This window comes from Falco rusticolus, chromosome 8, assembly GCF_015220075.1.
Source record: "Falco rusticolus isolate bFalRus1 chromosome 8, bFalRus1.pri, whole genome shotgun sequence".
NCBI lineage: Eukaryota > Metazoa > Chordata > Aves > Falconiformes > Falconidae > Falco > Falco rusticolus.
The window spans coordinates 60903783-61038375 of record NC_051194.1 but is presented as its reverse complement, the minus strand read 5'-3'; the positions used below and the strand labels follow the sequence as shown (position 1 = coordinate 61038375).

Sequence of the window (134593 nt, the reverse complement as noted above, 5' to 3'; positions counted from 1 at the left end):
TCCTAAATCCAGGATGATACTGGAGGCATTTGCTAAACTTTGACTTCCTCTACCATAAAAATGCTTAAACTGAACAGGACTGTTCTCTGCCAAGATTAATAGATGTTTTAAAGCAAATCTAACATCATCATAATCTGCTGCATCATAACCTGAATATGTAGCTATCCAAAATATAACTACTCATGACTTGGCTAACAGCTTGCGGTTAGGATTATTCAATTCCTGAACTCTTCCTGAAGAAATACTGTCATTTTCCCCCGGCCGCCCCCTCATTAGTTTTCACCTAAGAGAGGAGCAATTACCTTCCCAACAAAGCAACAGTATTCAGGAGAGAGCACTGCAAGTTCAGTGCCGTAAAGCACCCTGAAATAATGCTCTTTCTGCAAGCATCGTACCCCACGGCATGAGAGCAAAGGCTTCCCTTATGCCTTAGCACCTGCACCTTTGGATTAAAGGTTTATTCCCATTTCAGTCGAACAGCAACCTGCTCTCCCGCTAGCGTTATCGTCATCATTTTTCACACCACTGCCCATCAAGTTTGGTACTGCTGACGTATGCGGCGGCGAAGCTGAACACCTGGCTGTCACGCATTATAGCATCAGGTTGCAGCTTCGCCTTGCACGCGGCGCCAGGTGGTCAGAGGAGCGGGAGGCACGTCAAACACATGCCTTTGGCCTGAGCTCAGCTGCCTGCTGCACGCCGCTGGCACGCAGGGTAGCGCAGCCTAGGTGCTGGTCTCGGGGCCAGGGGGGGAGGGGGAAAGTCTGTTGCTTTGCTGCTGTAGGTGACACCTGCCGCAATACACGGGGGCTTCACCTGGCTGGGTGGCCACAGGGTTCCGTTGGCTTGCGTTGCTCTCCCATCACAGCGTGGAACAGCAAATCCCATAGGATTCCAGTAACGACCCTTGTATGCCCAGAGATACCAAAGAGCATGGATTGCTCCAACTAACAGCAGCATAATTGAGTATTTTCCTTCTAGACAGGAATTCTTCTAAGAGCACACTGAACCTGGGCTTTTCCCCAATGCAGGAGTCCCTTAAAGTCCCACCACAACGTGCATTTGCAGAATCCGAGTTTTATACACTGGCCTGCAGTCGGGTCTCATGGATCTCAGTCCTCACAATGCTACATATCAACAGTTGCCAATAAACTTGGTAAGTCAAACTAACAAAATTTATTTAATTTGGTTTTGTTTGCTTTTATCCAGAGGCAGTTGCTCCCTGGCACCTATTCAGACAGGACACCCCACTTACAGTTATGCCATTTTCCTGGGGAGACAAAGAAGGTGGCTGCCCCAAATATTCTCTTTTGAGGACACTATGTTGTCTCTGAAATATTCTCAGACTATTTGCCTCACCTTTTATTTAGCTTTTACATATAACTGTTGGCTTACTCATTTATTAATCTCCTCTTTTGTACTGATACTGTTTAATTTCAATCAAAACTGGAAATACTGTTAAAGCATCCCCATCGAATTCTCTCTATGAGCACCTTACTCTTCTTGTTCTCAAACAACTGTCTCAACTTGCCACATCAACCAACTCAGATCTAGGCTCGAGCTCTAGTTGCCACAAAATGATAAGCCCAAGGGTTTACATTTCTTCGCTTGTCAAAAATTTTATCTGCTACTAAAACTCTCTTTTTCCTTCTGTTTGTTAAAGCTCCTTCTTTGTTCACAAAAACATTCATAGTAAAGTTTAAAAAGTGCATAGAGATTTTCAGATTCCAAGGAAAAAAGTATCCAGAAAAAACCCTAGCATTTGAGCACTTTATCCTCATCAAAAACACCTGAAGGGAGTCATTTACTTACTTATATTTTAAAATAGCAGCCTTAGGAACATTTAAAAATACATATTTTTTTTAAAAAGGTATTTTCCAGTAAAAGACCTTCTGCATCTTAACCACAAATTTTAGACAGCACAGTATTGGTCTGGTGACAGATGCTGCACAGACCTGTGCCCTTTGCCACCATCCTCCCCTGGCAGCAGCAATACTCTCGTTCCCTTCCTTTTAGCCCTGCCCTTGTGTGAAAAGCACTGGCCTTCACAAAATGCTGCAGAAATCTGTAGCTGTCCCTGGCTGCCCACTTTAATATCCCACCACACTTGCACAGGATCTCAGCTGACTGGAGCTACGCTAATTGTTACTACCACATAATCGCATCTGACAACCCTCTCTCTTTTTTTTCTGCTGTTGAGTGGACCTCAGAACAAATTCCATCTATAGAAGGTACAATGCAATCCTCAGTACGTGCTGTTTAGATTAGATATGGCTAAACTTCAGGCCTTTCACTGAAAAACAACCAAAAATTGGTTCCACAAATTTCTCTCGATGGTGATTAAGAAGGAGCTCAGTTAGAACAAAATGCAATTACTCAGTTTTGGCCATGCAGCCTTCACGAGGCTTTTCCAGATCCGCTCCCACGGACCCTAATTCTGGTTTGGAAGCCAATTGTTGGCAGCGTTGCCATGGATTTCACTCAGAGATTTAGCAACACCTTCTCCACCAGCTTACAGCAAACACCAGCGTCTCCAGTACACCCACAGCTTGCTTATACCACTGTTTGTAAGTTATCAGTATCGGATCCTGCCCCTTACAACAACGGGAAGGGTGGGATGCTGCGTCAGCTGAGATTGAGCTCTCCTAACCACACTGGAGACTGTTCACAATAAAAAGTTTTTACAGTAAAAAAGTTAAAGCTTCTTGCAAGCAGAACACGCAATTACAGACTAGACACGTATCTGAGCTAAGCGTCATCTACTTGACGTAAGAGCAATAGTCAAGGTGCAGCAGCAAAGAGCTGGATGCGTGCCCTGCCCAGGACGGAGCAGTCAAACTTCTCTCGCTGCTCAGGCTGAATCAGCCAGGGCTGATCTAACACCTCGCCACCAGCCTGACAGTTTGGTCTTTCTGCTTATCCACAGAGAGACAAAACTATCCCTCTTGTACAAGGCACACAGCGAAGGCAAGACAGCGTGGTTGGCGCTTCAGCAGCAAGGAAGCCAGCACTCAAAAGCCAGCTTCATGCCCAAATGTGCCACCAAGTGCAGACAAGGACTGGACTTCCCTATAGATTTTTGACCTACACAGTTTCTGGATAGTTCTAAAAGAGACATGAACTCATATGTGGTTTATTTAAAAAAAAAAAAGTATTCAAGTTTCATCTAAATGGTTAAAGAAAATTGCATTTGTAGAACATTTATATGGTAGAACAAAGCTCTTTTCTGACAGGGAGAAGAAGCAGCAAGAGAAATGACTGTGACAGGACAAGGGGTAACGGTTTTAAGCTGAAAGAAGGGGAGATTTAGATCAGGTATTAGGAAGAGACACTTTTCTGCTGGGGTGGCGAGGCGCTGGGGCAGGCTGCCCCGAGCAGCCCCGGCCCTGAGGGGGTCAAGGTGGGATGGGGCTGGGAGCAACCTGCTCTGGTGGCAGGTGGCCCTGCCCAGGGCAGGGGTTGGGACTGGATGGTCTGGGTTGTCCCTTCCCACCAGCCAGCCTGTGGGTCTATGAAATTCCTCCTTTGCTATTACTGAGGCTGAGCAGCTGTTTACATGGTGGGTTGCAGGCAGAGCTTTGGTTTCTGTGACGACAGGACCCTATTTGAGGGTGAGCACAGCTGGGAAGAGATGGGATCTACCTGACAGAGTAGCCAAGAGCATCTTTGCCAGCAGGCTTGCAAAGCAGCGAGCGGCGTTTTAACTAGCTCGAGGGGTGGAGTCCGAGCCCCCAGCGAGTGTGGAAATAGAGGACGTACACATGGACGGAGGGGTGGTACTGCCCCTGAGCAAGCTGCAGGTCCCTCAAGTCCATCTCCAGTGCCTATACACCGTGGGAAACATGCAGGAGGAATTAGGATTCTCCAGGCATTTGCAGAGTCATTGGGATCAAATTGGGAGACATAGTGGTGGGTGCCTGTTACGGAACACCTAGCCAAGAAATGAGGAAGCCTTCTTTAAAGAATGATGGAACTTCATGGCCCCAGGTAACCATGGGGACTTCAACCACCCCAGGACCTGCTGGAAGGGCAACACAGCAGGACATCAGCAATCCTAGAGATTTCTGGAGGACATTGGAGATGGGTGTGGGATGCCCTGCGCAAGAGAGACCTTCCGCTGGCTCTGCTACTCACACCTGGATAGGAGCGTGATGACTGGGGGTAACTGTGCTGCAGGAACCATGGGACAGCAGGGCAATGGGAACGAGGGAGGCAAAGTTACAGAACTTCAGCCCTGGGCTTCTGGCTTGTTTCAGCAGTTGGCAGGTGGGACCATGGTGGAAAGCTGCCCTGACAGGCACAGGAGAACTCGCTGATCCCTGAGGACAACCTCCGCACAGCCCGGGAACGGTCCCACCTGGCGTGCAGAAAGGGCAGCTTCTATGAGGTAAGAGTGTCCGTTATCAGTGTGGGCAGCAAAACAAGAAAATAACCATATAGTAGTAAACAAGTCGACTCAATATTTTGACAGCTGTTTCTTTAGCTGCGACGTTTCTGGGTTCTTTCTTGCAAAGTCAAGGAGGCAGACCTGATGCTTAACGTCAGTTAAATGATTTAAAACCTTTTGTTTCCGAGTACTGTTTCCTACGTGCCTCACCTGTTCAGGAGTGCTAAACAAATTGAAACAAGCAGGCAACGGGAAAATTGAAACAGCAACAGATAAACTCAAAGGGAATAATTTCAAGAAGCTCCTCCTGTCCCTTTCTTGAGCCAAAGCATCAAGTTTTCATGTCTAGAGCAGTTCCCATCCATCCGTGCAAGCACGACATGACGATAGCAGAAAGCCAAATCAGACAGCTGTCACACAAGGTGCGTAGGCACTTAGAGCCAGCCTTATAGAAAAATAAAGGCCAAATTTTCTTCTTTAACAGCCAAATATTTATCATAACAAAGGAGAAAAACACCCCAAACAAAACCACACCAAAACCCAACCCAAAGCTTAACTTTGTCAACCCTTGCTTTCCTGTAAAAGCCTGTGAAACTGGCAAAAATCAAGGCACTAGCACGGAAATCAGAAGCTGGCACCTTGAATCGGCAATGTTTGTGATTATTACTGAAACAACGACAGCAAAGTAAGTGTTAATTGGATCTGAAAAGTCCCTGTTCCACTGGTCCTCCTGCTGCGCTGAAGCATCTAGTGTTAAACTTGTATTCAATGAAGTAATGCGTTTTACATTCTACACAAAATGTAAGTTTTCAAGTATCCTACAGATAATATCCAGGTCATGTGAAAAAGTGGAATAAACTAATGAGTTAATCATTCCCCATCTTGCACCCAAAATTGTTGTTTCTTTAAAACCAGGCAAACACTATAGCAAACAGGATGATCTTTTGTAGAGTAAATCACTTGGTAACTTTTCCTCTGGGACTTGAGAAGGTGATATATTCACAGATCAGCATCTTTGAAAGTCTGCCGGCGTTAATATGCTCTCTCCACTGTAAAGGAGAGGGATACGGTGGATCAGTATTTTCCAGAAGACATCCCTGAAAATACCTTTTCCAATCCAAATCTTGACAACCTGACAACATTTAAAGAGTAAATTAAAAAGAGAAATTTTAGATACCGAAGTCTAACACAGAGGTGCCACCCTCAAGCATCTACATCTCTACACAACTGCCTGAGCCTTGTTATCCCTAACACAAAATCCGTCCTACAGAGGTACAACTACACAACACAAAATTCTTTTGATCCTTCTTCCCTTTTACCTGTGTTGTGTTGCTGGGTTTTGGTCTTTATTGTTTGGTTGGTTTTTCTTATGTGTGCATCTGTGGTTTTGGTTTTTTTAAAACATATGGGGAAGCCTTCTAAATTCTGTATTTCTTTTCTCCTGGATGAAGGCACTCTCAAGCTGTGGGATAACTCTCCTGCTCGACTACTGCTACCTCACATGGAATAAGTAGTTATGTATCACCTGGGGTAATGAGAGAATGTTATATCCTCATTCACCAGGTAGGAGGAAGAATATTAATTTCATCCTTTCAGTTAACTTATAAGTCTTCTCTCACCATTCATCGTTGGTGAAGGTCATGAGACATGCAACAAGCTCCACGCTATATGAGCTGCATGGGGTTCAGAAAATAAGGAATGTTTGGTAATAATATTGAAACTCTTCCAGTGAGATTTTTAAACCCTAATTATGTTCTTCAATGATTTTTAATATTTAAAAAAAAATGACTTGACCTTTTCCAATAATGCTTGGCCAGCATGAATAACTGGAAGAGTTATTGGCATTATTATTGTAAAAAAAAATGTCACAGAAAGATTCTTTCTTTTCTCTGTCCAGATGGTCATATTTAAGCAAACAGTAAAACAATGAATAAAATCCCCTTGGACTCAATAACACAATCCTGGACTGGAATCTGAATTTCATGACCATTATTTCATAAGTGAGACAAGAGCCTTCAATTCCAGATTTCAGTTGTGCTAAAATACTCAAGTAATCTTTATTCTATACACGTGGAAAGAATGTAGGAGAATATTGCCGTTATGGCGGCTTGCTTTAGCGCACTACAGAGATTACTACGAATAAATGTATTTCACCCCAGGAATTTAGTTGGGAATACCCGTAAAGCTACATGAGCAAATGGATGGAAAGACACAAATATTTATTTCACCAGCAATTCAGAAACCAGGAGCCTAGACTTCTGGTTTGAGTTCTGCGGATATCTGTCCTTCCTCACTTTTCCTTTGACCTTGGGTATATCTGTTAACAAAAACGAAGCTTCACTCGCTCTCGCTGTTAGGAAAGCAGAAAGGGATTTGACTGCTCAAAGTTATTCGGTTGGATATTTTTAATGTTTTTTTTATCTTTTACCTGTTTGCGATTAAAGGGAACTCTGACGGTGCATAAACCTCTACGTGAAGAAGCGGCTTTAACACGAAGCTTTGACTTCAGCGTTATTCCATAGTCTTATTGCTGCTGAAAAGTTCAACAGAGCAGTCTATGATTTATACCAGATCATACGCAGAGTACAAAGGGCTATCAGTTTTACTCCTGTGCTGTTCCCCATGCTGAGGCTGCTGGCCAGGCACCCTGGAGCAGCACGGGGGATTTTTCTCAGCTAATTGCGGCCTCGCTCATCAGTGCGGGGCAGGCTGGCTCTGCCAACGGCAGAACCACAACCCCCTGGTCCCACTACCCCAAGTAGTGCTGCACAGGTAAAGACACGAGAAAGACACATCTTACCGGCTGAAATAAATATAGTAAGAGAATGATGATAACATATATTCATCACTCACAACTCACATCTGCACTAAAACTGTGTATTGTATAATAGAATGATTACTCCTTAATCGTGAACATAATCAGTTGCATATTTTAAGGATATATTTTTCATATTATTGTGAACATGAGTTCCCGCTGCCACAGGCTGGGTTACACATGCTCCCTGGCAAAGGATGCCCTCTTGTCTTCTGTGCCACATCCAAAACTCCAGACTATTGCCAGATGCTAAAAGCAGGCATTTGTACTAATGATAGTAGGGCCACATAAAATACCTTACTTCGCAGAAATAGAATATAGAAAAATAAACATAATTTCACAACACAGATGTTAAAAACCACAGATGATTTAACAATATTATTCCCCTTATCAGCAATTAATCTAATAACTTCCTGTTGAAAACTGAAAACATTAGATACCTAGATTTTGATCGATACATATAGAATATTTCTAAATTGCTTAATTAGAAAGTCCATTCTTTCTAAATGTGTCATGTAGATACAAGTACATAGCCATCACAAGATGGCACTAATGAAAATAACCTTAAATATGAAACTGAAGTGTAAAAAAGCTTCTGGTTCCAATTGAAAATTTCACAATGAAATTCTGAACAATCCGATACCCACGGCACAGTCGCTGAAGTAATCTTATTGGAAATTTTCCATTCCTCCTTGAAGGACACCCTGCATGAAATGCTGAGATCCAGAGCTGTACCGCTGGCTACAGCAGCTGTTCTTATCCCCACCGGCAGCTCAGGACGTTGGAGGCAGCACCCTTGGCGTTGCCCTGATTCACGCTTCGAGTCCCAGCTAACTTCTTAACCAAAATCTATGCAAAAGTCTACCTTGGAGACTAAATCATATAAATATTTGAAACCATCATGACCATAGGACTGTGAGGGGTAGGTCAGAAGCTCATTCATGCTCCAGACTTGATCTTTTTGGGTGGCCGTGATGCTGGGGGGGACACAAACAGCCCCTCACCTCCCTGTGGTTCCAGCTAACACGCTCAGTCTGTTTCCCAGGATAACTGCACCTCCTCTTGCCTTGCAACAGGCAAGTTAGTAATCACTCCTAACACTAAAGAAAGTATTTATGTATGCAAAAGATTTTATCCAAATTGACTACATCCCCAAACATTCCCATTCCAGTTGTTACATGCAAACACAAAACAGCAATGTAAAGGAAGATTGAAAAAAGTTACTGTCAATGGATTTTAACTTGCAGAATCAACACGCAGCACCCACAAAACCCAGCTGCTATTGAGGGTTCCCTTGTTCAAGGCAGCAGAGGATGGACAAGAAAAATCATCCCTCCAGAATGCATTAAAATATTGGCACTACAAACCTCCATCAAGTAGCGCGTACAAGCCTTAAAGCCCATACAACAGTCGATACGTGCACATACGTGAAAATTTCAGACCAAAGAAGCCATGAGGTACAGCGCAGTGACTCAAACAGGTAGGAACGTATTTGCTGTACCAAAAGACACCGCACTGGCTTTGCCTGGCAAGGGTTTGGTAGCGGGAGGGGGGGCCGCAGGGGCGGCTTCTGCAACAAGCTCCTAGAAGTTTCCCCCACGTTTGTGACAAACTGCAGCCCAGGAGGCCCCCGGCGGGGCAGGGCAGGGGGTGAGGAAGGGGCAGCAGGGACAGCGGGTGATGGACTGACCGCAGCCCCCTGCCCCGGCCCCGCGGCGGAGGGAGAAACCGGGAGTGACGCTGAGCCTGGGAACAGGGGACAGGTGGGGGGAACGTGTACTAAGATTTGGGTTTATTATCCAATTACCCTACTCTGCTTCGATTGGTAACACATTAAGGTAATTTCCCCAAGTCGAGTGGGTTTTGCCCGTGTGGGTAACTGGTGAGCGATCTCCCTGTCCGTGTGGGTAACTGGTGAGCGATCTCCCTGTCCGTGTGGGTAACTGGTGAGCGATCTCCCTGTCCATGTGGGTAACTGGTGAGCGATCTCCCTGTCCTGATCCCGACCCACAAGCCTTTCCTTGTATTTTCTCCGCAGAGCAGCTGTGGTGGGTGCCTGGCACCCACCCAGCATCAGCCCACCACAGATACAATATAATGTAATAATACCACCAAACATTGAAATGTCTAGAGAATAAAAATTATTTTTCCAACTTCTAACATGTCCTTAGAACATATTTAAGAGTTGTGTGCTTTCCCCAGCCCTGTACTCCCTGACTAAATCAGGTTCCCTACTGAACATACATGCTGCTATAGTTGAAGGATCCGACCCCATGGGATGCCTTTGAGAAAAAAGAAATTCCCTCCCATAGAACTGAATGAGAAACTTAATGTATCTTAAGCATTTCAGTGAGGATACACCAATAACAGAAATACGTTTGCTTTTGAAAATATATTCCAGAAAAAAACCTGGCTCCAAGAGCAGTAGAAAACTGCGATACCCTAAAACATTTCTTTTTATATTTTTTTTTTCTTCTTCCCTTCTCCTCCCTCCACCATCAGTATAGTTTACAACAGCATACCTGTCCTGTAAAGGCAATGTATCGGTGTGCAACGGGTCCCCATCTGTGTATGACCAATTTCAAATGAAATAACCTGAACTATGTCCCCACAGGGGCAAGCCCGATACTCTACCGCAAACACACCCTACTCTGAGCATACCAGTGCAAAGATTCCTGCAAGATTTTCACTGTCTCCAAATGCTCCTTTGCGATTTAGATAAAAACCTGTCAGGGTGTTCTCTCCGAGACTTCACATCACTCCAAAGGAATGCTGGCGACACCTAATCCCACCAGACAGAGCACCAAAGCTTGGACAATCCGTCCATTTTTCTGAAGCCGTTTGTCACCAAGTGATCGCTACCCTATATTCAATTGGAAATTCATTTCCAACCCTAGAGCTAAAAAGCTACCAGATGATAGAAAACCCACCCGTTCCTTCAGGAACACCGTCACAAGTGCCTGCTAATAGCCCAGGCTTGGCACTGCCCATCCAGACGACAAACTGCAAACGTTCCTTCAGACTAAAATGTTACCAGAGAGCGATTCCAGAACAATTTCTACAGGTGGACACCTGTTTGTAGGACAAAATGCACATTAATTCTCAAAGGATTACTCCTCTCAAATGTAATATACAGAAGAAAGGGGGAAATATCTAGAAAATACAGATCATTCCTTGGTGGGATGCGGACGGGTAACACATCACCACCCCCATGACCTACATGAAGAGCAGCCATGCACCACAAGGCATTTTTTGTACAGGCACCAGCTGCTTAACCTTCTTCTAGGACCTTAATGCAGTTTTTGGTAATTGCCTTTCCATCAAGATGCCCCAATTTGTTTTACGTGGAGCTGTGATGGAGTCTCAACAGTGACCTGCTGCTTTTAGCTTTTTGTGTGCCATCCACCATGGTTACGCTGAGAGCCATGACCTGGGGAATGCTGTTCTGGGCAGCACAGGGTTGGGTTGGCAAACTGGACACCCTTACAGCTTCCCCCATGAGGCCACCACTACGGCACCTCCCAGTCTTCATGCATAGGACAGGTACAAAAATTATTTGAATGTGGTTAGCTTGGAAGAAATCTGAATGATTTTACCCCTACACCCTGTGCATTAACGAAGAAGAAACAGTAAAAAAAATAAATTAAAAAATCATCATTATTTTTAAAAATATCATCAAAGAGATGCCATCTCCCAAAATAAAATTACTTGAAAGAGAAGAGATTGCAATTTTGCTATGGGAGTACAAAACCCCAGTAAACATGATTTTGCCTCATCTTGCCAAAAGGTTGTTGAAAACCGATGTAGAGTATCAGGAAGCAGAGATTTTTAGGATTTTGCAGGCATCCGCCTGTCCTTCCGAACCCTATCCCTGTAATGGAAAGCCTTCCTAGTGCAAGGAGACACCTGCTTTTCTGTAGCGCACAGTTCCCCTATGGGGCACGAATAATCCGATACACTTCAGCAGTGGTTTTCGTCTTTCTGAATCCAGCAGTAATCCAATTTAAAATACAGGATGGATTTTCCAAAGTAATAAATTGTATCTGATAGTTAATATGAGGGTTTTTTTTGATAAATTTGACTTTACAAAATTAACTAGAGCTTTCTAAATACCTGGATAATTGGTCGATGCTGTCTATTTTGGTATCCTGCTTTCTCGGTATTGACATTGTACTATTCAAGACATACAGACAGATGCATGAAAATAGACACTCTGAATAAAAGGCAGCAACAGCAAGAAGCTAAGTCAACTTTCTGATCCCATCAAAATCGAACATGTTTCTAGGCACCTGTAGCACGAACCTAGTGAAGCCAAGAAATGCAGTTTGAAACCAAATTACTGCTAATTTTCTAATTAGCGTTAGTCTAGCAACTGTTGCTAATTGTCCTGGATTAGGGATTGCAGTTCTGCTGCAGGTCCATGCAGCGTCTACAACAGCCCTCGTGCTGCAACTGCAACACCAGCGATCTCCCAGGAGCTGCGAGCGGGCTGTCCTGGCGAGTGGTCCGATTGCCAGGGCCACTGGCCACAGCAGAGAGCAGCCCCAAGTTCAGTGGTAAGGCCTCTTATAGCTGTGGCTCAGGGCTTTCAGTAACACAGGGTTAAAAAAGTTATCCGAAAACTCTATCAGCAGCCCAGAGCTCTTTCAAAGGGTTTCCACAAATGTACGCTCATTAAAAAAATTGATAAACAAAACAAATGAAATCCCTTTTTGCAAAGCTTTTTGCAAAGTCTATTTGATGAGTTTACTTTTGTATCACTTTACATGGCTATGTCCATTTCAGCAGCACAGAATAGATAATGAAAATCATTCAATATCATTGCCTTTCCAGCTGTAGTTCTAGCTGAAATATTAAGCTATCACATAACAGTGGCAGCTCTCCAGCAGGGGGGGGGGAAGAAAAAAAAAAAAAATGTTTTGCACCTGTTTACAAATGTATTTAGTCATTCTTCATCATTACCTTGACTCTACATGTGATTAAATACATCCACACCAGACTCTTTCCTTCGTGACTGCTTCAATACTCTCTTACAGTCAAGCTGAGATCTTTACTTTCTAAATGATGGGGACCCCCCCCCCCCAAAAAAAAAAAAAAAAAGTTTATTTTCCTGCATCAGTGGGGTGGGCTGACCCTGGGTGGGTACCAGGCGCCCACCAGCCGCTCTGCTGCTGCCCTCCTCAGCTGGGCAAGGGGAGAAAATACAAGGAAAGGCTCATGGGTCGGGATCAGGACAGAGATCACTCACCAGTTACCCACACGAACAGGGAGATCACCCACCAGTTACCCGGGACAGGGAGACCGCTCACCAGTTACCCACAAGGGCAAAAGACACTTGACTTGGGGAAATAAGCTTCATTTGTCATATTAATTTAAATAAATAAAGTATTTAATAATTAAAATAATTGGAGCTGGCTGGCATTGGCTCCATCAGATGTGGGGGAAGCTTCTAGCAGCTTCTCACAAAAGCCACTGCCCCCACCAAACCCTTGCCCTGCAAACCCATCTTCTGCGATTTAAAGAAATCCTTACACGCGTTCGCTCAACATGTCCTTGAAGACCTTTGAAGCCACCTGCCCTCCAACCTGCATCAAACATATTTAAAGAAACTTCTCTTCAAGAAACAAGGAAGAAAGAAGCCCCTTGCCACCAGAAACCGCATCCCTGAAGATGGGCGTTTGCTGCCAAGGTGACTCCTCAGCTTCAGTACCAGACCCCAGCATCCTCCCAAGCGCGGGCACAACGGCGAACAGCAGTTTTATTTACACAAACGCTGGCAGGTCCCTCTTCCCGTTTCAGTATTACAGCTGCTCAAGGAGTCTGAATCAGGCTTGAATGATTTCGAAAGAGTTACCAACTTGGGAACTGAAATCAAAAGCACAAGCCAAACATGATGACAATATTTAGTTACTTTGGAGCCATAATATGACATAAGGAACTACTGGGAAAATTTTAAACTAATATAGTTCCTTTGTTGAACTTTGTCCAAGATACTGACAATGCCACTAAAACTAAAAAATATAGGAGGTTATTTGAGGAGCAAATAGGACCATAAGGAAAACGTATGAATTTCACCATATCACGACTGATTAATTCCAGTCACCACTTAGTAGCTACGGTCAACGTATTCTCCCTTAATTTGTCAGGCTGCCTCCTGTTCTTAAAGAATGTGATAAAAAATTATAGATCCTGAATATGTTTTGCCCACACAGATCTGCACAAGCTGCATATTTGCTATATGCCTGTGATCAGCTTGTCTTGGAATAAATGTTCTTCTAGATGTGACTGTACCCTGCTTGCCCTCCTTAATACTTTATAAAGGTTGGAAAGCCGTAAGTGCACTTCAGCAGGGACAGCTGGTTGGGTTTGTTTTGTGGATTTTTTTCTTAACCTAGACTTCAGAGTTTTGAATCTGTATTTCTTCAGCTAATTGGGATGGGTGGAGGGGTGGTGGTGGTGCTGTCAGAATGAGGGACATCATAACCATACACAAATCTACTTGGAAATTATATACATATTTCAGCTTAAATGAAATTTATTCCTCATACAATTGCCCACACATATTCTACACTGTGCTTCAAGGCAGAAGCGTGCTATTTGAAGAGCAGGGAGAGCAGACCACCAATCCTTTCTACAACACTGAGTCAACAGGTAAAGGAAATTAATGCATGAATCTAACTTGAAACAGCAATATCTGAAAAAAAACCCAAGGAACTGCTGCAGTTCCTAGAGAAGCAGCAGGGACTGCCTGAGCCTCAGAGGAACAGGGCTTCAATATGCCCCTTGTTATTTGATAGCTAGTCTTAATATAGTTAGAAGAGTCTGAAACAGATGAAGGCTGGCTTTATCAAGACAGGATTGACAAATCCTATTACTTTCATGAGGCAGGCACGAAGACATGGAGGGTATGAAAAAGGTCTAGGAATTAATGAAAACATTTCATTTTTCTCTACATTGAACCACAGAAACCTTTTCACATAGAGAGTGTGAAATTTAGCATGGTTCAGAGTAAAACGTGGGCTTTGAGAGGAAAAACAGGAGATAAATCATTTGGTTACATGAAAACCCAAAAGGACCTTTTACAGAAACTTGAGAATGTACCTAAATCTTCATGCAACATAGGGCATGAGAGATTTTCCACCAGATCCTTTCCATACCATCTCTTCCAGCTGAAGCAATAGTCAGGCAGAAGGCTATATCAATTTAAAATTCCCTGTACTAGGTAGGTGGTTTCTCAGTGTGGATTCAATGAAACAATGGGCACATGAAGCTCCTTACAAGTTCCCGGCCTCCGACGGAGCTGTGGCTTCCCAGAGGACAGCCATCGGGAGCACAGGATGGAACGCTGTTGAAGTGTCCAGAAAGGACATGGACAGCTGGGACACTGTCCTACACCTACACTGATGAGAAGGAAAAAAACCCACAAAAGCCAACGAAAACCCGAACAGGCTGAATGGAAGCTGGGAAGCTCTTCAGGAGACATGTCCTTTTGATGCTGATTTGGTGCCAGAACAGCCCTTGAAGGTAAGGACAGGACCATGAAGGAGATGATGGGACCTGAGGGCAAGGCAGCCCGTAATATTCTTTCCAGCCCCTAACATGAAATACTGAAAAAGTGGGTTAGAGGAGGAGACGATGATGTGGTTGATGCTGCTTATCTTTACTTCTTCGTATATAAAGTAATGTATGGGGGCAGGGGATGGCAGCATTGTTTGAGATAGTCAAACCCTACATCTGTAGGGTGCACAGACACACAAAATTGTATTAGCACATGTACTAACACGAGACATTGTGTATTTCCAGAAGGAAGTGTGCATTGCTATACATTTATATACACATTCTCTGCATACTTTTTACTTATTTCAAATTACACCTTCAACTCTTGGTGTCCAAGAGCATCACAACACTCTTCATTACTCACACAGACTTTCCACATTGTCTTGAAGGCACATGTAGGCTGGAAGCCCAGGCAGATGCAAGGAACACAGCGGTACTGTCTCTTAGGTACACGCCTCGACAGCGCATCACTGACGTGCTTCTGGGACCAGACAGGGAGCATGAGGAGAACATCAGTAACTGAGTGATTTACCACACATCTACAACCTGAGCTAAGGCAAAAGGGACAATTGAGGCATTTGAGAAGAGCAGGCAGAGGATAAATTCCACTTCATTGATGTCTTTGGGGGAAAAAAAATAATTAAAAATTAAGGTTAATTTAGCTCGTTGGGTTGTCAGTTCAGGAAAGGAGACCCGCTCTCTAAAGGACATAAAGTGCTAGAATAATTTTTGAGCAAGATGATGAAACAGGAGTCAAACTTTACTTGACATCACTAAGTTTGTGATGAGCTCCAAAGAGCATCACTGCCCTCCAAGACAAGGCAAAGGATCAGGTGTCCGAAGGCACCAACACAAGTAATTTAAATACAAGAGCAGTTTGAGAGCATCACACACAGAGCCCATCATCTTTATAAACAATTAAAGGGAAGAAAAAAAAAACCCCAACCAAATCCTACAGCACTTCATAGTATGAGAACAGGAAAACAGCATGGGAGGACCTGAATGGTGACAGCTCCACATTCGCCATTTTCTCAGCCCCGTAATGCCAAGGCAAGCGGGGAAGGCGGTACGGGAGAAAGCAGCTGCGGGTGCCCAGTTCTGCCCCCGGGTGCAGGCACCCAGCACCCCTCACCGGCTACATGCCTCATGTCACGTCACAGCCTGACCCCAGGCTGGCAAAGGGGGAGCAAAGCCACCCCGGCCTCGTGCTGTGCCGCGCGGACGGGTGTGAGAGCTGCAGCAGGCGGTGCGGGGAGCCCCAGCCATGCTGCTGCTCCCATGTCTGCCCCGAGGGCTCGGTAACACGGCGGGGTGGGAAGAAACAGGAAGGTTTTGCGTTATGCTGTTATTTGCGGTGCCAGCGACAGCCAAAACAGATTAGTCAGTGTCCAAATTCATGAGCACGTGCTTCGGAGCCAGCTTCCCAGTTGTTCACCATTTATCTACCCCTCATCTCCTTCTAAGAGAGCGTTAACTGTTTCAAAACTTCAGTAAGTCACCCTCAAATTATTTGTCTCCATTTCAGCTAAAGCGAGTGTTCCCGGTATGGCTGGTTTCCCCCAAGAGCACAACAAATTTTTTTGTCTAAATATCCACCTGTCTCCACAACAAAGTTAACAAAATAGTTGTGGGGAAAAAAAAAAAAAATGGAATTTAGAACAGTCATTAAAGACAACATCCCGTAATGATGATGAACTTTTGGAGTATGTACAGACACTGCTTCAGTTTCACTCCACCGAATGGCAGGAGCAGATCGTTATTGCCGAGCAGGCTACGCAAGCTCCCAAACACGAGCAGGTCAGGGCTCTGAGAAAGATGGCTTTACTGCTTTTTTTGAAATTTCTAAAGCATATTTCTCACGTTGACTAGGACACCGGTACTAAAAATTATTTTTCCCCAAAAGGCTTAATGCAAATCACCAAACTGAATTTTGTACATATTTTAGAATATTTAATTCTCAGACTGTGACTTTAATTGTATGCAACCACAGAAGGGAATTTCTGATTCTGGAGAGCTACAGAGACAGGCTGAGAAAGAAGAAAAATGGTATAAATAAGGAAAAAAAAAAAGAGAGAGAAGAAAAAAGAGGAGAAATAGGTAGGAAACTGTGGAACAGAAAAAAACCTTTTCCTTTCAACCTTCCTTATGAAAGCTTCTACTGAGTTCTATAAAATTGAATTTATAGTGCAACAAAAAGGCGTTTCTAATTTAAAGTTGTTCATGACAGCCGTGAGTGCTAGGGGGGAAAGAAGCTGTAGATGGAGAGTTAAAAAAAAATAAAACAAAACACCAGACAGTTGTGGGTAACAAAAGAGCAAGTGAGAAAGTCATGCCTGAGTAGAAGAAAGAGCACTTTCCTCCTTTGCAGAGGGAGAAGATGCAAGAAGCAGCAGCAAAAAACCAGCAAAGTAGAGAATTTACTGAAGAATAAAGTCTGATAGCGGCAGGAAAGCACGAACAGCAGAGATTATTTGCTGGAAGAATAGAGATTCAGAATTAGAATCAAAATATAGATAAATTTCACACATTGTTCTTTGATAGTTCTGAAAAATTAAATTTGATTTTTCCATTTATGTAAGTAAGATGCTTAAAAAGTTACACCACAGTGTCAGGTAAAGAAAAAAAGATAAAAGACAAAAGCTAGCGAGATCACAGGTGCATAAAAGTATGGGTATGTACCTCCACGACATCTAGCTGTGGATCATCTTCCACCTAAACAAACCCTTTGCTGCCTTGTTTTATCATCCTACGTTTACCTAATATTATTCCATAAAATAAGTGTTCCTATAGTATTAAAATACATGGGGGTTTTTTTCTGCATGAACGTTTCCAGGAATTAGTGTCTTGTCTTGGAAACGAAAGCTAGTACAAACTGTAAAAGGATGCTGATTTGCCAAAGCTCACACAAATAAAACAATAAACACTTTAGGACGCTTAGAAGACATGAGTGCATGTGAGAGTTGACAGCAGGAGAGAGCACATTGCTCGTGTGCCTGTTAGAAGACCATCAGTATGAATAAAGCTATTTATATTTATTTACACATAAACTAATTAAAAATAACACATTTCCTTCTGTAACAGATTTACAAACTAAGTGTATTTTTAAACTGCATTGGTAATGTTAACTACAAACAATCATAACAAACGTTTCATAGCACAGCCGTATTTTATGCAAATATTTATTAGAAATTGCAATTAAAAAACCACATTCTTAAAGGTTACAGTACTAAAACTAGGCAAATGGCTTATCTCAATTCTAAGTAATTCTAATTTAAGTAAGAACATGTCTGGATGATCATGGGCAAGAGCTAAGTTTCCTGTTCCAGGTTAAACCCGCTCAAGCCCCACCGAGGGGGCTGGCACGGGCAGAGCTCACGGACCCCTGGCTGCAGGCGGCGCCGGCTCCTTCCCGAGCCACACATGGAGCTACAGCTGGTGTCAAACAGCGCATCGAACCACAGGCTGGCTGCTGGGAAGGGACCTCCCAGACCATCCAGTCCCAACCCCTGCCCTGGGCAGGGCCACCTGCCACCAGAGCAGGCTGCTCCCGGCTCCGTCCCACTTGACCCCGCCAGGGCCAGGGCTGCTCAGGGCAGCCTGCCCCAGCGCCTCGCCATGGGAATTTTTTCCTAAATTTTTCTGGTTTTCTGATGTCTTTTAAATTATTTAAGTCAATTTGTTTCAGCTTTCATTGCAGGTGAAAGAGAGATAGCTTATGTCCATCGCAGTGTAGCTTTTTGCTGAAACACAATAAAAGACCTTGCAAGAACATTAAAAGCTTCAGGCTTTCAAACTTATTGTGTCATAGTAGACAGAATTTAAACTTTATTTATTTATTTAATTTTACACAGAGAAGAGTTTTTTCAGTTTGTTGATTAGCTGTTTTTCCTTTTTTAACCTTCCTCAGAAGCACCAGAGAGTGACTGGTGCTTGGAGACCTGCACTGACTTGGAATGTAACACGAAGAATCCCCTCAGGAGCTCAGGTCGTGCATCACATCCACCTGCCTAAGGTCATATATCAATTTTTTGCCATCTGGGACTGGAAAAACATTTCTTGTACTACTGGAGAAGTCACCTGCACAATCTTCAGCTTTCCCTGCAGCACAGTGAGCAGCTTGCCTGCTCTGAGCAGCTGGAGAGATCCCACTGAATCCGTGAGGACATCACGGCACGGGTGAACAGCAATCTTTTCTTGCTACCTGTAGGCTACATCTTGATGTTCTAGGAGAGAAACACCTGAGCAAAACAGTTGTTTAGGCTTGCCACTAACGCCAAGTGAGATGCAAGGGCCTGTCATACACAGCAGACCAGGCTAAGTGGTCAAATAAAACATCAAATAAAATCCAGTTCATTCAGGTCAGCGTCTCTACAAAGATTTCCTGTGTGGTACGGGTCGGCTGAGTACGAGTCACTCCAAGCGTGACGAGAGAAACTAACATTAAACTAAACACAAAGACATCCCCCAGCGTTGCTTTATCCTGTTTGCATTGCAGGTACATGATAAGCAAATCCCGTATTTGGAGAACACTGTATCCGAAGTCTCTGTACATCAGGCACATATGGATAGTCCCTTATCCTCTTGGTAAACACCGAGTACCAACTCCAGATCTGTCTGCTTATAGGTAACACTTAAATTCAGGTATAGCTAGTCTACTTCCAATTAGTATGCAGTATCTTTAATAAAAATTAGAGTATTTATACTATAAAAAGTATTTCTAGTATAAGAAACGGTAGAAAAAGAGTAACTTTTAGAACGTGAGTGTTTAGATAGTGCTTTTAAGGTTACAACAGAACCCCCAAGCAGAGGGAACATTTTATATATATATATATATGTGTGTGTGTGTGTGTGTGAGTGTGTATGTGTCTGTATATATATATGCATGTGTACAAACACACACACTTCGACACATACTTCAACCGAGGAAAAAAACCTATTAGCCTTACTACATAGTTCATATTCTTCCTATTTTGTAATGAACCCTTTAGAAAAGCCTTCCTATATTCCTATATTTTTAGTTGGCTCTGTTACTTCTTCTATCTAAAAACACCCAGGAAAATTTTCAACGAGGAAGAAGCACAGTTGTTGATACAGTCCCGTTCCAGGTCCGAGCTGCACAGCTCACACGCATTCAGGGCTCAGAGCAACCTAGTCCATTTTCAACTGCAGATAATTAAAAAAAATTAAGCATCATAAATTACATTTCATCCAAAAGGCTCTTAAAAATGCTTTATAGGCTCTACACGCAGATCACTCCATCCGTCACCGAAAGCAAGTACCTCTGGGATGAAATGCAACAACTGTTCCACGGGGCGCGGCGGAGGAGAGGAAGTGAGGAATACCAGCACATCGAATTGCAATTGCAGGGGGAATTTAGGTAGGAAGAATGTAATTACCCCGTTTGGAGCCTGGCCAGACCACGGGGGTTAACATCTTATAAAGAGCCCTATGAGAATTTTAACAACCCCCAGTGCTCAGGACCTTTAATTTATATTAGCCCTTAGGAGCAAGGCTAACAGCTCGGCTCAACTGGTTTCATATGCCGCTCCAGGAAGTGTGTGTGGGGGGAAATAATCAACTTCTAGTTGTTCCCTGCGGTTTCCACCCAACTACTAAGCAGATTAATGCTACTTAGTCCCCAATATCTGATGAAAATGCGGCAGACGGCAACGTGATTGAAAGCTGCCCTGAATCAGAGCAGTTCTTACTGATCTTTCAGAAGCTGTACAGGAAAAAAACACTTCCTACTACAGTGAGTCCTAAGTCCTCGTAAAGGAAGCGTGCAAGATCATCTCAGCAGGTACAACGATAAATAAATACTATAAAGATATACAGAGAGGAAGATAGCATCAGAAATACCTGCTCCCTCTCCAAAAGCAACCTCTGAGAAAGGGCAGGACACTAAGGCACGCGTACAGATCCGTTTCTTTCATGTACGAAGTACTCGGTTGACACTGACTACACTTACTAATATATCTTATGTTAGTAGATACGTGTTTGTGCATTTTAATTCTTATTGCTTAAGTAAGACTGAAAGTTAAAGGCAACGATGAAAGTAAGAAAGATGAGCAGGTAGGAAAGAATAGATGCATGAAGCTCATCTCACTTTTTTTTCCATGGTCACCTTTAAGTAATAAAACAAGATGTAGACTTGCTTCCAAGTTTCCTCCCTCCAAAATAAAACATCAAGTGAGGCCATAATCGAGCATAGCTTTTCACTCCCATTGAACCAAAAGCATTTGGAGCAAATTCCAAGAGACTGCCAAATACTATTTGAAATTGTTTACATTATGTATCCATACCCCACAGAAGTATCTGATTTCTTCAACTAGGTTACACACTATTTAGAGCCATTTAACTTCTATACCAGCATGCACCGCAGATATTTGTATTTCATCGTTTTTAAATTTCTGAATGCCCACAGGGGTGCATTTTATTTGCCTTTAGCCATTTTGCTGACGTCAGACATGCATAACACCACCACTATCACAGCTTTCTACATGATTCTCTCTTAAAGACCCTTGTTTTTTCCATCTTATAACCAAAATTACCCGTTAGGATGCGAGAAATCATGAAGAAAGAAACAATGCAAGGCTTCTCCAAACCGAGCAAAGCGGAGCACTTTGGGTTGTAAATATCCTTTGCCCACAGCAGAGATGCTGTATATCACGCGGACAACGCTACTGCCGCAGCAGCTTTGTGATTTATGCTAATGAGAAAAGCCACCTTGACGACCAGAAAACAAAGGACAGAGCCGTTCAGCGCTGATGCACATTTCGAACCTTAGATTTAAGTTTCACAGGAAATACCGAAGAGCAGCGGTTACAGGGATCTCACAGCACCGGTAGGTATCTGGGAGGCTTTGCTGGCCAGCCGTCAGCCAGAGGCACAGATCACGAGTGGTTTGTACCATGCACTTCTACCCCAAGCCCTACCAGCTCTCCTGCGGGCTCTGGTGAAGAGTGGATGCTCCCTCCTTTTTAAAGAAGATTCCCAGACCAGGACTTCACCTACAGAAACACCCTGCAAAAAGCCCCTCATTCAGCCTTTGAGGTAAGACCATCACGCCAGAGTGCAACTTATCATTGCGGCTACAAGGGAGAACGCATCTTGCTACAAGTTTATGTTTCAGCAGGTCTCAGGGCTGCATTGGTGTGATCCTCTCCTCCTCCTCATACAGTTCTGGTATATTTTTCAGGGGCTCAGCAAGTGTTGAGGAGCCTAATTTTTCACTGACTTTCAGGATTAAATGAGCTTTTCTAAGTCCTTAAGGACTAGGTTTGAAAAGCACTTAGGCACGTACCAAGTTTTTGCCCATGCACGTCCCTCCTTGACTGCTGAACATTTGGAAAGGCCCCAGTGCTGCGTCCGAATCTGTGTGTCCTCACGGCATTCAAAGACGGCCAGCAGTGAAGGCCTCCAAAAGGCCGTAAAGGGCAGAAATCCAAACTTTGTGAACTTACGGCTTGTGACAGCAGACACAGATGTGGTCTGCTCGAAGGTCTGAGTTCACTCCACGGAAACCAATTCAAACAGGTGGGTTACTTCTAGGGATAACGTGTGTCTTTTTGACCACATATTGACTCAGTCTGAGCTACAAACCCATTTCTTGTCCACATCTACTATACGGAGATCAGGGCAGCCTGTTGGCAAGTAAGAGCCAACAACAGGGACTTGAGGAGTGCGTTCATTCCTTTACACTGTATAAATTATCACATCCGTAAGTTAAACTCATGCTTTCACTTTTTACCTGACTAAACGGCCTCAAAGGCCATGGAGCAGATTTTGTCCCCAGGATTACCAGAAGCGCATTCTCCCCCTCCAGCATCTCTAAGGAGGAGACATGTGCTCATATGTTTTGTTTTCAAGCTATTCATGCCTCACCTTAAATACAGAAAATGCTATACAAGTAAAGAAAGTGCTACACAGATAAAGATAAAATACAAAACACCCTACACAGACAATTCCAGGTTGGATTTCAGAGGAGTTCTCGTCAGGCTCCCACGCGGAAGACAGCCAGTAAGTGCTCCTATGATCATGAAACTGATGATTAAAATAAAACCAATTAGAAAATGTAGCCAAACTCACTCTGGCTGAAGAGGCTTAGACTGCAGAAATACCTAAGATATTGAAACACCAGCAAAATCTTTTTCAAAGAATAAAAAAAAAAAAGGGGGGGGGGGGGGGGAGAAAAAGAGACCATTTACGTGATTTGCAGGGTCAGCACTCTTAATTTATAGCAAGCCCATGGCACACTGAAGACCCTCTTTGTATTTCTCTAAATACATATTATCACACAGATGCAGCGCACGGTGTCACGTATGCACAATAATTAAACAACAGGGACAACTTCCTCTAGTTGTTTGCTAAGGCTTATGAAAGAATAATAAAACCCAGCAGTTTTTAGGTTTACTACAAGGTGGGGGAAAAACAAGGACTGTATTTTGCCCCATTGGTGAAAGCGAACAAAAGTGGCCATGTATCTTAACACCTGGGAAAAGTCAGGGCATGCACAGCTGGCCGCGAGCTGGTCACACATTCCTGAGGTTACAATTACGGCCAGTGTTCTCAAACCAGGCTCATTGACAAGCAGTTGCAGATGGCCAAAACACTTATGTATGGAAATAGCTTTACTCAGCAAAATCTTAGAAAAATAACATATCAATAGGAACACTTGTATATGTAGATATAGCGCTTTCTCGGTGATGTTTGCTGCAGTTAGCCCACAGGTCATGTCATATAAACTGAAAACAGGAAATCTTTTGTGTTGCACATCATATATATCATCTGGTACCAGCGTATCATTTTCCCCAACAAGTAGATTTCCAATGTAGTTAAAGCGGGGAAACACTATCGGCTTGTTGGGTTCTGTTCCCAGAGTTGCCAGAAGACAGCTACGCGGCCAGTCCTCTTTCCAATACGCCACTTTCCCGGGGGGACAAGGGGCATACTGCGCCTCTCGTTTGTGTATACAGCCTCACATTCCTGACACTTGGGCAAACAGCAACGCACACTGCAAAGCATCATTTTATAATCTCTGTAAGTAGCGCGACAAAAAAGTGTACTCACGCTTTCTTTCTTCGGTAATGGCATTTAGAAAAAAATACATCCACCTACATGAAAACTTCTCTGATGCTCATGGAAACAATCAAAATTCAGACCTGGTAAAACCTGGGAAAAGTCTCTTGCTTAGATACAAGAATATAAAATGAAGGGTTTAGTTACTTGCAAAACAATCCTTGCATGGTAATTCTTTAATGATGGGGTGATCACATGATTGGGCAACACCTTTTTGTGATGCTGAAAGCACGGACACTTAATACAGAAGAAAGGACAACAGTTACTGTGCTAAATCACAGGAGGAAAAAGATAGTTAAGCACAACAAATATGCTTTTAATTAATAGTTTTCAAACTCCTGATTGTCTGGCAAAACCTATACCAGAAATGATACAGTAGAAATTATCAGACTTTGCATCACCACAGCCAGGGCCAGCAATCGGGGCAGAAATACCAACTGCAATTTAAACTTGGGCACTGACGTCTGTTTGCATCATTAAGTGACCCTTCCTCTTCAGAAAAAAAGCAACAACCCACCATTATCTTTTCCAAAACAGAATATGCAAAAAATGGCATGGAGGTGTGATTCTAGACACTTCAACTGCAAAACTTTCTCAGTAAAAGCCACAGTAAAAGAGCAAACATCCTAGGGCACTGCTCACGCCTGCGCTGCCCTCGGCGAGAGCCCTGTCGCTGTGAGGACAGCCCAGCAGACTAACATCTTCACGCACGTGATCAGCAAGACCAAAAGGTCACCATGGTTTTAATTTACTATTTGCTATAAAACCCGTGTCTTAAACTGACGTTGCATACGTTTTTGCAGATATTCTGCATACCTTGAAGCCAACAAGTCACAGGTTCGATTACAAATTACTCAGTCCGAACTCCTATTAATATTTTGACCCAAGGCAGAGAAGACCTCTCCAGAGCTCCTGGCTGTCCACATTACTGGGCCTTACCCTGCACACCTGGAGACAGGGAATTCTTCCTTGATGAAAAGCAGGGAATTTTGCCAGGGTAGAATGCAGGAACAAATCCATTGCACAGCAGTAATTAATAAATTTTCAGCGAGTTTAACAATGTCGGCACACCACACTGCAACCCATTATTAAAAAGATTTGTAAATAAAATAATAAATGCAATTCCAATTTTTACAGGTTAGTTATTTGTGAATATGCCTAAGTCTCTTGAAAGAGAATTAGTTGGGAGGCAAATTTGAACTTGCATATTCCCTCCTGTATATTGAGCTTTTCAAAGATTATTTTATTCAGCTTGTAACTACCAGCACAAATGCTGATTCTAAATATATCTGCTGAACTCTAAATGACTTCTGTTTATAGAAATAGGACATAACAAGCTATTAAATCTTCCTTACAACAAACTGTGCTATGCCAAAATACTTGCTCCAGATTTTTGAGCTACAGTTAAAAGACTTAGACTGGCAACCAGAAGAAAACTGGCAAGACAGTTATTATTGCAATGTATTTTATCATTTAAGCCTTTCCTTAAGCGGACTTGATTTTAGTCTTATTAATTGTGCACCCAGAAAGTTTAAATAAAAATAAAAATCTAACACTGCTTGAAATCTTCAGTACTTTACATGATTGAAGAATTCAACACCACACTTTTTTTTGCGATATAGCGTCCAAATAAATTCAGAAGAAAGAGGACACAACAACACAGAAAACCTGTATAACTTCTGATGACTCAGAGTAGTACAGAGTCAGAAACTATACGGTCCTGAGGCCTCCACAGGGGGTTCAGGATTGGGCAAGAACAAACTGCGCCTCCCGTTAACCGTGAGGTTCGTGCTCAGCGTAGTGCAAATGCAACAGTGTGAGCTGAACTGCAGAGTTTGGGGGTTCCCCTGGCAGCTCCGTGTCCAGCTAAAGCTGGCTGAGCTCTCTTCAGTTCCCATAACCTACAAGTGGTTGGTGCACTACCAAGTGTTTTCCGGATCTAATGTGAAGCTCACTAGTAGTATAAATCAGTGCTGTTCTAAAAGGCCAGTAGCCATTTTATTGCTGTCGCAGTTGATGCACTTACTTGCAGGCATAGACCAAGCCTGGAATCTCAAATCCACTCTTCCTAAAGGAGCTGCCAGCATTTTCAGTTGCTCAAAGGTCATCATAAATAAAGCATAGAAGGTACGGCTCTCCTAAATGGCAATGGGATCTTGGGCAAGCAGTTTTGAAAAAGGCGACTTTGCAGCTGAGTGAGAAGCTTTAAGTGCAACAGTGAAGGCAATGTTCTGGAAGGGAGGCGGCTGCCTCGCGGGAGACAGAACTGGTTGAATTTCTCTGATAAAGGAGCGCTTTTCTGCAACTGCAAGTATATAGCTTCACATGCCTTAGTTACTCTTAACATGTTCTTGTTCTAAACTACCCACACCTAAGCAGTTGGGGAGCGGCAGGAATGTTATCTGGCTAAAAACCAGTCACAGCCTGCCTGTGAAGAGAACAGAAGTCCAACAGCACGTTGCTTTGAAATAATCTGTGTAGTACTAGTCAGTTTTGGCCAAGTCTGACAAGAATCATTCTTAGATTCGTTCCTCACAGCTGAAACTATTTGCCTTTCAGCAACTACTTTATATGAAAGAAAGTCAAATTATTTAAAAAATAATTTTCCTTTTCATTCTCTTGCAGCGAGATGACAGCACTGCTCTCTTAAAGCTACTTAACAAACACAAGAGGGTTTCTCCCTCCCCCTCCTTTTTTTTTTTTTTTTTTTAATTGAGAAAATAAGTTCTCACAGCTTTCGTCAGGAACACTCTCTCTCATTTATCGAACATAAACAGTACCAGGCTAACAAGAACAAGGAAAGACAGCACCTCTTTTTTTTTCACCTCCACTTGGATAATTTTACCTGACTAAGCATCTTCAAAACCCTCCAAAACCAGAACCAGGCTGCCCTGACAGTGGAAATAAGGTAGGACCTTAGTTCTGCCACTGCAATTTTGTCACTGCAATGACCTGACAAGCGAACACTCACGTATAGACGCTCCACACAGCATTCCTCTGTCAAAACCCTTGCTCCTTGTGGATATTGTGATTTAAACAGGCATTTTAAGTGCTGAAGCGAAAAATATCAGTGGTCTGAAATATCTGAAAAATGTAATGATTCAATTAATGCTGAGTTACTCCATGCATGAATGAACAATTTGACCTGGGCTTGAATACAGTGCTTTAATAATGCAGCTGCCATGTTCATTGGTCTCTACATTTCCTGAAAACTAATCTGCCAAACAAGTTCTCCAGTACTAATCTTCTGCGCTTCCGTTCTTGGAGTGCTGAGTTAGTAATGCTCCACAATCACACGTTATTTCATGGAAATGCTTCGGGTTTTAGAACATTTACAGATACTGTAATTCTAAAATTAAGACAGATGTGTTTTCCAGGTGAAGAAATACTACTGCCACCTTTGAGCATCTGAGCTGCAGGTGCTGGTTTCTAGGAAACTTCAGGTCAGTGTAGGCACTGATTTTTAAATATTTTGAAATACTTGGGTGTTTTGTTTTTTTCTAAGTACACATGGTATTGCATCTGCAGCTTTGAGGCACTTTTTTCCAAGAGGCTGTCAGAACCATAGCTGTTCTTCCTTTCAAAGCCTTAGTAACACGATACTAGTCATATATCATAAGACATACAGAAAATAAATGAACATATTAAAATTATTTTCACATAAACCAAAAAAACCCATGCACTAAACCCGTATCTCTCTTGTACCACATCCTTGGTACTATCCCCACATGTGGTGCTGGACCTAACCGAGCATGCTCTGGCAACGCTTCACCTATAATACCAACCAGCTTCACAGGGAGTTCATGAGAAATGTGTGTTAGACTGGGCCCTCAAGAGCAATTTTCTCCCCCCTCCCCCCCGCCCCTAAATATAGCTTGTTTCATTTCAGGGTGAAACTACAAATACAGAAAAAAGCCTTTGAGCATGACCAAAGTCAGGGTCGCTTTGGCTGAGTAATTCAGCCCAATGAAATCATCAATAAAATCACCGATGTGGAAAAAGACTTATGGGTTGATGAAAGACTACAATAACTTTGGATAAATGTTTACAACTTCAGCTACAAAAGCGATTACAAAAATAAGTAAGAATTCCGTAGCTGCAGATAACAGCAGCATTACGGTTAATATTTAATCATGATATTGTGAGAATGTTCAGTAGTGGAAGACAGGATTAACATATTGCTTTAAAACATTCCATTACTTTCTGCATCTGTTTACTGATAATAAAAGAAACAGCTGTTCTAAATGTAACATTAACAGGTGTAAACCGTTCATTTGAGATTTTAAAACAATAATTCTCCTCCATTTCCTCCTTAGCTATTTTGAAATGACATTGCAAACACCCCTCCTATTAGCTTACACAATTAACTCGTAATTGTTCAACCTCTCCGCATGTCCGCAAAACGTATACATGTGGAGTTAGCTTCCTTCTCACTCTGTGCAAAGGGCTCTGTTCTTCTGCAGCGCACATCCTGAACTAATGCACCAGATGTGTCCCATAAAACGGTTGGTCACACTATTCAGCAGCTTTCCTTTAGCAACTGTTCTATATCAAATTTACTGTAAAAAAGCATCGTAATTATGAAGTAACACTGTATCAAATTCACAGACCTAATATCTCGCTATGTTCACTTAAACTATGAATGATAATTGAGCTTGAAATTGTATATTTACTTTAAATAAGTCCTCCAAATCATCTGCAACAATGTGTGCTTAATTCGAAGCCATTAACAAAAGATTTAACATTTCCACATTTATACTCTCCATAATTTCCGATATGATACTCCATACTTAGAGAGAGAGAGAGGGGGGAAAAAAATAAAAGCTACTTCTGGTAGCCTTCTATTTGCAAAATTAAATGGATGTACCTAAAGTTTCTTACAATTGCTAACCCAGCCTGTTAAATGCCGGGTACAAATGAAACAAACCATTCCAGAATCCTTCGATACTGCTATTGCAGCCAAAAAAATTAATTCAGGGTTATGTTTAACAAAACCAAACCAACCCCCCCTAGCAAACAAAAACTTGACCTGCATTACAGAAGATAAAACAAGCTCTGAAGACCAGGTATTACAGCCTTTTCAAAAACCTAAGAAGTTGCTTTTTGATGCTTACTTTCATGAAAGTAATAGCAATATGCTTGGGGGGGGGGGGATGGGGATGGATAAACTGAGACCAAGGAACGGGTGCTTGTGTAACTAAATAGAGTGTTGCATGGGAGAATCGATTCTATTGCTAGATATTTCAAATATTCCATATTAAAATATGGAAAGTATTTCCTATTATAATATGGAAATAGAGAAGAATACATTTTATCAAATCATACCATGTAGATTTTACTGTCGCCAACGACGGCTAAGTGCTCCTGAAGTTAAGTGTTCCTCTGTTTTTGCTATTATTCTCTGAACTGCTACTATTCATATTAAAGGAAGAAAAAAATCCCCAGAAATACTCCGAATCGCTTCACACGCGCACTCCTTAACTGAGAGACAACAGAAACTTCATTATTAAGATTCTCCATACATTCAGAAAAGAAATATGCGAAAGGCACTACCTCCATTTCATACTTACACCCCTATTCACATGCAGGGAAAAATAATTCTTTTTTTCAATGACATCTTCCTGTATTTAAAAAGGAAATTGATATTCAATAGTTTCCTGTTAAAACAATATGTAACTTTTCAGAATTTGGGTGAGGCGGACCCCTGCGCTGCAAGCACAGCACCTGAACCTGCCCCAAGCGACCGTACAAACCAGGCTCTGAAAAACGCAAAGCTCAATACAACCAAAAGAGGTTTAAAATGTTGTGACCAGCTCGTGCTTTAGTCTGGAAAGCTCCCAACTATCACCGAGGGCACAGTGCTACCTGCGCGAGGCAGATTTTCGGAAGGCAAACACGCACACCACGGGAAGCGTCGGAAGCGACGACACTTTGACTTGCCGGTGACGGAAAGCCTGGGAGAAACGATGCTCGTGCAGGGTCAGCCTCAGACCTGCCTCCACATTATTGAAGTGGTCAAAATTGTACAAAAATCAGATGCCAGCAGAGGGCAGCGCAAATACTCGCAGTCCCCTGAAATGCCCCGACCCGGCCGCTCCAGGTGGGTCCCGCTGCGGGGTGCAAGGACGCGGCCGCACCAAGGGACACCTGCCTGCCACGTCCTGCCCCGCTGCTTCTCCCGCTGAGGTAAGACATACAGCACAACTATGACCAAGCCTACTCATCGTTACGTATTTTAGGTTTTCTTCTTCCTTTGGAACAGCCCATCCCGGAGAGCCTCCTGGGATTCGGCACTTCATGAAACAGCCGAGCGGCACCAGGTGCTGCTGCAACAGCAGTTAAATCCAGCACATCGTCTGACTTCATTTACACTTGTAGATCTCAAACTGGGGTATTTCTTTTGTTTAAATAAGGAACATAAAATGGATGCATCACCGAAGGCATCACTAAGAGCATCTCTAGAAACAGTAACGCTTCCTTCTGTCCACACCACATAAAGCAAGACGACGCGCCCTGTCTCGAGCCCACCCCCACCCCCCATCAGCACAGCATCAGAGCAACTCACCGTTTCGGCCTGCATCCCAACCACGAGTACCCTGGGAGGCAGACACCCAGGCTTGCAGCTCCAAAGCTGTGCTAGGGCACTCGCTGCTGGCACCCAGCCACACGACAACCCACCAATATCCCCCCAAGACAGAACCAAACTAGGAGTACACCTACCTAAGGAAGACCTCCACAGCAGCCCGCCACGTAGCCAGGATAGGGGGAAGGAAGGGCGTAGGAAAGACCCAGCTCCCAGTTGCCTAACTGGGTGCACCTGACCGCAATGCCTGACCCTGGTTTGCTCCCATAGCAACTAAGTCCACCTTGGCACCTGTGAGTACCGACTTACCAATCACATTTTATCCTCAGCCTAGGGCCTGAATACTTAAAACAACTTTCCCTCTGCAATGGTACGGTTACATGAAAGCACTGGATGTTGACTCTAGTTTTATCAAAGACACTAGCATTTGCTCCAGTATCATTAGGATACAGCTATTTTACCATTTGGAAAAGAATTGGCAATTAACAATCTCACGAAATACAACACATTATACTCCCAACGGTCTAAAATCAGTGAACATATCCACTGAATTTCAAACAAACTTAAGTTTGGAGATAAATTTCCATTCTCCAGCTTGCCTTTGGCTTTTCTCACTGCAATGGCTACTCTCTAAACTCCCACAGTTTGTATCCAAACAAGAATAAAAATAAACAAATATAACCTTCTGCATCCACCGCAAGGCTGGGATCCTGTTTCCCCCTCGGAGCCAAGAGTCACATCTTCCTGTGTCTCCATCCACGTTCTCACTTCCATTCTAAAAATTCACATCTTCTGCACCGAGTGACATTTACAGCCAACAAGCGTCCAGTTTTCCAGTGACATTCTCATCTTGTACCCTGCTCACCGCTTAAGTTTGGAAAGATATCCTGCTTGTGCCCTCCAATTATCCCTGCTCTTTATGAAAGGGATAAACTTACTTCAAATGGCATAAACCCATAATCATTACCTCTCGGTTTAGAATTTAGATGTTGTCAGGTAGTGCTGTGCTGTGATTTCTTAACTTAGCTCACCAGTTCAGCATTGTTTGATCCAGAGCAACAGATCAGTAATTTACATTTTCAGATTGCACATTTGCCTGTCTGGTCCGATACTCCCGCCCACAAAACAGCTTGTGCTCAGGTCTTCCAGCAACCTTCAACCATTTACCTAGCAGCCACAGCAACCCCACAAAGCTAGGTCGTACCACTGCGTTTCACAGCACCAAGGTCTGCTAACAACAGAACAACTGGGATGGACAGCAATTGTCAGGTGATCTTTCCTGAAACTTTTAAAACATACTCTCCCAAAGACATTGCACTGCTATACGCAGAAGGCATGATCAGATAGCTTTACAGAAGGCTACTACTGGAAATAGAGGAGTAAATACTACGTTCTGGTAGAGGGAGAATGAACAAGTTTAGCAGAATCAGTAGCGCTCTGTACAGCAGACTTTGCCCCAGTTATGCCACATTGCCCTTGAGCGAGGACAGTTTATGTTTCCCACCCCCAAAGAGTTTGTGTACAGCACTGCACCAACATACATCTATTGGCAGCTACTTTCAGTGCTAACCCGTGCTCCTGTGACTCTGATCCTTTCATCTTTCAAGTCATTGGCCGGGTTTTGTTGATCTAAAGATTTAAGTGTGCTATACTTTTAAGAATCACACCTCTAAGTGTGTAAAAAAATGTTTTTGGAGATTAGACACTAGCAACTTCAATACTCACTTACGCGAGCTAACAATTTCCAAATTGAAATACACCACCATAAAAGTGTAAATACAACAACTGCATATGGCAATGCCCCATTTAAATACCTACAGCTATCTGGCATTCCTTGGAAAATTAACACCTCATCTCCTTAGTACAATAAACTCTGCCAGGCTTTGTTGAAAGCAACCTCTAATGACATGTAAAAAATTTTGACTTACTGGTATTTTCTAAACCTGCAGGAAATAAGAAAAGCATCAAAGTAGTTGAGATCATTTGTTTAGTAAATTCTTTTAAAAAATATCGATGAGTTTTTTTTCTATAATATTTATTTTCAGTTTTCAAGTAGCATTTGGATTTAAATAAAAACAGTCTCTGGGAGGAAAACATACGATAATGAAAAGTCATTATACAAAAGCTTTGCACAAAACATACTGAAATTACAGAGTAACGATCAAAATGAAGCAAGAGAAATATGATCCCAAACAAAATGTTCCATTTACTGAATAATTTCCATGGAGTTGTGCTTGTCAACTTCTGGAATATCTGCTAAGTGATGAAAAAAAGGACGACCATGAACACAGCCTTTATTTTCCTTTCCAAGCTGTTGCTTCATCCTGTAAATTGTGTTTTGTACATCTTCTTTTGACAAATGTAAGGGCAGCTGCCGAGTTAAACGTACTGCTTCTCCCTGTGGAAAGGAAAAACAAGAACAAAACCCCCATAGTTTTGAAGTACTGCTTTTTAACACATTAACCTGGGGCTACCAGAAAGCAGAAATTAAGCATGCACTGTTTAAAGGTCGCTCTTTTCTGCTGATAAATATTCTGCATCCCAGAAACCCAAATGTAACTCTAAACATATCTTATTGGTCATTTTGTGACACTTCTACAGTGGAGTCACACACAGTCTCCTGGTCATGTCTGCATTCGTTTTCTTTTGGGGTCCACTTCTGCAAGATGCTTTGTGTTTCTGAGTATCTTATTTCCTGTTGGCACCAGTATCAGCTGAAGATGTTTACCAGTTCACAAGACACATTCTACACCACAGACTTTAGAACTAACATAAATGAAGTCACACACTCAGCTAAACAAAGTTTTTCAAATGCTATAGTGAAATTTTAGATTGTTGTATGAACGATTGCCTATTGCATCCAGTTATCCCACAATACCAGAAAGCAGAAGTGAGTGCTAAACACAACTACTGAAGCACCCCTCTCCAAGAATCAAACAACTTCAAAAAGAAGTTGCCAGGTTTTTTGTTTCCTTCTCCAAGGTGGGCCTTCCTGCCATTGCCTTCTCTTCTGTACTTTAGTAATGTTGCCTGGACAGAAATGGATGTGGCATACAATCTCCTTTCACATCATACAAACCCGAAGCAGCGTTCATAACATTTTAATCTGAACCTTTTCATTTTGTTTGCCTGGGATTTTCCAAGTGGAAAAACAATCACTGTGGACCATTCTCTACCTAGGAAGGCTGCTTCTTTAACCATTGCCCTATTGTTTTTTCTGGGTCTACCGAAAGACAGCAAAAACTGCAGACATGCTGCCTGCTCAAACATGAAACTTATGATAAAAGTTGCAATTCTGAACATGACAGTGAATGGCATTGCCAGTGTTTAACCCCCAGAACAGTCAAAAAACTCGGTGCTTATCTTAATAGTTTTCCCCATGCCAACAAGACGTATACTTCCTAGTTAATATGTATTTTCCAGCTACTGTTACTGCTGTACATGCACCTTCTTTCTAAACAGTTCCTCACAGGATAAACATTGCTCTTAATAAGACTTCCTTTGATAATCTCTTGATACATACCTTTATAGGTATGTGTATATCTATATGTATAATTGTATATAGATATACTACACACATGTTTATATGTGTGTATAGTATATCTATCCCTATACCTAAACCAACTCCATTCCACACAATCTGACTGACTGATGGGTATTTGCAAGTACAGGAAATAAAGTTTCCACCTCCAGACCAAATTACACACCATTCCTGTCTCAACAAACAAGGAATGATCCTTCCTTAAGCTTCTTTCATGACTGCACAAGAATGTTTCAGCAGAACACAACAGAATCGCTTGCTCCACAGGCAGCTGTAAACTTACTGCCTCCAAAAGACAGGGAAATATTTGTACAATAAGTGTTTCTGTGTAAATACTTAGGTCCCCTTTTGAAGTAGCCTGACCCAGGAAAGCACGTTAGCAAATGCTTAAGAAAAGACTTAACATGTATTTTGGTAACCTTTTTGAATACAGATCTTAAGTGCTAATGAAACATCTAGATGAGAAGAGATAGAAAACTGCTATTGCTAGTTACCCCAGCTTTAACTAGCAGCACATGTATTAGTTGTCCCTGAAACTTCATGCCCATTGCTGTCCCTGGATGGATGATTTTATCTATCTGCATATCAAATATTACCAAGTCATTCCAATTCCAACTGTTGCACAATAACTTCTGTAAGAAAACAGATTAAAGATTCTTTTACTCAGGTACCATATTTCTGTCAACCAACAACGCTGGCTGCCTATGAAGAACACAGGGTTTTCCTCTCTGTCAGTGCACTGCAGAACTCAGTCACTATTGCATCGAATCAAGTGGACTTACAAGACTGCTAGTTATCAGTATGTGCTTCCTTTAATTGCAGAAGCTACTGATGTGAACTAAATACCAGTATTTGTATGCAGAGGCATATGGAGTTCACTGTATGTGAGACTTCTTTTTTTTTTTTTTTTAATGTCTTAATGTGACAGCTTGCTTTTCTGGGAAAAAAAATAACTTTCCATTTGTCCCTCTCTGCCCTTTTTTTGGAATGAATCGTAGGAATTTTTCTTCGAGTGGAAAGGGTGCACTTTCTGATTTTCATGATGTACATCTCATTGACGTTTACATGAGAATTAAGCTTCAATTAACATCTACTTAAACCATCTTAGAACTTCTTCATAGATTTATGTCAATAACTGTTCTTGATTCAAGTGCCTTCTAGACTTCGTAAAGTAATTTTATGGCAGTTCTGTATTTTAACATGGAGAAATGCCTTTCTAGTCTGAAAACTGTCTATAGAGAAACGTTTTGTGAACATGAGCTTTCAGCACATATAATATCACATGGGACGACTGCTTTTGGATATGTTTGATGGAAGTATTTTGATAAGCAATGCAGAACTCATACACCTCAGAGAGGATATGACATTCTTCTTTTCAAAAGTAACTTCTGTTTAGAACTGAACTACATTAATCAAAACAGAAAGCTGAAAAAAGATTTTCAAGCTGTTTAAGGATTTATTATAAGCTTAGCTGGCCAATACTTAAAAGCAAACTTCTGTCTTACCTCCAAGTAATTTATCACTTTGAGAGGCCTACATTCATATACTTCCTTTGCATTTCCATTAACTACTGCATTCAGAATTTCTCTCAAATCAGAAATACCATAATATGACAGACAATTTGCCATCCCTTCTATTTCCATATGACTTTCTGTAGCTGAAGTACCTGAAAATACAGAAACAAAATAGTAATTTAGACACTGCTTTGATCTCTATTCTGGAGCAATTCAGAGAAAATGCAACTGATACAAAATCACTTAGTACATTAGTCTCTCAAATTCAATACAATTAGGAAAAGTTTTTTGCTCCTCCCTTGGACTGAAAAGCATTTATTTGCCCAATATTTTGTTATGATGATGTATGCCTATTCACATCACAAACACCTCTGCTTATTTTTATTCAAATCCTAGCTGGCACTGTTTATATACTTAGAACGTTTTGCAGCATTCCCAGTCTTGAGCATAGTTTTAATTAAAGTAGAAGTTAGTAAAAAAATACAATTTAGTTGGAAAAAAATAAAACCTGAGTGTTGGCATTATGTCCTGTGCAATTGGTTTAAACATCTGCAGGAGTCCAAATTTTATCGTAACAAATTCAGCTTCTGCTGAAATAAATAGCATTTTTTCCTCCTACCGCAGCAAGGAAAGAACTCAAGACTCCATACTACCATTCATATATCACTGCTGTAGCAGGTACCATTCTGAATGGGAATGATGAATACAACATTTAAACAGCCTTCCCAACAAAACATCTATTCAATCTTTGAGGTGTAAGAGATTTCACTTCTTATTCACACCACTTGCAAAAAATCTGCTTGATTTTGAAGTTGCTACTGTACAGCTCACTTCCACTCCCAGTCAGGAGCAAGCTCTTCAGTGGTCACGCTCACATATTCCCCTGCAGTCCTTCCGAGCTCCTCCTCTCACTCATGTTGGGTGCACAGAAATCTCAAGCCAACCCACATGCCTACCTTCCTTTTTCCTCCACTGCAAGTCAAAGAAGTAGAGAGCTTCACAAGCAGAGCACGGAAGAATACAATGGGTAATGAAAATAAATCCACTGTTGTGTAATGGCCCCAGGTAGGATAAATTATATTCAGCCTCAGCCACAAATGGTTTTTGCAAAGTCAAAACAGCTGGAGACAAATAGACTGCTACAAAGTGGATTAAACTAACAAACTGATAAGGGATTGATCATTCATGTTCCTAATCCAAACAACAATGTGAAAGATTTCAGAAGTGAGAGAAAATATATATGCAATAAAAGTCACCACAAGGTACATTCACTAGCTAATAGGATGAGACTGTTACCCATGACCAAGCACTGTTTATTTGTCAGTCATTAAATAAGAGCATAGATGAATAGGAGGACTATGCTGGTTGAAAATTTTTCTAAATAGGGGTGTGTCACCAGGTAAATAATGCTGTTGTGACTTTTAAAGCTTCATGGCAAAAGATACTTTGACCAGACTGGGAATTTGATATAGGAAACAAGTCCCCCACCCAAAATAAAAAATAAATTATAATTAAAAAAATCACATAACCACTTTCCAGCTACATATTCAACACTGCTTTACATTTAAAACTTTATTTCCTTTGTCACCCAGCATTGTCCTCCTCCTCTTTGTCAAGCTGTCTTTCCCTAATCATAGCCACCAAAAGCAGACACATTTTTTATGTACTGCTGTAAGCCTGTGATCAGATTCAGCTTAAAGCAAAATGCTAAACTATCTGAAAGTTTACCAGTTACTGAAGTGGAGATAAGATGATGTACTATGTCAATATTTCCCCATGGGAAAAACTGCAAGTAAGAGATGGGAGCAAAAAAGAAAGTCTGGATTTAACCTTCTCCAGGTCTTTTCATTTTTATCCCAACTTTGCTTTAATGAAAGACTAGATTTGAGTAACTGTTCCAGACCATTTAATTATGCTGCTTTGTCTCTAAAATCAGAGCTTAGTCTGTTTGACTTTTCAGTAATTACCTGTCTATTAACCAGAGGCAGGATACAACATTTTGTTAAGTTTCAATTGTTAAGATTTTCAATTGAAAATCTTGTATTTCCAGTGCTTCCTCTTTTTCATGAGGAATGACAGTGAGGGTCCCGATTTGCAAAACATTTTTTTCTTTTTCTTCTTTTTATTCTCCAAATCCAGTGAACCAATCCTACATGCTTGCTACCAAGAACGCTAATGCTCAGTGTTTCTCAGTTTTACTAATAGCAATTTTCCTGTCTGCAAATTTTGACTGCCAGATTTGACTTCACCATACTGCTCATTGAATTAATTTGAACACCAAAGGGGGCTTTAGAAAAGTCTAACATAAGAACAACACAAATCTTGGTTAAGTTTTCTTCTTTGGTATTTCTGTGTGTGTGTCATTCTCCTTTGCAGCCTAAAGACTGTAAGCAGAAAAGTAGCCCACTGCATACTGATTAACATGCATTTATCTGCAAATCTTTGCAGGGATTCCAGTACTGGCAACCACTGATGATATAAGCAGATGTCCGAGCCTCAGTGTACTTGTAAATTTTTGATAAAATACATGTTAAGATTTTTGAGTATTCAAACAGCAGTCTTCAAGCAGTTTCCATGGTAGTTTCTCTGAAATGCTTTGCAACTTCCAAGGAAAATATTTCCGTGAACAAATAAACTAGCTTTCAATTGACTAAAAATGTGGCTTTCTCATTGCTGCAAATTTCCCCTTTCTCTTTCCAAACAAAGCATACACAATCATCTTTGCATAATTCCTTCTTGATGGCCAGGAAAAACTGTTCTCTTCCAGCTGCCAACTAGATTAGGTGACACTATAAGACTGCCTATCTTCCAGTCTGTGGTCAAAATCAAACTGAAATTATGTAGCAGCATGATTTTCCACTGGTTGGTTACAAGAGCTGAGGCATCTTATATTACCGAGGAAGATAGGTTATTTATATATTACTGCTCTTCGAGGCCTTGTAAGCACATTCTTTGTGTTATATATGTTGGGACACATATTCTATCAGGCAGACAATTCTACCCCAAAAGCCTGCCTTGGAGCATGGCCCAAGGCCCACCGTTGTTACAAAACCAAGTAAGACGCGTTCCTTGCTCCCAGCTCCTTTCCAGCCAAGAACTCACATCTCTCTTTAGGACTTTCACAAAGGCAAACAGACAGAAGCACAGTGAAGGTACATATAACAAGCACCTCTTAAGAAGAACTGGACGGAAAGTAATCCATCTTACTTCTTGAAATGCTTCTCTGTACATAGGGGTCATTGCAAGCTATACCCAGCAAACAAATGTCTGGCAGATCGCAGAACACTCAGTTAAGCAAAAGCAAACAGCCTGCTCTCCCAAAGGTAGCATCACTTGAAGCCTCAGTAAAGCCAGAACATGAGGGGGTGGGAGGGCAGTGGAAGACAGACTGGAGCTCAGCGTCACAGCTTTGCAAATCACAACAACTGGCACGTTCCACAAAGAAACCATTGATTTTGCCTAACTGACGTACTTGCAGCAAGAAGCATTTTCTGAGGTATTTCACAACATGTTTTTCACTGTCAGCTATCCAGAGAAAAATCTAGTTGAAAACTCCTTAGACTGCTGAGCAATCAATACAAAAAGAAACAAGAAGATATTACAAAAGTTCTTAGTCTACCAAAAGAAGACAATAGGGCATGTCCAAGATCTACGATACCTGGGAACAACTCTGGCTGCAATCATACAGAGTCCTTGAACAATATGGAGCAAAGGTAAATTACATTCCTGCCTTACAAGAGACCATTCAAAAGACAGACTTATCCTCAAATGAAACAACAGGCAAGTAAGGCTTGAAACTCTTACGCTCTTGTAAAAATAAATATTCAAAAGCTGCATTGGTGAAAAAGGAAAACATTGCCAGAACTTCAGTTTTTCCACCAAAAAGACAAAACAAGAATAAAACTCCATGTGGAACAGAGTCCTCATTAGGAAGAAAAAGCTTAATTAGACCTTTCAGAAACCTACTATGAGCAGCATTTGGTGTCACAGGGTGCCATGGGCTTTAGAGTGAGGCATGTCCACGCTATATCTACAAAAAAGGCTGCCAGTATGTTAATAGAGTAATTGTAGTTTAGAACCACCCACTAGCTAAAAGGTCTTGGCCACTTAAGAGTATAGTTGTATTTCTACAAATTCCATGCACTCTGAGTGAGTAAGATTCAATTTCTGAGTATTAATCCCAAGACCTGCCAAATTTAGTGCACAACTAATAATTTATTTTTTTTTTCGTCCTATAAGAGAAGTTGTCCCTTACAGACAAGTCATCCAAAATAAGGAAAACCCAGGGCTCCATGGTTTCTGGATTTTTTTCAAGAAACTATCAGAATCAAAGTCTTTATAAAAGTTCCTCTGTACCATAAGTTGTCAAAAGGTAGGAATTTAAACTGCAAAAAACCATCTTTAGCAAAGACCAGTTGAGATGCAAGCACAATGCAATAAGGGAATTACCAAAGTCACCCTCCCAATTAAGGCAGCTGTTCCAATTCTCTTGTTTTCAAATAAACAGTCAGTCCTGTAAAACACCGCTTGCCCCTCAGTACCCTTCCCCCCCGCCTCACCCAAGGAAATAAGGAATGAATCTATATTTGAGTCATCACACTCATCTAGCAAACAGTCCTAGAGAGGTGCTCAGTACCAAAGCAAGAGGTCTGTGTTCCAAACTCATACCTGAATATTATGAGTAGACTTAACATATGATAATGGGCAGCAATACTCATGGTCCTTCTCTTCTCCTTCAACAACATACATGTGGAGATTTAAACAAATAATCAGTGCAACCTACTAGACTGACAGTCCTCTTCAGAGATCACCATGGGTAAAGGAAAGCTTCTTCTTCTGTGGCCAAAACTGCTAAATGTTGAATTTGAACAGCTACGTTTCCTTTGTTCCTGGTTTTGGAAGGTATCTTTGAGCCACCAACGGCATCACAGACTTATCCACTTGGATCAACAGAAAGGTTTGTTATTTTGCCAAAAGAAATTAACAGAAATACCACTTTCACATTCAAATTCAAAGCCAAAGAAATGGAACCTTTGCCTGTGCCATAGAAGAGGTTGTCTTTGTCAGAAAAATGAAATTTTCTGCTACAGAAAATAAAACTCTTAACCCTGGATGAAGAAAGAAGCCATGCACTAGTGGCTATTAACTAGAAATTGGTCAGAAAGGGACATGTGACTATGTCAGATTTGAAGTCCCAAAGGGAAGTAGAGACTTTCAAATATACTACAGTGGACCCTGAGAACAAGAAAGAGTTGACAGCTCAGTTGAGAAACAGAAAATACCAGGACTGATCCAATTAACCAAAAAATCTGGGGAAAAATGCATTATAAAAGGTACATGCACAGGTGTGCTCCTCTGGATGCTGCTAAGGTGAAACTCCCAGCTACTGTGGGTTAAGTACACATTGCATTATGGATGGACATCTCTCCACTGCAAGCTGTGACTTTGTCACCCACCATGCAAAGTGGCAACCCCGGTCCCAAAACATTAACAATATATCCTGAAGAAACAAAACTCTTCTGAGGCAACTTCTAGTTCAGCAACATCTGAATGCCCCCCTTTCAAGGCTGTGTCTGACGTTTCAAAAACCCACAAAAATAGACACCGAATTCAGACAGCGAACAAAAAAATGCTTCTATAAGGACAGCAAAGAATGTTTTAGGAGATCAACTTGTTCTCTCAAAGTTGAGAAATCCTAGAGAATACTCATGTGTAAGTGAGACAAATCCCTCCTGGTCTAACAGGTCACCTTCCATAAAGGTTATACAACAAGAATCTGTAAATTAAAAGAACCTCAAACTGCATAGTGAAATTCCCAGAGAAGGACAAGTAAGGACTGTTCATAATTAATACCTGTGTTTCTAAAAATCAACTTTAAATAAGTATTTGTAGAAGACAGTAGCATATTTGTAGAAGGTATCATATTTCAGGGATGAGTTTAAGAAAAGAAAAAAGGAAAAGGAGGGACTGATGAAGTATTAAGTAAAAATCCTTGGGTCAGTTGGAAAAAGGCTGGGAGAAATTCCATTTGTTTGCTGGTATTTCTACCTTCATCTGCAATGGTATGCTCTTTTAATAACAGAGGCTGTAACTGCTATAATGGCATCAGCAGAGGCTTATAAACATGACTGACAAGCCTCAGATGTTATTAAAGTTTCATTCGAGTAGTTAAAATATAAGACTGGGAGAAAGAACTGAATTAGATTCCCATTCTTCATATGGGCTAACTGTATGGTACTGATACAGCTCACTACCATGGTTCGATGACCTATACAGTGCACATAGAGCACTTTTACCTTCACTAGCTGTAAACCAAATGAGAACAGTTTCCTCACAAGATTTCATTTCCTTAATTTCAAATACTTAGGAAGACAGGACTGGAAGATGTGTTTACTACTTCCCAGTTACTGTGTCGAGCCCCTTGCTGTTGCATTATACAATTCCAGTCTCTAACTAATCAAGCTATCTTAAAACTAGTTTCCCATCTCCAGTACCACAAGATCAGTCAACAACTCTCCTCTGCTGTTGCCTAGAAACTGTGGTCAAATTTTCACATTCCTTTTATTCACATCTAGTTTACATTCATCAGATTTTGAGCAAAGTTACAACATCAGGAGGTGAAAAATAATAAAGGTATGTGAGCAAAAAGGCTAAGCAAGAATGTTTTTCTCCCTTATTTGTCTAGAGATATATCATAGACCTCCTCAGCCTTTGATTTGCTAGACTGAATAAACCTATTAAGAGCTGCCTCTTACAGTATGCGTTTTATTCCCCTAATCATTCAATCTAATATTATTACCATGAACACCTCTTCTACAAAGTTTTTGCTATTTCTGTAGAGATTTTACCAATCAGAAAGAAGTTTCCCTGGTTTTGCTGTGCATGATTCAGTAAAGAAAACAGCTTAGCTCTGTTCTTCCCAAGAGGCAGCCTCTGAGTGAAGGAGTTGCTCTACATCCCTTTTTTGTACCTACCCTTAAAAGATCCCATATGTTACAGTAGATCTGTCATCACTGTACATATGTGGGGATCTGTAACACATGAAGCTATAGCATTTCTAACAGCTCTTATAGAGAATCTTTTCTCTGAGCTGTCAGCTAGGTACTACCCCCAAAGACGTCTGCTTTTCTTGGAATTCTGCTAGAGAAATCCTTATCCACAGAACCAACCCTGGGTAGGTTGCCTCTGGGTTTCCAACAGCATCCCTTATAAATGGGAAACTTTCTTCAGAAAAATGTATAAACATTTGGTCTCTCTTGCTAAGATAAAAGGATCTCATATGAAACAGATTTATTCTGTGATCAGTGTAGAGGCATTGAAAAGCAGGCTGTCTCAAAAAAAAATGTCAGGCCAAACTCTTACCAAAAGGTGTAGTGATCCTGTCTCTCTCTCTTTACTGGCCCCTTTGGGCTCTCTGTTACAACTCTGATATAAATTAAGTCACTAACCAGATCCAGCTCCTTACTGGACCTCCTCAACTGCTCAACAGCTGAAAAGCAGTCAGCTAAAGCATGCACTCGCAGAAGCTTCGGCAACTAAGTATCACCTTGGAAGAAGCTGCCAGGATTAAAGAATTCTCATTAGTTTAATCTAAATTATGTCAGAATGGCATTTAATGATATTGACATCCAGCATTTTAAGAAAAGAAGAAAAAATAGGTCAGGAAAATGTGGATTTCAGCGAATTCTTTGAACTACTATTAAAGTTTTCTGTTGAGTTATCAGTTTCCATTACTCAATGTTCTAGGTAAATTACATTCTTTGCCAAGTAATAAGATCTCCTGCTTAAGGAAATCGGGATGTTAGGGCTTTAAATGGTTAGGCATAAGATGATCTACATTAACAATCATTTAAACTGTTACATCAGAAGAAACAAACCCCAGTACAACTGAAAGATTTTAAAGTTATCTTACCTTCTATCACTTTTATCTGGAATCCATTTGCTACAAGCCTTCGATCTGACAAATAACCTGATCCATTGAAACTCTGGTAATCCTTCTGCATTTTATAAAGAGCAGCCATATACTGAGATCCACCAATAAGACTGGGAAAAAAAAATCCCCAAAGCGTTAAAAAGCAAAATCCTTAATGTGAAAACTAAAACTGTGAGAACAATACAGAAAATAGTAGTAAGTGATGGGGAGCGATCAAGATTTTTTTAAAGTATTCTGAAAAAGCGATTTGTTTAAAGAAACAAAATCACAAGTACTCACATTTCTTAAAGAGTGGTCGAGTTTAGGCATATAACAATAATTAGCTCAGCCATTCTCTAACCCATGGGGGTCAGTTAGCTAGAGTGAAGTTGTGAAAATGTAGAGCATTTAATTCTCCTCTGGGGAAAGAAATTTGTGTTCACTGCATTACCAAAGAAACCAGTCAAAAGTCATACTTACTTCAACTGGAATATGACCAGGCCTGCTTATTACTAGAAGGTAAAAGTATACAAAACAAAAACCTGTTCTTATAGATAAATTAATGTACAAATAATGACAGAATTAGCAAACAGGGTCTTACTAAAGTGTATTGTAAATAATTATCAAATGACACTGAAATAACATAAATTTTTGCTCAATTGTACTATACCTGTCTGCTAACACAATTGGCTTGTCCAGTTTCTCTACTGGAAGCTTATGATTCATCATTAATCTCTTACATAGCAGGGCTTCTTCCAACCTATATGGATTCAGCAACATTAGCTTCTTCTCAGTAGCAAATATCCAGACATCAGGAAAACTCGGACGACGGATCAGGAAAAGCTCGTGTTCATCTGAGTCATTTTTCTGATGTCTCTGAAGCTGACGTCTACAGGAACTTAGAGAAAAAGGCACTGTGACAATTTTTCTAGGCTGTTCAGGTTTCTGCTTCTTTTCGGTCTGAGCATGAAATATCTTGTCAAGCTTCTGCTGGTTGGATGGAGAAGTCTTCAGCTTGGGTTTCTGTTTTTCTGCCTCCTTCGTTGGTCGGTGTGCTGCCCGTCCCATAGCTTTCCTGACCTCTCTGTTGTATCGTTCCAGGTCTTTAGCAGCTTTTATTTCATAACTTAAAGGAGAAAACAAACCAGTAGCATAATCAGATAAAAACCACCAAATTTCAGCCCCCAACATACTAAAACAAAAGGCAAATGAACCATTTCAACAGACAAGACCAATGCCCATGGTTCATTCAAGTAGCCACGTCAATCTGCTTTCCAATATGACAGAGGTAGAAGGACATCAGGGACTGTGCCTGTATTACATTACCCTTTGAAAATGATGAGTTGGAAATTTTCCTTGACATTTTTTCATTTGTTGATTATACTTGCCTCTGTGAAAGGATTTTTGAAAAGGCAAAGTTGTCAATCAATCAATTCATTTCATTTCATTGACAAAATTTCCATGACAGCCAGCAAAACCTGAATTACTGAAGGGGGAGGAGTGAATTGTATCATACAAAGAGCTACTGCAAGTTGCTTTTGACTTCAGTCCCAAAGACTGTGTTCAACCCTAATTCACAATCAGATACATAAGTTTTGGATGGAGTTTTGTCACAGATACATCCAGCCCAATTCACGAAGTCATTTAAGCTTCTAGAGCTCTACAGACATCAAGGAGAGTCCATGCGGTTAGGTAAGAGTCTGGAGCCTCAACAAGTAAGCCTCAGGCTTCACTTAATATAAAGAAGTACATTTGACTTCAAACAGCCTAGAATTAGCCACATAAATAAAAAGCATGAGAATACAGAATAGACACCATTTTCACAGAATTCTGTAACTAATAAACCTACAGATTTTTCAGAAAGTACTCAGTAACAAACTACTCCTAAATGCTGTCCAAATGGCTAAAACATTACTACATACTAAATCTCTACAACCTGAATGGATTCTTAATGAGTTTACAAATGTCAGGAAGATAGCTAAAACTTTATGGATGCCAGGCTTATACTTGCCTACTGCATATGAATCTTACTTGTTTGAAGGCCAAAGGAGTGGTTTGCTGAACTCCTTCTTTCTGCCCTTATTTGATATTCTGAATTCTAGCAGGTAATTTAAACCAGTCCTATCTTCAATTAAAAAAAAAAAAAAAAGTAGTACTATCATATATAAGTATTGGAAATAAGTATTTTAGCTGGTCGTATTTATTTATTGCTACTTGCTGGAACAGTTTGATTCAATTATGTGTATGCATGCTAGAAAATTAAGGTCAACAAAAGGGTCACCATTTGCAATTAATTATGATGTGCTAGCATTCACATATGGTACCAATATTTAGTTAACTAAAAAAGTCAGCTTAAATACTTTCTTGCAATAAATCATGTCCTAGAAAATATGGAGTAAACATTAAGATAAAAAACATCTGCTCCTTTTAAAATGAATGGATGAAATCACTTGAACAGATTTTTTTTTATCCCAAATACATTTATAGTTTTGACCAGATCAATACATACTTTGTTTTGAATAGACCCAATTCAAATAAGGGAAAATATTTAACTGTAAGAGAACTGAGCTTTCAGTGATACACTGATAACGCAAAACAAAAGCACTTGCAAAGAAACTCCCACTTGCCTGTCATTTTAGGCTACCACCAGCAAAATTCTAGCCTTACAAGCTTTGATTATGAGGGTTTTGCAAATTCATATACATCACTATCAGTGACTTGCTCAGAATCAAAGAAAACAGCAGGTTTACAAACTGCAAGGGAACAACTTTGCCTTTTCAAAAATCCTTTCACAGAGGCAAGTACAATCAACAAGTGCTACATGAACAGTTTTTTCTCTTAGTGAATTAAGACTGTAAATTCAGGATCCTTTCCTGAAGCTATAAAACCTAAAGCCAAGGAAATTTGCAAAACTGGGTGCAAGGGGGGAGAGGAAGACTACAACAAAGTCTAGTTTCACAGGCAGCTTTGGCTTAACTAGAAAAATGGATTCATGATTTCTTCTTTTCCCCTTGCATCTTAAACCTAAGTAAAACATTTAGCATATAACAAAAACCTTTTAATATAAGCTCTCTCAGGCCTTGTAAGACAAATAATCTGAATTTGACTATCTGGAGTAAACTCTGACTGGAAATGGCCACATGGGTAGATGTGACCAGAATAGACAGGCATCACGTTCTGAATGTAACGCATCTCAGCATCAGCCTCTTCACATAATGAAATCAAATCAACTCAAACTGTCACCATGAGTATTACATTCTGTGTTTCCTTGCTTTGCGAAAATTTAAAAAAGCTTTTAATTGCCCACATCAGCTTTTCAATTTGCTTCTGAAATGCATAGGTTTCAGGTGACTAGCACCATTTCCTAGGAGTGGACAATATGGACCTGCCATCATGACTGCTCAGATGCTGGGGACAAGCAGCAGAACGGAAGGGCTGATACCAGATATTAATACCATTAGTCACGCTTAATATCTGGCAGTATATGAATGGAGCTGGCTAGAGATACGATGGAAGGGCAATGACCAGATGGTACCACCGAATGACCTCCAAACCAAAGAAACCGAACATGTTAACTAAAAGGTTAAAATATAGTTAAAAAAAAGATTTTTTTCTGGAATTGCTAAGGAAGTATATTTACCCCACTGTGAAAGAGTTGCAAATAATGTATATACACACACGAGCCATGCGATGAATGGAAAGTTTATCGGGCAATAAAAAGCTACCACACGCAAGTTCATTACCACTAATGACTGTCTATGTGCATACTCTTCCCTGTCAACAGCCAGCCAAGGCCACGCACGCTACCTGAAATGATGTTTCTCCCAAGGTACAAATACACACATGAAGAATTCCTGTAGAGTGCTGACAAGGCGATTCGTTAGCCTCATGATAACATGCGTCTAGCTCTGAACCTTTCCTACACTTTCAGGATAACCACTGCTGCCACTGTCAGGGCACTTGGAGGGGCTTCTCCTACTCCTACCTCAGCCTGATATGCAAGAAATATCAAGGCCAGAAACACAGGCAAGCTGTGTTAAGTAAGAGCAGAGTGAGTGCAAGAAATTAAACCCTGGCTTTGCAAACCAGGGGGATATGCGATGCTGCCAACATGGACATGCATGGAAGCTTTCCTCTTCTATTATAACCTAAAGACCATAACATTTTACATTCCGGTTGAGTAATAAATGCTGGCTTGTTTTGAAAAGGCCATCCTATGTCACTATGAGACATCTGTTGGTTGTACTGCTCCCAAAAGGGATTTGAACTCACTCAAACCTGCTGGAGGAGCCACAGAACGAAAAAGAGATGCTGGAGCCAAGCACACCCATTGTAACAAACGCCTGACTTTATCACAGAAGGGTGGAGGACTAGAGCCCAGGAAAAGTGGTGTCTTGCAAGCAGGGTTGCATGAAGTTGGAGGTATAGCACACTCAGTAGAACTGCAGCACTTTGGCTGCCCAGTCGTATATACATTTGCTGTTACCTCTAGGTGGCCCAATTTATCCAGAGTATCTGGTAGGCAAGACTTAATGTTCTCTGCCAGACGTACAACAGGTCTTCTGGATTGTTGCCTTGGAGGAACAGATATCTGCGTACTCTTCCTATTTGTTATTTTCTGAGGCAGTTTTAAAAGATTAAAAGTGGAAAAGAGCCACACCAAAGCTGAAATGTAGCGATACAACTAGTGGTAAATCTTTCATTCACTTCAACATCCTCTGGACTCAGTCCTACATATAAGGAAAATATATATAATATACCGTATTCAATACTACATATAAGGAAAACTTCATTACCAGAAAGGTCTCCTTCCTGAACTAATAAAAAGTTAATCTGTAGGCACACTCTTAAACATAACAGTTGTACCAGGAAAGCAACCATGAAATCTCAAAAGCTAAACCAGAGCAAATTAAAATTTTCTGAAACAGCTGGCAGAACCTTTTGTTTCATTTCATTAAAAGCATGAATATAATTGGAATAGATTTCTACTATTACATTAATATTTCTGCTAATGCAGAGATGGACAAAACAAAAAAATATATATGGTTTTATGATCGCAGCATGTTGCTTGCTTAGTAAGCTTTAAATTAGGTAAATCAAAAGCTAGATAAAAATGTTTTATTTTACTCTGATGTAGCTGGTATTCAGAACAATGCAGATGTTTTCAAAGTCAAGAAGTCAAAGAAAAACCAGATATGTTAGCAGTAATTCAACAGGTATAGCTTCTCTGTCTTACCAATCTCCTAGGTGAATCTCTCATTAGTGCTAAAATTACGCTGCTTTGGCTAGTATAATTTCCTTTTCAGTGGTCTTTCTTAATTCCCTCTCCGGCTTCCTTAGCATGAAGAAAACACATTTTTACACCACTTCCAATGAGTTTGTTCTTTAGAACCAAAATTGCATTTTTCAAACTTTCTGCTACAAATCACAATTTGCATTCAAATCATTGCATGTAAACCTATTGAAGAACTACTTCTATTTTCCTCATTTGTGTGATGCCGTGGAGTTTTACATTTTATAAAATCACAAACAAGCTGTGGAAGGTTTGGCTTTTGGGTGGTTTTTCTTCTTAATTATCTTAGAATGTCTCAAAATCCATTATTCTAATTAATCTTTTACCATAATAGAAGTTCCATATAAAGAACAACATACATCTAATATCCAACCCCTGCCCCAAGTTAGGCTAAAATATTTTGCTTGCTTGCAGATAGACTTATCCCTACCTGTGATATAAGACTCAGTGACGATTCATTTTAGAAAAAATACGGAATTTAGCTATTCTGATTGTAATCTAAAAAGATATTTGGTCTTGACTGAAACAGATTAAAATTCAAACTGTACTATACTCTCTGAACCAGCACTGGAATAGCTGTTTAGGGGAAAAAGAAATTCCTTGTGTCATTTGATTGGGTTTTACAAATACAATTCTGAGGTAGCCTAGGTTAGGATATGTACTAACTTTAGAGGAAAGGAGTTTACCAAATGTTCCAATCCTGAAAAAGAATTCTCACTTTGTAGCAATAAAAAAGAAGTGTTCGCTGGAAAAGCTCTGGAAGAACTATACGGTGCCTCATCCATCAGCATGATAGTTTTCATTGACAGTGCATCAGGAGTGACAACACACAGGCAGCCCTTAGAAAACAGAAGTTCACAGGATTCAAGCAGTACATTTTCTTGTCTGTTATCACTAAATAACAATTCAGCAAAACTGTCCCTAACTGCTCCACGGCACAGTGGCAAAATGAGTAACTCCAATCAGCAACTCACAATACTGACGCTTATCTTGAAAAGTCAGAAATCATTTTCTGTTCCATTTTTCACAAATAACTGGAAAGTTACATTTTTTTTTAACTTCACTACAGGTGACTCATTGGTAACTACCAGATTTAGAAGTCACAGCCTGAAAACTTACTTCTTTTTTTCCTCTTCATTCAAGTTCTTCCACTGCTCTTCAATTTTCAGCAGGATGTCATCCATGCTGGTCTTTGGATTATCAGTTATCAATTTTGGACGACATTCTTGAGTGAAAAATCCAATTGCAGACTTTGGTTTCCTTATTATTCTACTACTAATTAAGTCATAAGCTGTCACACGTCCGAATTTGTCACTTATCACATTTCTTGTCTTTATGCTTTGATTTGAGATTTGTGGATCATTGCTTTCTTCACCGGTACGTTCATTTTGCTTATTAATTGTTCCTCCAACTTCAGGTATCAAAATCTTAACAGGTTCCAGGTTGTCCCCTAGAGAGTTTTTAAATCCAATTCCCATACTCCAATCATCAGCAGAGACTTCAGGTAAGTCTTTAGGGCCTAAGGTTTCCTCATTCTTTTCTGTTTCATCAATATTATCAGAACTCAAAAGATGTTCATCAGCTTTTTTAGACTTGGGGTCCATGGGAACACCGTTACTCTGAATATCAGTTATATTCTGTCCCTTCTGTTCCTCCACACACAATAAATTTAAGGAACTGTCTGGAAAGGCATCACTCTTAGAAACCTCTTTTTTGTCCAGGCGACTATGTACATTATCACCAGAAAACGTCTGATGATTTAAGCAGATCTCTGTGTTTTTTGCTACTTGACAGTTTTGCACATCACTGCTGAATGAAAGGAATGAAGTATGAGCATGTAGATCATCGTTTCCAGATGGTCCCATTTCATTAACAACCACATCTGTTTGTTCTGTTCTATGAACAAACATGTCTTCTGAGGTAACATCTGTTTTTTTACTTTCACCAGGGACTGTAGCAGGTAGTGGCCCATACAGTGATTTCAACACATTTTCAACAGCAAGTAAGACAGATTCCTGGGGGAAAGAAAAAAAAAACCAAACAAACAAAAAACAAACAGAAAAGTCACACACACAAGCACACCTGAAAATGTAACTGACAGATACTGAGAATACAGAACAATAAGCAAAGTCATCTTTTTCAGAATATTTTCCAAACAAATCTGGACATATTATTGCATTTAAGTTGTTCACACATGCTCAAAAAGACTCATGCTGAACAGCCTCAAATATTTTGTGATTCTGCTCCACCGGTTTAGTTTGATGTCACAAAACTGATTAAGTAGGTACTAACTGCTTAAACCAGTATCGGGCAAAGCTATTCTCAGATAATATTGAGTTAAAAGCTTACAGTCAAGACAGATGCACCAACAACATCCCATTTCATGTAAACACCTTTGTGTAGGTGCTTTCACGGTGTATGCTTCCAAGGCAGCTTTGCATCAAATGACAGAAAAAAAAAAGTAAAAAGAAAAAACACGCACAAAATAAAACAAACAAAACAAACAAAAAAAAAAAAGAAGGAAAAAAACGACCAACAACCCTTTTTTCTAATGCCAAAGGCAAGGTTTAAACCAGATGAAATGTGAGAATACTGTGTTAATTTTCACACAAGTGACACTCAACAGGCAGTACATTTACAGGATTAACATAGGCAAAAACTTTCAGTGAAGAAGAGGATTAACATACCGGTGTGACTACCTACACTCACTTTGAATAACCGCCTTACCTATGTAGCTGCCTTAACTTCTGTGGCACTGTTTTTCATATCTAGTGCTACAAAGCAAAAGTGCCTTTATGGAAATTTATCACTACACAGCCTCAAAAACATGTGCATATATGGTCCTGATAGTATGAACAGGATAGCCTGAAACTTAAGTGATGTCAACAATAATCTATACACATAATAGCAAAATACTGCTTTGAACAGAAATCAACTCCCTCGACCCCGCCGCCCCCACCTTAACGTACATGACATTTAAAGAGTGACTACTTAGTGTAATTATGAAGTTAAACACGAGATTTATGTGAGGACACGCATCATAACTCCATTTAGCTTCTCTCACTATAAAGCCATCTGAAAATGAAGTGATACATACATATCTCTGACAGCGTAAAAATGATCTTTGAAATCAACTGGGAAATTAATTTTGAATAATCCTACATCTAGCCTTTTCAATACATTTCAAACAACACACTCCTGTGATAAAGGCAAGCTATAATGTAACAGAAGAGAACAGAACAAAAAATTAAAAACAGTGGTACTGTTTATCTCCGAACATTTCAGAAGTCCCAGAAGCCCTTATTATGCTTACACAAGTAAAAAGTTCACAACTCAAAACCAGATTAAAACCTTAGTTACCTTATAATGCAGCAAAACTTGAGTTTTATCAGGTGTTAAATTCACATCCACAGCAGAGGCAGGTACAGTAATATTCAAAAAGAAAACAGGATATAAACGAGTACAGTCCTTGTGTGTCACTAGGCTGTAGTACTGTCGAATTAACTACAGATTGATTTAATAAACAGATGTCAGTAAAGGCAATAAAATAGACACAAAGCACAGAAACAAAATTTGACATTATAAAAGCATAACTGGTTTGTTGGGGTTTTTTTCTGAAGTTAAAGGAATGCCAAAAAATGTCCTTGTGGGTATACATGTATGCCAGAGTAATCACCAAGAGGGCAGCTGTTGGCTTCCTCATCTTCACAGCTAAATAAAAAAAGGAAGCAATTCCAAGACACTAATGGTAGCTAATTTGATCTGAATGAAGATGAATGTATTGATCACACTTGGAAGAAAAGATATGATATGCCCAAATTGGGCTGCAAATCCAATACTCACTTTTTCAATAAACACAAATACTATTATTTGTTTGTTTTTAAAAGAATATCTACTTACATAGCATGCAACTACACTGCTTGTCTCTTTAAGCCAAACTAAAGTCTGTTTGAAAAAGTAGTACTTCCACCTCAGACCTGCCCTTCTCCCAGAATGGGATTAATTTGTTCCTTTTATTAACACAACTATAAATATACAGCTTTTCTCAAGCTCTGCTTGCCCTTACCATTTTCTCTATAATCCTCCCAAAAACTCCTCCAAAAGACTACAAAATTATTTAGTTGTTTCAGAATTTTGATCTTATTAACTAGAAGCATCAAATAAAAATCCTTGCATTTCCCTCTAGTATCAGGGATCCTTCAACAGACATACATACTGGAAAAAAGAATAAGTTAACCTGACCAAAAAAATGGAAAGCATAAAAAAAATGAAGAGCCACTGCAGATTAAATTTTATTTTTAAATTCTTAAATATTGTTTAAATAATAGTAAACTCATTTAAATATTTTCAAGTTACTCTAACCTTAATATTCTCAGTCTATCCTCATCTGGCACAGAACTATAGCAATAAGAGGTCCACCAGCACTTCTTTCCCATACATAGCATGGAGATAAAAGTGAGCTTGTTTTCCAAACCCATCAAAATGTATTCTTACAGATGTACTGTTATCCTCATCTGGCCAAAAAAACCCTACCGACTGGACACAAAAAAAGGTAGGAGCAGTGCAAGTGATAAACTTCCACAAGAACAGCCCTAACCGAAGGGCAATATATTTTACTTTGAACGATAGTACTCTGAATCCCACCTTGCACCTAGCCCTCCGTGCTCTGGTTAAAAAGCTGTCTCTGCCAGGGGATCCAAGCTGAGCACTTAAGGTACCAATACAAGTCCAGGGTTTACATTGACAAAGCTCTGCTGGCCAGCTGAAAGCTACTTCATTGTCCTCACTTTAAAACCTACATGTACACTTTGGCATGAATGTGAATTTCTTTTCTGGGGAGGGCAAGGATTAGGAGAGCAAGGCTGCTCCAAGTGAGGTGCTGCAAGGTTCAGTAGTGTGAGAAACCCAAGAGTATCAAATTCTGCCTACACGATGCCTAGCTGTAGCCAATGCTGCTGCACTATCACTTTCATTTTTATCCAATGCATACACAAATTTAAAGGGAAACTATGTGTATTTGCTTGATTTGCTTGTCCACAGTAAGAAGTGGACGAAATCAAAGCTGTGTTTTCAGAAGAATTCTCTTACAAGAAACTACATAAAGGTCCCTCATGAAAAACCACACAGATGTATTTCTGCAGCCTAATACAAAGAAAGAATCAACAATTCTGGTCTCTCACACAGACTATCTGAAACCACGGGGTTTTTTTTTTTTAAACAGCCATAAACATAACATCCAGCTTTGTGGTTGTAAGTGACTGCAGCACATGGAAAAGAACTGAGGCACCAGGAGTATCAGATCTGCAGAAGAGGTTTTTGTTGTGAATGCTGGTATCTTCAACTGTAATACTCTATTTATTTTATTTGGGTAAAAAAGGCTACAGATTGTATAGGTGTTTCTTTCCTCAAAGTTGTCACATTTGTATACCTTGAATAAAAAGCGAGTAGGTGTTACCTTCAGTATTTCCTTCTGGTGAACTGGACGATTATTTATAAAAATGAAACTCCTTTCTGAACTTGAAAGGCTTGTCAAAGAACTGTCTGACTCAGCTTTTGGGAGAAATCCAGAAAGATTTATCTGCAATGATAAAACAAATACAGTGCAAAAGTTTTTAAAAAGGGACCCCAAAAAGTTTTTTTTCAGAGGTGAGATATTAAAATTAGATTGTACGTGAGTCCAAGATGTTTAAATGCATGCACTGCTTCTTGAAAGTTATGATACAAAAGATTAAAAAAAAAAAGGGGGGGGGGGGCGGGGTTGAGAAGGATGGGTTTGTATCTGTTCTCCTGGATCAATTTTTTGAGAAATTTCCCATTTGGGCTGCCAGTTGCACCAGGTTGCTGTCTGCAGCTGAGGGCTGTGGAGAACAACGCCAGCCAGCTTTTGCCTTGCTGACTGTAGGATTGCCCAGCTTAACCCCTGTCCAAGCTAAAGGCACGCACTGCTGCCCAGCCTGGTGCAGGCAGTAGTGAATTACCCCTGCGGGGAAAGCCCAAAGCACATAATCCCCCCCTTTCTACATGCAGGGCACCTTAAATAGCCTGTCCTAGGCTATTTATTCAGGGCACCTAAATTTACCTACGCCACCTGTATCCAAATCAGCTGACTCTCAAGAGTGCTGAGCACCCACGACTCACAGACCGCAGCAGAACCTGCGAGCACACAGCACTGCCAAGGAGCCTTGGAAAAAAAATCACACGATTTGAGTACGTAGCATTAACTCGCAGTTTTAAGATTTTTCTTTTGAGGTTCTTTAGCTTAGGGTTTTTTTAAGGTCAAAATGATGCCGATAACTTGTGCTGCCTGTTCCATCACCTCCCCCTCTCCCCCACCAAGCAACTTTGAAACTGTTGGATCAATTTCAATTCAATCTGATGAAGAAGCAGAAATCCCAAAGATATTATATTTCCACAATTTCTGTGATAACTGACAGCTGTTTGGAGAGGACAGCCTCAAGATAATGACCTTACTGAGGAAAAGGCAATAGTAACTTTTCAAAAGCCAGAATCCATCAGCATGTAAGAACCCACATGCTGACCAGCCTACGTCCTGCCCCACACATTGCCCCACTGCCACGTGCCCAAACTAACAGGTGAAGGAGCACTGGGGCACTGTGAGGATGGAGATTTTGGAGATACGGGAAAGTCTGGAGAATGTTCTGGTAGCAGAGTAGATCACTGAATGCAGAAATTGGACCTTGTTAGCTTTGCTTTTGGCAGAACCACTTGTATTTACTAAAATCCAAATTATCATGCATTTGAAACGGAGTTTAAAATCCCTGGGATTTGGCCTATCCTTCCCATTCATCTACGTCACGCCAGCTATCTGCTCATGTGCTCCCTTATTCCCTCTTGACCTTGTAACAAGCATTCTGTGCTAAAGCTGGAGTGTTCTGGTCAGCAACGTTGCACATAACCAAACACCACTGGTCAAGTTAAAGAGGTGTCAAATATCTGTTGGATGATTATCAGAAAACAACATGCAGTGCTTCTAGATTTTATTCTGCAACTTTAGCACATCCTCCCTCAACGTTCCTCCTCTACCCTTCAAGCTCCTTTTCTAATTCCCAAATATTTGCACAAGTCTTTCACTTCAAACAATGTTTTTTATTTACAGAAAACATTAAAGCAAAACTGAAAGTCTCTAAATAACTCATTTAAGAAGCCGCCAGATTTAGAAATGGCTGACTGCAGCTATATTTAAAGCCACGTAGCATATCAGTATGGTCATTAAAAGTTAGTAACAATTTCTAAAACTAGTCTTAATTATTACAAATTTTCATATAGGAAATTATATGAAGTATAAAGACAAAGTTACAGAGACTGGAAAATATTACTGAATTTTTGCTTTTAGATTAACTGTTTTCACAATTAATACTTTACTAAAAGACAACTTACATATGTATTAAATTATATCTGTGTTGAAGTGGACAGTAGAATTTCTTTCTTTAGTACTTTTTCTCCAGTGGCACATGTTATCTGCTAAACCTATCCTCCACAGAAACAGAAGAGACCAAGAAAATTCCCTGTGTGAAAGTTTTCAGCCAAAACAGATCCACCCATTTACAAGACCGGGGATGCGAAAAGCATAGATGTTGTTTTATACATGTAAAAAGTTGTGTCAATTCTTTATTTTCTTAATTTTCTTTTTATTTTACAAGTAGCTCCTGAGTTTGCACGCTTTGGAGACACCTTTATGTTCTTGTTTCATTCCGTGCTCATAACGGAGATGTTTTGAAGAAGGCCAGTCTTTAAAACACCTGGATCACTTGTTACAGAAGTTTTAACTCTGTGGTTAGTAAGGTACAGCTTACAGAAAGCTGTTCATAGCAGGATTAGTTTTGTCTTCAGAGTAGACTCTGCAGCAAAGGAGTATGCACAATGACCAAGTAGGAAAAGAAAAGAATTAAAGAGCTGCCCCCTGGTCTGTGTACTGAATGAGGCATGGACCTAATGGGAAGCAAAAAAAGCAGCATATGCCCTGTCATTAAATACCTAGCTCAACACCTGCACACAAGGGAGAAAGAAAGGGTTACACAGGCACCCTTGATTCTGCCATTTCATAGTGTTTGGCTGCTTAATTTAGAAATGTCCATGGTTTCTGAACAGAGATTTGTGCGTGAGCAATATGCATGGATCACTTATGCACCTATAAATGATGCACGTGGTATTTTACACACTATTTAGAGACAGAGAGAGAGATGGAATGTTCTCCAACTTCTATTCAAGGAATATGGATGCCTCATGATATAGTAGAGAAGTAATGTGAGAACCTTAGTGCCTCCTTCAAGCTAGTCCCTTCTAAATACCCCCATGTCTTCCCTTCGGAGCCCCCTGCACTTGTCCTGTGGGGCACTTCCAACCTGCACTCAGGTAGGAATGACTCTGGATGGCTCTGTTCAGACATAAGCAACTAAAACTTCACAAACTACAAGAAGCAACTTTGCTTTTTCCGCCCTCAATTCCCTGCATATGAAGCATTCTGACAAGCTCAGTAACGCTATTGAACTTTAATACATATATTCAGACTTTACTGAAATCTGAATAACATTATTAAACACAATTTATGCTGAATGCAGCATGGTAAGCTGTGTTTAATAGCCCCTGTGACTTTCCAGATGGTGATTGATCTCATCGATGTGACTGGTCAAGATTTATTACTACAAGATACAGGAAAATGCAACTTTGAAGGGTCATCAGTAGCAAGACTCCCCTTTTTAAGAATGTCTCCAACATAAATAGAAGCAGAGTAAAAAAGAGTTTTGAAAATATTAGACAATGGAGAATATCATGGGGAACTGCCTCAGTTTCAACAGGGGCAAAGAAAGCCAAGTGCACTGAACTTTTTGAAAACTAACTAGTACTTCCCTGAAATATATGTTTAGTGGAAATTTTGCATAGCTTACCTTCTAAATTGTGTTTCTTTTGCTGCTCAGGTGCTGCTCACTGAAATTGAGGGGTTATTCTTTAGAGGGTAAGGCTAAGAGTCCACCAAGATGAGAATGATATAAATGCTTAGATATTAATCAGAGCATAACCTGCCTGTGGGCCAGGAATCCCAACTTAGACAGCTCTGAGCAATCAGCAATTCTGCATTTGTCATCACAACTGTTTTTACTGCCATTTGATCAGTGCCACATGAGTCCTGACTAGACGGTTCTTGGAGTGGATTTTCAATTGCCAAACCAATTAATTTTACAGAGAGGACAGTAACAGAATGAAACGCATAATCAGATGTCAGTCTGGAAATAATACTCTCTTTTTCAGCCTCCCTTCTTTTGGAATATTGACTTAGCTCTCTTCATTGACAGGCTTGAAGTGGATATGGGAGAAGGAAGTTTAAACTCACCTCAGGATCTTCACAGCAGTGTTGAAAAGGTACCATACTGCCCATAACGGCTGTTCCCAGAACTGACATACAGGCCATTTTGTGATCTGACACCCTGGTCTTCTGCCAAATAACTGCCTGAAACAAATGGCACAGAGTCAAATTTTTGACATTATATTTGTTGAACTCAAGTCATGTCTACGAACATGCATATGCAACTGCACACATACTGTATATGTAACATTCTGTACTTTGACCCTCTTACATTCACAACTTTCAGTGTTAACACACACGATATGGCACTTTTTGGCATGTCTTCTCATATTGTATTACTTATTTAGACTCGCAGCGATTGGAAAATTAAGCATAGCTTGTATTTATGGATGTTACATGGCTAATCTGGACTTGTGCACCTGAAACAACTGTTAAAAACAAATCAATAAAAATACTACTTCTCCTCTTAGATATGCAGCAGTAGGATTTGTGGTTTTACTCAGCAGATAAATTGAGGGTTCATGACATGTCCCTGGCACAGTGGTCAACATCAGAAGGTGGGCATTGCAATGCCTGTGGTACTTTTACTCAAGAGACAGGTCATTTTGGTAGAAATCAGGCTATTAGATGTCCACTCACAGCTCTCACCTGGATACCCTGGTTTTATGATAAGCCTGCTATTTAGAAAGGAAAGGACTATACAAGGAAGTATTTATAAGGAAAGCAGTTGTTTGTCAAATGAAAACTTTGTAAAAGTGAGAAGGATAAAAGGATATCTGTTCTGTTAGCTACATATCTTGTAATACAATTGCAAAGATTTAATACAGTAAGGCAGTACGAACTACAACTTGCATCAGAAGTTACTTGTCAAGTCCACTTACATGTACAGAAAGTATTAGCTGCTTTGGGAGGTGCAATTTTGTCTCCCACAAATGAGAAGTCCTATGCTAAACAGCCACAAATTTAACTCTGAATCTGCTGACTTTTAATGCTGTGTATCAACAATAACAAAATTTTGCTTGGTTGGCTTTCTGCTTCCATGCAATTGAGACTGCTAGATTCAGATCCACATTATTTATGTCACTGTTAGCTAAGTGCACTGCAATGTGCAACATAAAAACACAAAAGGAAAAAATATGCAGCAAGTTGCACTTTAAAGTTACAGTGGTCTTTAAAATTGATGTTCTAAATAGGTGCTAGGTGTCCAATAAATTCAAAATGAGTTCACAGTATTGTGGTACGGGATGTTATGTGAAAGCATGGTGAGCAAGAGAAGAATACACATCCACCCATCTCAAGAAATGCAATACATAGCCTTAAAATTCCACCTGTCCAGTAGGATATGTGCTGGCCTTGAGGGGTGAATTCCACGGAAGAACACAGTGCTCCTGTAAAACGATATTCCCTTCCTACAGGACAGGTGGAATTGTAAAGCTTTAAGAGCCTAAAACTATTCCCCAAACCTTTAATTTTCCATTTCCATGTACACTATGCAGCATTTGTGAAGTGGCGCTTTTCAGTCCTCCCTGAACCTGACTCACCTCCTAGACACCAGCCCCGACAGCCCTTCGCTGGATCACAGCTCAGACATCCTACAGCGAGCATGACTCCCTCAAACATAAAGGACAATTTATACCAGGGAGGGCAGCGAATACAAAAAGGGCAGGAGGAGAAACGAGCAAGCAGAGCCACAGGCCGGGTGTCCACAGCTCTGGCAGGGAGTCCCCACCGTGCTTCGGCAGCAGCAAAGGACAGCCCGGGGCTGCACAAAGCATGCTGCCACAGCCTCTCTCCTCTACACCTGCTGTAAATCTCCTCAAAGACATTTTGGAGTGATGAAAGAATTTGTCCTCTTCTTTAGAGCTCCCCTTATAAAACATATCCTGTACTGTTTCTATTTTAAAATTGATTACTTAAAATGGAAACACGAAGTGCCAAGCAATTTTTTCTTTACTGGATATATTTTAAATTAAATGCATGTGACCAAACTGAGAAAGACACATGTTACATGACTAATATAAACATCGTGCTGTTTATTTTAGGTATACTAGTGTGATGCCGCAGGTACAGATATAAATCTTAGCTGCTGATTAATGCAAGGTTATACTATATGTATATATATATATACATACTGAGTATGCTGAATGGGTCATACTGCGGACTGTGAAAAGATCACTTCAGTAAGGTGGCTTTCAAGAAAGCTGTGGAAAATGAGAGCTTATTAAATGCAAACTTGCTAGAAGTAGATACCGTTAGTAAGTTCAGGGGGTATTTTTTTAACTAGTCATATATTTATCAGATATTAATACTCAGAACTACAGACAAAATTTTAGGAACTAGTTACCACTGTAGGTTAAATTAAAGCCTACATACTAGAGGCCTGGCACGTCCTAAATTTTTATACTATATAAACACAAAATAGATTGTGTGTTCATTTTTAGCCCTGGCTGTACATTATGAAGCAACAACATAGGAATAACTGGTAATTTAATGAAAATTACTTTCCTAGACTCTCCAGATGTATCAACAGGCATTAAAAATTCCAAAGAAACAATGCCCGTTCCATTTCATTTATTTTAGAAACCTGTTTCCATGAGGTTCCTGCAATACCCTATTTTTTTAACCTTGCTTATACCCTTTAGTTTAGCTAAAAATACACCCCACACACACCCCCCATATGTTTTTTTCTAGGTCATATAAAGCGGGTGTCCAGGATGAGCCAAGGAAGAATCTGACTCTAGTCAGTATGATGACACTGCAGAAACAGCCTACTCAAAGATATATTATTACATATGGCCCATCTTAGGTTTTGCTAGAGCTAGCCAAATATATCCCACCTCCCTCCTTATTTCATTGAAGGGGATTACATGATCTAGATCTTATAAAATGTCATAACATATATAAAATCTATGGCACATATAGAGAAGATAAGTACGTGTGTGTGTGTGTGCCTGTGCGCATGTATTTCTTCAGCCCCATCCAGCCCTAGGACATATGCATACTTTTGTGGAGGATGACAGCGTACATGCACACACGGAGCAGGCATCTCTGTTACTTCAGGATGCATACACATAGCCCAGAAGGATTCCTTGAAAAATGCGTACAGTGGAGAAAGAGTATGCAACCTCTTCCCACTGGGTTCCATAGTGTCTGACACTGAGGAGAGGAAGAGCTGCTCATTATTTGTCTCCTCAAAGCCACCAAGGAAAGACAGAGAAAAAAATACAGCCACTCCTCATCCCTAACTATCCTTCATATTTCAGAACTTCTACCAGAAGCCACAATGATTTGCAAATCACAGATGAAAGAAGTCTTTAATTAGAGCTGGGGACTGGATGCTGTTGCTGACTGTAGCTACTTCAGCGCAACTATGATGCTACAAGTTAAGCAGATTCATCCCATTTACCTTATTACTATATAATGGCAGTAACTTCACGAAGTGCACTTTTACCACTCAGAAACCATTTAGTTTCTTTGTTTTGTGACAATCATTGTGTTATTTATCCTGTAATAAAGTTTGAGGGTGTAAAAGCCTAGCAGAGTAAGCACTGTACAGGAACTGCAGGCTGGTAATGTAACATGACTTAGCTCAGTAAACCATCGACATTTCACAGCCTCTGATTTTGTTTTACATGCTTCAAAAATCCTGTCACCTTGGCATCCCAGATCTCGCCTGCAGACTGTTAACTCTTTGGGCCAGTGTGTTCCTTCGCTTTCCTGACTAAAACCTAGTAGTTTATTAGGCTCCAGCACAAGTGAAAACACTGTTGCCTATGTGCTAAGAGAGTACAAAAACAGGAACAAAGCCAGGCAGCAGTATCCAAAGTTTGAACTGAGACCAAGGGAAACAACAGGACATCACCTTGTACAATGAGTATAAATAATGTCTTTAGTTTATGATGCACAGATGCCTAACTGCAAGGGCTGCCATGTTCTCTGCAGTGGAAGAAAGCCTATCAACTAAGAGATCAAGATAAAGTCTTAACCACATTCTTTAAAATCCCAGCCTTGAAAAATGTTGGTGTTCTTTATCAGCTCCACACCATAACCAGTGTCTTGTTTTAAAACCAATGGTAAATTATACTACTAGGAGAGTGCTCTTGCATAATCCTCACCTGAAAACAGCAATCACAGCAGTCTTTCAATTTGGCTTAAAAAACCAATAATGCACCGCTCTACATAATCATAATTATTTCCCCCATATATTTTATATTTGCCCCTGAGGAACTGGTTGTCCCATTCATTTCTTAAGTGATGGTGGGACAGCTACCAGTGGAGGTACGCAACAGAGAAATGCAAGGCACCAGTTTTCTGCTCATCAGATGCAGTCGACCTATCTGTCTATCCCATGGGCATCAGACATTACAGCTACCAAGGGAATATGTTGAAAGACCGTGATGTTCCACGGCACTGCTCATCCCACAAACTCTGATGTATTTTCTGCTCAGATATCCCTTCTGTGACACGAGAGCACCCTCTCAACGAAAAGGCTTTCTGGAGCATCACGCAGTGGAGAAATGCTTGTATTTGGGAGCTGGGAAGTACGTTAGAAGACGAGCTAACAGGTATTACAACGCGCCAAGGACCTTCACCTGGTAAGATACATCTTCAGAGCCTTTCAAGAATTACAAAGGTGAGAGCGAGCTTTAAGGTTTTTGGCTGCTTTAACCACTCATGTTCAGCTGTGGGCATTTAGACAAATTCCACTTCCATAGCAGAAGGAAAAAAGAAAAAAAAAGATAATAAAACCTCCCAAACAATTAAACTACTGTTAAAAAACCACAGTTTCTAATCCTAAACTGTCATTCAGAGGATGTACATCATCACAGTGAATTCTATTTAAATAAAGGGAGGTTTACAAGCTTTTTGGAAAATAGTGGTTAACAAAAGTAACATACCCAACTGAAAAACTACACTGGTCTGGAAGAGGGGAAACTCCCAGGCAGCTCTGGAAACATCTTTTTTTTTCTGCTAACCTTTTTTAAGTGTACAAGTGAGTGTGAAAGACTTGCAATAGCTAAAGGCACATCTCAGATTCTGCAACACACACTGCATATGTGAAACAGTAATTGTTTTGAGATTTCAGACATATACTGTGCTGTCATTTGAAAAAAGTGATGGATGAGAAACTGGAAACCTCAAGGAATTAGTAATAGGATATAAAGCATTTCACCTCTAGGTCACCAGTTCAAATTCAACCAGGTTGGTAGTGACCAAAAGTAGTTACCATCTGGCAGCTGTTCTCTGGCTGATGTAAATTGAGTTGAGGGTCTCAGCGCATTTCCTAGTGGACAGGTGTCCTCAGCACAAAAAACACCATAATCAACTCTCTGTTTGGCTTTCTCAGCAAAGCCACTGAACAACGAATGGAAGTAAAGACTGAGCTATATTCCAGGTCAGCATGAAAGCATGTTGGCTGCAGAGCACAGCAGATTCTTAATCATAATTCCTCTTTATATTTTAAGACACACAGATTAGGGAGGGACTTAATTTACCATCATTACATTAAAACAGAGTAGCTTTTCCAACTCAAGAAAGAGCTTACGTGCTGCTGTTTCTGCCCAGTTTGGAAGCACAATGAATGAAATGAATGCAAAGTATAATCCCAGTATTAAGAATGGTAAATTTACCCTAATGCACTTACTCCATCTCAAAAACCCCACACTTATTACAGAGGACTCAGACACAGAAAACAAACTGGCTTTGCACTATCGGATACGGACTGTAGGTTGAAATTATCCAACTTTGGAAAGAAGAGAAGACTTACTGTAAAGAAAGAAAAAAAAAAAAAAAAAAAAGGTGGCACCCTTTGGGACAACATCACCCACAAAGAGGGTTTGAGGAAGAATACCACCCAGAGTTACAATAACAGCTTTAAAGTGGACCTCTTGCTTCCAGAAGTTCTGACCGATGACCCTCAAGAAACAAACAAGACATACTTCTAGGCAGAACTGTGTGTGACTAAGGCTTCAAAATACTGTGCATGAAAAATACTGGAAAAAAATATTCCCATATGCAGGTTTTTCCTCAACTGGAACTGGAAAATTTATTGAGTTTACTTATGGCCCACCTGTGTTTTGCACAAGACGTGGGACCAGCTGCTGTGTATGGTATATGGTACGACCTGCTGATAGGCGCCATCTAAGCCACCTGCCGCCATAGTTTGTTCAGCTCTATTACACCTGAAATTGTTGAAACAGGTATAGTTATTGGATGTCTCTCTCATTTCAGAGTCTGTGGAACAAAACCAAACAGAACAGAGTTCAAGTATTCCGTATCATCAGTCTTTCAACACACAATGGCATTTCTTGAACAGCAGTGGCTTTAAGACTGAGTCAAGGGCTAGTGGTGCTGAACAGCGAGGAGTGTGAAAACTGTTGTTCCAGGTAAGAGCCCTACACCACCTCAGGTAAAATACAGCCAGAGCTCACAGGTGGCTAGAACATGGCATTTTGGGCTGAAGAGTTTGACGCGGTTTAAGCGGTAGCTAACTTTGGAATGTTCTTAGCATGCCTTCAGATAACATTAACTTTAAATAAACTTGCTGAATACTCATGTGAATTATTTCCATTTGGCTGTCTCATTATTCAATATGCTTTCAAGGAACATGGTGATGAAAGAAGAAAAATACCTCTTTCTAACATAACCATACTGGCAAGAGGATCAACATTATCAGTATTCAAAGAATGTCTTGGCAGGATAAACCTTCATAAAAAGAAGGAGCACTAGCTAATCCAAGTTGTCAAAATAGCAATAGTACTTCAAGGGTTGATCTGCAAAGTGATTCATTATTTATTGCTAATGCAAACAAAACATTCTGAGCAGAAAGAGCAATTCAGTATTTCCTATCTCGGAAATCCGCAATGAACGAGCCCTAGGATGAATGATAAAAGGATATCTATTTTCTTAGTAAAAAACAACCCAAAGGCAGGAACACCATTGTGGTTCTTCGCAGACAAGAAATCAGACACTTAATGGTAATATTTTCCAAACCAACACAGATATGAAATGCAGCACAACAACAAGAAAAATTGCTGAGATCTCAAGAAGCATAAGACATACACCTTTTTTAAAAAACATGGTAGAAATAAAACATGCAATGTATTGTGCATCCTAAAATATATATATACACACACACACACTTGACAGCTCAGTAAGAGGTCTGACTTGCCCAAGTAACCTTCTGCTAGAATCCATTATGCAACATTTTCAGATGCCTACCCTCAGACACTTCTATGAAAGTGCTTCATTACATTCTTCCTTGGGAAAGCTAGAGCTATGCTTTCTTCCATTCTCCTTTAATTTCTACTAAAATACAGGACTTTAAAGACTGTCTGGTTGTTGTTGAGGTTTTTTTAGAAGTACTGGTTTTGTCATTTATTTTGAAGATTTCTTTGACATACACTTTCACTTACACTTTTTTCACTTACTACCTTTTCTACTCTTTTGACCCATCCTTCCTCGTCTCCTTCTGCAATACCTCATCTCTGCTACCTTCTTGCTCTTTTAAGCCTCGGAACCTGATCTTACTCTCAACATGTCTCTTCTTCCATTGCAACAGAAAGTATTGGCTCAGCCTCAAGAATTCAGGATTCTAGGAACTCCTCTGAATAACTGCACATATATATTTTTTTAACTAATATATAATCAATGAGCTACATGAAAAATAAAGCCACTCTAAGAAGTTGATTCTTTATCCTAGTAATTTCAAACAGAAATATAACACTCACCACACACACAAATAAATCACAGACAAGCCTATTCAGTGGAGTATTATTCTAGCACAGATATACTGTAGTATGACTACAGGAAGAACACCTTCTGATCTGAATTAATAATTGTAATGAGAATAACACTTAGCATCTGATGGAAAAATAACGAATGGATATTCATGTTCTGTGATATTATGGTAAAACAGATGCACACAGACCTGCTGAAAGTTGTTATATATTGGAATTTGAGAATGTGACATTTATTTAAAAGGTATGATGCAATAGGTAATTTTTTATTTTGAAAGTAATGGCAACAGCAGTAGAAACACAAGAATCCGCATTCAAAGCTTTTTTTAACATTTTCAGACTATTTTAAAGCATTTACACATGCACAGAGGCAGACTTATCTGTACAATTGCCTTTCCCCTGCTCACCAATAGCTACTGAGCGACCTCTTGTGTTGAAATGTTTGATCAGCTTCTTACCTGTTTTCTTTCCAAATAAATTAAATGAACGTAACGCCAGCAGGGCAAAATGAAGAGCCCAAAAAGTCAGCACCATGTCTGTCATTACAATGAATGATACTTCCTGCTGATGGCGTTTGTACTGATTTATTCTACCCACTCAAATTGTGTATTGAAGAATTTACCTCTGAAACTAATAGGACAGGTAGTCAAAAACATCATGCAATAATTACTATCGCTCTCTGCACCATTTTTGCAGTAGGTATTGCAAAAAAGAATTGATCGACTTCTTGCACATTATTGCCATTGCATTAAGATTAGCAGAGAAAAAAAAAGCAAGATACATAATAGTCTAATCCAAGAGGATGAAATAAAAATACCACACACAAAGAAAAAAATAAAATTTGCAAATTGTCAGAGGGCAAAACCAAATCACCAATAAAAGACAAAATTAGTTTTATTAACCAATATTTAAGGCTGATACTGTGAATCACTGCTAGATATGTCAAGGAGCTTAACACAGTCTAAGAAGTGCACAGCCTTGAGATTTGTGGTTTCAAGCTTTTTGTAGTCCCACTGAAATAAGACTGAAAGCAGTTACACTTTCTCAGCTTCACAACACTAATTCTGTAGGCACAAAGCTGGCTTTTGTTTGTTACAGTATCTATATTTCAATATTTAGAAATATGTACATAAATATCATCAAAGCAAGTTATACAATTCCAGAAACAGATAGACAATCCGTTGTAACTTCAAGAAAGCGTACAGTGTCATTCATCGTTCCCACTGAAAGGGAACTGAAGAGTGAATGTTCGGTTGATCGAGTAACTGATTTGCTTGCTCAATGAACAGGCCAAATAGCAAGATCAGCAAACATCTTTAATCCAGAAAAAGAATTGCTAAGGCATCTGGCCACAAGATGTCACTCTCTACGTTGTGGCAATTTGGAAATTCGGTGGCATAGCCTTCCTCTCAGAAGAGCCAAAAGGAGTACAGCCAATAAAATCTGCTACGTTAAACTGGGGTCAGGTAAAGGAGAACTGCTCAGCGTGCCATTTCTGGAGCTGTGTTGTCAAATTACTGTTCAGTACAGTGGGAAGTTAAAACAGCCTCCAAGCAGCCTCTGAACCTGTTCCCCAAGTCCAAGGAAAGAACAACTAGCTCAACCAAAGCCTGTCGTATGTTACTCTTATACCAGTGTAGCAAATTGAATTTTTTAGCTTTTTTAAATAAAACCATCATTATGTATTGAGCTCTTAAGACTCTGCATACAGCAAGCTATCTGTATGCGTGGAGCATCTATCCAGCCAGCCAGCCAAACCAAGTCAGACAGACAGCCTAACCAAGTAAGTTTTGAGTTTTCTCAGTTGGCTTAGTTTAACGCTTGACCAGGCCCCATGGCCTAGTAAGGTCTCACTTCCTTATTCTGCAGACCACCAACATCATCTTTACTAATGTAAAATCATTCTTATACTACTAGCATGTAAAATAATTTTTATGCTCCAGGTATCTACCCAGGCATGTGTTGGAACAGACCAAGAAGATCTGAGCCTGAGTTTTACAGGTTTAGATCAAAATCTGTAACCAATCACAAATACGTATCTATGAAGGGAAGAAAGCAGTGGAAGTCCAAAACAAACGTATGAGGAAAGAAAACTAGGAACAAAAGAGTTTATGGAATTATTACATTAACTGCCTAAGTTCATCAGAAATTGATCCTTAAGACAGCTGATAGAGAAAAACCCGTTGTTACCTTATTATGTGTTAAGGTGATCCTCAGGTCTGGTTTTATGATACCATATGCTGTGAGTAGATCTTGGATTTTTTTCAGTTCCTCCTTACAATTTTTATTTGTTGAATAAAACTGCTTTCTTACAGGAAGATTCTTAAACAACTTTAGGACTGTTACTGTAGTACCTGCAAACAGGTGACAAAAATAAGTAGACATTACACTGAAAGCATACCACTGACTGGATATTGTACACTGCTGCATACAAAATAAACCCATGAGAAAAAACACACCATATGAGCACTCATCCTCCCCCAAACAAGTACCTATAGACCTCAAGAGTTGCAGTTCCCCTCCTTTATTTAGGGATGTGATTGCAGCATTAAGCCTTCTTTTGTACACATGGACAATAGTAAGAATCAGCACCAAATAAAGCTGAAGACTCTTTCAGTACATATTAACTTTAATCAGTAAAATGATTAACAAACTAGAAACTAATCAGACATACCTAGAGGCAAAGGCCCTTCACAAGCATTTGCTTTAGGGTAGCACCTGAAGAGCCAGTTAGCTCTGTTCAAGACACAGTGTATAGTAAGCGGGGGAATATTCACCTACCAACACAATCACATAAATCCATAGCCCGCAAGGATATTGCAAAGTATTAAATACATGTGGCAGAATTCAGTCAATCATTCAACAATTTTGACAAAAGACAGGGCAATGCAACCCACAGGCTTTCCAGCTGTGGAAAATGGAAGGGTCTAAATCTTAAAGAGTCCCTGGTTAATATCAGCTAAAATGAGAGCTCTCAGCTTCAGCTGTTTTTTCAGTATTTGCCTATTGACTAGCCCTCAGCAGCTTCTGCTGGCTTAATAGCTCCCTGCAGCCACTCAGCGGAGGAGGAAGGGAGCTGGGTCAGCAGTCAGCTCAGCTCCCTGCTGCTGGATGAGCACTGCAGCCAGCTGGGGGGCAGCTTGTGGGCACAATACTGGGCAGCCGCTGTCTCAACCGGGAAAAGCTGCCACTGCTTTCTCAGGAGCACAGCCTTGTGACAAGAAAGGAGCGCACTCCTTCTGGGAATACACACCGGCTGACTAGTGAATGCCAGGACACAGTGTGGTCGTAACGGACCTTGCTGAGCAACAGCTAGCTAAGCAGATGCTACCCCAAACCCACACCACGCCTGAACCACCAAGGCTGCCTCTGAGGTGAGGGCAACCTTTAACCTTCACACAAACACTCAGAAGGATTTCTAGCGACACACCCTTCCTGCAGGTTAGAAAGAAGTGTGACTTTGCTTCTTCCTATAGCCATGCTGCTTCCAGCAAATTCTTTGTATAGCAGCAGGGCAACTCCTCCTCCTTTGAGCCAGGGTTTCGCTACGCAGAGAAACATTGTTTTGGTCCTGAACAAATCTTTCGTATACTTATATAGTAGGTCTGCCTGGACCTGGGGCACTGAATTTTTAGAGCTTTTATTTCTGCTGTCAGGTTGAAGAAGTGAGTCAGAGAAGGAGAAACTAGTCTGTAATTACTATCTAAAGCAATTTCCAAGACCTATTATATCTTACAATAACAACACTCTCAGTTGACAGACATAAGGCAAGAAATGTTTACAGCTGCAAAGATTTAACACTCAACCTTCAAGAACCGAACGGGTATTTCAACATCAAATTGAGCTTCAGAGAAACATAAAATACTTCTGTCACAGTGCAGCACCGAACAGTGATATCCTACCTTGCCCAAGATGGGAAGGCTTTTTAGAAGTTACATGCCCATTGCTATCCAAAGCGTACTGAGTGCTGAAATCATCATCAGCTGTCTTTGTTGTGATCAAAACCTGAAACGAGTGATTTTAAAAATATTATGTTAATCAAGGATTCACAAAGTTCAGAATGAGCTTAGATAAGCTTTGCTACCACTCTTACCACTGCTCTATTTTAGTCACCACAATTACATTTTTTTATAAAATGTTTCTTATAGTCACAGAAACGTTCTGTTATTACTCAGGTTTTCATCCATTTAACTAAAAGCTATGCATTTCTATCACACTAATACACAAAGCACACCAATTCCTGCTACCTACAACACACAGTCCTGTGTCTTCTATTCTAACACAGCTTAAATGAACTACTAAATCAACTGGTAATTTTGCATTTTCATCCTCGATGAGAGAAGGCATACTATGACAACTTCTTAAATTCATGTGAGATTCCACAAACATTACTACTACTATCAAAGAAACAGTGTATTATCTTTCCATACCCAAACACATCCAGCAATCAGTAGTAGCATGTTTTGTAAGCTACTAAGGTAATACACAGACCGGCTTTAGCAAGACCAGTCATAAACTAGAAGGTCAACAAAACTATGATTCCCAGAGTTCAGGTATCAACATTTTAAACAATAGGACCACTGCACCACCTGAAACACACAGAGGTTATCACACATAACAGAGCTTTAGGATATTCGGGTTTATTTTAGTATCTCATGTGAATCATTCAGAGTTCAGCCATGCCTCTGGAGAGAAAAAAAACCCAGTAACTGATTAATCGGAAACGACAATATTACAGACCTACTTAAGGGCCAATAGTAAAGTTCCCCTTAAATGAAACTACAGGGGGCAGTTTGGGTAGGCATAAGGCCATTAATGCCAGGAATGTTTAATTAGCATAATTACTGATCCAAAGATTAAAATAATACCTATTAAAGTACTTAACACACTCAGGTCACCTCCCATCTCTTAGGAAATGTACTGTAGAGCTGATTAAAAGCTCAGAACAGATGGCATTCTGCTCTGATAACTCATTAGAAGAAACCAATGATTGAGGTCTGTCATCACCTGCCAAAACACCAACACTTTTAAAAGCATCTTTGGAAATCTCCATCCAAACATGCAACCTGCTCCTGATTAGTGCAACGCGAATGTAGCCCAAAGTAGCAAGGAGTCAAGCTCTAACACCTCCTCTGACCTTGACAGTTGACGGTTCCAATCAGACACATCCAATCAGTGTCATCTTGCAGGATCTAATCCTTGACATACTTCGAAAGAAGAATCCAAAACTTAACCTTGGTGCAGCATGAATACAGAAACGCAGAGCACAACGTAACAGGTAGATGCTGTGCCCTTCACAGCCTGAACAATTTCCAGATCATTTTGAACAAAATTACTTTCAGTCAACAAGTCAAACCCTAAGTACCAGTCCTCTTAACACAAACATATGGATCAGACTCAGCTAGGCCAGGGAGCAGGTTCCTGTTTACTCATACAGACAACAAAGTTTGTGCAATTGCAGTCATAAACATGTCAAGGAGCAATATGGAGCCCAGCAAGATCCCATGACTGCTGATCACCTAGATAACATCAAGGCAGAAATTGTTACTAGAACAGTAGCTATGTGGGCCATCGGTTCCCTGAAATTATTTCTCCTGGCCACCATCTCCTGCTTCATTTTGATTTGCTCTAATTCAAGTAGCAAACTCAGCCATACTCTTTGACATTGTACTTGCCGAGAACACTAAACAGAGTAAGCCGGTGTTCTAAGGAATCATGTATCTATACACGTATGTATAAGGAATCATGTGTCTATACCCTGATATAAAAGAGAAGGAAACGCTAAGCAATCTGTCTCTGACCTATTCTGCCCGAGGAAAATAGAGCACTGCTGTGACCAGCATGACAGAAAGGCAGGACTGGTACTAACAAGGAATCCATACTGCTTCCTGACCCTACAACATGACTTCTGGGGAAGGGATGGGAAAGGCATCACATACACAAGCCAAACTTTGCAAAAAATATCCCTGGCAGGCTGCTAGAACAATTTGTGTCTTTGCACTGATCTTTTAATAACACTTTCACAAATACATATTTTAATAAAAAATAAACAATCACAACAAAAGACTAGATACATTTATAGCAAGTGCTCACCTCTGATATGCAGCAAATTGATCCCAAAGCTTCCCCACGGAAACCGTATGTTGTCAAGCTTTCCAGGTCCTCAGAAGAGCTTATTTTTGAGGTATAGTGTTTAATTGCCATAACTGGAACATCAGCAACCTTGATTCCATTGCCATTGTCTCTTACTTCTATTTTGTTAAACCCATAATCCTCCTAAAAAAGAACAAAACACAATGGACCACTAAACCAATGAATAAGACACAAGTTTAAAGCAACTAAGGTTACAGCTTCCAGCCATCCAGATAAAAGCAGGAGGTTTGCTTATTTGAAGAAACTGAGCAACCATTAAATGCCTCTGTTAAAAAAAACAACAACAACAAACAAACAAAACCCAACAGCAAAAAACCCAAGAATGTTAAAGATAGTAGTGACGGCTTCTCTGATTAAATAATATAATTCATACCCAATGGACTGGAAACAGCATGTTAATATAAATACAGTGAAATTAAAACAGGAATTAAGTGAATTTATTTTGAACTGTGATGAAATTTGCAAAACCTAAGCTCAGAAAGGGATCTACACAGCTGGAAAGCTAAAGACTTTTTTACCTCTTTTCACTTTTCTTACCTATTTGGTATCACTTTTTTTGAAATCACCACAAATGCAGCTCTGTATCCATTCCATTACAGTCAGCGGGCCCTCACTTAGTACTGTTTTCAACTCTCTCAATTTAAGTGATTTCACTACTTCAGTAGTTTTTCAGTTCCCATGTTGTATCTCAATACACAGAAGCTGAAATTCTAATGGCAGCAAGGCACAAATGGGGCAGAAATAAGGAAGCTTATAAAGAGGTACAATGCTTTACAGAAAGAAATAGAGGTCCTAGAGGCTCTTTCAAAAAACAGCTTTCAAAGAAGCAAACTTCAAACTTTGAGATTTACCTTTACATATATGCGACCCGTATTTTACTGAATTCTAATGTGAATACATCATTTCAACAAGCATGAGCATAAAGAGGGTAAAATTCTGAAAATCCAGATAATTAGGACAGCAAAATGAAAGATGGAATTCAGGTTCTATAACATCTCAAATAGGTACAGCAAACAAATGCTTCCTTCAAGGTACATTATAATCTGCACACGTAACTTGCACCCAAAAGAATCACAAGCCATGAGAAGAAAGTAATCAGAGCTGCAGGATCACTAAACTAAACTTCTTTTACAGAAGCATGTCTGGCTCTTTGACGAGATTATGACGGAACATACAGAAGAATGTGCTGTAGTGTATAATGCATCTAGGAGACCTTAAAACTGTTTTTGCTTAGAAAGAGTATCTTGAATCAGTGGCTCCCACCACTGATGCTGTACAGAGCACGTGATGGTTGCTCACAGAGAGCTGATGATCAAAATGAACTAACTTTGTTGTCCCACCTGGGCATGTACTGAAAACAGTTATGACAAGGTATTTTCAGGGTTATTTCTTGAAGTAAAAAAATAACGCAATTAAAAACAAAAGGAAGGTACCTACAGATACTGTCTGTATTCACGTATCATCTGTATTAGGAACCATCAAAAGCCTTTGAGGTAGGCACAGAACTATATAGATATTTAATTAACTGATACACAATAGAAATGTGGGTACCTTTCACTTTCTGCATTAATGAACGGTGCTAAAGTTATCTTCAGGTGAAAAACAATGCTTTTGCTAATATACAAGTCAACCTCGTACTGGAAAGCAAAACAGAACCTAAGCAATACACCATAACCGAACAGAAAAAACACATAAGGAGATATAAACGGGAAGCCACCTACCCCACTTCTGTCTGTAGTAATGGAAGGATTAAGCACTTTGCAAGGAACCCCTATTTTCCATTCCAATTTTTACTTCCAGACCACTTAACTGCTTAGAAAAAGCGACATTTATCTTCTTCAACCGGAATCAAAATGTTACATGAATGATTCTCTATTTCTTTTCTGCTATTACTCATTTTTCCTTCCACACATTTTACTTAAAATTTTACAGGGCGTAAACTTGGTATTCTGTAACACCTTCCACCATGCTACATGACCTAAATACTACTGAGTTCGTGATCCCATGTAATGTTTAAGTTGCTTTACCAGATCACTAATGCCAAACCATATGGTTCAACTTCCTCCTCTTTCATTCGTGACTGCACAGTCCCATCTTTGCTTCAGCTACTGTTACTCAGGAGGACTCTAAGGGCAATCCAGCTTATTAAATTGGCACAAATAATCCACTTCTCTTGCTGGGTTACTCTTCTTTTGCTTAGCAAGATGAATGGGTCACGACAGGCAGAAATGCCTAGCAATGTCATACAGATGGATGTAGGACTTTGCTTTTCAGGCAGCCAGATAGATTAGGTGTCCAGTGAAATCTCACCCCAAGCTAAGCTTCCTCTGAGAAGGTTCTAAGGATTAAAGCTCCCACTTCACGCACTGGAAAAAAAAAGGTGCAGAAATGAGTGTCTGCCTTTTACAACAGCTGTTCTGTGTAACAGTAGCAAACCTGTAGCTAAGATTCATCATTTCCGAATCCCAACTTTGCTCCAGCTACTAACACAGGCTTTTGCTCATCTTCTCCATGAATTAAAATATGCAGGTCTGGGTCAGACTGTGCAGATTATTCTCATAAATTCCTGTTGTTAGAGGTAAATCAAGGAGACTGACAGACTGATGCCTGTGGAGTTCCTTAATCTATATATAAGCAATTATACTGCTGCATCAGTGGTCTTTAGCATACTTTAACCTGAAGCCAGGACACCATGTCAAGAATAGAACCATCATTCTATATATGTTTAATGCACAGACATGCCACAGAGGCAGTTGACCCTGCTGCTGACAACAAGGCAAGCTGCACCACGTTCGTATTTCTAAAAGCAACAAAGCTGAAGTTCAAATAATAAACAGATAGCACTCAACACCTTACAGAAAGGCCACAGTCAGTTTTTAATCAGATGACTGGCTTCCAGCTGTAATTAAGGTAGTATCACATTATCTAAAACTAAATACAGGCTGATGTTTTTTCCGGTGTGGTGTAAAAGCTAGTTCATACAAAGTGCAATCCACTCACTTACATCAGCTACTGCAGCTAACATAAATAAAAACACCAGCCAAAGCTTCCCACTGCAACTGATTACTGCCACAGTTTCTACCTGAGCATCATTCCACCTGCAGGTTAACTCCTGTCTGTCTCCAAAAAAGCCATTTCTGCCTTTGTTTAGGTAAACTGGGTCTGAATGAATCAGCTAGTTTTCCTAATCCACCTGGAATAAAATAAAACAATGAAAATGCTGCAAGTTTCAGGCAAAAACATCAACTGTAAAACGAAATGTCAAACTTTCCACTCTCTGTTATGCTTTTGAGCTCATCTGGAGTCAATGTGGTTGCTGAGGTCTATTATGTGGTTGACCTTATTTAAATTTCACGCAATAAAAATAGTATTTTGATAAAAAATATTCTTATAAAAAAATCCCAGAAAAAAATCCACTGTTTTACAGTATTACTGTGTATAGTTGTGCAAAGTGCAGGTTTTCTCTTCTTCCCTAGTACCCACAGAAGATCAGCAAAACTCGTTTACTCACTGACAACCTGTGTAAAGCTGGGTTTGCTTGTTTTAGCCATACTGTCATTTCGATTGGTCTGAACTGACAGAGGATGTAAGAGCAGTGCCTATGACTCATGCACTGGAAATGGTTGAAAATTCTCTTTTTAATTGATTTGGGACCTCTCACTATGGAAACAGCTGGTTACTGCACTGTGAAACCCACGCTGATTAGAGGGCTTTCTCCTCTGGCCATCTGCATGGCTCTGTATTGTAATCCAGTAGAAGAGACAAGGTTTATTCTAACAATTTTTGAAGGCTCTAAAACTTTCTGTTGACTTCTTGCAGTTATCGATTGGTTCATAGCATCTGATTCTGATACCCTTAGCCTCAGAACTGTGCACACACTACTCACTTTGCAGTTACTTATGAAGAAAGATACTACACAGTCTAAATATTGAGAAGACAGAGGTCATCACAGACCATAGTGAAGACAGAGTATCTTCAGCTCACCTAAGGCAAATAACAAATAAGCATGTTCCTCGACATCTGCAGGAAACCATACTCAGATGGAAAACATTTGAGACTCGTTCAGAAAAGACAAGTGACATGGACAGCGAAACAAGCAAAAATTGAATTGCCCTCCTAATTAAGAATGTTTGTCTATCAGTTTAAGAATAGCTTATACATTCACCGTTATTGGCAAGAAAGGAAACTGGATGCACTTCTGGATACAGCCACTTACACAGACTGTAACAACTCTTTCTTACTAGTAGGAGACAGTGCTACTACACAGCTGTTGACAAAAATACTGCAGAAATACTCACGGCAGCAAGAAAAGCCGATCAATTAGCTGTTTTACCAATTTGTGGGGAAAAAAGCACAAGTTCTTTATGTAAGCAGTATTTTCTTTTTTCAGAAACTGTCCTTGAGTGATATGCCAACTTTTTTTTAACATCTTATAAAAATAAAATTTTAAAAGTAGCCAGAGTTCACCATGCTAATTAGGGACCATGTGGTAATTTGTATTACAACAATATCTAGCATGGCCATCAACCTTTTCCATTGTTTCCATTTTCACCTTCCTGACCATATATTGTGATAAGCATTAAATATGCCAGTCTAGCAGTGAAACTTAAGTCCAATATCTTTTAAAACAAGCTCTTAGTCAGAAAAAGTGATTTATAAGTAGGAAAAGGAGAATTGAAGTAGTTGGCAGTTCTTTCCCCAAGATAGCAGAGAAGCACAAATATGCCTTACTGTTTCAGTGGGGCCTCAAAATCATCAATGGAAACTGACTTTGGATCCTTTTTATTAGAGGTTAAAATATGTATGTATAAATATTATTAATATCCTTCTGTTCTCCAAACAATAGACTAAAAAATACCTTTGCAGTGGAACAACTTTCCTTGCACCTTATTTTACATCCAATTCTTTGTAAGAGAAAGAAAGAGGACTTACCAGTTTAATATCAATATTTGTGGCACTGGCATCCAAGGAATTTTCTATCAGCTCCTTCACCACGCTGACAACAGATGTAATCACCTGAGAACTTGAAAGGAGACAAATAGTCTCTGCCGACAGCTGTTTCATAGTGGAACAAGATTCAGAGAAGCTGCATAGAGAGGTAACAGAAAAAGAACATAAAAGGCACATTACAAATACACTAAATACATTACAAATTTCTAAGTAAGTGTTTCACAGCAATTTTCAAATGTAGGCAAAAAAGGACATTACAGCTGAAGAGTCAAAATTTCAAGATAAAATAGGACCCAGCTTCCTCTGCAGTCAATGGGAGTTTGACGTATGGAAGAAACAGAACACAGGTCTAGACTAGAAAACATTTATTTTAAATAAAGTTTTTCCTTAGAAGTGTAATCTAAGAATTCAGGGATATACTGAGCAAAACAATGTATCATTTCACATTTACGTAGTTATCTCCTCTAAACTATTACAACATGTGGATCTGATCGTGCAATTACAACAGAGGACAGGCTGGTAATGCAGAGTGCTACTCAGAAACATCTTCAAGCTAGAGTATTTACCCAGCATCAGGTCTAATTCCAGCATTGACCAAACAAAAAAAAAAAAAAGAAAACTACAAAAAAACCCCCATAAGTTTTTATTCTTTTCTTAACTTGCTTTTTGTGTGGGACTTTTTGTTTTGGTTTCTTTGATTGGTTGGTTTGCTGTTGTTGGGGTATTTTTGTGGGGTTTTTTTTTGGGGGGGGGTTGTTTGGTGGTGGTGGTTTGGGTTTTTTTTCCAAATTCCTCACATAATTTTTCCCCCTACATTTAAAATTTATCAGCTCAGCACTGCTGTGTTGCATGTATAATTCTGAGTACACACAAATTCACGGAAGAAGTACAACCTGAGGGTAACTGTTTTGGAGTTGGGAAGGAAGTGAGGAGGAAGCACAGTGGTGCTGAGGCAGAAGTCATGTTCAATGGCAACGCAATCTACTGGCAATAATTAAAACCAAAAGAAAACCAAGAAACTTTTGAATTATTGCCTTTCTGATCTGACTTACTGTGTGCCCCTCAGGCACGTTAGTTTGTTTCTGCGTCTCTGTATCTTCCACGAGAAAACAAAGAAGCCTCATTATTATACGCCAATGGATTTCTTTTTTTTTATCACTGAAAACACTTACAAAGAGTTATAAAGTTCCTGCGGCATTATAGACACACTGTACCATGAAGAGAATGTAAGTGGATCTGCAAATTTTTGCATGCATTCCCATTTAAGTACCCAAGTACACACAACTAACCAAGCTCCAGAAAAAATCTCTGTCCATCCTTGTAGCCTGACACAAAGAACTCAACCCTAGTTTTTCACGCATATGAGAATGGGGGGAGAGAGAGCATTGCTAGACAGCTCTTTACACCTCAAGAACGGTTCAGACTCGGTTTCTTCTCTCCACAGCAGCACTCTTTTACTAGGTTGTTATGTAATGTTATTTACATTTAAAGGCAGACAGTCCCAGCAATCCTGGTTTCCCCATCGGTTCAGTCCGAGCTACCCGCTGGAGCACACACAGATCACACGCCCAGCACCCATCCCAGGGATATGAGCACGTGCAGAGGAATGGAACAAACCCAGATTTCCTCCTGACGCAGTCGGGACACGGTGCAGGACTGCAGCCAACACACCAGAGCACAACTACCCTCCAAGGTATTTGAGGCTGGTACAACAATTACAGGACACTTCTCTGCCTTGATATCCTTCTAAAGACTGCCACTATTTAAAGATGAAGCAAAAACATGGTTACTTGGAGGGGGAGGTACAGTGTTTTGAAGAAGCAGCAGCATTAAAACTTTCCTAAGAACAGAGGTTGCCCCTTGTTATTTCCATTCCAACAGGAACTGGGCATTCAGATGTTTTGGTAAAAAGCCCTGACAAATGAGTTTCAAACAAAACTGACAAACAAGAGGAGCAAGGGAAGAGGCGTGTTGTTGAAGCCAGATCCATGCCAATGGTGTACGCGCTCTCGGTGAGGCGGGCCTCCTCACACATCCTACCGGACTCCCGTGTCAAGTGCTTCGTGATTTACTCACAAGTGCCATACGGGAGTGGGATATTTTTATCAGAGGATACTAAGGCATGGGAGGGTCTTACAACAGATGCGCTGCAGGTCCCAAACACCAGTTCCCCATGAGGGGTGAGGGCCACAGGCGGTCTGGAAGGGCCCCGGCTCCTGGCAGGGCCTGCCCGGACCCAAGCGTGGCCAGGCCAGCCGCACTGGTGCTTCATACCGATGGAAACACACCCAAACCCTGACACTTTCAGCTAAAAAAAAACATATTCCAGCTCAAGCCACATTACTACTACAACTGGTCACCGACCAGATGTATTATAAGCCGTGCTCAGAGGGAAGGCACAGTGTTCCCTGTGTTTGAGCACCATCACTGATGCAATCTCTTCACCCCCTCTGCAGAGCCGGGCGCCTCAGCGAGGGGGGCTCTCTGGACGGCTGTAACCCCCTGCCATCAGGTAAACTGCGAACACCGCCGCCCCAGCCCCCCCGCCGGCCCCTCAGGGATCCCTGGGGCAGCCCCCGGCCGCGCTCCGGCAAACACCCACCCCAGGAGCCCCCGGCCCACCCGCAGCCGCTGCGGTAACACGGGGAGAGGAGCCGCTGGCGGAACCCGCAGGCGGTCACCCTGGGGCTCGCCCAAACCGCACCAACCGTCCGCACCTCCCTGTTCCGCTTTTCACGAAGAAAAGCCCGGGGCGCCGCGCCGCGCCAGGCCCCGGCTCGGGCCTAGGCCCCGGCCCCGGCCCCGCGGCGGCAGCAGTTCCCACCGCGGCGGCGCTTTGCCGGGGCGGGTGGGCAGCCGCCGGGGAGCCGCCCCGCTCCGCCTCCCGCCAGCCGCAGGGCCCCGGGCTGCGCTACCTGCGCCTCCGCGCCGCCCCCGCTCCCGCCGCCACCACCACCGCCGCTGCCGTGGGCGGTGCGGGCCGCCCGGCCCCTCCCCGCCGCTCCGCTCCCCGCCGCCGCAGCCCTGCCCACCGGGCGGCCGGCGGGCTCTACCCGCGGCCCGCGCTGCGCTGCTGCTGCTCGGCGGCCGCTGCGGCTCCGGGAAGGTGGGGCCGCGCCCGGCAGGCGGAGGGCGGGGGGCCGGGGGCCGGCGCAGGGGAGCAGGCCGCGGGGCGCCGGGCACGGCGCTGAGGCGAGCGGCGGGGCCCGGCTGGCCGGGTTCTGCGGGGGGCGGCGGGCGGTGTCCTGGCGGCGAGGGGGCTGCCCGCCGGGCCAGGCAGTAACGTGGGGGGAACCGGGGAGGGGGCGGTGGGCGATGCCGGGGTGTGTGCCTGCCTAGGTGCTCGCCCGCCAGCGGGGCTGCGTCCCAGGGGCAGAGCAGGCTGGCCTCGCCCTCCCCAGGTAAGGTGTGCCCTGCACACGCACCTTTTGAAACACTTTGCGACGAGTATGGATTAAAACCGGCGGGTTTGGTTTCAGCTTTGTGGCATCTATTTCTAGTCGGCAGCCTACTGTTCATATTGCAAAATATTTGGGTGTTAGAGTGCCTTGCAGCGCTGAGCAAGTATAAGAAACAAACTTCTTACCAAGAGCAAGCTGGTTTTGCTTGGTTAAACAGTGCTTTGGCAGGCTGGAGTTAAAAAGTCTCCATCCCAGTCCCATAATGAACGTAAATATTCTCAGAGATCATGTGAGTATGAAGTATGCAAAGATATGTTCTTTTATAACCATCGTTACAAATTCTAGTACAACAGGACGAGAGTGTCACCTCCAGTAAGTTCCGTCTATCTCCTGAGGAACGCAGGGATGTGAAATCCTTCCGTGTCTCTCCGTGTATGTCTGTCACTTAACGCTTTTCAACCTATTCGCTAATTTCAGCCAGGTTTGAAAGATGGAAATTTCTGTCTGAAAACTGACAGACGGGGACAGGAGGGAAGCCCGAAATCTGCGCCCTGCCGCAAGCAAAGCAGGCATAGGGAAGTGGTTGACTCACCATCCCTGGAGGTATTTAAAAGATGGTGTGGATGTGGCACTTAGGGACAAGGTTTAGTGGTGGACCTGGTAGTGTTAGGTTAACGGTCAGACTCGATTGTAAAGGTCTTTTCCGACCTAAATGATTCAATGATTCTGTTCTGTGATTCTATAATTTAGTCCTTGTTCGTTCTTTCTAGTGGTAGGTGGCTGGGCAGTTGGTATATGCAGAATTCTTTACTAGCCATTACGTGAGCCAGAAACAGGAGGAAAATTGTCTGATATGGGAAGTGGTAAAGAACTGTGGATACTGTTGTGGTTGGAGAGAAGGATTTGGTTTCTTACAAGTTTGCAACTTCAGCTTCTAACAGCATAGCTTGATGGTTTGTGTTTTCAAATGTCCCTTCCGTAGCAAGCTTGTAGGTTTCAATTATTTGGGCTTTTTTTAAACAAACAGTTCCCCACAGCCACCGTGTACTGACTTCTCTGTAAGCCATGCTTTGACGATCTTGAGGTATGTCTTGGCTAATGCAGTGTGTTCCTTCCAGACCTGCTTACTTACAACAGGCTTTTCCCAAATTAAAAAATTGAATGTGTTAAGTAGTTCCCTGTAACAGTACTCTCAGTCTTCAAACAGATCTGTTTTATAGGGTAAAAATGAACGTAGGAGTTGCCCACAGCGAGGTAAATCCAAACACGCGGGTGATGAACAGTCGTGGAATGTGGCTGACCTATGCGCTGGGAGTCGGCATGCTGCACATTGTCTTGCTCAGCATTCCTTTCTTTAGTGTCTCTGTTGCCTGGACTTTAACAAATGTCATTCACAACCTGGTAAGTACCCTCTCTCGTAACAAAATTTTAGAAGTTTTTCATACTTGTTAATTTTAGTAGCAGGAGAAAAGAAAAATAGCCAGGCTGTATGGATAATGAAATCCAGCTAGTAAAAATACCATCTCTGCTTGGCCTATCCACAAATGAGTTTGCTGTTTACATGATCACTATGGGTTTAAATACAAGAGATGTGAAATACTCCTTACATAGTTTATCTATTCTTCTAAAAGGCACTTAATTAAGCAAACGTAAAATCATGATGCAAACAGGCTTTTACAATGCTTTGTATATTATTAGAGAGCTGTGTTGAATCCATAAAATACCTTACATTTTTAGTTCTCGGATATTATCTGCTAATGTTTCTACATAGATCTGTTAGTATCCCAAAATGTTTAATTTCAGCACTTTGCCTGTGTATTTGGACAGAGACATTTGTGTTCTTTTTCTTCTCACTTTGATTTCTGGTCAAGCTAGATAGATTTTAGCTCAGAATTATTTCAGCATACAACTTTGTCACTAGACATGACATACGAAAGATCTTACTTGAAAGCAGTGAGAACGACTGGACTACCTTGACCCAAGCCCTGAAACCATTTGTCACTGAGTGGGTCGCGATTTGCACGGTAACTTCTGTATGCAAAAGGATTTGGAAGCTGAAGACCTTTACAATCTTTGTTCCTCCACTCCCCAGGATACTATAATTTTGGTGTAATCATTTAAAGTAATGCAAGTATGTATATTGGTCCTGCCAAGCTTAAAGACGAGAGGGCCGTAATCCAGCAGTTTACCTCATACTTGAGGTTTGCTACCTCAGCTTTCTAAGACTAAGAGCAAAGGAGTCGTAACAAAAAGATAGCTTCTTCCTTATTTAGGAAAATGATAGTTCACTTTAAAGGCTGAGGTTGGATAGTGTTGTCTTGAATCCTGTAAAAATTTTTGTTTTGTTTAAGCTTTTTAATTTTGTAGATAGATTTAAAACTAATAGGGGGATTATAAGCGTCATTAGAGCATTTTGTAGGTTATCTTTGACAGCATCAGACATGCCTGACTTCAGAAGATGTTGGCAGAGACAAGTATTACTAAATATTTCCCAAATGCCTTACCAAATTCATTGCAAGCAGCTATAATGACAACAGGGATGAGAGCATGCACTGGCAACTAGTTTTCTACTCAAACACTAGAAGATGAGTATAAACTGCTCTTTTGGGTATTTTAGCATTTAAATGGTACTTTTTTGGAAACAAATGCTTGAATGGTTAGACAAACAAAAAAAGTCTTGGATTTCCACTAATGGAAAACTCTTAGCTGACCTTGAAAGCATTTTTGGTGGTCCTTTCTGCAGATCACAGTGTGAAATAGAATATGTAGGAAACATTGGATCTGTCCCAAAAGTGCCTTTTTGGTTAAGTTATTAAAACTGAAATGATGCAAACATCACAAATCAAAGAACTAGGCAAGCAAATTCATTCTCTTAGGTTAATAGGCCTCTGGTTAGGGGGATATTCCAAGAAGAAGTGGAAGAAGAGATAAAGGGACTTGCGGAAATTTCACCTCTTTTACAAGAATTCGGAAGAAATGTGATTTTTCTATTTAAAGCTTTCTATAACAATTTCTGTATGTGCATGAGAGAGAGCCTGAAAGAAAGAAAAGGATGTCTTTGATATTTTATGATAGAGACACTTGCTTGGTGTTGGCGTGCTCTTTGATAGAAAACAAATGTTTATTAAAACTGGAAGAGGGCAGACTGCCCTATGTGAAATCAGTGGGTCCAAATTTATCTTTTGGAACAGACCAGACATGGCATGCTCCCATCAAACAGAAAAAATCACAGATAAAGTCCAGTGTGGTTAAGGAGGAGCAGTGAAGAGATGGACTGATGGTATTCAACAGATTGCTGATCGTCAGCTTCTGAGTATATGAAGCTGGTGGGGAGCTGAGAAAGCTTTCAGAAGTTCTTGTAATATTGCCAGGATCCGTAGACAGATTTTTGCTTTGCTCAGACTCTATCTCATAACTCAATTAACACTGTGTTAGGAAAGTGGTAATACAAATCTGCAGCCCTAAACTTGTTACAGCGCTTGATAAAATTCTGTTGATTTCACACATTTTTGCCACGTAATGTAGAAGACAAGGCAGTGGCCTGATGTCACATAGACTTTGGCTTTAATTCTGACTGTGCCACTGACAGCACAATCCCAGGCAAATCACTTCTTGTCTCTTCTTTCCTCTTTGATACTTTGTCATTACAGGCTAGCAGCAATTCTGGGTGAGAATTCATTTACTCCCTCTTTACAATGCATTGAAAAATGTGACAATTATAAAAAAAAGTACAGCTAAAAGTACCACTGTATTCACTTTTTATTTTCCCCAGGGAATGTATGTGTTTTTGCATGCAGTAAAGGGAACTCCTTTTGAAACACCTGATCAGGGGAAAGCTAGGCTACTAACACACTGGGAACAACTGGATTATGGAGTACAATTTACGTCTTCAAGAAAATTCTTCACAATCTCTCCTATAATTCTGTGAGTTTGAAACTGTATTTTGGATTGAGTGAGTCATAAACCCATTATTTCAAAAGCTGCAACAAAACGGGTTGTAATTTACATTCTGAAAGTATTTTGTCTCTTTTTTTTTGCTTGTTTGGTCTTACATCACAGAGGTAGGGAGTACATATTTACAGGCTATATAATCAACAGTCTTCCCTCCTGCAGCTTTTGACACTGGTTCACATGCTGAAGTCAAAGTTCGTAAACAGTTATTAATGGGGCAGGTTTTAAAGATTAGAAATGTTGTGAACTGTTAACTCTTGAAGTTCTTCAAGAGACTGGGAAGTCAAAAATATTGACAAGCTACACTAATTGCCTTGCGGTCGTGGCAGCATTTATTAAACAATTGCGGCTTGTGAGTTAGGAGGGGCGTGGCAGTCCTTACTGAAGGGGGTCCAGGATTTTGCGTGTCACTTGCTTTGCACAGATTGCCTTCTCTTTACACTAGTTATGCAAATAGATGAGAAATTCTACACCACCTGTCTCTGTTGACAAAAGTATGGTTGTGTAACTAAAGGAAATCAGATATGCATTTAATAGCCAGCTCTGGAAAGTCTTTCTGTTCTTCCCTAAGGAAGTGTCCACTTGCATGGTGGGGGGAGGGAGGATCCTGCATCGTGTTCAGAAAGTTGGTGCGCAGAGGATAGAAACTGAAAAAATACATATAATGCTCAAAAACAGTCCTCTGTCTTCAAAGATACCTTCTTGCTTTCCAGTGAGAATTTTGGATTCGTAACATTTGGCTACAGTTCTCTTTGTGCGCTAATATTGCATAAGTAGTTGAAAAAACATCTCCGTTTTGCTGGGGAAAAAACCCCAAACCAACAATGCAATAGCCTCATTTCTGTGACTGGTGTTTGCAAAGAACAGGATGAAATTATCGGCTCAAAGTGTAAAGAAGTTTGTAGTGAATTGGATTTTCTGAGGCACGTTTCCTTATTTTGCAGCTGAACAGGTTGTGGACTAGCTTAAAAGAAAAATGGGCTGGAAACATCTGTCAGATGGGAAGCACTTTAAAATCGCGCCAGTCACAGATGTGCTCAGCATAAATGATTTTTGCACAAAAAAATTCAAATGCTTAGTCACTGAGCTTGCTAGGATAGCAGAACTGCAAGTATTTTGGTAACAGATCTTACACTGTTTAGAACCTGTATCATAATTCAGGCTTGTAGCTGCAGAAGTCAGAGAATCCAACCTGAGGGGCGGGGAGGAGTGCTGGAGGAGAATACTAGCTGTGAGTTGCTTTTTAGCACGTTGAGAAGTACTGGAAGAAGAGAATTGGTCCATGATTTTGCTGTAGATGTTCTAGAACCTCAGGTGAGATATTTAATACAGGAATAGATGGGTTGTTAACCAGTAAAATATCACTGATGACTAAAGCACTTTTTTCAGCTATGCTTTCTTTGTTTCTTTTTTAGACAAGGGTGTCATCAGCTCAGCTTGCTCCCTTTTTGCCTTGCAGGTACTTTCTGGCAAGTTTCTACACAAAGTATGATCCAACACACTTTATCCTCAACACAACCTCTCTTCTGACCGTGCTTATCCCCAAGCTGCCACAGTTGCATGGCGTTCGAATCTTTGGCATCAATAAATATTGAGCAGAAGGTCTGGCACAGAGCACCCCTGATGTGGCTACTGCTGCTCCCCAGGAGAAGGAAGAGAGTAGTCTGCTGTGCCGTGTATCTAATCGTATTCAATGAGAGATGCTTTTACACCTGAGATACAGCTCCTGCTTCCTGCAGCATTGTCTGGGATGGAAGCTGGGTTTATAAGAAGATGCCTTCAAATACTTAAATGTGAATTGGAAACCTCTAGAAGAAAGATTTCCATGAACAACTGGGCAGGCCCAGCTCTAAAGTGTAATCCCCACGAAGACTGTGTCTGTGCCTGGCTGACGCAAGTGACTTGCAAGGCAGGTGCAAACAGCTGAGATGGAGAGCAGCGTTTCACAAATACCCAGTCAACAGTAACGCAAACAATAACTTTACGTATAAATCCAGGATCCTGGATGCCAAGGGCTGGCGAGGCCGCCGTCTTAGATTAAGTAGCTAGTTTCTGCTGTATGGATTGTAGGTGGTTGTGCTTGTTATTGCATTGTAAAAGTTTGTCTCACGGTAAATACTGTGACAGGTAGCATAAACTGAAGGTATGCTTCATGCCTTACCTGTTCTTGTGATTTATTATTTTTTTTTTTATTTTGTCACAAAGACCGAAGAAAGTCCTTAACTGCCAGCTCAGGGGATTTCTACATCAACTTGATAGCTCAGTTTATGTACGCTTTTACAAGTCGCTGCTGTTGTGTTTATTTCATTTTGCTTACCAGGATACTGACTTTTCTGTATGTAGATGTGACATTCTGAAGAACTGAGATTTCTTTTAAGGTGTGGATTTTTGACTGTTTCCTCTGATACTTGACCGATGGGTTGTTTTTCAGTAGTTAAGAGTCTTGTAATGGTGGGGGAAAGGGTTGCTGCTGTCGTAGAAGCAGCTCTGTTATAGAGCAACACTGTCAGAACACGTAAGAGAAACTGTGTAGGTCGTAAATTAGAATAGAAGATGAACTAGACATAGGTGAGTAGGCACATCACATGGACTAACTGTATGCTTTTGCAGAAAAAAGGTATAGATAATTTGCATGTCTTGGAAATGTGGAGGAATGCTGTGGTTTAGGGGTGCTGTGTAATACAGAGTAATCTTGTATATGATCGACTCTGGAACTAGAGGGAGGTACATCTATAGCTCTGAGCACTGAGTTCTTGGAAAAAAAGATTAATTTTGAGGTTTACCATATGTCTGCCAGCCAAAACCGGTTCAGATTTAACAGAAGCCACCGTTTAAGACTTGGTTTGCATTTTGGTTGCAGTGACAGCCAGTGAGCAGGAAAAAATTAATAATAAAAATAATAATAATAATAATAATAAAAACAACAAAATAAAAGCCCACGGTGACATACTTCTTTTCTTGCTAAGTTGATGTTGTGGCTATTTACTTTATCGATAAAGATGCTGTTAAAAAAAGGTATTGAGTTATGAATTTTATTTTTTTTTTTTTTGGCGAGAGGAAGTAATTAATTCCTGCTGTTATTTATACAGGAAGTGCTAATTAATTGCACAGTGGTGACCCCCGCCAGGCCGTGGCGGCCCTGTGCGACCCCAGCGGTGTGTCCGAGCGGGCAGGGCCGTAGGGCACGGCGCCGGGGAGGGCGAGGGGCGGCTGCCGGCGACAAATCGCGACACGAAGGTGCGGTGCCGATAGCGGCTGCGCCCGGTGGGGCAGCCGGGACGCGGAGGCGGGGCCGGGGCGGGCCTTCCGCCTGAGCCCAATGCCGGCGGGCCGGGCCGGGGGGCCGGGGGCGGCCGGGGCCTCGGGGGTGGCAGGTGGCTTTAGCGGGTGGCAGGGGGCCTTGGGGGGTGGCAGGAGGCTTTAGGGGGCAGGCAGGGGGCTTTGGGGGGTGCCAGGGGGCTTTAGGAGGTGCTGAGAGGCCTTACTTGGGGGGTGGCAGGAGGTTTGGGGGGGGTGCCAGGGGGCCTTGGAGGGATTCCAGGGGGCTTTAACAGGTGCTGGGAGGCTTTGGGGGGGTGGCAGGAGCAGCAGAGGGGGTGATCCTCCGGCAGCCGGGGGTAGGAGCGAGGGTCTGGCCTGCACCGCGCTTCTGTGGCTTGTGGCCCCCTCTCACGACTGCGAGCAGCTCCGGCTAGGTGAAGAACGATCTTGAAGCATGACTAAGGTAAAAGAAAGACATCAGCTCCAAACTCCTACATTATTTTTCTCTCCTTGGGGCCTTAAATATGACGCCTGGTCATTGATAACTGTAAAAGTAATGCCACCCCTTCAGAAAATCAGGCTTGATTCCCCTCCAGTAATAGCAAACTGTACAGTTCTTTTCCAGAGAGATTTTTAACCATGAACAGCGTTGCCAAAAGCCTTTTGAAATCAGTTCGAGACGGCCGGGCGGCATGGCTGAGAAGCAGCTCTGTTCTCTCTGGAAAACAGCGTTTTCGGAGACTAGTTCTGGGAATAGAGACGAGCTGCGATGACACCGGCGCTGCTGTGGTGGATGATGCCGGCAGCGTGCTGGGAGAAGCGCTGCACTGTCAGAAGGAAGTCCATGTACAGTAAGAATGGACTTCTCCAGGGGCTCTCGCCTTAGTAACGGTTTTGTTTTTATTCTTACTTGTAATGTCATCCATATAAAAGTCTTCTCCAGAAAACTAGGGAAGTGGGTAGGTGTAAAGAGCTGCCCCTCAGGCTACGACACATGCTGCTTGAGGTATTACCAAGGGTGAGGAAAGAAATACTGTGCATTTAACAGGTTTCCTCCAGTATTTTCTTTCAAAAAGAGCCAGATTACTTATCTAGCTTGAATTATAGATTAAATCATTATTACTGTTAAAACCACCAAATGTCTTGACTGGTTTTAAAGGAAAAGTAATCAAACACAGGCATTGGTGGCTGAATAGTGATCTCACTGTTGCTCCCACTATATGAGCTGACGAGGCGTTGTGTATTTTAAGTTACAGACATTTTGGAACAGTGTTGAGATACATTTAAGAGGTATGTGTGCCAAAAAAGGGCAAGTTACATCCTTTTCTGACTTCCCGGTGATGATTATGCTCTCTTCAGTGCATTGATGCCCTTTACACTAAACAATGTGAGAATGTACTAAGGAAACGGGCAGGACAAGGCAAAGTTAAGAGGTGTTTGAAAACTGTTTTTACACCGTCCTCTCTGTTACAAAGTACAAATGTATGGTAATGCTTTGTTTTCACTAGAGCAGGTGGAATAATTCCTGTGGTGGCGCAGCAGCTTCACAGAGAAAACATTGAGCGAGTAATAACAGAGGCGCTTGGTGTCAGTGGAGTTTCTGTACCTGAACTCGCAGCTATTGCAACTACAGTAAAGCCGGGACTTGCGCTAAGCCTGGAAGTGGGGCTGCAGTACAGCCTGAACCTGGTGAACAAGTACCAGAAGCCGTTCATACCCATTCATCACATGGAGGCTCACGCACTGACCGTCAGACTGACACACCACGTGGAATTTCCCTTCTTGGTTCTTTTACTCTCTGGAGGCCACTGTATCTTGGCAGTAGCACAAGGAGTTTCCGATTTCCTTCTGCTTGGACAGTCCATAGATATAGCCCCGGGTGACATGCTGGATAAGGTGGTATTTCCTTACATTAAGTCAATCTAGTTTTTTCTTGGGTTTATTGGAGTTACACTACATGAGGGTAGTGCTCTCGTCAGGGCAGGGATGGTAGTACAGGGCAATGTGAGCTTTATTTAACTTTCTTTTTCCTATTTTGTCTTAAATCTATGGTATTTCACAGGAGGCTGTTAAAAATCTAGGCATAGCATCAGTTGTAACATATGTAAACTAATTACATTTTTAGCAAATGGACAACATCACCAAAACTGGAAGTGTAATCGACACCTGTTATACAAATGAGCTGTATGAATCTGAGAAGATTAATAGTGATATTTTAAAGGATGCTGTCAGGTTTAAAACAATACATATTAAACCATTCCATACTAGTTTTCTTGTACAGTTTGAAAGGCCTGGTTTAGTTTTCAGAGGCACTCAGCTTTCTAGGTCACTGAGTGCAATCTGTAAAATCAGTCACTTACAGCTTCGTTCTCAAACACGAGCAGAGTTTGTAAACAGTATTTGTGTGTATGAATTAAGAAAAGTGGGGGAGCGAGTGGAGTCAGAAAGGGGATCGTTGAAAGAGGAAACCAATTTTGTTCCTGTTTATCTAGTAATACAGTATGGCAGTCCGTGTGTGTTTCCTATAGCATTAAAAATTGGGGAATTAGTTTCCTGCAAAATTCATTGATCCTCGTGTTTCCCCAAATCTTATTCATATTCAGTTATATATATATATATATATACAATTACATGTTTACCCAAATGTATATGCAATTCTAGAATTGCATTTCTAATTGCTCCAGGAAAAAAAAAGGCCCAGCTGGTGTATGTCTTGCCTTTATTGTGCCTTGTTCATCATTTCACTTTGGATTGGATGTTGTGGTGTGTAGTTTTACTGCATGGCCTGCAGCGCAGTGGTGCAGTTACAGGAGGAATTCATTTAGCTCTCTGCTCTGAGTCTGTTGTTTATTCCCTCTGTAGGTAGCACGAAGACTGTCTTTAAGAAAGCACCCAGAGTGCCACGGCATGGCTGGGGGGAAGGCGATAGAGCACTTAGCTCAAACTGGGAACCAGCAACAGCACAAGTTCAGACCTCCCCTGCAACATTACCGTAACTGTGACTTTTCTTTCTCTGGACTTCAGAGCCTTGTCAATAAAGCCATTATACAAAAAGAAAAAGAAGAAGGTATTTTTAAATGAAGTAGGATATAAACCATGGTTTTGCTGACCTATAGTCAGGAAAACCCATTTGATCTTACATTTTTATAGGTATTCAAGAAGGTGAGATCCTGTCCTGTGTTAAGGATATTGCTGCTGCCGTACAGCATGCAGTGGCAGTTCATATTATCCAGCGGACGTACCGAGCCATGCTGTTCTGCATAAAAAATAGCATATTATCATCAAACAATGCAACTTTGGTAGGTATACTTTTTTTCCCTCTTTTTTTATATTTGACTGTATAAAATCATTTGAAGATGCAGGTGCATTGTACTTTCTCCCTTGATGGGCAAGGAAGGTGCCAGTATGTATAACATCGTTAAAACGCCAGGATTAAAGTAATAGTCATATAAATATTTACAATGAAGTCTTTCATAGTTTGGTTTTAAGCTAGAAACATATTTTCTTACCATTTAATTTGGCCTTCTGTAAGAATTTAGGCCACATAATTTGACCTAGTGCTCCCCAATACTTGGCAGCTGTTCTAGTTATAACATGCTTTTATTCAGGAATCCCTTTTAGCATAATAAGCTCACTTGTATTGTTTTCTACTATGTTTTCATCTTCAAAGATATGTATTAATCTTCAAATGTGTTATTTATTGCTGTCTTCAGAACTTCATCTGATAACCTTTTTTTAAATAGGATATTAGTGGAGTGTGATGCATCGGTACTTTTGAGTTAATGCCTTTTCTTCTTTTTAAAACTGCTGTCAGGTTGTATCAGGAGGCGTTGCAAGTAATCAGTACATCCGAAAAGGTCTACAGACTTTGGCAGATACAAATGATTTTGCTTTCCTGTGTCCTCCTCCAAGACTGTGCACCGATAACGGTGTGATGATTGCGTGGTAAGAGTTGTTTCTCTTTGCATGTGTTTCTAGAATGTCCTTTAAAAGTTGACATCAGAGTCAAGAACTTCCATTTACAGTGACTGACCCATGCACACATATTCAGAGAGCTGTGACATGTTTTTACATAATCGCTGTCTTGCTTAGGAATGGCATTGAAAGGTTACGTGCAGGACTTGGTGTTCTCCATTGTACTGATGGCATCCGCTATGAGCCAAAGTAAGTGACTGAATTCTTTATCAGTCTTTTTTTTCTGTTCACCTAGGCACTAGGGTCAATGGAAGTGAAGGAGGGGTAGACTAAAAAGAGTGGAAGCTGACGAGGAGTGTCTTTGTGGTGCATGTAAGCTTTGAAAGTTACCAGCGCTTCCTTTTCAATGGAGTTGTGAAATGCAAATGACTGTGTCTGGCATGGATGTTTGTTTTGGCTCAGAAACTGAACTTACCCTAGGCTGTAACAGGTCAAAACACACTGTTACAATGTAGCAAGCTAAGCTGTAATACACTCCCCCACACATCCCCCCGTCACCCCAGATATGGATCAAAATGCTCCAAGTCAGACTGTGTATTCGTAATACTTAAAATAATGTAACACACAACATCTGATAATACTGATTTTTTTTCATGACTTGTTTGTTAAGTAAGACTTGTTCTATGTATCTAAGTAATCTTATGCTTAAGGCCAAACAAAATTCCAGTATTTCAGAAGTACCAGCTGGTCTTCAAATTGAAATTCTTTTCCCCTTTCCATTTCCAGGAAAAGAGACTTGGAAGGTCTTTGGGGAAAAAAAAATAGTTTTACAATTTGCACATGAAAAATGATAAAATACTCTTCTTCAAGAATAACTTGCATGTCAGTGAATAAAATACTAAGTTTTATTTGCTGTAGACTATACATTCCTGAAGATGAACACAGAGAGAGATACCTGTGAGTCTCTAGTGCATTCCTCAGAAATGCAAAATGAATTCTCAGCTAAAATCAGAATCTAATGTCCCCAAACGATGGCTCTGAAATCACAGCTGTCTTTCCTAAGTTTAGAATGGCTACAAACATGAACATTTCCTCAGTGTAAAGATGTTTCTAGATGTGGCTTCAGATGGACCATCTTATGGTCATATGGCCTTACAGTGCAAGGAATCTGCAAAAATACTGAGATTCCCACGCTCCTTGTAAAAAAAAAGGTCTGTGAATCTGCACATTATGTGATATGGCAGTAACGTTGTTTATTTTTAACAAATACATAATTTTATTGTTTTCTAGAGCTCCCCTTGGAATTGATATTTCAAAAAGAGTTGAAGAAGATTCCATCAAGGTGCCAAAACTAAAAAAGAAGATAGGGTGGCTGGCGTCTTAAAAAGTAACTTAGTAAAGTAAATGCAACTATTAAGTTGCGGTTTCAACGTTGTTGCATTTACTGGCAGTACATGGTTTACAACTGCTGAAAATCACCTGCCAGAGAGATAAATGCTGTGTGGTATCACCAAAATGAGTCCAGTTAACTGTTCCACCAATATCTAGAAGTTGCAGATACTAAAACAATAAAAAAAAAAAATTAAAAGTGCACTTTCTCATAAATTTACAGAAATTAACATCTACATTATTTATATTTTATAACTGATAAGACTCATATATTTAAATATATTATAATTTAACAATATAATATATAATTCATAAGGTTTATAATTTACACTACATGTTAAAAAAATTTCATACCTTTCATGACTGAAAAGGTACAGAAAGTGAACATGAGAGCGCACAGATTTTCAAGGAGATCTGTCTTAGCTGTGCCAGTACAAATTAATTTTACCACTACCAATATTTCTGCTGCTGGTGTGAGAAGCCTATTCTTACTTATACAAAATCACAATGTTGGGTTATAGGGCTAGTGACTTAATTTTTCTCCTTTTTTCATAAACAGCTCAGTAAAACTAATCACAGTGTAAGTGAACTATGTTAGGATGCAAGTTCTGAGGTTTGATGTGAATAATGGGTTCTTTGACCTTGCTTTTGATAATCAGTATAATACACTTTTACATTATTATTCATTGCAGTGGTGTTTACTGGAATAAATACTTCAAGTATTAAGCACCTCTTCAGTAAGTTTTCTCATTCATAATGCATGTTTAAAATTGCCTCCATTTAAATACAAATAACTGCGGTTTGTGGCACAGTTATAAATGAACAAATTGCCTGTTGTTTTAAATGTGGAGGGTTTTTTTCTTTTAACCTGAGGGCAAGATGGAACAAATTAACAAGGTACATGCATTATTTTTTAGTCCAGTATTTAATTTTCAGAAGAAGGTTAATATCCCTCATTGAACAGAAAGCATTGGAAGAGTACATAGTATTTGCTTTTTGTAACGTAGCCTCTGGATTCTCCTTTTCATGGGATTTCAATTACAAGTAATTTACCTTTTGGTAATTTATCTGTATCATTAAGTAGTTTATCTTCTTGGTAATCTATAATTTAATAAATTTTAAGTATCACATTTTATAGGCCCTAACCAGCAGTACATTTATACACCTGGCTCACTGGTTTCAACATAGATTGAAAGACTGGCATTTGTGAAACTAACAGTGAGCAAAACATCCATATTACGCAATCTCTCAGTTATCCCAGTTTTTAGTGCTGGTCGTACCTTCCTTGGGATCAACAAGCCAGTCAGTCTTGCTCCTCAAGAGTCTCTCCCTGCGTCCAAACGTTCTGAACACTGAGGAGGAAGAAATCCCTACATAGCTGTGTTTTGCGATAGAAGAAATGCTGATAAAATCCAACACAGAATTCCCATTAGGGATGCAGCCTTATGAACTGGAGGTGCAGTGGTTCAATCACATCCCAGGCCTCCCAAAACTACTGTTGGTTGGCCCAGAGAGCTTCATTCTAATACCACAAAAACATTTTTGCATGATACTATAAATACAGTTAACAGATCACTATCATGTTTAATCTCAGTTGCGTTTGAGAGTTCGCACAGCAAAGATGATTTTTTTTTTTTTTAATTAAAAAAAAATCCTTAAAGCTCTTCCAGAACAAGTACATGGAAACAATGCCCCAGGTAATTATATTAAAGACTTTTTGAAATATTTAAGTGGGGATGTCTTGTAGCAAGGAATTGGAAGTGCTGTCATGACAGTTTCCTGGCCTATCTCATTAAATCAAATCAACTAGATTACACAGTTGAAAATCTGTGCTTGGTGAGTAGCTATTGATGGCCTTTTGATGAACTGTGATTATAAAGCATACAAGGTCTTGAAAGGTTTGCCCCAATGTCTCATTCTGTACGTGGTTTTTTGATTTGTGGCTGTAATTGAAAGCACAAAGAGAAGTGGTGAAACTGCAGCTTATGCCATTTTGAGAGCAGCTGCTAACACTTCTGAAAGCCTACTTCTATGGTAGGCATGGGATAATCTTGTTTTTTTAAAAAAATCAACAAAATTCAGTAGACTAGTACACTTAAAGACTATACAAAATACTAACTACGAATAATGAAATAGATCTGTAGGACTCTAATGGAATCAAATCTAGTATCGATCAACAACATAGTGCTGAGAGACATTTGGTCTTTATTTCTTGTCTCTTACGTATTATCATACAGGGTTGGTTTGGGTTTTTTTTTCCTGCAGTTAAGAAGCTACAACAATGAAGATGATACACTGAAGAACTCTCAGTCTATTAAAATGTGTATAAAACCAATGGTAGTGTTCACTGCAGGAAGGATTAAAGTATTTAGCTTAATTTGCAGAAAAAGCTTAAAAAACTGTTAGGAAAAGCTTTCTACTTTAAGGGAGGGGAGTAATGGAACACATTACCTATTGAAACAGATTCCTCAATCACTGCGTGTTAAGTGTTAAAGTAACTGTTAATATGCTTTGCAAACAATTCACTCAGAACAAGGCTATAAACTAGTTGTCCTCTGGAGATCCCTTGCAGCCCCCTACATGTTATAATGTATACAATATATACACCGTGTCCTCATGGCTTGTTAACCTTCCGGACATTACTAAAATCCATAGAATGTCATAATTTCATATCAGTTAAGGAGTCATTGTTTTTAAAGCATATTCAATAACTGTAGCAGTCAAACAATTGGTAAGATTTTAAACCTAAAAATAATTTAATCTTGAAACTCTACCTTCATGAAATATGTCTGAATAAGTTTTAGAGTAGTTGGTACAATTGAAAACATTTACTTGGAATGTAATGTATCTATAGCAAGACAAGCAGTTTTCTTACCTGAAATAATACCACCACCGCCTCCTATAGGACATTTTAAAGTTTTACAGTGCTCAAATACGGGAAGGAAAAAAACCTGCAACCACCTTCTCTGCTCGTTTACAACATAAACCTTGGGTTTATAGTGCTTTTATAAAAATATTTTCACATGCTTGAATTTAAAGCATCAAAAACCCCCAAGTTCTTATTTTGATGAACAATGATGTTTTTAATTTGTTTCTACAATTTTTTTTCATTATTTCCAGAAAAAGTAACAACATTATACAAAATAAATGGTTGCATGACATGTAGCCAGCAACCCTGTATGTTTGCCAGTAACTGTACCATATGCATAGAACTTTAACTAGTCTTTGATAGTGTCATTTAATCTGTTAAAAAATAAATATCAAACTGGAATCAAAATACATTTTATTAAGCTACAAAAATCTTACTCCTTTCAAACCTTCATAGTGTACTCAGCAATTTAAGTAAAAGTCAGTCTGAAATCTGAAAGAACTTATATTATTTTTAAGACTAGACTATAGTATCTATATTACCGTGCACATTCCTTACTCCTTCCCATCAAATCCCATCGCTGGAACAGGGTACTGTTCTCTGCTTGGCATATCCACGTCAAACACCGAGCCTTATAGCCAGATGCACGACAGGCAGCCTACAAGGAAGCAGTTACTAATCGGCTGTAAGGATCATTTACATCAACACCCAACTACTTACATCAATAAAATCACCGACAGAATTGCAGCTTCACGAGCCTTGCCAATGATGAGCAAACATGGAAGCCAAAGTACAATTCTGATTTCATGTCATGTTTGAAAGTGCTTTGCCTCTTTATACAGCTCATTTGCACATCACAGCAAATCAAACCTGTATCTCATGAGAAACATCCCTCAGGGAATAGTTTAGGCCTTCTCAGGTGGATGTTTTGATCATTACTGTGCCATCCAGATCGCGGGCCCAGCAGTCTCTCTGAGAATCTGTCCTAAGCACTGTAGGTCATCTTTTGAAACCAGCCAGCAAGGACAGGGTACTAATTCATTCTTGCTACTTATTTTGTCAGACTTCACCAACGAGGCAGCAGCAGTTCCCTGAGCTACCAAGTTTGACCAGCGGGTTGCCTCATCAGCTTATTCAGCTCTAGGGAACACTTCTGTCAGGGCTTAGCATTCTTCAAGAATATTCTCCAGTTTCTAAAATACAATACTTAAGAGAGGCTAACAAAAAAAGAGAAAGAATATTATTTAATCTAAAGCTAAACTAGTATTTGCAAGAAAACAATTACTTTCTTAAGGTCAAGATTAAAGGACAGTAACATTCCTGCAGGTTGCTTTAAAATTTTATATAATGTAATTTCAATACATTAAGTACTTTAAAATTCTGCCCTGCCCCACTCCCCAGCCTCCAAACCAAACATTTGGTCAAATAACTCTACAAATTATGGTAAGTGTACTATAAATAATAAATTACTTTCTTGTGAATAACTGGTTAAATGAACAATTTTGCCAACATTAAATTAAATGGTTTCTTTTTAAAACTACTACTTAAAACTATTTAGAAGCCTTCCAAAATTATTTCTTATGTCTCTCTACGTATCGGAGGCCTCTTAGTTTGGAAAAAGAACAAATTTTTTTCTTAGGGTCCTAGGTGACACGTAACTTCTAGGAATGCTCCAACACTAGAAACCTACTACAGAAATAACAAATAATAAACAATAGTTGCCTTTCATCAGCCTAATATTCCTCTTGGTCCAATCTCCACCTGCATTAGGGCGCGATGTGAGAACCCAATCCCAGGGTAAGGTACTAGGGAGTCAGCTTTCCTCAGAGCACCAGTAAGAAATCTGCCAGTGCCTTGAAGCAGTCTGGAACTTAAGATTTTTAAATAAATACTTCTTTACAGACTTGATAAATTATTTTGAAAATCTACTTACCCCCTCAGAGATAACTTTGTAGGAATATTATGCTTTGTATGAAAATGGGGGGGGGGGGGGGGGGAGGTCTGCACGATTTTTCCTTTCTCTACTTAATTGGACAAACATAAAAACTAGAACTGTAAGGCACTGGAGAGCATGTATCTGTTTTTTCCTACATTAACTTTGCAGTCTTTCCATACACAATTAGAAAGACAAGTTAACTCAAGCTTTTCTTCAGAGGAAGTCCATTCACATTTCTGCTTCAACCCCGTGATTGCATCCATGCACTCACCCACAGTGTTTGGTTTTGGTTGGTGGAGGGTTTTTTTGGGGGGATTGGTGGGGTTTTTTGAGCCACTTTTTTGTTTTGCCTAAAAGAGATACTCCTTGATAGAATTACTTTGCAGCTTTAGAAGTAAAAATAGCAGAACTAAAGCTAAAAGGAGAGGTAGCAAGCCAGGGAGCCAAAAAGGGGCAAAGAGCAGCCTGGAGGGAGCTTCCCAGTTTCTCCAGAAGCAGAGGGAGCCCCAGACTGGGGACCACCAACCAACACAGCCCTGCAGAGCAGGCTGAGGACTGGGAGGCTGCACAGGATGGCCCCAAAACACCCCGGGTATGTGTGGGTTGTCTGTTTCTCAAGTAACGGAAAGGAAAGCAATGATGCTTGGAAGGCAGATCTCCAAGAGGCGACAAGGCCCAAGGCCCTCAGATGGTTTTGGCTCTGGCAACCCAGGCCAGCTCCTGACTGCGCTCTCCCTCCTAAAACCGTTAACCTGAACCCTCTCCTAAACCACAGCTGCAGACCAGCCCTGTTCCACAACAGAGGAAAATGTGCTGCACTGAATTCAATGCACACAACAGAACGGACAGATTCAAATAGGCTTTCTGCGACACCAACAGCAGCAGAGAATGGTGAGAAAGCCAACTTGTGGCTATCCTCTCTTCCCCAGAGCCCAGTATCCCCTCCCCTCCCGAGGATGCATTCACAGTGAGTCTAGTACACATCTACATGTATTATTTTGATGATTAATAATATTGTCCAAGTATGTAAAAAAACAGACCGAACATTCTAAGAAAACTCCGAAGATTTACTGAATTTACATATAGAATAAATGCAGCATCTCAAGATGTAGCTTTATAGTTCATCTATTGAAAGTAACTTCAGCCTGCTGCATGTGTCAGATGCTTTTTCACTGTTGCTCTCTAGTTTTGCAATCCGAGATCCAAACTGTACAGCCCTTTTTGGCAAAATGGTGGAGGCTGCAAGGCCCAACTCCTTGGCTGCAAGGCGCAGAATCAATTTCTCACCAATTCCTCGAGGTAAAGTCAAGTCAGCTTTTTCTGAGATGGGCAGAGAATTGAGGAATGAAACAACATCTTCGTCAAGAAAAGGAAACCTGAAGGAAAGATACAAATGGGCAAAGACCCTTTAAAAACTTCATACAAATAGTCTCAGTTATCCCCTTTGCCCCATGCAAAGACTTGAGTCTGTGCCAATTCCTAACTATAGATGTAACTTAAACGTTAGTGTCATAGTACTATGACAACTCTCCAAAGCAATTACTGTCTTGGAGAAAGAAAACATAATATATCATGTCTAAATACAGAGGCCTAGAAGTTTTCAAAAGTCAAGCTAAGAAAAAGAGTAAGAACAAGCATCAGAAACGTTGGGTTTATACAAAACAATTATGAAGAAAATCAGAAAATACAATGGAAGAGCAAGACAAAATAACACTTCTCAAGGTAACTTCTAAGTATTTAAAAACACTATAGGAAGCTACGCTGTAGCTTTGAAACAAAACCAAACATTTACAGAACAAATACTGACAACATTCCAAATTCCAGGCGTTCATACCTAACTGCATGCACGAATGGCAGCATTGCCCATCCACCACTGCAACTTGCTTATTGCTAAACTGACCATGTGCAGCTAAGAACAGATTTGGAAACACACTAGCACAAAGGTCACATGAAAAGACTTTTCATGCACCTGAGTGGTCTCTGCTACCAGACAACACCTAAGGAATCTTTTGCAAGTTGGTAGTAGCACGGAGGAAGTAAACACAAATAAAATAGGTCTTTAACTATTCTGACTTAACAACCAGGAAATGTAGTGGATAATGATCATGCCTTTACTGCATGGCAGGAATACATGGTTTCTATGTTATGTAGTCATTCTCCAAAGTCACTCCCCAAATGACCACACCAGAACCACTTAAAGTGATAAAACCAACTTGGTTTTGCCTATTTCAACATCTGTTGTTGCTTCTTAAAACTTCTAGATAGAAGTCCAATATTCAGTCTGCCACATTTCCTTAAGTAACATTTCCACAGTACTACAGACCACTTTTTAAAAACCAAACCAACGCAAAATACAGTACAGTAACAAAACTGCAACAGAACTTGAGACAACAAAATGCATAGAAGTTTCAATTAAGCTTTCTGTTGGAGTGTTACAAGCACAATCTAACCAGAAGAACCAGCTTTGCTTCATGTTAAAACAATAATACCTGGCTTCTTTTCCGTGATCACCAATAATCCTGTCATCTCTACCAAGATTTCTAGAAGAAATGCGATTTAACTCCATTTCAAGTTCTTTATTCAGACCCTCTAAGCCATATTTTTTGAAGCAAACACGATGTCGAGAATACCCAGCAAGCTGTTCATCTGCTCCAATTCCTGTAAGCACAACCTAAGAAAACAGAATAAAAGAAATCTTAGTATCTATGCAAGCTAACAATATGTAATGATATGTAATGGATCTTAAATGTTTAACTACATCTTGTGGAGAATAACTTTAATACATATCATCTAAATATATCACCTCTCATGATGGGATGTGCCTTATGTATTTACAGAGCCTGAAACAGCTTCCAATAAAGCCACTGAAAACTTGAAATAGGTTCACCATCAGACCTAAAAGTACACACAAACATTTCTACTGGTGCAAGGAAAAAACCACCAAAATAACGCCGTATGTGTCACAAACACAGCAGTATCACAAACAAAGCATATCTGAAGTATGTCTTTGTTAGTTTCTATTACAATAAACAGCATTTGTTAAACACCAGCCTTTATTAAAAAAGTTGTTGCTGAAGATTACGTGGTATGCCATGTGTTCTAGTTATCTGAACGTACACCCAGATTACCATTAATTTACCAGGCGCATTATGCAAAGTGTAAGTGTCCCATATTGTTCTGTCTGTTCAGTAAATACATAAAATGTTATCAAGAGGAAAAAACACTACTACAGCTGGTCCATTACTGTGCCTTCAACAGCAATTCACTATGAAAGTGGAAGTCTCTTAACTTAAACAGTCAAGCATATTTTACTAATCTGACACCAGCTAGTGGCCAACTGATTTTTTACCTGTGCACAGCAGTAATTGATGGGAAAATAAAACGTAAAGAGCAAGTGTTACTAACTCATGACCCATTTCAACATATTCCAGACCTAAGATGAATTTGTATGTTTTGCAAATCCGAGATGCACATCCCGAAGTAGATCAGTCAACTAAACCAACTGTGTTCTACAATAGTAGTTTTTAAACAAACTATCGCATTTGTTGGGTTTATTTTTGTGGGTTTAGGATCTAGCAATTAGGAAAAAAGTAACATGAACCTCAAAAAGTAAAAGGTAGCAGTGGACTGCAAATTGCTGAAATTAAACAGTTCATTCTTCCCTACACAAACCATCAGGGAATTGGGAAGCAAGAAATAAGAATCAAATTCCCAAGAAAATAATCTCGACACTAAAAAGCCTTTACTTAATATTACCTATATGAAATTAAGTTACAAAAAGGAAAGAGCTACTTTTTGTAGTTCTGCCATTCAATTAGACTCTAATTACAAAAAAAAAAATCCAAGTAGTCATCTTTTCTGCCATTATAATTTGCTATTTTGTTACATAAATAGCATGCCTAAACAAAGACCGGTAACTTTACAAGAGCTGGGATGCTGGCACAAACAATATTACTTAATAATTCATTAACTTTTATCTCTATATTTGTTAACTTACTCAATTTGGACTGAATAGCTCTTACCCACTACTGGAGTTGAAACACCCAAAATGATAGATGATGGTTATTATTTTTTTCCCCAAGTCATACTGTTCCTTACCCAAGCTCAATGAAAAGCCATACACATTACATGCTGAAAGAACCTAATGCAGATTTTAACTCCACAATTACACAAAGATGATAATTACAAAGCTATTCCACCTTCTGCCACTGAATTTCAGAAGCCTTATGAATATTACAGACCTCTGCTGATTTCTGAAACAACAGAACTGTTTTTACATTCACAGGTCAAGCATAAGGCAGAAAACAAGAAAAATATCAGTACCTTTGCCACACTTTTATATGGCTTCAGTTCTCCTTGGTTACTGACAAAACCCTCCCCTCTGGAAGCAAACCAAATTGCACAGCCAATGCTGTCATCCAATACTGAATCCAGTGGATAAATTAAGTGGTTAATGCATTGTTGCCTCAATTTTTTCAATTCCTCTAGTGTAACATTAATTTCCACAAAGTTCCAGGTTCTTGAAGGGTTAATGGCTTCTAATTCTTTCAGTCCTGCCCTACCAGTGATTCTGTCTGGAACATCAAAACAAGATAGATGAGCACCAGTTTTAGCACCAAGATGTTGACAACTTTCTTGAGGACAAAGCAAATCAAGCTGTGCTTCCCGGTTGGTATCATTTTTAGTGGTACCCTTTAGCTTAGCTTTTTCTTTTATCATGAAAGCTACATTGAGAAGATCAATCGGTTCCTCTACAGGCACGTGTTTATCAGCAAGGGCTGCAATAACCATAGAATCAATGCCACCAGAGAAGAGTACCGCAACATGTGCTTTCCTGTTAGATATGCTTGGAACTTCTCTTGTTTTCTGATCTTCACCTCTAAAGAGAAATAAAACCCGTCTCTTCACTGCTTCATTTAAAACATCAAGAAACTGATGGACTAATTTCTTCTTGTGTTCCTCTGCAAGAAATCCTTGAAGGGTTTTTACAGAAACCATATGGATAATATTGCTAATATCAGTGCCTGGACATTCACCCGAAGCTTCAGGAACTGTTTTATTTAAGGGCATAACTGGTGCTCTGAGGCATAGTTTTGATTCATTCATCACAAGATGTATGTGGTTCGGTAAATCTTTTGAAACTTGGTCCAGAACACTAATGAATATTTCTTCTACTGTTTTCTCTGTGCAGCTATACTTCCATGGAAACAACGATAAAGACAAAGATTTAGCTGCTGCACAAGCTTTGAGATCAATTTTGAAAATTCCAGATGCTGGGACTTCTTGCCATTGGTTACCTGATTTGGAATAAACACTTACTGATGTGAGACAGAAAGTACTGTCAACCTCATTACCAAACTGCCAAAGCAAACTACGACGACCAAAATAATCTCTACCAAACCACAAACTGTGTCTAGATGCTTGATAATAAATAAAAGACCATGGACCCCGAACTGATGAAAAGAGTGACAAAATGTCCACTTCACTACTGCATAATGCAAGATGACGAAACATTACTTCAGTGTCATTCTCTAGATCTCCTACATGCACACCATTGAAAATTTCTCCATTCCAAAGAAAAATATTGTTATTGGCATCTTGCAGAGGCTGAGGAGTCACCAGTCCCCTCAAGTGAAGTACATGACCAGAAAACAGACACTGATAAGAGAGATCAGAAGCAGCTTTTATCAACTGTTGGCTACTGTCTGGTCCTCTTCTTCTAAGTCGGCAGAGTATGCCTTCGTTAAAGAAATCATGAATAGCATGCTGGCTACACAAGGTAACAACACAACAAATACCACACATTGTGACTCTGAATTCAGATGGACTATTTCTTGATTTTGGTCTTTTCTGAATTTTCCATCTCCTGATGTGCCTTCTTTAATTCATCTAATGTATCTGTATAAGAGAAAAAACATGAATAATCAGTTTCATAAACTGATAAGTTTATGAGTAGATAAGTTTGTGTGTCTCAATGAAAAGAGTAACTCCAGCCACTTATTCAACTAATGAGGTAAGCATGAAACGTTAAGTAACAGAAGTCCTATGTTTGTGTTATATTAATACTATAGCTCACTGTAGCTTATTCTTCTTTCATTATACAAAGATTACAATATTTTTTTTTCTCCTAAAGACAGCCACACTACAAGGTTAAGTATTAGGGGAATGGCCAACTATTGCCTATATTGCCTGTACGATTTACACATTTGAAATAACAAGAAAAGTGAAATGTCAACACTATTAACTCAAATCAAAGGAAAGAGAATCAAAGTAGCAATTGTTCGTTCCAGAAAATAAATTTATACATTTCTAAGGTTTGTTCAATTGTCAACTCTCTTTATCATCCATTCTCCTATCTTCATAATCCTACAGATCCATTCCCTCAGCTACCTAAAGATTACTAGCTTAACACCCAGTTTAACTTCTCTTTATTTTCTTCCCAATCGTCCCATGATATTTTTAGGTGTGTTTGTCCCATTAAAAAAAAACAACAAAAAAACAACAAACCAAAAAACAAAGCACTATACAGCTTCCCAAAGGGCACTGAGCACAGTGACACCTCTCCTGGGCAGATGCTCTCCCTCTTCCTACATCTTTAGCACTTGCTCTTTTACCACATACATATATCAAGTGGAAACACTTTCAAATTAATCCAATCCAGGAAGACAAACACCCATCTGAAGTCTACTTCGCATTTGATACACAGTTGCCAGTTTTTTATTTTAATATAACTTTGAAATCATTAACAGCTAAGGCTGCAAACTTACTTTTGCATTGAGACAGTGTTTCTGTTCGGTCTACAAGGAAGAATATGTTGCTATTGGGTTGCTGCCTGTAAACTTTCTGTGAAAGAGAAACAATATTGCATTAAGTCAAAGCAACAAACTTGGGCAACCACACTGCAGCACAAGCTGAGGTAGGTCCACTGAGACAGCCCTTCACTTTTACACAAACAGGGTAAGTTCTGCCCTGACAACACCAACATTCTACTGTCATACCATCAAAAACATTTTATGATCAATCCATGACTATTCTGCATTTCTCTCTTCCTCATATGTGAGGGATCACTTTCTATTTAAAAATGCATACACATGAAAATTAAGAATACTTGATGAAGGCTTCTGATCAATTCAAACGTCTTAACAAAACAACTCAGATAAAACATAAAAAGACCCAAAACCCCAACAACATACTGTGTTACACTGTACAAGTGTACATAATCAAATAATTTGTAGGACAAATCTGAGAACAGCAGACCATATCTGTATTACAACAAATCAGAGACAGTGTGCTCCGATTCTGTTTCCCCTCTTGTCTCTATGCTTGTTTCTCTGATGCTAAAATGAAATTGTCAAAAGCAAATTTGTAGATACTTACCCGGTTCTTCTTCAAATTAGAAAGCTCATCAACTACAACCTTCTGCTCTTTAATCTGAAAGGCAAAAGATACACTTCAATTTAATTATTTTATAATCCTGGTGGTGAACAGGCTTACTGATATTTTATGACAACTACATGCATATATAGCTGTTTTCTCTAAACAGACCATTGTGGAAGTAGATATAAACACATTTGAAAAAAGAAATACTTAAAATAACTGCTCTAGAAACAGGTTATCTTGCATGGATTGATATTTCTCCTATCCTTAAAAGCAATCATTACTGGCAAGTCACAGTACGTCTAGCTATTTACAGTCTGAGACCACATTTTTTCCCTCAGAAGAAAAACCTGTACAGAACTAATAAAACATTAAATAACTTCAGAAAACAAAATCTAGCATAATATCTACAACACACTTCATAATCACAGATATTTCTCCAGATTCAAAATGAAACCAATAAATACCCAAACGCCCTAAATCTGTATTAAGAGCAACAGAAGTTTTTCCATTGCTCTGGAGTTTTGCACAAACTTCCTTAGGGGGATGTGCCACCCTGTTCAACTGCACCGGCAGAGGTGGCAGGTATTCCCATATTCTTTTGCAGCGACAGCTGTGAATGCTAAAAAGCCATCAGGAGGACCATCATAAAAGCCAAAAAAACCCCCAAAACCCCCAAATCTGGTCAGAGGGCACTTAGTGCCTTTTGTTTGAAAAAACAAAACCGTTTTCTTTATTCTTCCTCTGTCTCCTGGAATTGGTGCTACAGTAGAAAGCTGCCACAGAATTCAGTTAGCCAATCTGAATGTGGCATACAGAAAAGACAGCTTTCCCATCAGCTATATTAACGTCTTATATGTACAATTCCAACAGACAAAAGAGCAGTGTCATCTTTTGCTAAGGACTACACCAGCCACTTAAGGATAACTGAAGTTACAACCTGCCATACTATTACATCTTAGCTTTACAGCTTCCCAGGCAATCAAAAATACTACTGACTTTACACAGTATGGCCACATGGAAAAGAAGGCATTTTTTGAGGGAAAGCAGCTCCATAGGGCTTGACAGGTTTCAGACTAAACAAAGTTATCGGCACCATGGAAAACAGAGCAGATTTAGGAGTGCCAGAGTGTGACTGAAATCCCTTGGCACTTTTTGAGCAGATACAGCTGAAGTAGATGCTACAGAAAAACTTCACGGTGACTCACCTGACTTTTCAAGCTCAATTTAGAGCAGTAAGAACCAAAAAAACCCATCTTGACAAGAGAGCCAACAGCATCGCCGACAAGCACTCGCTACACGACATACGCTCCCCGCCGAGAACCCCCTACCAGGAGCCCCGGCTTCCGGACAGGACTCGCCCGCCGCATCAGCGCGCTGATCACACCCGAGGCCGCAGGGCCCCCTCAGCAGCACGGCCCCGGGCTGCGCAGCCCAGAGCACCCCGGGGTACGCGGCGGGGAGGCAGGGCCGCAGCCTCAGGCCGCCCCGTGGCGCTCCCCCTCCCCCGCCGGCAGCAGGCCGCCTCAGCTCACCCTCCGACTCAGCTCCTCCTTGTGCCGCAGCTTCGCGCTCTCCCCCTCTTCCTGTCGCGACGCCCGACACGACATGGCCCCTCAAAGCGGGCCCCGCCGGCCGCACAACGCCACCGGCAGCCGGCCCCCTCCGCCGCGGCGGAGCATGCGCAAGCAGCGCGGCGGGGCGTCTGCGCATGCACCCGCAGCCCGGAGCCGCGGCGCACCAGTCAGCACTGAGCACGCGCGGAGCGGGCGGGGCGGGGCGGCGCGGCAGCCGATGGGGATGTGAGTGGCGGGAATGCGTGAGGCGACTCGCTCCTCCCGGGGCCGGCCGCGTCCTGCCGCGCAGGTAGAGCTCTCGGGCCTGGGTGAGTTCTCACCTTGTCCCTGAGGCGCTGGCAAGGCTCAGGTGTTTGGCCTGTGGGCCTTGTGGAGCTTGAAAAAAAAACAGATAAAACGAAAAATAAGAGGAAGTGCTTTGCCTTGAAACTGTTTGGTGTGGTGGTGACCCTGGGCTGGAGTCGGGCAGCTTGCGCTGAAATACCTTTGTGCAGTTTGCTTAAAGGTGTTCCAGGGGAGAGATGAATTATATAACATTTACAGATAATAAAATTATATGTTTTCCTCTTGGGTAGACGATAGCCTTAACAATTCTCTGTTTCTTCCATTCTACTATAGATACATAGCAGTGATGCACCTGTCTTTATAAATATGTTTAAGGAAGTTAAATGGCAGGATGATAATAGTGTGAGGACAAATAATATTATTGTGATTTGCTATCATAAATAAATTTAGGTTGAGAAATAGTGAAAGGAGCCAACTAGTGTGACCAGAAGGTTTTGAAAATGTCTTTCAATCACACCCGAGGAACAAAAAAATTAAGACAGAGGTTGATTTAATTATGAAAGGAGTTACATGCTCTGATCACTGAGTTAGTTGGTGAATGAAACATATCTCGGGAAATAAGTCTGCTGATTTTCATGGAAAATGCTTTATATATTTATTTATTTATTAATAAAGTATTAGTGGATATCGGTGGGGAGTTTGCCAAGGTGGTTAATGTAGGAACATTACAGTTCTTGTTTTGTCTCATGTTATCCCTTTTGCTCTTTTTAAATATTGTGTAATTATTCTAAAGACTCAAGAGTCATTCCAGATATACAGACTGCTACTGATAGCTCAGTTGGGATAGAAATCTCATAAAATCCTACAAGCCCTTGTGCTGCTGACTGTGCTGCAAACGTTGTGCAAATCTTCATGAATTACTTGAAATATTTGCTCCTTTAAGGATGGTAGGAGTGTTGATTTTTGTTGCTTTGTGATTTGTGGCTCACACAATCATATGTATTATGTATTTTGATAATACTTAGAGCTTGTGAGTAAGATGCCACCTTGTTTTGGTGGTACCCGTGAGCTTGGTTGGAATGTCTGTGATGTTGGTTGGAATTTTTGGCAGTGGTCTAGGGAGAATAAGGATTTTGGCTCCTAGCAGAAGCATGAAGAAAGAATTTGGCTATAAGAATGTTTGACAACACAGTGACTTGCAAATGTTACACTTACTTGCCTTTAACAGAAAGAGAAACTGAGGTTACAGCTTCATAAAATGTCAGTCTTGCTCTTCCCTCCACCTTCAGCCACATGCTGCTGCCTCCACCCTCGCATCAACATGGCTGCTTGCGGGACTGTGCGGGGAGGCAGGTTAGATAGCTGATCCGCCTTTCTCCGCAGTGTGCCAGCGCTTATCTCTTTCTGCCAGTTCCAAAGCAGATTAACTAAAGGTGCTGGGGGACCGTTGCCTAGGAGCTGGAGAGGTTCTGGGGCTTGTCCTTCAAATTCTACAATAAACACGTCTGGGTCACATATCCAGTGTGCTTTGTAGTTTGTCACTCTTGTTCTTTAATCTGAGCGCCTCCTAACCCTCTGCTGCCTGAGTATGTTATTTGCTGTTGATACGTTACAAAGGTTGATGATCAAGTAACCCGGTAGTCAAAGTGTAATTTCTGTACTGATGATCCTTTTCATGTTCAGTAATAAATATAGTTAATGTTTATTAATCAAAAACTCATCACACTGCTTCTGGGAATGTTTCACTGCTTGGCTCATAAGAGAGATGATAATGGTCTTGAGATATAATAGTAAATGGGGAATGTTTTCAACTTCTGGTCTTACTATGAATTGTTGATTCTTCTACTGATATGGAATGTGCTTTTGATAAGTCCTTTGTAAAATTAATGGATTCCTGCAACATGGTTACTTCTGAACTTACATTCATATCCACAATAAGAGCAGCTGTTTAAAACTCAACAAAGGAAAACGTCGGTACCTTTTATCTGTCCTTGCAGGGCTGTGACATCTTAATTCAACCTTATTTCAGGGATGCTGTAGTTCAATTTTTTGCGATGTGCTTGCACTGCTCGTCATGAGAGGTGGTGAGATGACTCAGGAGCTGCTCTGGCAATGAGGTGGGCAATGTCGTTCAGTGATTCATCTCTGGTCAATCTACTTGTGTCTGTGCATTTCTCTTGTGCCAGCTCTGGTGCTCTGAACCATTTCTAGCGTGAAGCTGTTTTTAGGAGGTTAATAATGCCTGATGCAATGTTTACAAAGTATCAAGGAATATTTCAGAGTCTTTTAATGTCTTCACCTTTTCAGCATCTGGCATCATTAAGAGTATACAAAATGACACAAATTACCCCACAATCAATGTAAATAGTTACAAACCAGGCAGTAATTACTGATGTCAGAAAATACAAGCATTAGCAAACAGGTGACCAAGACATTCTCAAATAACCAAGCTTAAGCTCTGACAGACTGTTGCTAAAAGCATGCTGAAAATGTTAGGCTGTCCTTCTGAAAACCTCTATCACTCCTGAACACCTCTTTTCAAGATGTTGGCAGTACATTTGTGTCAGATAACTTTACAGATGTGAGAGGTACAGGGTCGTGTTGATAATGCCTTTAGGGCTTAAAGTGCTACATTTCCGTGCTTTGCTGTGGGCTAGATGTCTGCATGTGCTCAGTTGTGTATCTAAGCTGATGCTTGGTAATATGTTAAGCCACAATAACTTGATTGTGGGTTCAAACTTGAGTCATTGACGAGGTTCAGCTGTACATGACAGTAATCTGTGGAAACATCATGCTCTAGAAAAACCATGTGTGGAGGTCCTTGGAACTAAACAGGACCAGGACGATTGTAGCTCTAATGTTGGCCACAAGAGAGCAAGCTGAAACTGTGCTGGGTGTTCAGGAATCCAGAGATAGTCAAAGAAAGAATTGAGCCTGGGATACAAGGCAGGTAGATGAGGCTCCTAGAAGGGTGACAGCGTGGTCAGAGAGAATTTGCATTTATTAATTTCATTGTCTTTTTTGGAACATTTTCAGTTCTCATCCTGGGTTATTTTGCAGTCGGACATTGTAACATCAGAATCCATGTGAGTAAATTCTGGGAGGTAACACTGCTGTCAACATTAACTTCTCAGTTGAACCTATATTTTAATTACTTACTAACTCATACCAGTCTAAGAAAATTCGAATTGTTGAAATTAGTTGGGTTTGCTTTACAGTAATCCTTTGGTTGAGACATTAGGATTTGAAAGGAGTTAGGTTACTTTACACAACCAGGGATCGTGATCTGTGTACCAGAATCTATATAAAGTCATGGTTTGTTTCCTTAGGCTAAGTGTCTAGATTATCAGTTGCAAAAGAAACCTTGCAAACCCTCTAAGCATTCTACTTTAAAAGTCCTGTTACTGCAAACAAAACAAGAAGTCTGAGCACTTTTATGAACTTGTACAGTCAGTTTTTTCCAGTATTTACTTCTGATACACTATTAAAGCAATCTGAGAACTCCTTTGCACAAAACTTCCACAGGTTGGATGTATAAAATTCTTAATTTTCTAACTAAAAACAGCATTTCATCACTTTCACATGAAAGATTTTAAGGCTGTTGTGAAAATAGCTGACAACTTGTGTAGCATCACTTTATCGTTAGTCTTGACCATCTGATTGCGCTCCAAAAGTGCTGGACCAAGCAGTTTGTTTATAAAATACTCCCAGCATAGTTCTTTGTTTGATGATTTAAATAGAAGGGGGTTTAAACCCAGGCTTTTCCAAGTCTACTCTGGGTTCTTCAGTGTGAAACTGAAGTAACTCTGATGAACACAAGGGCCTTTCTCCAGGTCTTCTGTTGCTGTGGCTGAGAACACAGTTTGACCTTTAGTTCTCATAATCTTTCCTTCCTTAGTGCAGAACACCTTATTGTGGACTTTGCTAGAGTTTAAAAGAGGGTTGGGAAGTTCATGTGAGTGGTAGTTTGACTTGGAAAGGTAGAACTAAAAGATTTGGTTTTGTCTCTTGTTTATGAACTCTCTTTTGTTACAGAGAGATCATAAGCTGGGATGGCAATCCCTTACGTGCTTTGAATAACCAACACGCAGGTTTACTATAGTAACAGTCTAGTTTGAGTATAGGATCAGATTTCCAGACACACATTTTGAGCACTGAATGTTCAGGGATCTTTAAAAAATCAAGTGCTCTGTCTTACAACAAACATTTTGTTTGAAGTATGAAGCTGGAAGCCTGGTGGCCTGAAATCCTTCTGTTGATGCTGCTAAGAAGCAGGGGTATGAGTGGCTTGGAACTGCTTGTGAACACCACACGGACCTACGCCTCATTTAAATTACTTTGGACTGGGGTATCTTGATGCAAAATGAGATTGGTGCTAATATTTCTGCCTGGCAAGAAAAGGAAAAGAGAACTGCACCCAATACACTCCGAGTACAGGGCCAGCCTGCCCAGTAAGTATGCTTTTTGCAAGCTGGGCGAGGAAGCCTGAAGACAACTAGAAGGATAGTTAATGTGCTTGCTTCTATTTCCTGTTGGGAGTGCCTCCCTGACAATAAGTACTGTGTTTAATGCTATGTACACTGATATTTTCTTGAAGATAAAATACAGATTGCTTTGAAGGAGTAGGCAGGCCTGAGCAGGATGGGCTGCAGGTACAGAAGTAGCAGCTTGCTTGTGTTACTGTAATACGGGTCTCCTAGAACCAGGGACTTGGTCACCTTGGCTGAAATTGTGGGACTGTAACCTGAGCGTGAGCTTGGGCAGCCCAGCACATGTCTGAGTAGGCTGGAGAAAGGGGGACATGCCTTTGCAAGCGCTCTGAGGCAAGAGTGATGGTAAGGCTGTTTGTTCTAAGACGCCCAGTTGGATTAGGATCTTACGGAGATTGTTTTATTAAGTGTGGTGCGCTGAAGTGCTTTTTCTCCCTTTGTTCTCATTTTTACAGACAGTTGGACTTAGTGCTTGCTAGTGAGCAAATATAGCCACTTGGACACCAAGGAGAGATAATGTAGTTTTCCCAGCTTTGGAGAGGGAAGTTATTTGGAAGGAAACTCTTAGGTTTTCAAGTTCTAATGTTGCAGAGGCCATGTTGTCAGACTTTGTTGGACTTCACTTATTTTTATACTTCATTCTTTGTGTGTCTTACACTATGCTGAGGGCTTCCTGTTTACTCCTTGTCCTGATTCCTCTCTAGCTTTTTTTTTTTTTTGCTTTTTTTTTTTTTACCTCTACTTCTAGCTTTGGTACAAACCAACCTGCACACAGAGCAAAACAACCTGGGACCCAAATAACTTATATCTTACTAGAGCATTCAGTCTTGAGGGTTGTACTTGTTCACCATCATTTTATGATGAATATGATACTTGGTGGTCCGCTTTAAGTGTCCATAGAACTCAAAATGCCTGACTGAGATAGTTAAATACAGAGAAGAAATCTAAACCAAAGTTGTGTGAGTTGGAAGAGTGAGGAACAGAACTTTGAAGTCTTGGCTTTTCTTCACATGTTCTGCCTATTACTATTTCTGTATTTAGAATGAGGCTATTTTTGCTTTATGAAGCCACAATCAGAAAACTACCCAGTGCACAAAAAATCACTGCACTGAATGGTGAATTTGCATCTATTTTAATTTTATTGCAGTTTTTATGTGGACTGTTTTAAACTACCATGCTTGCTTGGCAGCCTAGACACTTCATCTCAGTAGCTGGAAGGAAAATATTCTGATGAAGTTCTCATGGGGCAGCAGACCAAGGATTACACAGCTAGCAGAACTCTGGCAGAAAAGCTCACAGAATAGACCTCATGAAACACTTATTTTGGAATACCACAGCACAAAAGCATCTTCCATTTGTCATGCTGACATAAAATCTGAAGGCAAAACTCAATAGTAGCAAGTTGATGTGTCCTATGTATTACTATGATTGTCAACTTATTTAGAGTTTAAACATCACTGACATTTAACTGTTCTCCTCGACTACCTTCCTGTGACACACCATTGCTAACCCTATACTCTTCCCACTTTTCCCACTAGTTTTGGAGTAATTACAGCTGTTATGATTAAGGAAGAAGGATGTATAGTAGTACAAAAGGGCTGTAACTACTGTGAGTTGTAAGAATCTCATTTTTTAGGGAGTATAATAGCTCTCAAGAGGTCTCCTTCTGTTCCAAGGCAGAACCACTAGAAGCTAAGAAACCAGCAATGTAAATGTTGGTAGGCTTTGCATGTTAATAGTTTTGTCTGTAGCTGATGCAGTTCTTTGAAACTGCAGTAATCTTGACAGAGTTCCTAGTGTTCGTAATGCTGATCTTTTAATACAACAGTCCACCGTTTGGAGCAAGAGTAAGCACAAGGGAGGGAGAAGCAACGTTACATAATTCCTGGCATGTATTTTAACTGGTGGGTATTTAGCAAAACATTGACCATGGCTCAGAATTTGACAGTAGTTTAGGAAAGCTTAAAAAAGGTCTTTCTGACAGTGACACACATTAGCATATGTAAGAGAAATAGCCTAGATAAATCTTACAAGTTTGCAACATTGAACATTTGAGTAACATAATTTTTATAAATATTCCAGCATTTCCTTAATGAAAGACACTGGTTATTTAGCACTTCTGAAATCAAGACAGTAAGGCAGCTGACTGGGAAAAAAACAATCCAAAACTAACATTACATATCTGTAAGTTAAAAATCTCAGCCTACACACATTTTAAGTTCAGCTAGTGCTGTTAGAGCAAACTTTTAAAACCTTTTAAAAAGAATATGAGAGTATCAGCGTAACTTGACAGACATATTCAGAAGTAGTGACCTTGGTAAGCAGCGGAAGTCAGAAATAAGAATACTGAATTTAGAGTGAACAACCTTTGCAAAATTTTGCTTTCAGTCTCAACAGATTGAAGGTGATGGTTCTGTCAGTATCAATTTATATGGGCATGAAGGAGGAAAATTTAGAGTGGCTTAGCAGTAGTAGCGTATGAAACTAAACTATGGAGCTACACTTTTGTGGTAGAATTGCAAGCAACACAAGCAAGATGTGACTACATTTGATTCTCTCCAGACCAGAACAAAAAAAAAAGAGGCATAACAAATAATTGTAATCAAGGAACATAAATTTCTAAAATTATTCCAGTTGAAATAAGTAAAAGTTCTCTCAAAAGAAGGGGAAACTGGCAACCGTTCTTCATTCTCTGTGAACCAATTCTCAGCTGGTTTCCATCCTCAATGAAATGTTGAAAAATGATTATCAGGGAGATAATGAATTTCAGTCCTTGATATGGAAACTGAAAATAGGTACTTGAGGAGTGCGGTAGATTTTTCTAATGTGGACTATGTGTAATGCACCAAGAATAGTCAATAACATTATCTCAGTCATAAAACTATGTCAGTACACTTATATCTGAATTACAGGACCAAACTGGTACAATGAAAATTCTGCTACTTCTGATACATAGCACTCTGTGGGGAAAAAACCGTAAGTAGGTTAGAACATGAGATAACACACAAGTGGCTGCAGGGCGTCAGATCAAAGGTCCGTCTGGCAATGTAGGCTGTCTCCATCCCTGTTTGATAAATGAAGCCCAGGAGAGAACATGCAAAGAAGTATACACAAGAAAACCCAGATTGCTTCAAATGCTGATTACATTAAAAACGGTGATCTATGTGGCAGAAGTTCTTTTGTTTTATGAAATTATACTGCCTTCTTTAACAAGATGAGATGAATTTGTCTCCTGTTTGCTGATCACAGAGGAGCTGGGTGTGTACTCTCTCCGAGTAGAGAAAGAAAGCACAGTGCTTAACAAAATCTCTTGGGAACTTGTTTCTTAGTTGTTGCAGGCGGACAGCTGAGCATTTGGGAGGAATTTTTAAGGAATAAACATTTCTTTGCTTCTTTTAACTCATTAGACTAGGAGTACTACAGTTTTCTAGCACAACTGCATGGTAAAAAGGAAAAGCAAGCCATTTTTTCTTTCAGTAACAATATACAGAAGTTATATTGCAGTAATAATGAGCATTTATAGTATGCAGAAAGTAATAAGTGGTAATTAATTAACCCCCAAAATGGCTGTTAACCCTCAAAACGTCGTGTGTAACATAGGTTAAATAGGGGGCTGTGGTAAATTGATCTGCCTCATTCTCGCTGTTGATGTCGATGTTGGGATGACAATTTCGTCGCTGGTTTATTGCTGTGTGGAATGCACAAGGCTGTGCTGCTTCCCCTTGAGGCAGTGTTAGGGCTTCACGTTTTGTAGTTTGGAATTGTGGTCAAAATCCTCTTGTGAACAGTGTTCAAACTCAAAAGGCAATTCAAAATTTCAAACCCCCTGAACAGCAGTGTCACAGGCTGTGCCTGGCTTACTGATGAGCAGAGTCTAAGTGATAAGTCGGTCACAACTTTAAAGGATTTATACAGTATTCAGCACAATTAAAGCAGAACAGGCAGGTTTGGCAAATACCTGCTGAAGAGGTCTCGTAGCCAGCTCTTGGAACTATCCGATTTACTCTATTAGTTCAAAGCTACTGCAGAAATTGCATTAAGATATCTGATTAAAAATTGTATTAATTAGATAGAGGTCATGATCTCTGTAAAAATCAGAGGAAGATGATTATTACTCTCCTTTTGTTGTACTTTTTATCTCAAGTATTTAATTGACTTGTAATCCTCTGTTAAATAAGTCCATTAAATACAGTCTTACAGCTCCTTAACAGCACATAGAACTATTTAAATATTTTTGGATAAGAAATGAAGGCTCTAGCACTCAGTGCATGTAACTTACACCTATTTATTTACTGTATCTTCACACAGAGTGTTGCCAGGAGACCTTGTCATACTTGTTTTCAATCATGCACTAAACCAGACTCCAGCAGACTGTATGCTTTCTCATTTAGTGTTCTACCTTTATTTTTTTATATGCACATAAGCATACTGTATTAGATAATAATCATCCTAGATATTCCTATTCTTGTTAGTAGGATTTCTTTATATTGTAGAATTCTATGTTTCATATGTATTTATGACGTCAAATAAGAACTTGTAGTTAAACTGTGAAAACCCACAGATTTCCAAGTTCGTGTTGTTCTTAGGAAAGAGTGAAGCAGAGATATAATACTGGAATTGTAGACAGAAAAGCTTATGAAATTGCTAGTGAAAAAAACCCAAGAATAACATTGAAAAATTGGCAAGAGCTGAATCATCTTAGAAGACAGGTTTGGAAGCTGAGGACAGTGTATGAGAATTATATGCTAAGAAGAGATTGAGAGACTCTAAATAGCAAATCAGAGATGCTGATGCAATACAGATGCTGATTGGTTTTGCAAAACAGCTTCCCTACTTAAATAGTTCTAGATTTTTTGAATTTTTGGTTAGGTCCATGTATAAATCACCAGGAATTTGTCAAAAAGCGCACAAAAGCTTTCAGCAAGCTCTTGTGTTGAAAACCATACTGGTTTCGGAATTGAATTCGGACTTGATCAGATTCTGTTGATACATTATGTATAAAAAGCAAAACTACTGTAAACTATTTGGAAAATATTGTATGGGGAGTGGAATATACGGGAATAATTGGTGCTCTGCGTAGGTGACAAGGTCGGGCTTATATGAGACCATAAACTCCTTCCAGGATGAAGCCCTAAGTGACAAGAATAGCTGTTCCCAGAGTGAAGACTTTAGAAATTTCTTATGAGAAGAGCCTGTCTTTTTAGTGGACCAACATTGTTTGAAATATTTAACAATTAATTAGAAGTTAAAGAAGGAAGTTAGGTGATACTAAATGCTTTAAAAAAACCCAACCAACCAACCAAAAAAACCAACCAACCAAAAAAACCCCAACCCAACCAAAAAACACTTAAGGAGTATGGGAAGAATTTTAAATAGTCTTACACCTTAATAGGTGCTGTTCTTAGATCACTTTTGATCTGCCTTGCCTACTGATAAAAAATTTGCTCCTAGATTTAATGACTTCTAAGTATGCCAGAGCTTGTTTTGAAAAGAATTTTAAAATCATTTTGGACAACCAATATATTTTTTCACGTTTACAGAAGCCATTAATACCTAAACTCAGGTGAATTAAGACACTAGTAGAAACGGAACAGCAAAGTGGGGCAGTTTCCACATCAGATGTAATGAATCAAACCTAAATATACATCTAAGATCAGTTTACTATTTTCTTTCAGGCCCTACTCCATTCCAAAGCCATGCAGAATGCCTTAGTATTTATCTTGATAAATGTATTCAATATATACGTCAATATATTATCTTGATAAAATGTTCAGTCTTATTCAAGCTGCTTTTAGATTTTAAAAACCGAAGGTGTTTTTGTTTGATGGGGCTGCCTCAGGCACACTGCTGATGGAGAAAGCTGAAGGTCTGAGTCGAGTTACTGGACAGTTCAGTCCCTAGGCATTGCTAAATTGTGAGTGTGTCTCATATCCTGATGCTGAGGATGATCAGAGGATATTGATGGTAAAGATTTTCTGTTCTAATATGTAGATAGGGAAGTGATTTGGGGGAGTGGGGGAGGAGGAGAAGGTTTGTAGTATTCAGCCTCTTCCCAGCAAAGCTTCTAATGACAGTTGCGCCACCTATTCTGCCTACGTATCTGGCCCTACACAGCACAACAATGAGGAAATACTTGCTAGATGATTGGCAAGATGATTGCTAACAGTGTTGACATTAATTATCTTTCTGATCTAACACCTCACTGGTACTATGTGCCTGATGTGTGGGAGAATATATTTACAATTGTATTAGTTAGAACTAGAAGAATGGTGGAATGGAGACATCAAATAGAAGGGATTGTTACCTCTTTTTAATTTAATTTTATAACAGAAAAAGCACTGATGGCTAGTGGGGTTGTAATATATTTAGAATGGAAAATACTGATGTTGTGCACAGTTGGTGGGTAAATTGTAATGCCACAGAAACTCCTTGTTTAAAATGCTGATTTTTTTTTTTTAATAACTAGTTTTATGATCACTAATATCTTTTTTCATAGGCTACGGTAGGACAAGAAGAACCAAATCTCATGCTTCAGCATATAAGCAGGTGTCAGAAAGCAATCGGTTAAGCCCTTCAGCCTCGTTCTGCACTAGCATGTGCCAATGCAACAGTGAATTGCACATCTACTGACACCTGCTCTGTAGTACTGACTGTTGGTCAGAGCAAGGCCAGAATGTCAGACACTTAGATGAATGTGATAGATCTGATGCCCCAGTATCAAATGTTCTTTTAAGAAGTCAACAGCAGAATGGCACAGTATCTTCTGCTAGACCTAACTACTGCTAGCTGTTCAGTAATAAAGCAATCTCACAAATGCCAGTGTAGTTTGAGTTGTCTTCTTGTATGGGAAGAAAGGCAGTTGGCAATGGTAGCCTTTGGGTATCATGTTTACTTTTGAGGCTTTTACTATGCTAATTAGCATGATTAATTAAAAATAGCTGGATTCATTGAAGTTCTTTGCATTTGCATTTTAGCATTAGATTTTTTGTTGTTTGTTTGGTTTTTTTCCATTCAAGCATTTGCTAGGGTTTTTACTGAGATACAACAAAAGGGAATTCTGCTTAGGCATGAATATGATTAATTTTTAATGATTTTCTATCTAGTTTGTGCTTAAAAGTAAGACTTTATAATACAGCTGTAGATAGTAAATAGGTCTTTTTGCAAGGATTTATTATATGTCTGTCAATTTCTGATTAGCAGAATAGATGGCCGTTGTTTTCAAGTAGCACTGACCTCATGCATAGAAAAATGATTTAGCAGCATTTCATTTTTTAATTCTTCATAGTTTGTTTCTCATCAAACAGCATGTAGTGTGTGCTTGGATCAAGTGGTTCTCACTGCCTTTGGAGCAGCTTCTGTATGATCCAATAGCAGGCTAAATATTTTTGGTAAACTTGGCAGTTGAGGTGAACAGGTCGAGGATTTTTTATTTGTTCCATGTTACTGTCATTTTATGTAAGACTGTACTTCTACTCTTTCATATTTGAAAGTTATTAAGCAGGCTTCCAGCTTGATGTTGGTGCCTTTGCTTCATGTTTTTAGTTTATGTTTTATTGTGAAATACAACTTTACCTCTGCGAATTTTTAAAAATCATCACCAGCTCTGCAGTAGTATGAAGCAATCTCCATTTCCTGGCCTAACTTATTGCAAACAGCTGCAACATCCTGACTGAAAAGTTTGCATTTTGTCGGAAGGAGGGAGTGTGCTGTAATTGGGCCAATATTCTGCCCTTAGGCATGCTGCAGTTTGTACAGATTTATCCAAAAAAGCCGTCTTCAGATAGGAAGGATTATTAATTGGAGGAAATTTCCTGGGTAACCCAGCCAGGTTTAGTGTGTGCATTATGAAAGGCTCTTGCTATGCAGTAGCTTTATCCAGCAAGCTGTTTTCCTGCAAATAGAGATCTGATGAAAGACAAGAGTGCCACACCTCTCTGCATAGGTGTGGGAAGAACATTCATCATTGCTTTGTCTGGGACACAAACGATGTTGCTGATTTTTAGTTCTCAGAGGTGATGAGCATCCTGGCCCCTGTCTCAGCAGGCACATATGCACACTTCAGAATGAATAAAAATCTGTATCATGAAGTATCTTGCTGTTCTTTTCTATTTCCCTAACTACTTCTTTCGCAGCTGTTGCTCTCACTTTGGCTCCCTGCAGTTCTCAGGGTGCAAAATATACAGCCACTTACTCCAGTTACTGTTAGTTACTGTTTTGTTGATTATTTTGGCAGGAATGCTTGCACAGCTGCTTCATTTCTTTCATAAAACATCCCTGGGGACTGAAAACCTTGTTCTATGATAGAATGTTTTCAGCTTGTACTGAAGTCAGGTGGGAGCTCCTAATATCACTGTGCTACAGCCTTTTAGCCTACAGAATTTAAATACACCGTAAGATTGTTCGTAACATGGCAGTGTTGTTTACTAATGCTTTACAATCCCCTGAACAAGGGTGAGGTTTTTTAAGTTTATAGCAAAGCAGCATCCTCCTTGTATTTTATTTTCATCACATTGCCACAGCTTATAATAGATGAACTCTAAAAAAAAAAAAAATCCACAAAAATTTCAGCTAGTTATGCCTCCTTAGCAGAATAAAAGCAATTCCAGAGTGCCAATATCAATGAGGATGAAGCAGGAACAGATATAGGAGATCTTTGGCAACTGGAAGCATTAATTAATTTCTTAGATGAGATAAAAGAAGATGCTGATGAGGACAGTGAAGGAGTGGAACAGGTTGTCCAGGGAGGTTTTGCAGTTTCCCACCTTGGAGGTTTTCAAGACCAGATTGGATAAAGCTTTGAGTAACCTGATCTCATAGCTGACCTTGCTTGGAGCAGGAGATTAGACAAGAGACCTTCTGAGGTCCTTTCCAACCTGAATTGTCCTATTATTCAAACCTTTGAGATCAAGAAAAGCTTGCAGGTGTCTAGCATCTCTTGAGGCCCATCAAACCTCTCACAGTCTGGCCTGATGTTTACCTGTGACATCTTTCTTTAACTCATTCCCCTTCTTTCCAGTGAGCCTGCTCACATCTGCTTCTGTTAGACGACCTGCATCTCTGTGGAATGCTACCAAAAACCCATTTGCCATGTCTACTGGTCTGCCTGAGACTCCGGTACAAAGGTTGTACTGATCAGCTATCCCCAGGGCTGCAACAGCATTTCTGTTTAACTGCCCTGAAGTTATACTGGAGAGAGGAGAGGACAAGGACATCGTGCACCATATTCGTTATATTTGCAGGAAGTCTAATTTTCTTTTCCATCCTCAACTACTGAAGTTAATTTCTTACCTCTTTCATGCTGATAATAGTACTGTATGTGATCGATTAACCTGTTTTCCTACCTTCCATGCTCTCATCACACTGTTTGCAACAGAATAAAGATTTTGACCTGGCTAGTCAAGCCACTTTCATCCTTTTATTCCAGTCATTCTTTAATTCCCATGTTTTTTCTAACACATAAAATAAATGGATCACATCTTGCATTTCAGATTTTACTTTTACTAATTCTGCTTCCCCTCTTGACCCCTCCACTCAACAGACAAGCATTCTTTGCTCCTGCAGCTACATTTTCTGCTGTACTGCTGCTCAGTCACTGCTTCAACGGCTGTGCTTCAACCCGCAATTCTTGTGCAGGTTGCACATGGCAAACGCATTGGGAGGGCACGCAGTGGTGAGAGGGCTCTGAAGACCTTCAGGGAAGGTGATGTCTGTCTGAACTTCAGCACCTCTTCACTGACTACATAAGAATCTTCTTCCCTTGGGAGAACTATAGTAAGGTTAGACGCATTAGCTCTGTAGTTTTCAGTGTGACAAGCCCAGTACTGTTAGGTAGATTTTATATATATATATATATATATGTATGTATGTTTATAAAACAAGTAGCTGAGGAAAAATATAGTGGTAGACCCCCCCAAAAAAAGCTTTGTCCAACAGCTTTGTTCCCTGAGGAGCACCCAGCACTGCGGACAGTATGTAAACATGTTTTAGGTGTTAACAGTGTGACTTTTCCTCCCAAAGAACAAATGACACGTGAATCCTGCAAACTGCACACTTGGGATTTTTAGAAGTGCTCAGCATCCTGCCACAAAGAAAACTGACTGGTACGACTGGGGAAGGAGCTCAGCTGAGTTTTAGCTCTTTTGAATTTCTCATTTTTTAATACGTTAGGTCTGTAAACTGGATTACACATTTTTTTCCTATACAAACAATTCTCAACAAATAGCCAAACACAACTAGCCCAAAGAACTGACCTAATTTTTATGATCTCTCTGATTTATAATGTCACAACTAATAGAGCACTGGGTGCTAAGCCTCGGCCATTGTGCCGTTCAGTTGATAAAGTATCATCAGCTTATAACGGTCATTGTTCTAATATCACTCCGGGCACAATAACATCACTGTTCCCTGTCTCCTGCTCCCTGGCCTCTCTGTAGAGTTGAGCTTTATGTAATATGCATGTGATGAAACTAATAATAATATTCTTTGAATGCTGCATCCGCTTTCAGGTTTTCAGAATACTTGCTCGACATTCATGGATTTAACCTCTTAGTGACCCGTTAATTATAACACATAAATTAATCCTCATTCTATAGATGAGGAAATTGGAGGATATAAAACTAGACATGACTGCATATGACAGCACTCTGAATTTACTCTGCAGGACACTATTCATCCACAAATTTTAAAAGACTTTAGAACATCTCTTTTTATAGCACCGGAAACCAAGACAAAATACGTTTAGGAATTCACAAAAGACCTGTGATAGAACCAAAAATAAGCTCTGACCAGTGAATTATCACTCTACAGCTATCAAGCTGCTGATAAAGCATAAAGAAAAACGTGACACACTATCGCTAGGTTTTTCCTGGATTTAGCAGCACGTGCGGTATTAGTTCAGTACCAGTACCAGTAGGTATGCAGCATAACGCTCGATATGGACTAACTGTCTGAGCACGTACCCCCTTTCCTAGACAGACTGCGCAGCTTCTGCTCATCTCAGTGCTGCCGCAACCAGCCCGCTGTTAGAGACTGCAGTATGGGTGCACCCCGTATCCGTGACAAAGACCGAGACAGGATGAATCCAATATTACTGATTAACAAGCTGCTATGTCATTGCATTTTGGTATCAGTAGGGAGAAAGCAAGCAGTAAGTTATCAGTGGTTCCATCCAATTTTCAGTTAAGCCACTCAAGCCACAAAAATACAGTGTTTTTCTTCCATTTTCAGATATGAGTATTTAGATGGAACGTTGCTTTTCGCAGCTTCTCAAGTGATGTTATGCGTGGTATTCTTGAAAACTAGCGATTGTGTGCTATGACTTAGAGATACAGCCTGTGTTTTTCAACTAGCTGTTATTACGTTTGCTAAATAATCACAACTTGCTGTCTTTTTTCCCCAAACATACATGTGTGCTTGGTTGTGTTCCCATTTGAAAATGGGCTGGACAACCCAGTTTTGGTGTGGCAAATAAAGCACATGCTCCTGCTTCCTACCTTGCAGAGATGATAAAGTATTTTTCACTGGGTTGCCCAAAACTAGTAATGTATTAGGCCATAAAAGCAGATTTTGTCCCATCATTTAATAATATACTGGGCTTTCAGCAGGTTTTCTTGTTCTCCTTAGATTGAAAAAATGATTTCCTCACTGATTAGGTACAGGAGAAGCAGAAGTGGACTCATCACTTGGTTAGTAAGGCATGTCTGGCATTGCACGTACTACTTCAGAAAAGAGCCATCTTTTCTATTTCTGTGTTAGATCATGATAATTTGTCAGCAGCAGTGCCTGACCCGAACACAGCATATCTTAATTCGCTACAAACTGAACATATAGTTCAAAAATAGTTATTAAAGAATTTGTTTGACTAATTTATGAACAAACTTTATTGAGCAATAGCTAGTGAACTTTCTCCATTGAGCTTTCTTCTGCTGTTCAACATTACCAAATCAGGCCAAGTTGTTGTGATTTCATAGATAGTTGCATATATAAAGCCTGACATGCAACGCTTTAAATAGACTCGTAGAAAGGACAGGCATATTAAATTGGATAGGAATTACAATTGACTTATGACACCCGTAAGACACTAATGGCCTAACAGCTGTGACTGTTTGGCTTCCTGAAAGACCTCAGCCTTGAGTAGAGAAATCCTTAGGGAGAGTAAGTAACCAGAATGTTACCAGCCCAGAATACCAGTCTGCTTCTGGTCCGATCGTGACCAAATAGACACAAAGCTGCATAAGATGTAGTAAGCTTTTGACACTAGATGAAATAATCAACATACTCCATCGTATGTGATGATTTTTTAAAATTTATTTTGATAATATATTCTAATGCACTTAGCATGCTTTGCTAAGGCACAAAAATAGACCTTAAAAATGGCCTCAACTTCAGAGAGCTGATGATCAATGCTAAATGTATCTGACACTTTTTTATAACTTACCAGCTATTATTATATGTATTTGAAAAATTGTTTATCAGATGTTTCTGCAGATACATGATAAAAGACAGCCCTCTACACACCATTTAGTCTTGGAATCTAATCTGACAATCAGTTGGGCACATGATTAACATTAGCTGATAAAGAGTTATACACAGATGGTATGATTGAATCAAACATCAGCTAAATACAGAGTGTAATCATAGGTGAAAATAGGTAGAGGAGAGAGTAGACAGCAGTAACAAATCTAGGCTGGCAATTTTTTTGCTTGCTTTCTCTAAGTATAGACTGCTCTTGCTGAAAAGGAATGAGCAGCTCAGTTTGATGCCCTCCTAGCCTTTACTGTGAATTTGCCCTTTCATCTTCAAAGTACTTTCCAAACATTTATTAATTATCTTTACAAGGTTCTGTGAGACTAGTAGATAAATATCACCCTGCTTATGAGAAATTGAAACATAAAGGTGGAGTCATTTGTTCGCAGCCCCGTGGTGAGTCAGCTGTGAATCCAAGATCAGAATCCAGCAGTGCCTGGCACCCAGCCTGCTGGTCAGTCACTGGATTTAGTCCCTTTCTCAGTCCTGTCTTCCTGTATCTCATTGTTTTGTTTTTCCTTGCTCTCTTCCCCCATTCGCTTTCTACTTCCCGCAGGCCCCACTGGGGCTCAGATCATGTCCAGATTGGCAAGTACAGTCCTAAATTTTCTTTCTCTCCTCATCCTTTCCTTCTTAAGTAAATGCCCAGTCTTCTTTTTCTCTTAGGTCCTATCTTTGCATTTTAGAGAAAGTAATGAACCTTGAATTGAACGTACCTTGCATTTGTTAATTTTATATATCAGAGCATAATTAGGTAGTTTTACTAATTAAATGACTGTACCTAACAAAGCTGAATCACAAGACTGAATCTCATGTCTTGAATTAGTTAATGAGATACTTCTTTTGATGGCTTCCTGTAAATCTCCAAATTTAGGCACCTATACACAATGTTAAGGAACCGAACCATTTTATTCCAAACAGTGATTCCCACAGCCAGTTTCCATGTATTTAATTGTCTAAGGAATAATAATAGTGAAGACAGGCATGTTCCCCCAGACAATTTGGAATGATTCTCACCTTCCTAGCGAGTACCTCCTTTGGTTACTACCGCAACCTGCTGTTCACTACAACAGCAGTTCATGTGCTGCAGAGCCCTCATTTTCGCCTTTCCAACTGCCTTCTAAAAATCAGTGAGGACAAGTTCCCTGTTAAGGAACCCCCACCAAAGGGTTCTGATAGCTCCAAGCGACCATCCTGGAGGAAGTTATGTAAGGCCAAACTCACGCCAGCCCAGTTGCAACTAAGTGGTAGTGTTTCGATCGGCTGGCTGTAGGCTTTTCCAGTGGAAAGCACTGGACACAAACACTGAAGGAACATTTGGGAAAACTGAATGTGGCACTCAGTCTCCCTGAGCCTCGGTTCTCTCACATTACCATCTGAGATGACAGAGGGTACCCTGTCTGCCGCTCAGTTAACACACCAGAAGAGCACAGCTCTCTTACAGAGCCTGTTGTATTTGCTCTTCGAGTGTTTCAGATACTCAGGGGGATGTCTCTCAAACTAGGTGCCTGTCTTCAGTCAACTCATTTTGGCCCTACGTAGTGTGTAGTCACTCTGCAGTTTTTCAGCTAAATTAATCACCATTTTGAAACTTGTTATGCACAACAGTGTAAACAAAATACTTGTTTTGCAATGGGAGGTATGAAATCGATTTCTGGCAGTAAGAATGTGGTCAAAACACAAAGACTACAGAAGAAAGGAATTCACAAATGAAAAACCTGTGCTCCTCAGTATGGATGGGAACATTGTGTAAATAGACATTAGTTAGAGGTTTAATTGTGTCAATGTTTTCTTTAATAATTATATGTTACAACAACTCTTCTGTTTGTTCGCAAGGTTAAATACATCACAACAATACTTCTGACCATGTCTGACATCCAGAATTGCACCTTCACTTAAGAAACATCCTCTGCCCGCTTATCCTACATAATTTCCCAACCACTCTGAAGCCCTATACTTAATTGACTTTGGCATAGATTCTCATCCTGAAAACACTTGGAAGCACGTGCATAATAAATACTTGACTATTTCTACTGGATACAGTAATGGGCAATTATGTGTTTTTATAGGACTGAGGGCATAATTAGTGAGCAGCCCGTAGATTTAAAAGACTACTTACTTGAAATTTACCTTGAAAAGCAACTTAAGTCAATCTCTTTTGCAGTGAAGCAACAGCTCTGCCTCAGCCCCAATTGAGGTCAGGGGAAAAAAAATCAATATACTGTATTAACAGAGAATTTGAAATCCATTGATCTTGCTGCTGTTTTACTTTTTCAGTGTCTGAACCCATGCAGCACAGTTTAAGAACATAGCTATATATATATATATACAGTTGTTCTTTGCAGTATCAGTAATATACAGGCTTTGTTAGATGGGTGGGGTTTTTTTCTTCTCATAGTTGTTTGAAGTTGTTTGAAAATATTTGCTCTTTTTTCCTGACACTGATATGGCAGAAAAGGATTTTTGCTAACTCACAGTTGACTTGCATGCCAGGCTTCATACAACCAGGACCCCTATGATGTTGCTAACTTTCCATATCAGTTCTCTTAATTTATTAATGCTTGATCTCCTAATGTGAAATCTTAAAGATCTGATTGTGTTTATTATATTAATTTAACCTGGATTTAAATTGAATTGACTCATGAGCACTGAATACAGACTTATTTTTCATGAACAGCTCTTCTGTAATATCTAGTTATAAATGAACTTTTCCCAAATTCTCATCAATGTTGCCTTTTCAAACAAACAGGATCAGGTTTTGATCATTTCTTCTTTACATACACGGACTCTCCTTGGTGGATCTGTAATGGTATTTATTTGCAGTTCCCCCAAAAGAGAGGTTCGCAGCCTGCAGTTTGAGAAATTGAGTGCTGAAGGTGACAAGGTTTCCATGATCACAGAATCATTTAGGTTGGAAGTGACGCCTGGGGGTCTACTCCAATGCCCTGCTCAGAGTAGGTCCCAGAGCATGTTACTCAGTGGCTTATGCCGTTGTGTACTGGACACCCCAGGGACAGGAATTCACCCACCTTTCTGGGTAATCTCTTCCAGCATCTTACCACCTTTGTGGCAAAATAAATAAATAATATTCTTGTAACTATTGGAATTCCTTGTGTTCCAACTTGTGTCTGTTGCTTCTTGTCCTGTTACTGTGCACCTCCAAGAACAGTCTGGCTCCATCTTCTCTGTATCCTCTGAAAGTATAAAAATGTGCTCTGAGCCTTTTCTCCCCTGGCATGAACAGGCCCTGCTGTCTCAGCCTCTCCTCTTACGCGGTGTGCTTCAGCCCCCTGACCACCTTGGGGGCCCTTTGCTGAACTCACTCCAATATGTCAGTGTCTTCCTTGTCCAGAGGAATCAAAAACTGGTCACATTGCTCCAGATACAGTCTCACAGGTGCCGAAAGCGGCAACGGATCCATTCCCTGGGCCTACTGACTATGTTCTTTCTAAAACAGCTCAGGATGCAGTTGGCCGCCTTTGCTGCAGAGACACGCTGCTTCATGTTCAACTGATTCATGTTCAACTTGTCCACCAGGCCTTGCTGACCCATTTCTTCAAAGCTGCTTCTTATGCAGTTGTCCTCCAGCCTGTACTGTTGAGTAGAGTTATTCCATCTCAGATATAAGACTTTGCATTTGCTTCTGAAGAACTGTTTGTTGAAATGTTGACCACACGTGTTTTTCAGATTTTCAGTGGGCACTTATATTGAGACTTGATTTCCATAAGTATTGAAATGTATCACAATTTGGGTCATTAAGCATAATTGTTCCATGAAAAATTGTACTTTAGCCAGCTGTCTGGGTTAGGATAACAGGTCATTCCATCCATTTGGGAGTGCTAGCCATAATAATAGGGTGGAGAAGTATTATAGCAAGATAACAGAAAGCTATCAGTCATATTTGTGTTTTCTTGTTAGCTTGATTTAAGCTAATGAGTAGATTTGTGCTTAAGATACTGAAAAAAAAAAAGAGCTCTGCAAATAGTGTAAGCCATATTTTCAGCTCTAATAGAGCAGTGCATGCACAAAGCTAAAACAGTGCTAAGACCTCCGTTGTGGCCAAAGACTCTTCTTGAAAAGCATCCTCAGGATTTTGTATCTTGTCTTGGAGTACAGCTACATAAATTTACTGCTGCCAACAGATTCCACATGCCACTTTGGATATTGAAGGTGGGGGGTCTTCCTGGCAGGTGTCCTTAATGGAATGACAGTGGAGTGCTTCCCTTGGTGTTGCTTTAATTTGCCCTTCAGATAAATCAGAAAACTGACATAACAATATTAATACGAGTGTTCTTGTTAGAGCCACTCTAAAAGAAGTTTTAGAGCAAACTCACATTTTCAGGTTTTCTTTTTAATTTTTCAGTTGCTTATTAATGCTAAAGACCTTTTAAGGAAAAAGCCTGAAGATGGACAAAGCTTTCTATGGAAACAGCTTTACCAGACTGAAACAATAGTTAGTTGATGTTTACTAGTGTTAGTGAAGTCATATACCATCAGTGACAAGAAAGTATCAGGTTGAGTCTGGTGGGTAAAAGCCGAGGCTGGAATTTATGAGAATTGAAAGCTAAGTAATTGTAGATTGATCCTAATTACTACATGTTTTATTATGAATAATCAATACAGCACTAACACCAAAGGATTATATTAATGATATTGCAAAAGGAGAAAAGACTGGCTTATTAATTGTTAATAAGATATGGAAGCTTAGTTAATCACTGTCTACCATCGAGTACGGTCAGATGGTAGTACAAGGTTTTTCGCGTAGCCATAAATGCACGCCAGAATCACCTATGCAGATTTTGCTCAAGATTTATTTGGGTAAGTCTCATGCCCCAGGGCAGAGCCCTGTTCACATAGGGTCCTGTATACGGGCAAAGGGCTTCACCCGTGTTCATTCCCCTGTAAAACTGATGCCTGCAAAATTGATGGCTGTTGAGGTGGATGTTATTTGTATAACTGCAGAACAGTTCAAATTAATTATGTGATGTGATTCGCTGACATATACTCATTTCATCATGTAATTCTAAGTACTTCTTGTACTTCATACTTTGCCTTCCAAAAAATTACTTTCAGGTTATGGCTAATTTGAACACAAGTGAATACTGGTCTCCAGAGACAAACATGTTTTTATAATGACTGTTCTGAGAGATACCCAGAAACAGAAACTGATAGCGCAACTGAAGCTCTTCTAAGGGATTTCTGTTTTCCTGCTGTGGGACCACTGATACTACAGATTGTTCAGTGCAAACTGAAATGGCAGGTCAAAAGAAGCTCTTATTCCCTGGCTCACTTCTATTCCAAAAAGTCTTTCAACATTGTCTGAAGTCTAGGAATTTTTTTTATTATTATTATTATTTCATTGAAATCAGTGGAAACTAAACATATGCCTGAAGTTAAAAATGTGTTTTTAATAATTTTCTTGGCATGGGATCAGAATAAAAAATTGCAGAAAGGTGAACAGGGATGTCCAAATCTGTCTTGAAAGAGGTTCACCATAACCTTCAACAGGAGGTGTTCAAGAGAAGAATGCCTACTACTTATAATAGGATTTCTTTTTTAAGGAATACAAATACAGTCTGACTTTTTTCACATTTGATTTTACTTTGTGTATCAAAAGTTCTGAGCACTGAATTAAGAAATAAAGGCAAAATACCTAAGTATCAGATGGCTGTGGGAAAAATAACAAACCCCAATGTTTTCATATCGCATTATAAAATACAGACAGGAAACAAAATACTGTTTATTAAGCATTGTTATATTGTGTAGTAACAGAACAATGACACCCTGTAGGAGGCAAACTGCAGTAAGTTCTAATGAAGAAAACAAACAAAATGAGCTCAAATTGCAAATAGGCTGTTATCTTACCCTCCAGACTCATTTCAGGCTCTTTCTATACACAGTGTTCTACTTCAGGTCAATAATTCACACTCTTGAGACAAATCAATGTTCAGTATGATATAGGGAGTTTGCAGAAATGCTGCTGTTGACATTTGGGTGTAAAAACACCCACTTGTTCCTGCTAGATGTGGTCTTTTCTTTGAATGACTTTTCTCTCATTTGGTACAAGATGCTTTCCTTATTTGTGTTTTGGGTACAGTATTTTCTTATGACTGAGAAAGATTGGACAAAAGGAGACTTTTATTGAAACAAAGTTGTCACCTATAACGTAGGATCTCAAGCAAGTTGTTCCGCTCATTAGTTAAGCTATTACTTTTCAATTACAGACACCTTCGTTTTGGCATGTGAGCACAGAGCTGGATCAGCCCCCTGAACTGGGGTTTTGTATAAACTAGAGAATTTTTCTGCAAATAAACCTCTGAATCTTAGAGGTTAGATTCTGCTGCATGGTTAGAGCTGCTGCATGGTTTTCCCACAAGTTTGTCATAGGAGTCTAGCTCCGGTCATGAAAATGATGATTGTTTTAGGCTGAAATGACTGCAGTTCTGTCACCTAGCCCTGAGAAGCAGGAGCTGTGACTTTGAAGTCTGAGAGAAACAGATCCAATGGGAGCATCACACTATGGATCTTAGAGAAAGTGGGAGAAAGTAGATATTTACTTAATAAGGATTAATAGGTATAGATATTCTGATTACTTACATGTAAAGTGAAATGAACAGTTTTGGAGTAAAAAGCATCTCTTTGGAAAGGAAGCAGGAATCCTGGGATTTCTCCACCCCATCTCTGCCCGTTTCCCTGCGCAAGTGCATTGCAAACTCAGCACTCTTGGGTGTCAGCTGGTACGGAGACAGTAGTTCTGGCAGTCGAATGTGTGGGGTTCTGAGCAACAGAGCCACAGCTTTCAATGCCCAAGTCATAGCAGTGTCAGTTCAGTAAAGGTTTCCTGTGCTTCACCCTTCAAAAGACAGATTATGTGTCCATCAATGTGTGTGTGTGTGTATATATATATGTATATATTCTTTCCAGTTTTGCTAGGCCTTGTGTAAGTTAGAGTTAAAAAAAAACCAAAACCACTTCGCACACCAAAAGAGGTGTCTTAATGAAGAATGGTAACATCATGATAATTAAACTTCCTGAAACCTCTCAGCTGAGGGTAAGATCTGAGCGTACATGAGGTCTCTCGCTATTATTCACGCCTCTTTGGTTAAACCATGATGACATTTGTGGGTATTATTTTGTAAAATTGCTATTGCTCCAGATTCAGCAGCTCTATTACAAGTACAGCGCTTAAAGAAGCTGCCACTGATGTGGGCAGTTGTTTAAAGTCAAAATATATCCTCTCTTATTTTTCAAGACATGTCTTTCCTGGAAGTGTATCTTTGAATATTCTTGGCATCATAATTATGTGCTTACCAATAATTAAAAATTTTTCAGTTGTTTACATCTTGTTGTTGAATTGTTGCCCTTGTTGCCAGACAAGTTAAATACACTATAACCTCTTTCATTTCTAGACAGCTGTCTTGTTAGAAACATTTTGAAGAACGTTTCTGCCTTTTGAATGAAATTATTTTTATATTTTAATCTCAAACTTAAACATTCTAAAAACTAATCCAGTGGTTACATTTCTTCACTGAAATAATAACTAGAGAGATGACATTAGTCATATATTTTTACTAAAGCATAAGGAATTTATGCGCTGAAAAACTTTGGCTAGGAAGACTGTAACATAAATACACGGTTTGTTAATTGCTGTGTATCTCCAGTGATGGGCTATAAAGAATTCAGAGATTTCTGTTAAGAATAACATTCTTTCGTGACAGTCACAACGGCAGAAAATATAAATTCTGAAAGGGTTTTCTTTACATGAAAAAAGAAGCGAAACGACGATAAACTGTGCTGTCTCATAATCTGGAAAAGTAGTGACAAAAGAAATGATTAAACCTTCCCACAGAAAAAGCAGAGATTGTAGGTAAGAAGAGGCACCATCAAGTTGCTAAGTGGGAGGCTAGGGCTGGCCTTGTGATAGAAGAGGCTATAGGGCTTCCCACCAACATATATATTCCAAAGAGTGGTGGCAAGCCAGGGTTATATGCGTAGCAAGGTTGTCTTAGTGTTTTGGTCATAACCCGGGGCTTCCGCACATACTGGTTGCCCTTGCTGGAAAGGAAGATGGAAATCCTAGTGAAACTATTACCTCTGCAAACTCAGCAGCTCTTATTTGTAAACCTAAACATGTTTTCTGAATCTACAGACATCTTTTGGCACCTGTGTTCAGACAAAAAAAGCATCCGGCGTCTCCAAAATCTAACTTTTTTGCCTCCATTTCCATTCTGCCAGTGACAATTAGTCAGACCTGGGCTCGGATCCACACTGGTGTGCTGTCCCGTGATGTAAATCCCTGCTGCAAGACTGCTGAGCCGGGTCTACACCAAGTAAAACTGGTAACTCCTCTCACACGGCTTCTGGCTATTAAACACCTCCCTAAATGCATCAGAAATCTGTAAATATTGTGGTGAAAAGACTCCGGTGAGACAGCCGACCTGAAACAAGAACTGCATCTTTAAAAATAATCACAAGGGCTTCACAAGGCAATCTAATAAAATTTGGATTTAGTGGAGTATTAACATGAATGTTTGGGGCTTTTTCAGCAGCATCTTAGATGTAAGAATTGGAGTGCTCGAGCTGCTGTATTAGGTTTAACACTGGTCTTGTAAGGAATGTTCTGATATTCCCTGTTCGACGGGGGAAGAAACCTGAGCACAGACTTTAATAAGAATCTGGGGAAAGCTCATGGAGCAAAGTGGTGGCAAATTCAGGAGAAAAGCTACGGATTTCCTCCACCTGCCAACTCCGCTGCTTTTGGAAGTAGACAAACACTTCATAAACCAGCTATGGCCTTTTAGCTGTGTGCCTAGGCCCTCTGGACATTGGGCAGGGAAATTACTAGAAAAGGTGCTGTCACTGCCTTCAGATACAGGAATTCTGGATGGTACTTACTGTTTCTATAGGTAGTGGGGACCCTGTATCGCATGTGCGGTGACTCTGGTACGCCTGGGACATGTGTGACCTACAGCATATGAACTGCATGGTTTATTTGTGGTGTGCAAGTCGTGTGCATCATACATTGTGTGCTACGGCCAGGGTGGCTTTTGCGTGCAGATCAATCTTGCACTGACGTCCAATACATTCAGTATTTCACAGACACGTTCCATTCCCTGCGTCTGTCGTGGGCAGACTGTACATACTTCTGCACGAGAAATCCCAGAGAGCGCTAGGAACCATTGCTTTTTAAATTTCAAAGGATGGTAGGTATGTCTTCTTGGCCTTTTTTCATGCCTTAAAGATCACAACAAAGTGCATTACCTTGTAGGAAAAAAAGTAACAAAGATGATGAATTCACCCATCTAATCCTATATAAGGGATTTCACCTATATATCCTATATAAAAAATGTACAAAGTACAGCGAGCATTCAATCAGGAATAATAATTTAAACTCTAATTCTTCCAAATTGTTCTCTAGTGACAAAACCAGGTCTAACCAGCAGCGCTTTCCTGGGGAGCGTTCCTAGCGTTGCGGTACGGAGAGTGAACCTCTAGGATGCAGTTCTGCTGCTGCTGTGGCATGCCTGGTACCTGCCAGCCTAGGGCAGACCCCAGAGCCACCGAGCCCAGCACCCAAACTGGGACAGTGGCCAGGAGTGCCACCGGGGACAGGGTGGAAAAGATTCGTATCAAACATGTTGGCCTGTCCAGCCATGACAGGCACCTTGCGGTGCTCCTCGAGACCGTGCTGCCCGACCCGAGGAATTTAGACACCAGTCGCAGCCTTACTGCAGCCGAAACCCCGGTTAATTAGTGCGTCCACGTGTGGAATACACCAAAGTTGTTAGGAAAGGTGCAAGTGCCGACAGTTAATAGACTTAAAAGCAACTAAGCATCTGTTGATTCTGACATACTGCAGGTTATTTATTTAATGTGGGCTAATAGTATTAAAAATGTTAAGTTTTAGGAAAAATCATTCTCTTTATCTGTTAGTAAAGAATAATACAGTTTAAGCAGTAAGGCTTTAGAAGGCAAGCCATCAAGAAAATGGGCTCTACTGTTGATGCCAATCTGAGAAAAGATTTTGTGCGTTTTCTAAGGGACGTACCCCAAGAAGAAACACTTCACTCACCCAGGATAACCCATCCCATCAAAATAGTACTTTTAGGCTTCCTATGTTTATATGAATTTTTATTTCTGTATTTTTTTTTCCCAAGGTGTAGTTCCTTTTATGCAAAGGTTAAACTGTGATTCATGCATAGAAAGCCATCTAATTAATACTACGAATACTTTGAACAAGATCACAGGAGCGGCAGAACCAGAACAGGTTATTGTTCTGTTACGTCAGGCATTTGCTTCTGGGATGGCCTATATACTGGGGGGGAGGGGGGGGCAACCGGACCAGAGCAATTTTATACATATAAGAGGGAACTCTGCAATATTACACCATGGCAAAATTATCTCATCATCAGGTACCATTGTGTTTTCTGAAGCAGGGCAGGTGCTTCTTAATTATTTTCATAGCATCCTGAAAAAGCTAACCGATTGTACATTTTGATTGGCTTTTTATGTTCTATAAAAATACAGTTCCTGCTGGTGGTCATTGCCAGAGGTGGGTCACGTAGGGTACAGACAAAACATTGGCGGTAGGATGTGGCATACTCGATTTGAAGCGGACAGCCTGAGCCAGCATCAAAGGAGCGATCTCTGCACCATCTTCCTTAGAAGAGGTTATTCCAGTTAATAACTTAAATTTCGGTACCCCGTGGGGTTTGTGTTTTGGTTGTGGTTTTTTTTTTTTGAGAGCTCTGAACTGGGAGCACTGTCACCGGC

The 134593-nt window shown here is 40.4% G+C and overlaps 5 protein-coding genes across 21 annotated transcripts; 2 read left to right on the top strand and 3 right to left on the bottom strand.

The window, feature by feature from the left end:
- Positions 1-32393: 32393 nt before the first annotated feature.
- PMS1 (PMS1 homolog 1, mismatch repair system component) lies at positions 32394-79823 on the bottom strand. 4 transcript variants are annotated; one of them, XM_037398063.1, is made up of 13 exons: positions 79760-79823; positions 76827-76980; positions 71835-72017; positions 69644-69746; positions 67932-68095; positions 58030-58146; positions 54136-54258; positions 52041-52184; positions 49800-50695; positions 44058-44513; positions 43388-43518; positions 35467-35627; positions 32394-32818 (listed from the first exon to the last, which is right to left on the bottom strand). In XM_037398063.1, the coding sequence occupies exons 2-13, from the start codon at positions 76956-76958 to the stop codon at positions 32627-32629; spliced, it is 2802 nt and encodes a 933-aa protein (XP_037253960.1). In that variant the 5' UTR covers positions 76959-76980; positions 79760-79823; the 3' UTR covers positions 32394-32626. The 4 variants fall into 4 exon arrangements, with proteins under 4 accessions (XP_037253960.1, XP_037253963.1, XP_037253961.1 ...); XM_037398066.1 differs by lacking the exon at positions 79760-79823 and adding an exon at positions 79562-79710; XM_037398064.1 differs by lacking the exon at positions 79760-79823 and adding an exon at positions 78462-78732.
- A 35-nt stretch (positions 79824-79858) lies between these two features.
- ORMDL1 (ORMDL sphingolipid biosynthesis regulator 1) lies at positions 79859-87210 on the top strand. 5 transcript variants are annotated; one of them, XM_037398083.1, is made up of 4 exons: positions 79859-79950; positions 81466-81646; positions 84018-84169; positions 85656-86962. In XM_037398083.1, the coding sequence occupies exons 2-4, from the start codon at positions 81473-81475 to the stop codon at positions 85789-85791; spliced, it is 462 nt and encodes a 153-aa protein (XP_037253980.1). In that variant the 5' UTR covers positions 79859-79950; positions 81466-81472; the 3' UTR covers positions 85792-86962. The 5 variants fall into 5 exon arrangements, with proteins under 5 accessions (XP_037253980.1, XP_037253976.1, XP_037253978.1 ...); XM_037398079.1 differs by having other exon boundaries at positions 79874-79950; positions 80723-81646; XM_037398080.1 differs by lacking the exon at positions 79859-79950 and adding an exon at positions 80062-80245.
- Positions 87211-87266: 56 nt separating this feature from the next.
- OSGEPL1 (O-sialoglycoprotein endopeptidase like 1) lies at positions 87267-94821 on the top strand. Of its 10 annotated transcripts, none has more exons than XM_037398074.1 (8): positions 87267-87433; positions 88083-88308; positions 88966-89353; positions 90320-90524; positions 90608-90756; positions 91272-91402; positions 91550-91621; positions 92663-94821. In XM_037398074.1, exons 2-8 carry the CDS (start codon positions 88097-88099, stop codon positions 92754-92756), a joined length of 1251 nt encoding a protein of 416 aa, XP_037253971.1. In that variant the 5' UTR covers positions 87267-87433; positions 88083-88096; the 3' UTR covers positions 92757-94821. The 10 variants fall into 10 exon arrangements, 9 of the variants coding, with proteins under 9 accessions (XP_037253971.1, XP_037253967.1, XP_037253966.1 ...); XR_005105814.1 differs by lacking the exons at positions 87267-87433; positions 91550-91621 and adding exons at positions 87698-87920; positions 91668-91744 and having other exon boundaries at positions 88072-88308; XM_037398070.1 differs by lacking the exon at positions 87267-87433 and adding an exon at positions 87699-87920.
- A 3722-nt stretch (positions 94822-98543) lies between these two features.
- ASNSD1 (asparagine synthetase domain containing 1) lies at positions 98544-103434 on the bottom strand. The gene is made up of 3 exons (XM_037398068.1): positions 101890-103434; positions 100056-100237; positions 98544-98942 (listed from the first exon to the last, which is right to left on the bottom strand). The coding sequence occupies exons 1-3, from the start codon at positions 103369-103371 to the stop codon at positions 98681-98683; spliced, it is 1926 nt and encodes a 641-aa protein (XP_037253965.1). The 5' UTR covers positions 103372-103434; the 3' UTR covers positions 98544-98680.
- ASDURF (ASNSD1 upstream reading frame) lies at positions 98613-106658 on the bottom strand. Its single transcript, XM_037398084.1, has 6 exons — positions 106479-106658; positions 104944-104997; positions 104334-104409; positions 101890-103464; positions 100056-100237; positions 98613-98942 (listed from the first exon to the last, which is right to left on the bottom strand). The coding sequence occupies exons 1-4, from the start codon at positions 106551-106553 to the stop codon at positions 103394-103396; spliced, it is 276 nt and encodes a 91-aa protein (XP_037253981.1). The 5' UTR covers positions 106554-106658; the 3' UTR covers positions 98613-98942; positions 100056-100237; positions 101890-103393.
- Positions 106659-134593: the final 27935 nt, after the last annotated feature.

Excerpts from the sequence above, each read along its gene's own strand:
- ASDURF (XM_037398084.1), bottom strand. The coding sequence starts at position 106,553 with ATGTCGTGTCGGGCGTCGCGACAGGAAGAGGGGGAGAGCGCGAAGCTG. Across the intron at positions 104,998-106,478 it reads AGGAGGAGCTGAGTCGGAGG|ATTAAAGAGCAGAAGGTTGT; the intron begins GTGAGCTGAGGC and ends TTTGCCTTTCAG. Across the intron at positions 103,465-104,333 it reads AACACTGTCTCAATGCAAAA|ATACATTAGATGAATTAAAG; the intron begins GTAAGTTTGCAG and ends TCTCTTATACAG.
- OSGEPL1 (XM_037398074.1), top strand. The coding sequence starts at position 88,097 with ATGAACAGCGTTGCCAAAAGCCTTTTGAAATCAGTTCGAGACGGCCGG. Across the intron at positions 91,403-91,549 it reads AACGGTGTGATGATTGCGTG|GAATGGCATTGAAAGGTTAC; the intron begins GTAAGAGTTGTT and ends TGTCTTGCTTAG. Across the intron at positions 91,622-92,662 it reads GGCATCCGCTATGAGCCAAA|AGCTCCCCTTGGAATTGATA; the intron begins GTAAGTGACTGA and ends ATTGTTTTCTAG.
- ASNSD1 (XM_037398068.1), bottom strand. The coding sequence starts at position 103,371 with ATGTGTGGTATTTGTTGTGTTGTTACCTTGTGTAGCCAGCATGCTATT. Across the intron at positions 100,238-101,889 it reads CATATAAAAGTGTGGCAAAG|GTTGTGCTTACAGGAATTGG; the intron begins GTACTGATATTT and ends CTGTTTTCTTAG. Across the intron at positions 98,943-100,055 it reads GATCACGGAAAAGAAGCCAG|GTTTCCTTTTCTTGACGAAG; the intron begins GTATTATTGTTT and ends TCTTTCCTTCAG.
- PMS1 (XM_037398063.1), bottom strand. The coding sequence starts at position 76,958 with ATGAAACAGCTGTCGGCAGAGACTATTTGTCTCCTTTCAAGTTCTCAG. Across the intron at positions 69,747-71,834 it reads CAATTTGCTGCATATCAGAG|GTTTTGATCACAACAAAGAC; the intron begins GTGAGCACTTGC and ends CACTCGTTTCAG. Across the intron at positions 44,514-49,799 it reads AATGAAGAGGAAAAAAAGAA|TTATGAAATAAAAGCTGCTA; the intron begins GTAAGTTTTCAG and ends TTCTCCTTTAAG.
- ORMDL1 (XM_037398083.1), top strand. The coding sequence starts at position 81,473 with ATGAACGTAGGAGTTGCCCACAGCGAGGTAAATCCAAACACGCGGGTG. Across the intron at positions 81,647-84,017 it reads CAAATGTCATTCACAACCTG|GGAATGTATGTGTTTTTGCA; the intron begins GTAAGTACCCTC and ends TATTTTCCCCAG. Across the intron at positions 84,170-85,655 it reads ACAATCTCTCCTATAATTCT|GTACTTTCTGGCAAGTTTCT; the intron begins GTGAGTTTGAAA and ends TTTGCCTTGCAG.